We start from the raw sequence: 140,581 nt of genomic DNA, 5'->3' as shown, positions 1-140,581 counted from the left end.
AGGTGATCACAAAGACCCGTGTGTATGCTAGGCTGACGACTATGAATTTTATCTGAAGGTGACAGGAAGCCACAGACCCAACTCAGTGCCACCTTCTGTAAAAGCATCCCCTGGCCACCACACCTGCTGGAGTTTCTCTAATTCATGTGGTTGTATTATTTGGTCTCATCTCCCCTTAGATTCAATACCCTGTCGTACACTCTAAATATATTTGTGGTTTGAAGGAAAGACGGGAAGAGGATCAAAGTTTTGCAACCCTAAAGCTGCCTTTTGGGATATTGATTTTAAGCTGGTGATTAAGAAACAAAAGACTCAGCCCTAGCTGGTTTGACTCAGTGGACAGAGCATCAGCCTGCGGACTGAAGGGTCCCAGGTTTGATTCCTGGTCAGGGCACCTGCTCGGGTTGCGGGCTTGATCCCCGTTGGGGGGCGTGCAGGAAGCAGCCAATCAATGATTCTCTCTCATCATTGATGTTCCTATCTCTTTTTCCTTCTCCCTTCCTCTCTGGAATCAATACAAATATATTTTTTAAAAAGAAAAGGAAACAAAAGGCTCAGAAAGAACCTTTGACATTCCCCCTTTTCCTGCCTAAGAGATTCAGATGGAAAAGCCTGTTTCAGGAAGGGCAACAGCACAATCACCTCAGCTTTAGCCTGGAAGACGCCGAGCAGGAGCCTGTGGGCTAAATTCCCTCTGTGGCCATTGTTTTCTGGGTTGACTCGCAAAACTGTCCCTGCCATGTGTCTTCTGCCCTTCCTCCGTTACCTGCAAATAGCCCGTTTCCACGTCTAAACTCTCAGACCCTGTTCCCCACCTTTTCTCCCTTGCCCAAAATGACATACATACCCATTTTTGCCCGTCTTTGGGATTTTCATGCTTATGTGAATTCCCCATCCCCACGTATTAAAATTGGATGTTCTCCTGTTAATTTGATTATTAGCCCAGCTAGAAGAACTTAGTAGGCGGGAGAAAGGGTGTTGTTATGTTTTTAGCCCCCACAGAAACAAAGGGAAAGGAATCATTTGGGTCCCTCTTATTTCACAATTCAATCCATCAAAGTTGAGTTCACAATGTGGATGCTCTAATGAAGTTGTAGAGGCAAAACAAAAAGTTTAATGTGTTCATAAATGTGATTTGTACAAAATATTTAAATGAAAACTTGACCTTTTTGTTTGCTTTTTCTATTGTACTCAACAGTGCATGGGACTATGGGGGACACATGTGAATGTGCTGTAAGTATAACATTAACCCATGGATGGTTAATACTTTTTGTAAAACTGATGAAAGTGTTAAGATTCATTTCTAGGCCTAAATCCACTGTCCAAATCCCAGTCAGAGCCCTTACACCTGCAAATTTCCATACTTCAACCTGAGGGAGGGGACTTAGATTCTACAGAAACCAAACCAAATTATAGAAAGACCCCCATGGTCCAGGCCAGTGGTTCTCAAAGTGTGGCCCCTGAAGCAGCAATAGCAGCACCTGAGAACTTGTTGGAAATGAAGAGATGCAAATTATTAGGCCCCACCCCTGAAAGCCTATAGTCAGGGATGCTGGGGATGAGGCCCAGCCTTTCGATTTTTAACAAGCCCTCGGGGTGATACTGATGAACCACTGCTTCCGGTTACTTTGGCTTTGGCTGGCGGCCCTTTGCAAGGGAACGGTAGAGATGGGGAGTGCCGGAACCTCCTCCCAACTCTTCAGGGATCCCTATTATATTGGTTTGCTTTGCCATTACCCTAATATGGCTGGAACATAAGGCCCATTAGACAAAACACGATCCAGACCTGTTCCACAGAACTGGGGAGTCAGTTTTCCTTGGCTTTGCCTTGGGTCTTTTTTTTTTTTTTTTTAAATGATTGCTTTCATGAGCCACACTGGTCTCTGAACTTTTCCCTTTTCTAGTAAAAGTACAAATTCCAGCTGGAGTTCTTGACCAACATCTTTCTACAGAAGTTGCTATCTTTGATGCTTTGCTGAGTTCCAGAGATAAGATAAATAATTTACCAAATGTAGGTTTCTGATTACTCACTCTATTAGCATTTAGAGCAGAGAGCTCTGGCCCCCGGGGAGTTTGATTCGTTCAGATGCAGCCCATCTGCTTTTGTGTTTTTATGGGGAGTGTTTTGGGGGGGGGGGGGGTGAGGGTGGGAGTAGGGTTGTCTGGAAAAGCCAGGGAGCTCCCAGCATCCCACACATATTTTAGGGATGAACTGCCTAAGTCTTACGGGTTTTACTGGAAATTCTGGGGAGTGCTATTTTCTTATTATTAAAAAACACACACAGCTGTTAAGACTCTCCCCCCCCCCCATTTTTTATATTGAATAAAAACAAAATTCCACAATTCATTTTCAAATATTATACAAAATAAGACAGCTAAAAGGGTACTTTCAATGTTGTGCAATTTATCCTAAATTCATGCTGCACCCTACAAGAGTAACTTCTGGGAATTTTTTAGAAGTGATTAAGTGCAGTTTCTCCTAAATCAAGTGACATTGGGGGGAAAAGGACAGATATTATATCAAAGCTTCATTCTTCACTCACACAATTTGTGAAGTATAGAAGCAATATCAGTAGTGACAGATACAATAGGAGATTTGTACCTGTCGTTCTGCCACGGGCTCATGGCTTTATGGTAAATAGATGCCATTATGACTTTATGCAGGTCTTAGGAGTAAACAGCGGCACAGGAGAAATCACAGCCAACAGTGGCTGATTGAGTGGATGGCTCATTGCAAATGCAGAAGAGAAGGCTGAGATAAACCCAAGAAGGGATGTGTTGGATATGTAATAAATGCTCTCTTATTTCCTTCAAGATAATTTGATCAGCAGATTACTTCATCCCTTTTAAAGAGAAACGTTGGGCCCTGAGTCTGGGTGGTATACACAGTGGTGCATGGGTCTTATTTGGGCAATCCCTAAGGAATAGAAATGGCATTTAGTCTCCCAGGTGAGATTTTTGTCATTTCATGGACTTTCTTATCGCAAAATCGAGATTACACATCCTACTTTCTGTGGTGAGCACCCCATGAATAAGTAAAATAACAACATGATGACATCTTACTACAAACCTGAGTATTGTCTTCCTGTTAGTGATTTAGTAACAAGTTGATCGTCGAAAAAATAAAATAAATAAAAAGTTGGTTGTCTCCCCAAACCAAGTGGCACTGAAAGTCCCTTGCATGGAAATGTAAGTTGTGGCGAGGTTTTGGGGGTGCACCTCCCTGAGCAATGAGCTCAGATAAGAAGTCAATGTATTAGAGCTGGGATACCCCCAAGAGGTTGAGAGAGGCCAGGAATTCCTTGTGCTTCACAGCTCTGTGCTTGAAGCAATTAAAGAGGGAAAGGTGTGAAAATGCTCCCTGCTCCCTGTTTTGTGTTTCTGAGAGATTAACCTACTTTCTTGGCTCACTTTCTTCTTCCTACATGGGCTGGTATAAAGCTGTGGTCGCTGGCAGCCTCAGACTCCGCGTCTGCATCTGATCAGTTCCGGCCTCGCAGGGACAAAGCAATTTACCTCCATTTCCTTCGCTTTCTCCCCACGGCGGGTCAAGAGCTGCCTGGACTTAGACACTTTCTCCCTCGTCACAAGCATCTGCGGAGCGGATGGCAGTGAGTTACAGATGCCAGAGGTTGGAGCGGCGAGTCTGAGAAAAGGGGCCTATCGGTCCACAAGCACCAGCACCCCCGCTCACGCTCACCAGGAGACCTCGGACCCCGCCACTCGCTCCCTGCAGCCTGCCGTCTGCCGCATTTTAGAGGGTTTCATATTGCTCCTGCAACATTTTTTTTGGTTGGTTGGGTGGCTGAATGAAACCCAACCTTCCCTGCAGACATCAAAGCCCGTCTCCAGCGCCGCACACTCTCCTCCAGCCTCGTCTCCCGGCTCCAGGCCAGTTTCGCCCCGGCTGCCTTGCATGATAAGCAGGCCTAATGACCGCTTTCTCCCCGGATGCTGGTGCTGAGTTTTGGAACCGCTGAGCTCTTTCCCCAGTTTGGTCCTGCCTTCCTCGCCCTCCCTCCTGTTTTTTAGCACACTCATCCAAATTCTCCGATTCTCCTTTCTAATTAGCAAATGGGTGAGAAGGCAGGACTGTGCCTTTGGGACAGCAGCGCCGTGCCCGCTGAGTAAACCTGAATTCCTCTCACCAGTGTGGGAAGACCTTGCCGCGGACAGGATATTCTGAACACCACGGGCGCTTTAAGAGATTACTAGGTTAGACGAACACAAAGGCTCCCAGAGGTACTTCCCTACCTTCTCTCTCCACACACCCACAGACACAAAACCTCTTGTCAAATGTTAAGACCAGAAGGAAAGGAATGTACTAGTCAGCGTGGCCTTCGGGAAACGTTTTCCCAGTTCTTTCACTCGGTAAGGTGCATTTTGATGCCTTCATTTCTTGAACTGAAAAAGGCGTCACAGGCAAAGAATGGAAAACATGAGAGATCAGATCATCTTGTTTACCTCCAGTTTAAACCATGCAAGGAGATGATAATTTATGTTTTACTACTGAAGTTCTTTTTTTTTTTTAAAATCCTCACCGGAGAATATGTTTTTTAAATCCTCACCCGAGAGAGAAAGGGAGAGAGAGAAAGAAAAAAAACACACATGGATGTGAGAAAGTGCCCCGACCGGGGACAGAAACTGAAACCTAGGTATGTGCCCTGACTGGGAATTGAACCCCGAAACCTTTTGGTGTATGGAACGACGCTCTAACCCAGTGGTCGGCAAACTGCGGCTCGCGAGCCACATGCGGCTCTTTGGCCCCTTGAGTGTGGCTCTTCCACAAAATACCACGTGCGGTCACGCACGTACAGTGCGATTGAAACTTCGTGGCCCACGCGCAGAAGTCGGTTTTCGGCTCTCCAAAGAAATTTCAATCATTGTACTGTTGATATTTGGCTCTGTTGACTAATGAGTTTGCCGACCACTGGTCTAACCAACTGAGCCACCTGGCCAGGACCTAAGTAAAGTTCTTTTACATGTACTATCGCATCCAATAGTGCCAGGCACAGTGTTGGTACTGGGGATTCCAAGACAACAGGACACAACTCTTGCCCTCAAGAACAAGCTGAGGCTTAAAGGACGAGACGCTGTTAGATGGAGGGAACCAGGAAGGTTGGAAGGGTCTAGATGTGAAGGTTTTTTAAAAACATAATTTAAGTGAAACAAAATTGGCCTTGATTTGATGAAGCTGGGTATGGAAATATTATTACTATTTTGTTTACTTTTTATAGGTTTGAAATTTTCCATAATAAAAAGTTAAAGGAAAGAAAATGCAATCTGGAGGCCATAATCTGAAGCAGGGTGGGAGGCCGCTGGCTGAAATGCAGATGCCCTGGCCCCACCCCCAGCCTGCCCAGTGCATTTTTTATTGGGTTCCAGAATCTGTATCTTATTTATGTATTTTTTGTTAATCCTCACCCAAGGATATTTTTCCACTGATTTTTAGAGAGAGTGGTAGAGAGAGGGAAAGACAGAGAGAAACAGCCATGTGAGACAAACACATCGATTGGTTGTCTCCTGTACGCACCCTGATCAGGGCCCGTGCCTTTGACTGGAGTCGAACCTGGGACCCTTCCGTCTGCAGGCCAATGCTCTAGCCACTGATCCAAACTGGCTAGGGCCAGAATCTGTATTTTAAACAAAGTCCTCATGCAAATCCAATGGCTATTGAAAGTTGAGTCCCTTGGCAAGGGAGACAGGGTGTGCCCAGACTGGAGGCAGAAGAAAGAAGGAAAAGGATTTATCAGAGAAGAAAAACTTCCCTGGAACCACTTAATGAGATCGGCCCATTTCAGAACTGCAGCGAGGACCTCAGAGACCCGGGTCTGGCCGGAGAGCTCAAGTTGGGATGTGCACGGGGTCACTGGGATCCTGTTCCGACGGAGCAGGCTGGGTGGGGCCTGGAAGTCTGCATTTCCTGCGAGCTCCCAGGTGAAGCCTCCCGCCAGTCTGCGGATCTCACTTGGAACAGCAGCGGTTGGTATTTTACAGGTAAGACATCTGAGGCATCTGAGGCCCAGGAAGAATAATACTTGCTCCAAGTTGCAGGCATCACGCGCAACACTCTGTGGGTGCTGTCTAAGGATGCCGAGCCCTCGGAGGACCTGTTACCAGGTGGATATGGGGGAGCAGGCTGCACGTCCCTGAGGACTGCAAACGTGGCTCAGTCCGGAGCGGAGCTGCAGCACAGCTTTCTCCTCGGCACCATGGGGGTGATCGGAGGCTGGTTTGCCAGTCTGTCACTTCTTGTCTCCATAACTGCGTCCTCCAGCCCAGGCCTCTTACATTCTTCTTGGAATTAATCCCATGAGACTTGTTGACCCAGGGCACTAACATGTGCCCAGACTTTAGCATATTTGGGCCCAATGCTAGTTAAGCAAGTTAGCTAACTATCCTGAGTTGCAAAAACAATATGGGTTAATAATCTATTACATATACTCTCTCCTATCAGGACGGGGGAGCACTCCTTGATACAGGAAAGCCAGTTTCACAGAGTGACTAGAAAACTCAGGGCCTGGTTATCCCAGAGGTGGTACAGATCCCAACAGCCTTCACACCCTCCCCGGGGGATGGATGGGGTTGCTTGGCGGTTCCCTAACCTTTGAGCTTGGGGGTCAGAGAAGCTGTCCCTGCTTTGGATTCCGGGCACTGACAGAATTCGGGACAGGGCGACTGAAGAACTGACCTGGGTACATTTCACAATCACGAATTTCCAGGTAGTGAAAACTGTAAGAGGATATTTCAACTCAAGAATTTTATCAACAGAGTTAATTTGTTACCACAACCTCTCTCCACAGACAGCGCACATACATTTTGAACTGCACCCACATTTTCTGCCCGTACCCTCAACGAAGCATCTTTTCCTCTGGCCTCAACATATTTCTGTTGGAGAAGAATGTCTCTGGGGGGAAGGGCCGGCGATCCGGCCTTTGGAACATCACATGTTACCTTTCTCTCTCTCCCCCCATCCCGCCACACGTTCCCCCCAGGCCTCTCCTCCAGAAACGCCGAGGAGGGCTCAGCGGAACGCAGGGCAGGATCTTCTGCCCGACGCAGTTCCAACCGGAGTGACGTTTGAAAGCATTCCTTGGGGTCAGAGCCCAGGGAAACGTTCATTGTTGGTTCTGGGCATGTGGACGTCGGCTTTTGTGCGGGCGAGGAGCAGGGAGAAGGAATGAGCTCCGAGGCGGGAGCGTGGGGAGTGGGGCCTCCCAGGAGCCCGGGCCCTTGGTAATCTGCTTTGTGAATGGAGCTCAAGGGGGAGGGGGACGCACATACTTGGCATTCCTTGATCTGGGTGGGCTCCTTCCCCGGGATTTTCAGGATGTGGGAAATGGAAGATGAAAGCTGCACTTCCAGCCTATCGGGTTACCGCGGGTGCAGCGGAGAGGGCAGGAGCGGGGGTGGGGAGGGGGGAGGGGGCCAGGGAAGCCCAGTTTGGGAACGGGCTGGGGCGGGAGAGAAAGAGTGCTGGGGCGGGCAGATCACGTTTCCCATCGCGTCAGGGCTGTGGAATTTCCTCTGGGGGGTGGGGGCGGAGGCCGGCGAGGATGGAGTTGGTTTAAGGTTAGCCGGTGATGAATAACAGCCCAGAGGCCGCCGGTGGCGGGCTCCTCCGTGGCTGGTGTTTACCAGCGGAGATGTGGCGGCGGGAAGGGAGGTGGGCGCCCCGGGGAGCCCATGTCTGGGTGTGTGTGTGTCTGCCCTCCGCGGTGTGCGGGCCTGCAGTGCGGCCGCGGAGGGGATGAGGAGTGGGAAGGTGATGGGGGGAGGCGGGAGCAGCGCGCGCTGGGCGGGGGGCCCCGGGACCCCGCGGCGGGGGCCCCGTGCTGCTCTGTGTCCCTTTGTGCCGCGCGCCCCGGGCCCTGGCGGGCGCTCTGCTGTGGGGAGCCACGCGCTCCACGCCGCACATTGTCCCGGCCCTGCTCGCGCAGGACCTCTCCTCCCAGGAGATGCATTTGTTAAAAAAATCCTCCCCGCCCCGAGTGCTGCTTTGTTGGCTGCGAAGAGGAAGAGGACACCCACCTCACCGCCCCCACCGCTTGTGTGAGGAGCGGGGAGCGGACCCAAGGCCAGGGGCACCCTTTTTTAGGGAAGAATAAAAAAGGTGGGGGTAAAAGCTGAACCACGGACAAAATCCTTCTCTCGAACAGAGAGGCCCACAGAGAGGGGATGGGAAGGCATGTTTAGAGAGAAGGAGTATTTTTATTTCGGGAAATTAGAATGCAATAAAATGTACTTGTTACAACCCACACCAAGCTTCATTAATCCTTTTTCTCCCGTTTCAGAAAGCCGTTTTAGGATTCTGCAAAAAATCCTAAATTGGGAGATGCGCTCTTACCTGCCAGGGTCACCGTTTTCAAACACCTGAGTGCCTGTTGTCGCCTGGTGAGGGGCAGCTAATGAAGATTTCTGGGTGGTATGTTGCTGGAGCCAACAGACTTCTGCGTGATATCTTTGGATTACTACTGAGCTGATGTACACCGTGTCCATATATATATTTTTAAATCATTTTACAAACCATACACTCATTCTCCCTCTCATTTCTCTCCTTTCCAAATACCCTCCCCCCAGCAGTTTGGAAAAAAAAAAAGAAAAACTGTAATATTTCCTCCTCTTTGAATTATTTGCTCTCAGCTGCCTTTCCAAGGAAAGCTGTAGCCTTGAACCTTGCCAGGCTCAAGTGACCTTCCCCAGCCTGTGCTGTTCTTTCTGGACGCCCTCGGTCATTCTCTAAGTGTGAGGTTTTGGGGAAAGTTGCATAAACTTGGGAGAGGTGCTGTTATTTGAACTGGTGCTTCTGGAGTCTCCGTGGTGGCCTGAGAGCAGGTGAGGGTAGTGGCTCCAGTGATATTTCCTGTGTGCCCAAGTCCAATAAGCCAGCAGCATGTTCTTCTATTCTTAGTTGAAATGAACATTTTTGAAAGTCCTATAGTTAGCTTAGTGCACCGTAACCTGCTGTTGACCTCCGTGGTGGAGGTCCTGAGGGCTCCAACGTTAAAATTAGAGCCGACCCTGAGTACTGGCCCTATTTGCCAGCTGGGCACCTTATTTTTGTTTAAGTAACACTTACACCGCATTTACTAGGTGCCAAGCACTGTTCTAAGCATTTTACAAATATTTGCGTGGCGACTCCTCATCGTAGTGTTATTACATCATGCTTCCATGAAATAGGGTGGTTATTATCCTCCCTTTACAGGGGAGGACTCTGAGACCTGGAGCTGTGAACTCATTGCCAATCTATGACCATGACTTTGTCTTGCCTCCCTATTGGGGGGGCGGGTAATTTCCACGTCCACCACCTTGCACCCTTGGACCAGCCACTCAGCAGAGCTGGGCCGTGTGGAGGCTGGGAAGCTGCGGGCAGCAGGGGAGACAACATCCACAGACGGGAAAGCAGAGCAAAGCCAGAAGAAAGGAAGCTTTCACAGGCTGCGCCTTCCGCCCCCAGCCCATGTGGAGCTGCAGAGCAGGTCTCCAGTACCTTCTTGTAATTCAATTCACAGCCTCAGTCCTGTACCATTTCCGTTTTCTTGAACTGCATCTAGACATGACTCTGGTCCCCACCAGCGTCTGACCTCATTACTCATTCTGTTTACAGCTCGGCCTCACCCTCAGACTGCCCTGATTTCCCAGATAGGAATTTGGCTGCCCTCATTGACTACAATTCAGATTTTCGCCCCAGCCACATTGCACCAGAGCGTCCTGTGTACACAGCCCTCTGGTCACATGGGTACCCTGGGCCCCCTCCTTCCCTCTTTGAAACTCCTTCGCGGGTAAAGCAGGCTCTGTGGACCTATCCCTTTCTGGAGAGTGAAGGCGGGGTATGGAAGACCTCGAATGGAATATGGGGGGAACCACTGAAGGGTCTGCAGCTGGGGGCAATGCTGTGAGGAAGAGGGCTTGAAGATGAGGCGGTTGTGCAGGATGGGTTGGAGGAAGGAGGTTGGAGGCACAGGATTTTGGGATGAAGGCACAAGTGTCAAGCAAGGGCAGAGGTGGGGACAGAAAGGGAGAAACATGCCGGGGAGAGAAGAAAAATCTCCCTCCGCCCGGTGGTTGCCTGGATGTGAGGGCAGCGGGGTGTGGAGAGGCAGGCACTGTGACTCCCCAAGACCGCCCCTGATGCCTCTAAGAAGCTGTGCCTGCCCGTGCTCTCAGCCCACAGGTCAAAGGAGAAGGGCCCAGCACAGGGCCTGGCAAGTAGGCAAGACTCAAGAAATGGTCACGCGCCCTGGCCGGTTTGCTCAGTGGTTGGTGTCGGCCCATGACCAGGGTTGGATTCTGGTCAAGCGCAAGTACCTTGGTTGCCAGCTCGATTCTGGCCCCGGGTAGGGGTGCGTGGGGGAGGCCACCAATCAATGTGTCTCTCTCACATCGATGTTTCTCAATCTCTCCCCCTCCCTACATTCTGTCTAAAAATCAATGGGAAAATATGCTCGGGTGAGGATTAAAAAAACAAAGAAAGAAACAAATGTTCACAGAATATGATATATTTATGTGGCATCTCTAGATCTTGTCATTGAAATATTAACGCCCCCTGGAAAGATAAAACCAGGACCCTCGTGTACCTCTGTCTGGAGGGCAGGAGGAGAGGCCGAGGAGGGTGGACCCAGGGGATGAGGTGTTTCTGTAGAACTTCCCTGTGCAGAAGTGCAGAGAGGGGGCCAGGGAGGGAGAGGAGGCAGGGCTGAGCAGACTGGTGGGAGGGGTGGCATGCAGTCACCAGCTGCAGGAGTGCGTGTTTGGGGGGCACCGAGGGTGCCCAAGAGGGAGGCCCGCAGGCAGCACGGGGCAGGTAGAGGACGAGCCTGTGGTCCTTTCCAAGTTTGGGGAGGCCCCCTGCTCTCTCGTTCCTCAGGAATTCCAGCTTCCTCCTCCTCCTTGACGTCACTTCACGTTCCATCTACTGTGTGTCTCCTTGCAGTCACCAGTTCGTCCTTTCTCTCTTGCCCATGTAACTTCCTTTCCTCTCTCTCTCCTCCCTAGAAACGTGGGCCAGAATTGAAAACAGTCCCCCAAGAGGGAAAAAACTGATTTTTAAAATGTTCTTTCTGTGTCCGCGTTGACCGCACACATCTTTCCTTATGTCTCCCCTTTGACGCTGGCTGGGAGGTGCAGAGGACGGAGCCCTCTGTCCGCTTGGAGCAGGGCTTTCTAGTGAATGCGTCGGCCTTCCCTCCAGGCCTCGGTTGGTTGAGGAGAGGACTGTCCTGGCAGCCAGCATTTATTTTTCCAGGGCGAGGTGCTGCGTTAATGAATTCCTGTTCCTTCTCACTGAACCCTCACAGCGACCCTGGCAGGTGCAAGTGTACCTCCGTTGCACGGGTGAGGAGCGGAGACCGGAGGATTAAATAATCTGTCCGGTGATAGTTGTGAGGGGTGGTTCCAAACTGACATGTACTGACACCGGGACATGCCGGGCTCTCTGTGCTTCCCACTGAGCCCTCAGGAAAGCACCGTGAGGTAAGGACCCTCGCCATCCTCACCTTCCGGGGCAGGAGGCAGGCTCCGGAGGTCGATACTGCGCAGCACACACGACTAGAAAGCAGGCTCACCCCCGGCAGTGCCCTTCTGGCCTCTGCTCTGTGACCATTGCATTTCGTTATTAAAACACCAAAAGGAAATCTATTCAATTTCGTTTTATCCCTGAAGTGATGCTAGGGAAGGACCCTCAGGAGCCTTATATCCAGGTTTCAGGGAGGCCCTGGCTGTCCACGGAAGAGCCGAGTTGGGAGGGGCCGGGAGGACGGACCGGTTCCTGTGCTGAGAGGGCAGAGGCAGCTCGCGGTGTCGGGAGCCTCGGCGCGGTGCGTGCCCTGGAAGTGCTCTCCGCCTCGGCCCGGCTCCACCCCGGCTCCGGCTCCAGGGCTGGCGCGCAGCCTGCTGGAAGGGAAGCCCCAGCCGAGGGGGCGGCAGGACCCTGGAGCGGTGGCTTCCCCCTCTCTGACCTTTAGCTGGAGCTGATGAATTGGCAGCAACTGTGTGACATCAGAGAGACATTTTCATCGCTGTGAGTTCAGCGCTTCCATTTAAAAATTCCTCAGTCACAAGACCAGGCCGCCCAAGCCCAAGCGCACTTGTGGCGGCAGCAGGTGACGGGCACTTGCTCCAAGTCCTGCAGCGTCTGCGTAATCCGGGATGGCCATGTAAGGTGCGATCGCTGGCCTCACTCATCCCCGCAGCGCTGCCAGCTCCCAGGAGCCCCGCAGCGGTGAGCACAGGGCACACCGGGCAGGCGCCACCGGCCACGGCTTCTGCCTGCCCCGCTCTGCCTGCCCTCATCCCTGGTGAAAGCTTGCACTCGGTTAAAATTAAATGAGCTCAAAAGTTACCCAAAAATCTGAGTGGTAGAAGGAGTCATTCTTTTTAATAGGGCAAAGGTCAGAGTTGAAGGGAACTTAGATCTCTAAATACCGCAAGCCCCTCATTCTACAGGTAGGAAACTGCAGGTTCGGAGAGGGGAGGTGACTTGCCCAAGGCCTCACAGCATTTTAGTGGCAGAGGCAGGACTAGGACGATGGCCTCGGGCTAGTTTCTCAGTGCTGTCTCTGATACAATGACACAGTGGGATTTCCCTCCAGATCTTACATTTAAAGCTGTAATTGAGTGACTGTCCTAGGCAATCTGGGGGGTCCTAAGAGTTTATTTGAACCTACTTGACAACAAATTGACAAGGCAGGACTCAAGGCTGCAAAGCTGGGTCCTCAGATGAATAGATGACTCCCTTGTCTTTGGAAGCCAACACTCATCTTAGAGCAGCCATCCTCCCTTCCCAACCCACAGACACCTGTTCCCAAATTTCTGTTCCTTTACTATTAATCCTGCTTATATATCTGTAGCTTCCCATACGCTTTAAAAAAAATGTTTTTATTGATCTTAGAGAGAGAGGAAGGGAGCGAGAGAAAGCAAAAGAAAGAAACATCAATCGGCTGCCTTCTCCATGCCCCAATCTGGAAAAGGAAATCTATTCAATTTCGTTCTACCCAATATCTTTGTCCCATTCTTAGACCAGCAACCTGGGCATAAGCCCTGACCGGGAATCGAACCAGTGACCTTTTGGTACATGGGGCAATGCTCAACCAACTGAGCCACACCGGCCAGGGCCACTTCCCACTACCTTTATTGAGGAATCACTATGTGCAGGGCACTGCATACTGTCCACATAAGAAATGCCCAAATCTGTAAAGAATTTTTAAAATATATTTTTACTGTTGCTAGTATTACAGATATCTCCCATTTCCCCCCTTTACTCCACTCCTCCCAGCCCCTACCCAGCCCTCCAGGTCTTCACTTCCCTATTGCCTGTGTCCATGGGCTATGCATATAATAAGTATATAAGTTCTTTGGTTTATCTCTTCTCATCCCCCCACCCCCACATCGAGGTTTGTCAGTCTGTTCCGTGCCTCCATGCTTCGGGTCTTATTTTTGTTGGTCAGTTCATTCGATTACACAAATAAGTGAGATCATGTGATGTTTGTCTTTCTCAGATTGGCTTACTTCACTTGGCATAATATTTCCCAGGTCCATCCATGCTATCCCAAAAGGTAAGAGATCCCTCTTTTACAGCTGCATAGTATTCCATAGTGTAAATGCCCCACAGTTTTTTTATCCACTCATCTACTGATGGGCACTTGGGCTGTTTCCAAATCTTAGCTATTATAAATAACACTGCAATGAACATAGGGGTGCATATATTCTTTCTGATTGTTTTTTATGATATATTCCCAGAAGTGGGATCGCTGGGTCAAACGGAAGTTCCATTTTTAATTTTTTGAGGAAACTCCATACTGTTCTCCACAGTGGCTGCACCGGTCTGCATTCCCACCAGCAGTGCACGAGGGTTCCCTTTCCTCCACATCCTCGCCAGCACTTGTTTGTTGACTTATTGATGGTGGCCATTCTGACAGGTGTGAGGTGATTTCTCATTGTGGTTTTAATTTGCACTTCCCTGATGATTAGTGACTTTGAGCATTTTTTCATGTCTCTTGGCCATTTGTATGTCCTCTTTGGAGAAATGCCTATTCAGGTCTTCTGAAGAATTTTTATAAGAGTTTATTTGAGCCAAATTGACAGCATATGCCGGGGAGCACGACCTCACGTGCTGTGGAGAACAGCAGTTTTGCAGTTTCTCTTATGCATTTGGAACTAAGGAGATGTGAAGATTACATAGCGGTGAGGAAAACCAAGGTGGGGGTTGGATCACAGGATAGTTAAGAAGATTACGTACCCTCTTGAGGGCACTACTTCTGGTATTTCAAAGGTGTGTTAACCTGGATGCACAGGGCTGGGTTAAAATCTTTCTCTAAAGAAGGTATAGGCCTGGGGAATGACTACCCACCATGACCTGCCCAGTTAGGAATTCACAGTCACATCACCCTGTAAGGTGACTTTCCGTAGAACCCCCTCTTTTTGGCCCACAATACTTTACAATGTCACTTTTAATCTTCCTGACTTCATGCTCTGACTTAGGGTATCATCCCCGGAGTGTAGATGAAGGAACGAGGCTCCGAGGCTGACAAATTTGTCATCCGTAGCTAATGGATGTGCTGAGTTCCTAGTGACCCAAATCTGACTGGAGACCAGGCTTCATTCCTTCATCACCTCTCTCAAGTTACCCTGCCTTCAGTCTCTGCCTGGAGCTCTGCCGGGGCCCTGGACGTAACGCGTTCCCGGTCCTCGGGCGTCTGCGTAATCCCGGGGATGGCCTTGTAAGGTGCGATCGCCCAGACTGCGGTCATTGGCTCTGTTTCTGTGAGGACCCAATATCTTTGTCCCATTCTTGGACCACAGACGGTACCCTTGAATTTGACTCCTTCTCTTACAACGAACACTCGGGGTTGGGGCTCAGCAGCAGAACCGGGGTTATTTGTGTCTTTCATGGCTACTGGACAAAAAGTCAAAATAATCAGTTATCGTTTTTCCTACCCTGTTAGATTGCGGGAATCCACCGGGAGCGGTGATTCCTCTCAAACACGTGTGGATAGGGGTCTGAGGGCTGGGGGGTCAGGTGGGTGGGACTTGATGTGAGGCCGTACACATACCCTCAGGGGCCAGCCATTCCTTTCGGGTCAGATTTGGGACTGTGTTGGATGCTGGGAATTCCAAAATGAATATTCAAGAAAGTTATTTTAACTCCAGAGACCAACACATAAGCAAGCCATTAACATATGATATGTAAAATGCTATCCCAGAGCTATGGTTCCTTAATGGAATGAGGAATTAATTCTGCTGGGCTGGGGCCTGGGGGGCTGGTTGGGAAGGTGTCCTTTGAGCGGAGTCTTGAGATAAGAGGAGAGAAGAGTAACATTTCAAACCCAGAGAGGAGCTGGCGCAGAGGTACAAAGGCCTGAGTGAGCACCGCTGCTCAGGGAATTGGAATCTTAGCTTGTTCCACAGAGAGCCGGCAAAGAACTTTTGCAGGTATCAGTCTAGATCATCGTCATCATCAAAGCTAACATTTATAGAACTTACTACGTACCAGGCAGTCGGCAAAGTGTTTCCTCACATCTCCTTTTGCTTTTTGTTAGTCCTCACCCAAGGATATTTTTCCATTGGTATTTACTATTTATTCCCCCCCCCCCCCCCCCCCACCCCTGCCGTTGATAGTTAGAGAGTGGAAGGGAGGGGGAGAGACAGAGAGAGAAACATCGATGTGAGAGTGACACATCAATTGGTTGCCTCCCACAGGCACCCCAACCAGGGCCAGGGATCAAACCTGCTACCCAGGGACATGCCCTTGACCAGGATTGAACCCAGGACCCTTCAGTCTGCAGGCTGACGCTCTATCCACTGAGTCACACCGGCTAGGGCTCATCTTTTTTTTTTTTTTTACACATCTTTTTTAACACAGCAACCTGAAGAGGTGGGTATTCTCAACACCATTGTACAGGTGGGGAAACTGAGGCTTAGAAAGACGTTAAGATACTGGCCCAGGTTAGGAAGCACCTACGCTCTCAATCACTGCACGCTACGTCCCCATTGGTTTCCCTTTTCCCTGTAGATTTTTTAAGGGTGTGCGTCTGTGTGTGCACATCCCGGCCCCCTCCCGGCCCCTGGGCGCTCTGGGAGGTCAGCAAGTAATTCTGCATAACCTGAGCCAGCCTGGAGTTCCTTTTTAAAGTTCCTTTTTCTTTTTCATGAGAAAATTAAACCCAAAGAAGAAACGAAACATACTCAGAAGCGTTTATTGTGCCACGGCTCCTGCCAAAGGCATTTGCCTTGAGACCAAGTTAGCCAAATTGGGGTTATTACTGGAAGGTGGTGTTTTAAATATGTGTGTATGGGGGGTGGGTGCAATGGGGATGTTACAGATTGGAAGTTATTTAGGTTCAGAGTTTGGAGAGCCTCAGATACCACGTAGAGAGTCCGAACTTCATTTTATGGTGATATAAAGAAAAAGGGAGGGGCCCTGGCCAGGTGGCTCAGTTGGTTGTAGCCTCACTCCATGCACCAAAAGGTGGTGGGTTCCATTCCTGGTCAAGGCCTGTGTGGGAGGCAACCAATCCAAGTTTCTCACCTCGATGTTTCTCTCTCTCTCTCTCTCTAAAAATCAATTTTACAAAATTTAAAGAAAAAGGGATAGGAAAGGAGTGTCTACTCAGCCTGGTCACTACGCAAGCATGCACCTTTCCCCTTCCGTCTCTGCGAGCTGTGCCAGTTTTGAACAGGGCATGGGTGCGCTCAGTTTAAGGTGAGCCTGTGCTGGCTGTAGGAGGAATTGGAAGGGAGAAGGTTTAGAAGCAGAGATTCCAGTTTGCAAGTTATGATAAAGTCTGGGGGTGAGGGGTGGGGATAACGTCCCTGAATTAGGGTGATGATGATAACGAAAAGGGTACATTTTATAAAGGCACTAACACATGATGAATATATTTTACATGTAAACTCTGTTTTTTTTTTTCCGTTTTCCAAATTCAATGTCCTGTTACTAGGTTTTTGACTGTACATTCTCTTGCAAATCTTTGCCTTGCGTGCAGGATGTCACCTGTTGCCCATACCCGAATGAAACCCGGATTTGTAAAAACTTGAATCTGAGTTTAAACGTAGCCCCCTGCTGACTTGGAGAAAAATCTCAAATTGGCAGAATACCTTCATCTCTCTTCAAACAGCAGTCTGAAAAGTAGCTCTCTCCTCTCCCCCTCCCCCACAACTAATGAACTATATCTAATAGCCTCTCTTTAGAGCCCTTTGAGAAAGGGATGGCGGTTGTGTTTGACCTCATTATCCATTTCGGCCTGTCCTTGAGGAAAATAATCGCGCCTTAGGCAGGTGCATTCCTCACATTCCTTCTTCCCGAGCTGCTAAGGCTTGTTAACCCCAGTGACCATGGGAAAAAGCTGCTGCCTGCCTCGGAGAGGCCGAGGGGAGTGGGCACAAGATAACAAGAGGTGAAGAGGTCAGCGCGGGAGGCCCTTTCATCTTTTCAGGCTGTTTCCATTCCAGACAAAGGGCTCTGTGCAGGGGTGCAAGGCCCACGCGGCTTTATTTTGTGGTCTGGCCCTGGATGGGGGGTTGGGAGGGCCGTGTCATGTCTTGATATTGTTTTGGAGGTGAATGCCGGGCTCCTGGGAAGTCCTGGACTCCTGGGGGAATGCTAAGTGGAAGGAAGGGCCAGCAGCCTCTGCTTTGGCGAAGCGACCACCCAGCCAACTCAAAGGAGAGTGTGAAGGGCTTGAATGGAATGAGCTGTCCTGCAGGATTTATCACTCAGACGGGGAGAGGAAGGGTGCGAGGCTGTTAAGAGGCTTCAGACCAGGGTAGCTCTAGCTTTTGCAGCAGAAGAGGAAAAGCGAAGGGGTGAGTAGCGGGGCGGGGTGGGGGATTGGGGAGGAGGCAGGGTGGTATGGAATGAATGGAGAGGTCAGGGCGGTTTGGAAACCTGCGTGCGTGCGTGCGTGCGTGCGTGCGTCCACATTTCCTTCCAGCTTGCCACTAACCTGCTTTATGACTTTGAACAAGTCATTTCCCCTTTCGTACAATGAAGCCATTGGAAGGATACCAGAAGGCGCCTCAGGGGGCTGCCTCGGAGTAAGGGGAGGGAGCCTCATGCTCTCTGCCTCCTCCCCTGTGTACTTCCTCAGCCTGCTGCATGGATTGTGTTTTGTTAGGAAAGCAACATAGCCACCTTCTCAATCATTGAAAGGCAACAGCTCTGCTTCTCATCAAAACCCCCAACCCACTCGCAGCCCCTTCAGGCGGTAAGACAGTAACTGCCTTCTGGGTGGCTTTCCATCGATCGTTTCCCCCAAATGTGTATGTATTTTAACATCTCTACGGTGTACCTATAATGTTGCATACTGGTGTGTGTGCCCCCCACTCACGCTTCACTTTTACCTAGCCACCCAAGATCATTGTTTCTCCTTTTAACAGAAGAAGAAGAAAAAACTATATAAATGTTTGTGAAGGGAGGGAGTTTGAGCCTTCAAAGCCAGTCCCTTCATAATTTTAAATAAAGAATTGAATAGGATGGGGAAAATAATCACAGTCATGTTAGTAACACTGCTTTCATGTTCGAAACACTCGGCAGTTGGCAAAGCATTCGAATATCCACACTCTGTTTGGTCTGAAGGGACCGAAGGTCTGCCACGCTGAAGCGGCTTTTGGGACGTTGATTTTAAGCTGTTTATTAAGAAACGGAAGACTCAGAACCCTTGACCCTCACCCTTTCCTGCCCAAAAGATTCAGACAGAGAAACCTGCTCCAAAGAGGCGATCTTAGGATGCTCCTTAGCCTAATTTGAATTAAGTGTGGCAGACAGGAGGACGTTAGGCAGGGCCTGTCAGTTAGAGACCCCTGTGCCCCTTGTCTGAGTGGCCTAGCCAGGATTTTCCTGCCGTGTGTGTCCTACTCTTCCTCAATTACCTGTAAATCACCCATCCTCACTTCTGAAGTCCAGTACCCTTTCTTCTTCGTCCAAAATGTCTTCTATACCCAATGCTGCCTCGCTGGCTTGGGAATTTTTATGCCTGTGTGAATTCCCCAGGCACCTGTATTAAACTTGGATTTTTCTCCTGTTAATCTGTTGAAGAACTTAGAGGACGGAAGGAAAAGTATTAATATATATTTTTAGCCCCCACAGATCCCTTCAACAACCCTGGAAGGCAGAGCAGACATTATCATCTTCGTTTTCCAGATTAAACTGAGCCTCAGAGAGGGCAAATGGCATGTCCATGCTCAATCTCCTACTTCGGGGTGGAGCTTGGGTTCGAAGCTTACAGTGCTCAGCATGCGTTCCCATCTGTGACCTAGTGTACTATCTGCCCCCGTTCCTGACATGCACACCACTTTCCCCACCAGATGGTTAAAAATTACCCAAGGACACAGATCTGAGAGCAGACTTGGGACTCAGATTCTCCCTCTTAGCCTGGATTGCACGTCTTCTTGTTTTCTACGTAAAAAGAATCATTGCTGCCTTTCCCTCCAGGTTTTCTATGATTTTTAAAAAATTTTAATTGATTTGAGAGAGAGAAATATTGATCGGCTGCCTCCTGCACACTCCTACTGGGGATTGAACCCGCAACCCGGGCATGTGCCCTGACTGGGAATCGAACTGGTGACCTTTTGATGCATGGAATGACGCTCAACCACAGCCTCAGCGGCCAGGGCAGGTTTTCTATGATTTGACCCTGCTATCCTCACCCAGGCTTTCATCATCACACACTTGAATTATTGCTATAGCGGACACTCTAGGTTATTACTGGATTGTTAAGATTAAAACAAACACTCATGGAGCCCTACTATGTGCCAGGCCTTGTGCTAAGCTCTGATGGGATGACTGTGTCCTGGTCCCTGCCCTCAAGGATCTTCCAGGGGATACAGGGACTTGAGACATGTCACTGCAATGGAACAAGGAAAGAGCAATGATTGGAACATGTGCAGGGACCTGAAGAGGGGATGGGTAATGGAGGCTGTTCCTTCCCGCTGGTCTGATGGTCTTTGGGTTCTCTTTTGTCATGAGCACTGAGTGTTCTGTGTTCCCTGGTCAAGGTCCTCCTGTAACTTGGTCTTTCAGTGCCGACACTTCAGCTTGGCATTCAGTGCCCACCACTATCTGGCCACTGCATTTTACCATTCCTCGGTACAGCCCTCTGGCCATTCATAACTCTCTCCTGATGGGCTCAGGCACTTGTTCTGCATATTCCTGTGATCTGGCGAACGAGTCACAGGAGTCATAGGAATAAACCTAGTACTCCTTACTGCTTGTCTGTGTCGCTCTACTAAGCAATTTGTCACATTATTTCATGCAATCCTTACAACTCCTTATGGTAGATGTCATCATCCTCATGCTGGAGATGAGGAAATCAAGGGTCAGAGGTGTTAAGTAACTTGCCTGTCTCACACAGCCAGAACATGGCTGAGTGGAACTCAGCCCCCCAGATCAAACCCCAAGTCATTCCACTCTTGCCATTCCACTCCACTGCTGAGCAGCAGACAATGGCATACATTAGGGAGTAGTAACTCTCTCCTCACTCTTGATGCTCCTACACCTGAAATACTCACTTTTGCCTTCAAGGATTTCAATGTTGCCCTTCTCTCAATACACCCCAAAGACTTTCCCTCACCTTGAATCCCCTCCATTGTTGCTTGCTCCCTTTTGTATCACATGATCCATGGCCTTCGAATTGTTCTTTAATGATTTTTCATGGAGTATGTTTGAGCTTGGCTACAAACTTACCATTCAGACTGGCTAGACGGCCAAACATCCATAATAATAACTAACAATTAATGTTGCTGAGAATGGAGACCAGTCATCAGAACACCGGTCGAGGCATATCAAGAAGGCCTCGCAGTATAATTAGTGCGGGGATGAAAAAGACAAAAATCCTTGCCCTCATTCTGGTAGAAAGAGACCCTCTTAGCCTGGGTTGAATGTCTGGATCAGGTGGTTGGAGCGTTGTCTCATATACCAAAAGGTGGCAGGTTCGATTCCTGATCAGGGCACATACCCAGATTTTGCATTCAATGCCTGGTTGGGGGTGCATGCAGGAGGCAATGAATTGATCACATTGATCTTTTTCTCTCTCCCTTTCTCTCTCTAAAATAAAATTTTAAATGTGTTTTTTTAAAAAGAGACAGTAGATGAAGTAAATACATAAAGTATTATGGGGTCAGATGGTAATAAGTGCTCAGGAGAAATACAAAGCAGGGAAGGGGGAAAGGAAACCCCAAGGAGTAACATTGTCTGACTTACGTTATAAAAGGCTCAGTAGCTGCTGGTGGAGAAAAGACTAATAGGATGAGGGAGTGAGCAGGAAGACCAATTAGGAGGTAATCAAGATGTGTGCTGGTAGTGGGGCTTGGGCAGGGAGTAGATGTTAGAGGTGATCAGATTTTAGATACATTTTGAAGGTAAAGCCAGCCTAATTTGCTGAGGGGTTTTACATGGAGCAGATTCAAGATTTTTGGCTTGGAAGGAAGGAACATCTGGAAAGATGGAGTTGCTATTAACTAAGATGGGAACAGCAGGTTTTGAGGAGAAAACCAAGTGGAAATAGGGAGTAATCAGGTGGGTGTGTGGGTCTAGAGTTAAAGGGGAAGGTCCAGTCTGGAGAGGTGAGTGTCAGAGCCATCAAGGTAGAGCTGATAGACACTCTAAACTCAAGTCGAGAGCACTGCTTTCTATCCCCGTGGCCCCACTCCTTCCTCCAGCTGATGCAATGCAGCTGATGTTGGCTAGATCCGCAATTGGTACAAGCTGCGAGTGGCTCACTTCTGCCTGCGCCGTGAACTTCTTGCTTCCGGCCCAAGGTGGCTGTAGGTCAAGTGTGGGACCTCACTCAGCACTGCCCAATGTACAGCCCAGAATTATAATTAATTATAGGGGGGTTAATACTCATAGGGTCACCTTTAACGATGGCGAAGGGAAGCTGATGGGTAATATGATCCCTATTCTTCCTTTGATAGACAGCTCTGAATCTCCCTGGAAAGTTCTGTGGAGCATCCATCTCCCATTGTGGTGGTCTGCTCAATAACGCATCCTCGAATTGGTTTCCCTCTCTGTTTTTCTTGCCCTGTCCCTCATTTCTGCTCTCTAGAATTTCTTCCCGTCTAAACGATCTGCATGCACACCTTTTGTTCAAGTTCTGCTTCTAGGGGAACCTGGGCTAAGACAGGTGACATTTAACTCCAGGAGCCTGAATGAGGTCACCAAAGGCTTCGTGAGAGATCGGGAACAGACCTGAGGACTGGCCTGGACCCCTCCTACACGTATAGGCGAAGGAGTTGAGAACCTACCAAAGAAGGCCCTGAAGAGTAACAGAGAACGTAGTGTCGTGGAAGCCAAGAAAAGAGGTGTCTCCAGGGAGAGGGGATGGTCAGCTGATTCTTGCTGGTCAGTCAAGTAAGATGAAGGGAACTGGTGACCTTAACAAAGCGGCTGTGGAGCCACTGAAATGGGTTTGAGAGAGAAGCTGGAGGGGAAACAGGGTCAAGAGAGACCTTTTAAAAAGATGGGTGAAATTACAGCATATGTATATACATTATAAATGTGAATGATTCAGCAAATGTGAATGATGTGAATGATTCAGCAAAAGGGGGCAAACTGATGGTGCGGGAGCGAGGAGGGAGCATCGCTGGGGGAGGGAGGGCGGCGATGCAGTGGCCGTGAAGGTGTTTGCCTTAGATAGGAGCACCGGCAGCTTATCCCCAACTGCAGGAGGGGAGGCGGGAAAGCAGATCCCCATTCTCACAGACCATGACTGACGGGTGCTTGAACTGCATGAGGTCATTGGACTTTGAGTCTGGGCTTCTCACCGGCCCCCCCACTTTTTACAGCTGAGACCCAGGGAGTAGTGAGCCGCCCCAGGACACGCCATGGATCAGGTGCAGAATTGGAATGAGAACCAGGGCTCCCCTGCCTTGCCCAGCGCCTTCGGGCTGTGCCCTGGGGCAGAGTCCTGACCGTACTCTGCCCCTCCCCGCACCTGGGCTCTGGGCAGTGAACAGGTAGCCTAGTGGACTCCAGGAAGGACATTAGAGAGGGAAATGGCGACGTGGGCAAGCTGCAGAAGAGGACCAGCAAGCCACCAGGTGAGTTCATTTGCAGGTCTGCTGATGAGTTCCAGGGAGCTCCCTAGATGTACCGAGGAGTCAGCTAATCACTGTAAGGGAAGCTGCAGACCTGCCAAGTGACCTGCCAACATGCAAAAGGGGGATATTGTAAATGCAAGCGCAAGCAGAAGAGCACAGATCCCTTCGGAGTGTGGATTTCTGGTTTCAGATATTTTGTCAAGCCTTGTTTCCCAGGGTGGGTTTGGAAATGGGCCCGCTCAGGTTAGGTGGAGTTGACTGCAGCGCGAGGAGTGGGCAGGGCGGCTCCAGGAGGGGACGCCTAACAGAGAGGCACAACCTGCTGGCCCCAGGGAAGAGCCGCACACGGCTTCACCTTGTCCTCTAGGAAACTTGCAAAACCACAGCATTCTTTCCCTTAATTCCATTCATTGCACAAGCATTCTCCAGGTTTTTGTGCTCCGTGTCACAGATATGCAGGTAAGGGCGTGGGGTGGGGGCATAAGAACAGATAAAGAGGTCCTGCTCTCCCATTGTTATGGTCTTACAGCAGGAACGGGCTCCTCACACATTTTGAGCTGTTCGCACTGCTGTCCTCAGCTGTTACCGCGGTTCTGGACAGAGGCGGGCACAGAATAAGAAGACGCCAGTCACTGCAAAGACAGCGCCCTGGCTGCGGGTTCGGAGTCATAAATTATAAACTGCCCTTGGGTACAGACGCTCCCAGGTGCACTTGCTTGTGGAGCATGGTCCGCTTATCTCTGTCTGATCGTGGGTTAAGTCCTGTCCAATCGCTGAAAGCCTGTTTGTTTCACAACAAACAGGAGAAGGGCCCGGCTGAGCTCTGGCCGAGGACGGCACCCGAAGCCAATGCTCTGAGGCGTTTCTTTGGGGGACAACTTAAGTGGGTGCAGCCTGTGACGCCTCTCTTTCCCCTTTCCACCAAAACAGTACCTGAGATACGCACAGGCCCTGGCTCTGACTTCCACCCCTCGGGGTGCTGGGGGTAGCACGTTAGCCAGGTCAGCGTCTCTGCCCAAGAAGTAGTCGCGGCCCCTGTGTTTGTGTCGCGCTCGCAGATGTTGTAAGCACTTCACTATCAGCCTCCCCCTCCTCCCCAGGCGGTAGGTAGAGCAGGGTTACTATCACCGTGGTGCAGCTGGAGAGACCGAGGCTCCAAGAGGTGACATGACTCAACCCGGTCACATGGCTCAGCAGCAGTTGAGCTGCAAGCTGAGTCCAGGTCTCCTGACGGTGAGTCGGATGCCCCTCAGCCCGAGGGTGAAGGTGTGGCCGTCCCTCCCAGGACAGCTGGGCTTTGAGTCCCAGCTCGGACCTCACCGGCTGCGTGACCTTCGGCAGGCTGTTTAAGGGTCTCTGTGCCTCTTTCCCCCATTTGTAAAAAGAGCAAACTAGCCCTGGCCGGTGTGGCTCGGTAGGTTGTGGTATCGTCCTGTGCACCAAAAGGTGGCAGGTTCGATGCCCAGTCAGGGCACATACCTGAGTTTCAGGTTCAATCCCTGGTCGGTGTTCGTGCAGGAGGCAGCTGATTGATATTTCTCTCTCTCCCTCCCTTCCTCTATAAAATCAATAAGAAATAAAAATAAAATGAGCAAACTGATAGTCCCCAAGTCCCCATGGCTCTTGGTTACTGGAAATCTTGCATTGTGTGGCAGCAAGATTTGGAAGTGGCAGCCAGGGGACCTGATGGAATCTCTGCAAACTCAGGATTACCCTTGAAGGGGGACCAAGGTTTTGCTCCCCCAAAATATGCCCATTGGGATCATTGATTTAAGCTTGTTATTAAGAAACAAAAGACTCAGAAAGAACCTTTGACCTCCCCCCCACTTCCCTGCCTAAAGGAATTCAGGAAGAACTGATTCTGTGCCTTAGTATACTCACCTCAGCGTATAAGAAGCAAGTCTGGCAGATGGGGGGAGAGGGGGGTCCAGGCAGGTCTATTAGACTCCCTCTGTCTCTCATTGTTGGAGTGTGTGTGAGGGGGATAAGCAAGAATTTGTTTACCACATTTGCTCTTTCTGTGAGTTACCTGCTTTCTGTTGAATTCTCAGAACCCTTTGCCCCACGTGGCATGTCAGCCTCAACTGCCCAGTGTGTCTTTGGGTGTCATATCTGTGGCACCCCCACATGGGCATCCACAATAAATTGTGGACATTTCCTCCTGTTGATCTGTCTCCTGTTAATGTGGTCATTAGCCCAGCCGAACGCAGAGGCGGGAGAACAGGGTCTTTCGTGCGCCCCCACACCTTTCAGAAGGAAAGCAGCGCTGAGCCAAGTGGTCTGCAGCCTGGAGACTGCTCCAGCCCACACAGCCCACACAGCCTGCCTGCACTCAGAACCGGCCCGGCCTGGAAGGCAGCCCCGGGCAAGGGGCGAATTCCAGCTGAGCCCCCACAAGTGGGTGAGGGTGGAAAGGTCGAAAGGGCGCCACTCCTGCCGGAGATGCCAGTGTCAGCGCTGCCGCTGATATCGGAGAACACCTTGGACAAGTCAGGCGCACCTCTGTTTCCTCATCTGTGACAGGAAGGGCGATTAGATAGTGTCTCAGCTGCCTTCCTCATAACCCCAGAGGGACGTGCTGGAGGACAACGGTGACACGTGACGGGCAGTTTCTAAAAACTTTTTTTATTACGAAAAATGCCAAACAAATTCAAACTCAGCAAAACAATATAATGAACCTCCACGTCTCATCTTGTTTCATCCCCACCTCCACCCCTCCCCCTGGATGGTTAGTTGTGGAGTTCATTTTCAGTGAAATTTACAAGCATTCACATGCAGAAATCTTAACTGTGTGATATTGATAAATGGAATTGCCCATGCAGACTATACATCTGTCAGGATAGAGAGTATTTCCACTTTCCTAGAACCTTCTCTCGTGTCCATCGTGGGCAAATGTATAGCTGACCTTATGAAACAATAAAATTAAGCAAACGTGAGTTTAGCACCTGGGGGTTAGCAAACGCTCTCTTCGGGGCTGCCTGGGGCAGAGTCAGGTCTGGAGTCCTAAGCTGTTCTGCTTCCTGCTTCGGCCCACTGCTGCCGTCCTGCGCGTCCCCGGAGGGCGCGACCTTCTGCCTGTGCCCTGTGCCCGTTATCCCCTCGGAGGCCTTTGCTGTGCTGGCTGCCCATTCTCAGAAGCTCTCTTTTCTTCCTCCTGCCCTAATGCTTCTCCAGGTGTTTTCTTTTGTTCTCTTCCGTTGTTTTTTCCTCCTACAACTGCTTTCTCCTAACTGTCTCTCTCCTTTAGAGTGTTCTCACCTTCCTGGTTCGGCCCCTCTCCTCTGAGCGCTGCCCTTTGTCTTTGGGCTGTTCGGATCCTGGACACCAGACACTGAGTCCTAACCCAGGGCCCAGCCCAAGGGCGAGCAGGTCGTCAACAGTGAGCGGGCAAGTGAGTGAGTGAGCGAGCGAGTGCACGCAAACGCCTGCAGTCTAGGAACTGTATTGCTGTCCACTAAGGGACCCACCTGTCAGCCTCGCCATTTCCGGACCACGGCTTCCTCCTGCCTCGAGCAAGGAGCTATTTATCTGTCCCTTTGGCAGCCCCGGCATTTGAAAGGAGGGAGGCTGATTTCCTGGCAAAATGTGACCCAAAGGACCATTCCCCTTTCCACCCCCATCATTAAAAAAAAAAAAAAAAGAAAGAAAAGCAGAGCAAGCTGGGCTATCAGGGATACTTCCTGTTTTCCTCTCTTGAAAGCATCCTGGATAGATGAAACAGGGATCAAAGGGGCTGTGTGCCTCTGGGGCTTGGGGACTGGCAGAATGGCTTTTAACCCTCTGCTGGCTCCTCCGTGGGAGTGCACAGGCCGCGTATGTCTTGTATTTCCTGGGTAGACCTAACTCTGAGGGCAGGGGCCTTGCCATCCATTCATTCATCCAACAGGACTGTACTCTATCAAAGGCTTTGTTTGAGGATCTGGAGATGCAGGAATGAATTATGACACAGTCCCGGGCCTCATTCATCTAACAGCAGTGACCTCAGGACTAAGCTGATGGAGCACTTTCTCTGTCAGGCACTCCCGACACGCCTCTCATGCATGAGATCCTCACAACAGGCGTCTGGGGCACGGTTAGGGCATTTGACACATAAGGAAAGCGGGGCTCGCAGAGGTTAAAGAACCTGTGGTAGGCGCAGGACTAGTCGATGTGGAGGCTGGGGTGAGAGTCCAGCCCGCCTTTTAGCTGCTGCGCTGCCCGGAACAGGGCCGTGACTCACTCAAGCCATTTTTACTAGAGCCCTTTATCTCGGGGCTTGGTCAGGTGGCTTCCGCACCGCACCGGACTAGAGCATAGGTGAGTCTGCTTACCGGCCCCCAGGACGGGAGGCAAGGCCGAGGAACCAAGGCCCCGTGTGGCCCAGAGCAGGGGACAGAGGGCGTGGGCTCTTGCTTCTCCTCTCCCAGACGAGCGGCTCCAGGTTTGGGTTTGTTGGTGGCATGTTCTCTAAAGCCTCAGAAGAGACCCACGGGATGGGATGATGATAGGTAACAGCAACCAAGTGAGCACATACACCATCTCTTCCGTCCCGGCAAAAATGAATAGCATCGTGTTCTCCATTTTTGGAGGGCTCAGACTGGTTCGTTCACTTATCCAAAATCACACAGCTAGACAGAGCCAGGATTTGATCCTAGGTTTGGCTGGCTCTAAACGTGCACTTTAATTATACTGCCTCGCTGATGCTGAAACTTGGCAGAGAGAGGAAGGAACTCCCTTCCTGCTGAGATTCCTGACAAACCGAAAGTGGCAGGTGGAGACACCAAGCAGCACTGAGATCACCGGGTAGGGACGTCTGGCACAAAAGGATCTGAAGGTGCTTCCGACTCTGCAATTCTATCTCTTTAAGACCCAGCGCTCCCATGCCAAGCCTGCTCCGTGATCCTCAGAGATTTCAGGGGTGGGGAAACTGGATTGAATGCGCTGACATACAACAAGCAAAAAAAGACCTCAGCATTTTTGTCTCGCCTCGGTGGCTCCGGCCTCTCCCCGCCCCTTCTCTCTCGCTTATTTATTACTGTGCTGGTCCCTGGCCCTCTGCTGTGTCAATACTGATAAAAGCAAATCGCCCCACAAACAGGTGCAGCCGGAGCTGCCCTTGGACAGCTGCCAGGGAATGTGATCGCTCAGCTGGGTGACCTGCCCCTGCCCAGCCCCCTTCTCGGGTTCCAGCCCCGGGCATGTGTCCTTGGGCAGTTAATGTCATGTTCCGAGCCTGGTATCTCAGTTGGCATCGTGGACTGAAGCTGGCAGGTGTGGTTGGGGTGGGGTGGGTGTGTGCAGGGCAGAGGGGCCTCCAGGAGTTATCCACCTATTTTCTCTTTCGGTTTCTTCTGAAATTCAGGTAATACTATGTCACCAAGTCCCTCCTGCAAGTATTTGAAAATATTTCCTAAGAATATTGCTGCCTGATTTGTCTAGGTTAGAAGTATTTTTCCCAGCCCTACTCGTTTCCAAATTCAAAAAAAATACTTGTGATTCAATGATCCAAAGACATTTTCTGAGTACCTCCTAGGGCTTAGCTGAGGGGTCACCTAAATCAACATTTTGTGAGCCAACCAGAATGCATTTGATGCTGCGGAGGCGTGTGACTTTACTCTGGTTTGGGAAAGATTCTGTTTCATCCTCCCTCCCCCACTTCTGTTTTGTCCCCAAGCATCATTTCCCCACTCCCTAGGGCACCAGCCTTTCCGGAAATGCCCTGGCTCAGAGCAGCCTCTCCTCCTAGGGAGGTGGGACTCGCAGTGGGGGCCGGGGGCCAGGCTGCCCTCCCCAGGCCAGAGCACCGGGCAGCTGGGGGAGGGAGGTGCTATGCAAATGATGGGCAGCCTGCGGCCCCCCTTACCCTGGGGCCCTCTGGTTGCCAAAACAGACCATTCCCCAGAACAGTCGCCTAGAAACGGGGCGCTGTCATAGCAGCCTCTTTGATGCGGGGAGTCAGCCGGGCTGCCAGGAGGAGCTGGGTCAGGGTGTTCAGACCTCTCAGCACCCCCTCCCCATCCAGCCACCACCTCAGGGAAGGGAGTGTCGGGAGGCTGCTAATTGGATTGGAACACTCCAGAAACACATCAGCTGCTCCTCCCTGGGGGAAAGGGGTATGTGTGTGGAGGGTAGGGGGGGGCCCAGGGGGGCAGGGGGAGACGGGGGCTGCAGACTCTTTGTGCTGAGTCTCCGCCTCACCCTCCCAGCAGCCTCGCCCTGACCTGGTCCTCACCAGCCTCCACCCAGCGCCTTCCTAGGGCGCAATAGGGTAGGCTCACGGTGGCGTGGAGCAGGCGGACGTTGATCAGATAATTACCCAAATGAAATTCAGCCATGGTAAGGAGGGGTACATGATTGTGCGATAGGCACTTCAGATACGGGATCTGACCTACTTTAGAAGGGCTAGGGAAGAAGGCAGGTTTGCAGCAGCCCCCAAGCCAGCACCCTACTTCATCCCTCAACACCCCCTCTTCTCAGCAGCAGCCCTCGTCTTGCCCAGCCTACGCTGACTTGCCGTCCCCAAACCCTGGGAGCAGGGGCATTTTTCTACCTCATTTGGCAGCAAGAGAGCTAACTCCTTGTCATTTGAGTGTCCATATCTTGCCTCTTGCCGATTAAACTACTTCTAAAAGGCAGTTCCTAATTTTGTGATGGCACACCTTGACCATGAAGAACAGGACAGATTTAACACCCGCCGGGGTTTAGGGTCAGTGATCCTTATGACCCTGGGAGGCCTCGAGTGTTGCCTTAGCAGCAACTGTTCAGAAACTACTAACGCCCACAGAACTCTGGGGGGAGAGGGGAGGAGATGCAGGGACAGCGAGTGACATCCAGGTGAGCTACTGCGAGAATGAGTGAGTTCTCAGGACCAGCTCCATGTGGCCCGATGCGTCACACCTGGGAAAGGGGTGTGATGTGAGCACGTGTCCCCGATGGGGGTGGGAGGCCAGCTTTGTGCCCTGTGCTGGGCAGGGGAGTCCCCTTCCTTCATAATCCACAGAGTCCTTGGGAGTCTTACAGACTCACATGTAAAGTCTTCATCCAGCCTGGCTTAGTAGGGCAGCATGTGAATGTGTAATCCCTTCCTTCTTCTCTTCCTCCCTTTCCTTCCGTATGAATGGAGGCCTACTGTGTGCCAGGCACTGGACATTCAAAGAATGGTTTAATTGGTATGGAGAAACACCATGCATAGTGTAGGGGACATTTGCCAGCTTTAAGGTCACCTTTGATTTTGTAGGTTTTCCCCACATCCTAAATTCCACTTCTCCAAAGTAAAGGCCAGAAATTTGGTTTCTTTTTCAGACGTCCTTGCAACTGCGGTGTAGGCATATGACCTAGGTTCCACCAGTCAGATGCACCCACTTGAGGTTTTGATTTAGAAGAGAGCAACTAAGGAATTCTGGGAAGGGGGCTGGAGACAGGCATCTGGCCTTTAAGGCAATGAGAGGGATATTTACTGGGCTCCAAATTCCACCATTGTTGAAGGGGGTGGGTGAGGCAAGTTGCGGATTGATAGCTGCCAGGTGGCTTGTTTGGCAAAGTAGCTTGTGGTCTGGGTGTCATCCCTGAATACTAAGCCTCTGTACCCATCTTCCCTTCGGGATTCTGGGAGCCTCTTAATATTTTTATTTTTTCTTTCGTCTTTTTTTTTTCCCCCCTCTTAATATTTTTAAAATAAGTTCCTTTTCTGTTAGAGTGGATTCTGTTGTTTGCAACTAAGAACTCTGATACAGATGGATAGATGGATGGATGGACGGACAGATGGGTTGAAAGGTGAGTGGGTACGTAAAGGATGGATGAGTGGGTGGGGAGAAGGGTGAATGAAGGGTGGGTGGGTGGGCAGGCACTATAATATTGAGTGATATTTTTGGGCAGATGCGATTATGGGTTATTTTTTCCCCTCTTTGCATTTTCTTCTCCCCTCCTCCTCCTTCTAATTCTTCTTTATTATTATTATTATAGTGAAAACAAGTTGCTTGTATATTATAAAGTATGGAAACCCAGACCTAGAAGAGCTCACAGCCCAGTGGGAGATCAGAACAGGGAAGACAGAGGCCAACTCTGAGCACTGAGGGTTCTCAGTATGAGCGCGGGGGGCCCTGGCCCTGGACTCAGAGCCACAGTCTCACCAGCAAGAAGCCTTCCTTCTCTTTCGCTCCCTCCCCCGAGCCCCACACCCACGCTGTGCCCACCACTCAGAAAGCATGTGCGTGGCTCATCCTGCCTTGTGACATTGTTCCTGTCCTTACCCAACAATCCTGTTTACCTTGAGCAAGGATGACACACATGTCTGTGACTCATCCCGTATTGTTCTGCCCCCTCCCAGCCCTGACTTCCAGCGGCACCAACTGTCCCCTTGGCCGGCCAGCGCCGCAGCCTTGCTCTGCAGCTCCGTTCACGTGGCACGTGCCATCGCCTGCAGAGACCGCCCGCTCCCCGGGGGCTGGGAAGGCTACCTTCGTGCATTTTGCAAACCCCGTTCCCCACAGCTTTGTGGGCAGTAGGATTTTATTATAGAAGATGATGATCATATGTCTCTTCTACCTTGCTGACTTTCTCCATAGTAAAAATTTAGGGTTTGAAGGCAGAGCCCCCATTCCTTCCTTCACTCCTTCCTGCACTTATCCACTCGGCACTCAATGCCGGGTGTCGCCGTTTAATAGGGACAAATAGCTATATAGGCAAATAAGTAGGAAAAAACAATGGAAAAGCTCAGGTAGCCAAGTGTGCAGGGGAGAGGAGACAATGCCTGGCTGGGGGAGAAAGGCTTTTTCACGGGAATAATATCAAGTGCTTATTTTACGACGGTTCTGGTCTCAGTTCTTAGCATGCTCATTCACTGAGTCCTCTCACCAGCAGCACGGCAAGGCGTTCAGTTATGACTCCCATTCTACAAGTGAGGGATCGAGGCCCCGAGAGCTTTCCTGTCGCTTAGGGTCGCTGCGGAGCTGGGGTGTGCGCCCAGCCCCGGGCTCTGACCGCATTGGGCCTCACCACTGCCCCATACTGCCTTGGTGGATTCGGGAAGGTGAGTGAGTGGGCACCAGGCATGGAGGCCTTCTCCGCGGGCCAGGCACCGAGCGGCTGCCTGCTCTGTCACCTCGATGTGGGTGCATAGGGGAACGGTACGGTGCGGGGGGCGGGGGGGAAGGCGGGGTACACTCAGTAACCGGTGAGAACCCACCACCCCAGCCTTGGACTTCAGCTGCTCTCTTTGTCTCTCGCAGGGTGATTTCAGCGCCGAAGAGCCATGACCGCAACAAAGTTGTGAGGCTGACGGAACGGGCTGCTCCCCAGGGGCGGGGCTTTGCAGTCATGGGCACCTGGGATTCGGTCCCAGCCCTGCCGCTGGCCGGCTGAGTGACCTTGGACAAGTCACTCAATGAGCCTTAGTCGTCTTAACTATTAATGGAGGGCAATACCCGCCTAGCGCTGACGGAGATTACATGCGGTAATGCGTGGAGATCGGTTTAGAATATGTGCCCGGCACAGAGAGCTGGCCTCTCATGGCTCCTAGGCTAAGTCTCAGCATCTCGTCCACACTCCAAAAGCCTAAACACTCTGAAAACTCAACACTTTTGGCAAGAAAACTTGTCCTGAACGAATGCAAGGTCATTTGCAGTCTTTCCACGGCCGCACCTCTTGTGATGATCAATATACTTCATTGCAGAAATACTAATGTGCGTGGGTCTAGGCTGCTGCCCGCGTCCTGCTGGGGGCATTCCAGAACGGGTGGTGCAGGCGCTGTGCTGCGTTGCTCAAATGTACAAACTCTGAATCGCAAATCAGATCTGACCCCAGCGGCGTCGGAAGGGGTTTAAACTTGTCTCCCCTCTGGACCACTTTCTCCACTCCTGGCTGCTTCTTCCCCCAACTGCGCAAATGGCTCTTGGGCACCTAAAGTCAACCTTTCTCTCCCAAATACGCATACACCCGCATACCCTTGGGCCTCCCCGCGGACCGGTGTCCCTTGGCCAAGACCCTTTGCCCCCAGCATTGGAACGTGGGTGCTCCTTCCCTCTGTGCCCTCGTCGAGGAGATGGCCTTTGGAGGTGTGCTCTCTGAACTGCCCTGGCAGTATGGTCTCAGCACGCTGTGACCTGCCCCTGGGCTGCAGGGTTATTGCAAGAATCGCTTTGGCCCTGGCCGGTGTGGCTCAGTTGGTTGGCGCGTCGTCCCATAACACCAGAAGGTGGCGGTTCAGTTCCCCATCAGGGCACATACACAGGTTTCGGGTTTGATCCCTGGCTGGGCCGCGCATGGGAAGCAGCCGGTAGATGTTTCTCTCTCTCCCTTCCTCTCTCTCAAATCAATTTTTAAAAAATCTCCGTGTCTATTTGTACTCCCAATATCGTCTGCCAACTGTGTAGGTAATGTCTGGGGCAAAACTGTCTCCCTTGCAACTGCGCTGAGGCCTGGTTGCTGTTCCGCTGTGAGTTTCCCCAGTGGACCAAAGCCCAAAATAACTCCTCTAATCTGCAGGATTGCAGCAGTTTCCGCGGGGAAAACGGAGTCCTCATGCTGGAGCAGGTTGGAAGCCACGGAGCCAGGCTGTCAAGCCGCATGTCACTCCCCTTTAGCAGACAGGGCGTCACGAGACCCGAGGTCAGGTTCCAGCCCTCCCCGGCTGGGTGCATGATCTCGAGGCAGCCCCGTGTGACCTAGAGAGCGTTGGTTTCCTCATCCCGGAGCAGAGATCATGACAAGTCTTTGGCAGGACGGTCGGGAAGATTAAATGAGATAATGAAAGGGCTTTGAAAACCGTGGTGTTGCACAAACGTCAGGATTGTTGTTGTCATCTTCTTACACATATTGTCAGCTTCTCAAGGGCAGGGACATGTCTTCTGTTTACTTCTTCAGTTCCCTTGGTGACACCTCCCACCCCTGCCACCTCCTGCACTCAACACAGCGGCTCTATGGAGATGACCTCCTTAAAAGCCCGCAGTGGCTTAGCACATGGATGTTGCTTAAGAAATGGTAGCTTGCCGAGACCGGTTTGGCTCAGTGGATAGAGCGTCGGCCTGCGGACTGAAGGGTCCCGGGTTCGATTCCGGTCAAGGGCATGTACCTTGGTTGCGGGCACATCCCCAGTGGGGGGTGCGCAGGAGGCAGCTGATTGATGTTTCTCTCTCATCGATGTTTCTGACTCTCTATCCCTCTCTCTTCCTCTCTGTAATAAAATCAATAAAATATAAAAAAAAAAAAAAAAAAAGAAATGGTAGCTAATACGTAGACACGTGCTATTGTATGGCCCCTGGTTCACATCTTCTCTGCCACTTGCTAGGGTAGTGAGTGTGACCTTGGGCAAGGTCAGCACTAATGTCCTCTATGTCCCGCCCTGTCACTCAGGGCTGATGAGAACAGTAGCTAATCACTCTTTCCGAAAATCCTTTAATGACTCACTGTCGTTTCAGGATAAAGTCTAAATTGTCAAAGTGGCTGCATCTGGCCTTGCTTCTGTCCTTTGCCTTTTTATTTATTTTTTAATATATATTTTTAAAATTGATTTCAGTGAGGAAGGGAGAGGGGAGAGAGATAGAAACATCAGTGATGAGAGAGAATCATTGATCAGCTACCTCCTGCACACCCCCTACTGGGAATCAAGCCTGCAACCCAGGCATATGCCCTTGACGGGAACTAAACCCGGGACCCTTCAGTCAGCAGGCCAACACTCTATCCACTGAGCAAAACCGGCTAGGGTTCCTTTGTCCTTTTTTTAATTGGGGTGACATTGGTTGGTGGGATTGTATGGGTTTCAGGTGTACAATTAAAAAAAAAAAAGAATAGTAGCTAGTTCATTCGGTGAATGTGAGAACTGAAGGGGGTTGGTCTACAGAACAGAACCAGGCACATCCTGCACTCCATCAGCACCAGCTGTTGCTAATGTCGCACTACTATCCATTGAGGATTCTTCAAGGTGGTGTGAGAGGATCCCCAGGCTGGAGAGTAGGAAATGTAGGTCCTGGTCTTTGTTCAGAGTCAGTAGGGACTTTAAAGATGGTGGTTAGCCCTGGCCGGTGTGGCTCAGTTGATTGAGCATTGTCCCATGCACCAAAAAGTTCAATTCCTGGTCAGGGCACATACCCAGGTTGTAGGTTCAATCCCCATTCAGGGTGTATATGGGAGGCAACCGACTGGTGTTTCTGTCTGTCTCCTTCTCCCTTCCTCTCTCTCCAAAGTCAATAAAAACATTAAAAAAAAAAAAAAAAAAAAAAGACGGTGGTTAGATGCTCGGGTCTACCTCTCAGGGTCAGCAGAAATAATATAGCTGTGACTATTGCTGGGTGTTATTCCCCCCCCCCCCCTCCGCCCCCTGTGTGGACCAGACATCGTTAGGTTAAAGGTGCGCATAGTTAACATTTAGATAAATATTACCGTTGCCCAGCATGCAGCAGTGTCTGTTTGCATTCTCTCCAATCAGCACGAGAGGATGTTTCCCCATTCCTCGACCCACCCACATTTTAAGTTGAAATTTTATTAACTTTTTTGACACAATATTTACAGACTCCAAATTTAAAAAGATACAAAGAGGCCTACACTGAGAAGTCTCCTCACTCCCGTCCCAGCCATCCAAGTCCCCTCCCCAGAAACACACACTTTGATCTCAGCATATCTGGTAAGTGGAAAATGGTATCTGACTAAATCTCACTATTATTTTTATGTGAAAACGAACCAGAGCCCTAGCCGGTTTGGCTCAGTGGATAGAGCATCGGCCTACAGACAAAAGGGTCCCAGGTTTGATTCCAGTCAAGGGCACATGCGGGAGGCAACCGATTGATACGTCTCTCTCTCTCTTTCTCTGTCTCTTCCACTCTCCCTCTCAAAAAATAAAAATAAAAACAAACCAGAATATATTCTGGAGTAAAATGTTGCATTTGAGTGAACTTTAAGATAAAACCAGAAACTCCAAAGGCCTTTGCTGCCGAAGGGTGGGGCAGGGTGGGCAGGTGCTTTGGGCTGTCCCCCACCCGCTCTGGGGGGAGGCTGGTACCGCTCTGGGGGGAGGCTGGTACCGCTCTGGGCCCGCCTACCCAGTGCCAGCGTGAGGATGCCCTGCTCCTCTGAGCCTCCTGGGGCTTTCCTCCCCGCCACACGCACCTGTGCACACTCCTGCCTTACACCTCTTCCTGCTTTTGACTTGGCCACCACTTTGCTGCCTGGTGGTGAGTCAGTCTCCTCTGCTCCGGCTTCCCTCACTTGTGAAAAGAGGCGTTGGGCTAGGCCCCTTCCAGGTGTAGCATTCCAGAACTGATCACCTAATGCACCTGAAGGTGTCGATGACTGACAGCAGCTTAATGTGGTACCGCTCCTGCGGGTGGAGCATTTGGAGGGATTCCTTTTCTCATCCCGTGAGAATGAACGTGTGTGGTGCAATTTCAGGCACCGTCCCCGGTGGGTTGGGGGAGGTGCGGGAGGGGGTGCCTTGCCCGGCATTCTGCCCGTGGTCACTGGGCTGAGGGCTGCTCCAGGCGGGGCTGGGGTCCGCTCTGAGGAGATGTGCCTACTGGTTTCCCTCCAGAGCCCACACCACACGCAATTCTCTTGCCTGTGGCCAGGAGCAGGGTCTGGGAGACCCACGTGTGTGACCTGGAAAACGACCTTGTCCCCTGGGGCAGGGATGCGGTGGGGTGTTCAGTAGCTTGACTTCCAGGTGGGCAGGTCGGTTCTCGTCCTGGTGAGCGAGGAGACCCCGCTCACTGCAGGGCCATCAGCTTCCTGCCAGAGCAGGAGTCCGGCCACACCTGGTCCCAGGCGTCTTCACCCAGGGAGGAGGGCTGTGCCCAGCGCTGTCTGGCTTCATTTTCTGTGGGAGGCTTGGTTTGGCTTCCGAATTTTCAGGGAGGGCTTGCAAGGGAGTGGCCCTCAGCCACCGTTAGCCCCTCAGAGGTAAGAAAGGCACTTCTCTTACCCCGTCGGCATGGCTCAGTGGTTGAACCAGGAGGTCACGGTTCGATTCATGGTCAGGGCACATGCCCCGGTTGCGGACTCGACCCCTAGTAGGGGGCGTGCAGGAGGCGGCCGATCAATGATTCTCTTCATCACTGATGTTTCTATCCCTCCCCCTTTTCCTCTCTGAAATCAATAAAACTGTATTTTACAAAAAGAAAGAAACGTGCTTCTCTGGTGAAGTCTAGGCAGACTGTCGGGACAGTGCTCAGTGCTGTTACCCAGCGCACCTCCTCTCCACGCCCCGGCCACACAGCTAGGCTGCTGGGGATGGCGGAGGGGGGGGGTCACTCTGTGCTCCCCCAAAACAGCGGTACATGGGGATGGAAACCAGGACAGTGGTCAGTGGTCCCCACACTGTTGGTGGTGCTGAGAGGCTCAGACCAGACTGGTCTGAGATGGGCGTGCCTCCTCTCTGTCAGGATCTCCACACCACATGCCCTCTCCTCTGGAGCAGGGCAGCTGCTCAGACCTGCCGATGCTGCACACGGGAGCCTGAGCAGCTCACAGCTCTGTCCTCACAGCTCTGTCCTCAGATGCTGCACCCAGGAGCCTGAGCAGCTCACAGCTCTGTCCTCAGATGCTGCACCCGGGAGCCTGAGCAGCTCACAGCTCTGTCCTCAGATGCTGCACCCAGGAGCCCGAGCAGCTCACAGCTCTGTCCTGAGTGCGCGGGCCAGCAGCACTGGCCTCAGCTGGGAGCTGGTTAGAAACGCAGACTCTTAAGACCCACCCTCGGCTACTGAGTCAGAATCTGGGTTTTTTACAAGAGACCAAGCTGATCACAGTGACACGAATGTTTGGGAAACACTGGTCTCATCTCCATGCTGCGCTGGGTGCCTGGGGTCGGAGGCCGGAAGGAAACAGAAGCTCCCGGGAGGCGGGGGGGCGGGCGGGGATTTCCCTGAAGGGAAGACTCACCCGCAAGCCCGGCTCCCAGGAGGGAGGTGGACGCCGGACAAGGCTGAGGAAGGCACACTCCAGGAAATATGTGGAAATAGGCAGGTGCCTGGAATGTTTTTCGTTTTATTTTCATTTCATTTTTAATAGGCAATTCACTTACATAGTGAACATTCTAAGGGTGCAGAAGGGTGTGTCAGACAGCTTCTTTCCCACACCTGCCTCCAGCCACTTCCCCTCAGAGGCAGCCCAAGTTCCGAGGCGGAGATGGGAGATATTATGCAAATAGAAGTGTTGGTGTGCGTGCGTGTGCTCGCACAGACGTCTTAAAAAACTCAAGTGGTGGCCCACCGTACAGGGTCTAGACCTCGCTTTTTCACTTACTGTGTCTTGGAGATCTTCTATATCAATATGCGAAGCTATTAATCGTACCTCAGCTGAATATTATTCCACCCTAAGAATGAGCCCTCGTTCATATTGCCAGGCCTCTGCTGCTGGCCCTGCAGGGATTGCTTGGTTTTGTAAAATGCAGCTGAATCTTAGAGCCTTAGAAACTGGAAGGTCATCTAGTCCAAAGCCCCATCCATTGCAGGAATTGCCTCACAGCTCCCGCTGCACCCTGAGGCCAGGCCCGCTGCCTCCTCCGGAAAGCGCCCCCTCCCCCGCCCCCATCGCCCTGGCTGTACCTTCACCAGAGCCCTAATCGCATCCTACGCTTTAGGCAAAGGCATGCTGACATCGTATCCTCTCGCCCCTGTCCATCGTGGTGCGTGCGGGTGCTGCACCCACGGGAGGGGAATGGAATGGCCGGTCCCTGAGAGGGGAGTCTGCTGCCCGAGCACTTCCAACGTCAGATCTCAGTTCCTCCCACGCCTGCCCTGCCTTCCAGCGGCCGCGTCGGGAGGTCCTTGGATAAAGCAACGTCTGCTTCCCAGCGGCTTGTCCCTTCGGCTCTAGCACATCTAATTCAGTGCAGACATTCACCCCCTTCCAGATACTTAAAATCCCCATCTTCCCCAAACCATCCCTGTGCGCCCCGGTTCCACATCCTCTCCTTCTAGCGTTTTCTTCCATACACCCTTTGGTTTGTAATATGACGCTTTTAAAGGTGACGTCCGGCCCCCGCACACTTATTAGAATGGCCAGCATTAAAAGGTCTGACCATACCGAATCCCGGCAAGGATGTAAGACGACTGGAACTCTCCAACTGCTGGCGGGAAAGTAAAATGGGACAGGCGCCCTGGGAAGGAGCTGAGCGTTTCTTAAAAGTTAGACGTCCATCTTCCGTATGACCTAGCCACTCAACTCAGACGTTTACCCAAGGTAAACGAAAGCATATGTCCGTGTAAAGACCGTGTCCATAGAAGCTTTATTTGTCGTAAGATCTGAAAACAATCCAATGTCCATCACAGTGAATGGCTAAACAAACCGTGGCGTGTTGACACAATAGAATACCACTCAGCGAAACCAAACAAAAACCCCAACAAAACCTACTGATGTACTAACAACATTGAGGAGTTTCAAAACAATTACACCGAGTGAAAGAAGCCAGCTGAAAGAGAACAAGAGTCTGTGCTGGATGATTTCATTTGCATACAATTCTTAAAAATGCAAACTAACTCATAGGTGGTGGTCGCTTGGGGATACAGAGTAGGAGCAGGAGGAAGATCACGAAGGACGCCAAGAAGCTGTGGGGTGATGGTCATGGTCACCTGTTCCTGGTGACAGTGTCACAGGTTTATATGTATGTCAAAACTTACCAAATTGTATGCTTTAAACACGTGCACACTTTATGTCAGTGATACCTCAAAAAGGTTGTTTTATCAAACCTGTTATCTGGAGCTGGCCGCATCCTCTCGTTGTCACGGGTGTGCACAGTAGGACAGCTAGCTTCTTGGTCACTGTGCTCCTATTGATGGAACCCAAAGTTCCGTGGGCTTTTAAAGGAGCTACATCGCTGTCCTTTAAGTTCAATAAAACTTCTAAGATCTTGTTGTCATGAGCGCTGGCAAACCAGGTCTCCTCCAACTTTAATGTGAATTGTATCAAGGTCATTGCCCCTTCAGTGTTCATGTTCTTGGGGTAACGGAGCAGGAGATGGGACGGTGTGGTGTGACGGTATCAAGTGGATACGTTACTTAGCTTTTCTGAGTCTCCGTTTTCTTATCTGTAAAGTGGGCCAACTGATCTCACAGAGGTGTGACAATTAAATGATACCTAAAGGAAATGAACTTGGCACAGCGCTCGCTCGCTCCATCAAGGTATTCGATGAAAAAAAGCCAATTTTATATCTTCACCACTCCTGACTGGCACAATATTTTGAAATATTTGTCTGTGTATGCCAGACCTCTCTTAACATCTCTATATTTGATTAGCAGACCTATACACCTGTATTGGAATTTCTAATATAAACATTGAAACGGGCCAGGTCAAACTAGCGCCATGACCATTACGTTTCCTCCGGATTGATCTGCACTCCTTGGGTGGAAGCAATGAGGTTACCCCTACATTTTTGTTGTTGTTTTGTTTTCTTAATCCTCACCAAGGATATTTCTTCCATTGATTTTTTTAGAGAGAGTGGAAGGGAGGGGGAGAGACAGAGAGAGAGACACATTGATGTGAGAGAGACACATCAATCAGCCATCTCCTGCAGGCACCCCAACTGGGGCTGGGGATGGAGCCTGCAACCCAGGCATGTGCCCCTGACCAAAATTGAACCCTCAACCCTTCAATCCATGGGCCAACTGAGCAAAACCGGCTAGGGCTGTGGTTGGCAAACTGTGGCTCGCGAGCCACATGCGGCTCTTTGGCCCCTTGAGTGTGGCTCTTCCACAAAATACCACAGCCTGGGTGAGTCTATTTTGAAGAAGTGGCGTTAGAAGAAGTGTAAGTTTAAAAAATTTGGCTCTCAAAAAAAAATTTCAATCGTTGTACTGTTGATATTTGGCTCTGTTGACTAATGAGTTTGCCGACCACTGGGCTAGGGCAACCCTACATTTTTATTTTATTTATTATTATTTTTTAAAATATTTTTATTGACTTCAGAGAGAAAGGGAGAGGGGAAGAGATAGAAACAGCAATGATGAGAGAGAACCATGGATCGGCTGCCTCCTGCATGTCTCCCACGGGGAATTGAGCCCATAACCCGGGCATGTGCCCTTGACCAGAATCAAACCCGGGACCCTTCAGTCCGCAGGCTGACACTCTATCCATTGAGCCAAACCAGCTAGGGCCAGCCCTACATTTTTAAGTGTGATGGCTAATAGGCTGGTTAATGTAGAAGCTGTCAGAGGAGTGTGGGATGCGAGGAAAGAGAGCAGCAGCTGTGAAAAAATAGAATGGTTTTAAAAAAATCAGACATAAACTTATCTAATGGCCCCATAATCCCACTTCTGGGTATATACCCCAAAGAATTGAAAGCAGGGAGTCCAACAGATATTTGTGCACCCATGTTCATAGCAACATTATTCATAACTAGAGGCCCAGTGCATGAAATTCATGCACGGGTGGGGGGTGTCCCTCAGCCCAGCCTGCACCCTCTCCAATCTGGGACCCCTCGAGGGATGTCCGACTGCCCGTTTAAGCCCGATCCCGGTGGGCAGTTGGACATCCCTCTCACAATCCAGGACTGCTGGCTCCCAACTGCTCACCCGCCTGCCTTCCTGATTGCCCCTAACCGCTTCTGCCTGCCAACCTGATCACCCCTAACCACTCCCCTGCCAGCCTGATTGATGCCTAACTGCTCCCCTGCCAGCCTGTTTGCCCCTAACTGCCTTCCCCTGCGGGCCTGGTCACCCCTAACTGCCCTCCCCTGTAGGCCTGGTCCCCCCCAACTGCCCTTCCTTGCAGGCCTGGTCCCTCCCAGCTGCCCTCCCCTGCTGGCCATCTTGTGGTGGCCATCTTGTGTCCACACGGGGGCAGGATCTTTGACTATATGGGGGCAGCCATATTGTGTGTTGGAGTGATGGTCAATCTGCATATTACTCTTTTATTAGATAGGATAGCCAAGAGGTGGGAGCAGCCCAAGCACCTACTGATGGATGAATGGATAAAGAAAATGTGGTATGTCCATGGGACGGAATATTATTCAGCCTTAAAAAGGAATGATGTCCTGACACATGCTACAACATGGATGAACCTTGCACACAGTATGCTCAGTGACATAAGCCAGATGTGGCAAAACAAACCGTCTATGCTTCCATTTGCATTTGGTATGTAGAAAAGTCAAGCGGACGAATGGTGGTGATGGCTGCACGACAATGTGACTGCACTTGATCCCACAGAACTGAAATGATTAAAGTGGTATCTTTTTTAAAAAAAAATTACTTTATTGATTAAGGTATCACATATTTGTCATCACCCCCCCTCCCCCATTCCCATCCCAAACCCCCCCACACGCATGCCCCCATCCCCCTGTTGTCCGTGATCACTGGTTAGGCTCATATGCAAGCACACAAGTCCTTTGGTTGATCTATCTCCCTTGTCCCCACCCTCCTCTACCTTCCCTCTGAGGTCTGACAGTCTGATCAATGCTGTTCTTGTTCTTTAGTCTATAAAGTGGTACCTTTTGTGTTATTTTTTTTTTTTTTGTACCACAATTAACGAATGTGGAGCAGCAGGCTGTTGTTCTGTGGTGGGGAGGCCTGGCCCGGGCCGGGGACAGCTGCGTCAGGGTGAGCCGGAGGGCAGGTGGCCTGGTCGGTCAGGAGAGGAGGGCGGCGTGCCCTGGAGAGCCTGAAGTCAGGCTGGGAGGTGGGATTTGAGACTCTCACTGAGTCACTCCTTGGGGTCAAGCCTTTGTCTCCTGGTTACAATGAACAGTTTCCTGAGGGTGCGATCACCCAGGGACTCCATTGCTATAGCATAGTAAGTCAGTGTGGACGGGTTTGCTTGTCAGCCATTAGTTCTGGGCTTGTGGTTGGAGTGGGTACCGGTGGGCACCATGGCACAGCCCACTGGATGGGTGAGTCCTGAGGAAAAGATGGGAAAGACCCTGCATTGTCCTAGGACTCTCACAACTCCGGGCTGGTATCATGATTTCTCCCTTCACTGTCAGTGTGCCCTTGACTGTGCTGTGCCTCAGTTTTCTCATCTGTAAACTGGGGATGAGGTGACGCTGTGTAACAGGGATAAAAGAAAAAGGTACCTGATAGGTGTTTGCCATCTCTGTCAAGGTCATTGCCCCTTCAATGTTCATGTTCTTGGGGTAACGGAGTAGGAGATGGCACAGTGTGGTATGACTAGAAGCTCAGGTGGATACGTTACTTAGCTTTTGAGTCTCCATGCTGAAGAGGAAGGCTGGCCTGTTGGGGTGCTACTCAGGTGAGGTAGGCAGGCAAAGCCCAGAGTGGGCCCCGTTTCTTTAAATAAGAAAGGCGAAGGGGGAGGAGGAGGCCAGCAGAACCACTCTGAGTGTGTGTGTGGAGTGGGGATGAGGAGATGAGAGAGGCAGAGCCGCTGGGCTGAGCAGTGGGACTTGGGCAGATAAGAAGTCCCTCAGTTATGTCGACATAGTTGCCTCTTATGCGTCCTCAGAAGGTTTTTGGAAAAGACCTGTGTTATTTTCTAAACTGCGCTGGAACCCTGACCTTCTTTTGAATGCTGTCACAGGCCTTGAGGTGACCCAATACAACATATCTGGGTCGCAATTGCAAAACGCCTTACGCACTGTGGGGCCGAACAAATGCTCCTAGCTGTTATTCTGGAAGAAGACAGGCCTGGAAGCTGGAGAGACGCGGGCCGAGTATCTTCAAAGAGCAGACAAGACACTCCCCTGAGATCCCAGGCCACTGGCTAGGCTACAGGGGTTTCAGTCCCCAGCCCTCCCTCCTCTAGATCTGCACTGTCCCAGATGGTGGGCACCAGCCACATACAATATGCAATTTTTTTAAATCCTCACCCGAGGATATTTTCCCATTGACTTTTAGAGAGTGGAAGAGAGAGGGAAAGGCAGAGAGAAATATCGATGTGAGAGAAACACTTCGACTGGTTGCCTCTTGCATGCTCCCCGACCAAGGCTCAGGCCATGCGGGGGCGCGGGGGGAGTGGGGGGCGGGCCTGCAACCGAGATACGGATACGTGCGCTTGACCGGAATCAAACCCGGGACCCTTCAGTCCACAGGCCGATGCCTTATTCACTGAGCCAAACCGGCTAGGACTCAATATGCAAATTTAACTTTTTTCTTTAATTAAAAATTTAGTTCCTGAGTCACATTTAGCCACACATCAGGTATTCAATCACCACGTGTGATAGTAGCTACCACATTGGACAACATTCCATCGGCACAGACACTTGTATTGCTCTAGAAAGAGGAGGGAAAGGCCCGAGTAGGTTGGGTTTGTTTATACCTGGCTTGTTCCTAAAAGGACCTGAGGCGGCCGAGGACAGCGCCTGGTAGCCGGACATGTGAAGGTTGGGGGTGTGGGCTGAACCGGTCACGAGTGGAGTAGCAGAGAGCGAGGCCCAGTGGGTTGAGCTCCAGGGCCCAGATAGGAAGTGGGAGGGGAAGCGGAGGTGGATGCTGTGGGAGTGATTGTCAAAGGCCAGGGCTGTGGACAGGCAGATGTTGAGCAATGAGAGTTACGGGAAAGGCTCTCTGTTCCTCTTAGCAATAAATGGTTATCTGACCTGTTCAATCAAGGAGTCCCCTGTGCCCTTCCGTTCTGAGGTACAAATTCCAAATCCCAGCTAATCAGATGCAATGAAAGGATGTTGTTGGCTGGTGCAAGTTCTGACTTGCATCACCACGGAAGGACGCCAGCCCTGGATCTGTGCTCACGCCCGCTGGTATGCTCTGAGCAGCCGGGCGGGAGGCGGGAGGCGGGAGGCAGCGGGGCCAGGCAGCATCCTTCCTGGTGGGTGACGTGAGCCGAAAGGTTGTCGCCCAAGGGAGCCGGCCAAGCGCTTTCCAAGCAATGATGCGCTTTAGGGATGGTTCTTTTGGAGGGCAAATCAGAGTCTTAAAAATGTTCACTCAATTTGACTTTTATGTTAAACTCCTTTCTTGGGATTAAAGACCAGCCTAACACATATTAAGGTGACTTTAATTTAACCTTTGTTAGGAAGTTCAAGGACATCACAGGATGAGGTGGGGGCTCAAGGGGGGTGGCTTATTGCTTAATCTGTGATCATCTATACATTTTATTTTTACTCTGAGACAGAACAGCCTTACAGGGCAGTGCACTGATCTCCGTGTGCAGCTTGGCGCGTGTTTGCATAGGTAAGTACCTGTGTAACCTCTGCCCAGAGGGGTTCCAGAGCACGTCCCGCGTCCTGCGCCCAGAGGGTTCCCTCACGCTCTGTCCTGGCCAGTTTCCCTCCCTGATTTCTACAGCTGTCAGTTAGTGTCGCCTCTCCTTAAACTTCGTATAAATGGGACCCTACCGTATACATGCTGGGTCTGACGCCTTTCACCCGAAAGCCCGTGAGCTTTTTAAGGAGAAATTGTATAAATACACCCCCTCAATCCTTGCGCTAACACCCTTTCGGCAGACAGGCTTCAGCATTCAGAAGGTTTCTTGTTTCCAAAGGTGCCCTGATGTGTTCACTTTTTGTAAACTGCCCCCCCCCCCCGCCCCCAGGGCCTGGGCAGCACCTGGTAAACATAAACAGTTCTGAGCAGAGTCTATGAATATTCACGTGCTGTGGTTGTTGTAAAGAGAGGCTGCAAATAGCATCGCCTCAGTGGAGGTCAGTGTTGCTGTCAAACGAGTTCACCTCGGGTCAGGCTCTGCAGCCCAATGCCTGGCGAGGAAAACGCGTTCATCCTGCCGTTTCCAGAGGTTTGGGGATTTTGAAGCTGAGCATAAGGAGGAGTGGGCCTGTGAGCTCCCCACCAGCCATGGGCTCTGTGGGAGGCAGACTCCTGGGTGTGGGAGCCTGAGGTCCCAGCGCTGAGGGAAGGGCACAGAGCGCAGCTGCCGGCACCGGAGCCGACCGGCCAGGGCGGTGCTGAGCTGGGCCGCCCGGAGCGGGGCTCTCTTGCCGGGCTATTGGAAGGCCACCGCGGACTCCTGACCCTGAAGGCCCATCTTTGCTGTGTACATGTGTGCTTGGGCATTTTTCTGGGGTCCCTATTTTTGCTTAGATTTTCGGAAGAATCTGCTACACCAATAAGGCTAAGGGCCGGGTTAGGAGGCGCCCTTGAGGATCAAAGCGGTGCTCAGGCAGAGCCCCTCGCTGTGCCCTGGGTGCCTAAGGGACACGCAGACCTCAGTGACTGGGAGGGCTCAGGGGGAGGAGGCAGGAAGGGGCAAGCACACAGGTTTAGGCGGGAGGAGGGGCAGGAGAGTGAGGATCAGGATGAGCATGAGGGGAGCCCAGAAGACAATACACTCAGACCCTCCACATGGGGCTGAGCCCAGGGGCAATTCTCTCGGGGGCGGGGAGGGGTGTCTGTCTTCAGTTTAGGAGCCGGTGTGAAGCAACTCCTTTGTGCCTGGCACTGGGGTACCACAATGAATAAGACCTGCTCCCCACCTGGGGCTCCCCACATTGCTCCACCCCCTGCCACCAGTGAGCTCCCTTTCACCTTCCTCTTCCTCCTCCCACCAAAGAACACTCACACACACACACACACACACACACTCACACACACACACACACACACATACACACACTCACACACACACTCACACACACACACACTCACACACACACTCACACACACACACACACACACACACTCACACACACACACACTCACACACACACACTCACACACACACACACACACACACACACACACACCCCAGGAGTGGCCTCAGTGCAGCCTCAGGCTCCAGACCTTCGGGGCTCTTTCCCCCACCTCCCATCACACCCCTGGGTCCTGTGTCCCACGCCCATAAAGGAAGGAAGGTGGTCAGCTAGCGAAGTGATGAGTTGATCAGAGGCATGGACTGGTGTTGCTGGGGTCCAGTTCCTCTCCACCTCCGTGGGGTGACCTGGACAAGTCTTCTTCCCTGTCTCAGTTTCCCCATCTGTGGAATGGACCTATGAAGCCGATGACTCCCTACCCCCAGGGTGCTGTGCGGACAGAGGAAATAACATGGCGGAAGACGTAAGCGGCAAAGCTTGCCCAGGGCTGGACTGTGCTTGACAGCTTGTATTCCCAAACGGAGCTTCACCCAGCGCCTGGACCAGCGGCACGTTAGCGATTGTACAGACTCAGTCTACCTGTTGGGCGCCCTGGGGTGCTACGGGACTGTATGGTCTCTGGGGTGACCCAGTAAGGTGTTATCTGTACCTCAAATGTGGTTTTACACCCTGCTTGCAACAGTTCTTTGGAAAACAATAGTTGTTCACAGATGTTCATTACAGTGTTATTTACAGGAGTCCAAGGAAAGTTATTGTTCACTGCAACCCCCCAGGCCCCCTGAGTACCAGCGCTCAAGAAATGCACATTAAAGGCTTGCAGACCCCACCCCTCCTGCTCTCTAGCGCTCCCTTTTGTGGTGATGGGGTAAACCCTTCCCCACCCATAAAGAGGTTGGATAAGGAGTGGGGGCAAGAGCCATAGGGCCCCCAGAACAGTCTTTCATTGCCCTGGCTGGTGTAGCTCATTTATTTGGGGGCATCATCCCATGCACTGAAGGGTCCTGGGTTTGATTCCCGGTCAGGTTGCAGGTTCAATCCCTGGTCTGGGTGAGTACGGGAGACAACCGATCAATGTTTCTCTCTCATATCACATGGGTGTCTCTCTCTCTCCCTCTCCCTTCCTTTCTCTCTAAAATCAACAAAACATATTTTAAAATGGTCTTTCACGTGGGTAACGGTCCTACGGCTTGGAATGTTTCTGTACAACAGAGGGGAAGTCTAAGGATGGCCATCACGGGGTTGTTGAAATAGTAATACGTAGAAAGCAGCCACAAAGCCCACCCATCGAGGGACGCTGAAATAAACTGTGGCGTAAACGAGTGGTTTCCATGCAGCCGTGTGAAGAATGTGGTCGAACAGCCTTTCCTACATGGTGTTCCACAGACCTTACCCTCAAGAGGATCCCTCCAGGAATTCCACAGCGAAATCTGTTTAGGACACGCCAGTCCCCTCCTGATGACTCAGACGCCGATTACGAAATTAAAGACTCTGAGACGTCCTCCCGGAGAGAAGCCCATTGAGCTGGCGTAGGCCAGGCATCCCAACAGGTGGGGAAGGACGCCCTGTTAACAGCAAAATGGCCCTGGCACTCGGGGGACTGTGTGGGAAACACAGCCTGGCAGACACACGCGGAAGGAGCTGAGTGAAAACCGCAAGTTCTGAGAGTCTGCTGCACAATTTAATAAATATTTTTAAAAATTTATAGATTGAGAGAGAGAGAAGAGAGAAACATCAACTTGTTGTTCCATTTATTTATGCATTCATTAGTTGATTCTTGTATGTGCCCTGACCTGGGATCGAACCCACAACCTTGACTTATCAGGACGACGCTCTAACCACTGAGCTGCCCGGCCAGGACTCTGCAGCACACTTGAACACACCTTCCCACATGTTTGTGTTTGAAAAGTCCTAGCAGGATGAATCTCTGAACTTCCATTGCGGTTGGGGTGGTGGGAACAGAGGTGATTTTTATTTCATTTCTTTGCTTTCACTCACCTGAGCTTTCCAAACTGCCTTTCGTCGCTGTGCATAACTTTTCTAACGAGTCAAATAAGACTTTGCCGAGAGAGGGACGGAGGGGCGCAGAAGGCGGCCTCGGCGCGGCACCTAGAGGCGCGGGCGGCGGGCGGGCGGGCGCGGAGAGGCAGGCCCTTATTTAGGCAGAGCCGTCCGTCCCCGGCTCATTCCAGTGGGAACCCTTCCCAGCGCATTCCTCCCGCGCCCCGCGGCCAGCTGCACCCCCCCCGCGGCCTCCCTCTCCTTTGGTAGCCGCCGCCGTCGGCCGGCCCGTCGCACATCTGGAGCTCGTTAGGGGCCGCCTGCACCAAAGCCGGCACATCTGGTCGCCGCGAGGCAGGCGGAGCGCGCAGGGCAGCGGAGGGGAAGGGGCACGTCAGGACAGGGCCGGCCGCGCTGCTCCCCGGCGTCTGGAGTCGGGAGGTGGAGGGCGGCTGGCGCAGACGGCGCTGCCGGCAGGCTGGCGGGGAGCCCAGCAGGGTAGCATCCTCGCGGCAGGGGAGCCAGAGGCCCAGAGGCCTCCCAGGATGAGGGGGTCAGGCCTGCGGGGAGGCCGGGGTTCTGGACTCAGGGCGCGGCGCTCTCGCCCTCAGGGAGGCCTGGCGCTGGTCCTGGGGCCCGGTGATGGGGAGCAGAAAGCGTCCCAGGAGCGGGGCGGCGGCAGGGGAGAAATGGGCAGGAAGAGAGTGGTAGGCTGTGGTGGCCTGGCCTTGGCGCAGGGCAGGATGGAGAACACCCCTGTTTGGAATAACAAGAGAGGGGCAACCAGGCGGGTTGGAAACAGAGCGTCCCCAAGGCCTTTTCCTTACACCCATGGGCCCGGGTGCCCTGCTCTCCTCCCTCCAGCTCCCCCCCCCCCGCCCTCCCCACCCCGTGCCATTATTCGTCCCCTTTGGGGCCGGTTCCTAAGGCTTTAGCAGCCCTACCCATTCGTTCCTGAGGCATCAGCAAATGCTCCTGAGATCCTTTCTGAAGACAGACATAAAAGAAAACAGCCAGCCAAGAGAAAGCGCAGCTATCAGCTCGGCCCTGCTCCCCGCTTTGCCGTGGGCCTTAGAACCTGCCAGGCTCTCACTGGGATGGTCCTGGTTATCACAGGAGCCCCCAGGTTGCCTGCCTCTGCTCTCCACCTCCCAGTCCCTGCCACACACCAGCCCCGCCCCACAGCCAGTGGCTCACCTGTGGGTCCACACACCCACACAAGGGCCCTTGGAAGAATTCTCAGAAAGACCTAGTGGGCCAGTTGTAAAAGTAGAAGCCAAGGAGGACGGCAGGAAGCTCTAGGGCTTGGAACCCAACAGATGGTCCAAAATCCCGCTGCATGCCCCTCTGAGCGCCAGTTTCCTCATCTTCCAGAGGAGGGTACTATCCCTTAGAGAACTGTTTTAAGCTCTCTGATAGAAATGCACAACTAGAGGCCTGGCTGGCAATCAGGGCTGATCTGTGGGGCGACCGGCAGGGTGATCAGGGCCCCCCCCCCCCCCCCACTGGCACCCGCCTTGGCTGGCCTGGGGCCTGCAGGCTGGGGGCAGCTCCTGCGTTGAGCGTCTGCCCCCTGGTGGTCAGTGCACGACATAGCGACTGGTCGTTCTGCTATTCGGTCGATTTGCATATTAGGCTTTTATTATATAGGATTATATATTTTCCCAATAGAAACATAATGTGATTATAAATTAATGCAGGGGTTTTTAGATTTTTCATGTTGGAATCATTGTAGATTTATAGAAAAGTTGCAAAATTGTACGGAGAGTTCCAGTAATCACTCCCCCTGGCTTCCTCTCCTGAGGCTATCATCTTGCATAAACAGGTCCATTTGCCAAAACTAAAAGGTTAACATTGGCACAATACTATCAACTATGGACTTTATTTACATTTTGCCAGTTTTTCCAAAACATATCTAATTACAATTTTTCTACTAGCTACATTAAAAAGGGAAAAAAGAAACAAGTTACTAAATTAATTTGAATAATATATTTTATTTAACTCAATATTTCCAAAATATTGTTATGTCAGTATTAAGCAATATAAAACACACAAGAATGAGATTTTTACTTTCTAAAAAAATTTTTGCCCCTCACTCAAGGATATCTTTCCATTGATTTTAGAGAGCGAGTAAGGGGAGGGCAGAAAGAGAGAGAGAGAGAGAGAAACATTGATCAGCTGCCTCCATACTCGGTCGGCAGTGGAAAACCTTTTGGTGTATAAATGGCACTCCAGCCAACTGAGCCACATGGCCAGGGAATTTACTTTTTTATACTAAGTCTTTGAAATCAGTGTGGATTTTACTGACAGCACATCTCAATTTGAACACTAAATTTTCACTGGAAATTATTTTTTTAATAATTGGAAATTTTTCCCCCATTAGAAATTCTTGATCTGAAGTTAGACTTCCACAAAACTTACAGTTGAAACAATAGATTCATATACCCAAGTTGTTTTAAACATATTTAAAAGCTTTCTAATAATGGAATTGAGTTTAAGTTTTAAATTTTTATATTAAATTAAATTAAAAATTCAGGTCCTCAGTGGCACTGGTCACTTTCACATGCTCAATAGCAGCATATGGCTAGGGGCTACACTATTGGACAGTTCGGATTTGAAGGGTTAAAAGAGGCCACGCATGACAAATAGTGCTTGGCACATAGTAGGCGTTCAACAAACGCTGTCTCATGTTGTCGGTAAAGCCTAGAGTCGCCGCTGGTAAAATTAATTTCTAATCACATTATCAAGACTTGCACCCATTTACTGCCGGGGGTAATGGAAGGAAGCAGAGAAAGGTGTTGGTCTGGGGAGAGATTACAAATGGAGGGACCCCATCCTTCTTAGCCCCGCCATGTGCTGGGCCCCCACTACCCCAGCCCCTGCCCCTGCCCTGCTGTCTTGCATTCCTGCTTTTGCCGGGCCTCACAGCAGGTACTACCCCTCTGTTCTCGGGTGAGGAAACCGAGACTCTGAGAGTTGGAGCAAGAGAGAGGCCTGAGCCCTGTGTTCCTACCCAGCCACCTTGTCTCATTCTGAGGTCTGGGTGCTTTTACCCCTCCTCTCTGGGCTCAGTTTCCCCACAGGGGTCAGGAAAATGAGATGGAAGTTGGTGTGAGTGGCTGGCTCCACCTAGGACAATTTAGAATTTTCAAATAGGGGAAGTTGGCTAGCCCTCACTTCTCAAAATTCCCTAATTCTGATTTGTAAACAAGTAAATAGGTAAGAGAGAGAACTTATTTTAGGGATCACAGTGGGGGCAGGGAAGCCCTGCCATGTAGTTGGTAATTTTTGTGTCCGCAGGTTGGGACACCCTCTCCCAGTGTCGAGGTGCCTAGGAAACCCAATTAATTATGGAATTATGGGCGCCGTGTGTGCTAATATAGAACCAGGGCCGAGGGAGTTAGGTGTCTCGGGATGCATATAATGAGCGGTGGCAGCCTGGTGAGTCACTGCTCTGCTCTCCAAAGGACACACCTGCCTCCCAGGAATGGGGGGCTGTTGCTCTCTGGGCAGGGCCCCCTTCCCTTGCAGGGCTGGGGACACACACACTGTGGGGAACCCTCCCCCTGCCCTGGGCTCCTCTGGGACACTAATCAATGCAAACCATTCCCCTCCCCCATTTTAGCGTCATTTCCCAATAACCTCCCACTTCCCAGACTGAGGGCGCACTGTCCAAGATCCTACAGACTTGCCGTTCCCTGGGAACATCTCATTCCAGAGGGACTCCTTCTGGGAAGGTTCACTACGGTCAAGCACAGCTGTGCAGCTGGGCTCTTGAGCAGCCTCCATCCAGGCCGATTCTTCTGGGAGGCAGAGAGGCAAAGGCAGAGAGGCGAGGGGAACAAGGCTTCATGGAGCCCTTTTCTGTGCCAAGTCCTGGCCAGGGCACTTGGCTTCCCGTCACCCACTTTACAGACTGGGAAACTGAGACTCGGGGCAAGTAGGTAGGAAGGAACACACAGCTGGGAAGCACTAGAGCCAGGGTTCCCACCCAGGCTAACGCCAAAGCTCTTGCTTTTAAAAGATCATCTCAAGCTATTGGCCTAGTGGTACAAAACACTCTCATTTAACTCTCAAAATATTGAGGGCAGGTCCAAACAGAGAAAGATGAATAACCTCAGAATTAATAGAAAAATGCAATGGTAAAAACATAATAAAGCAACAATAATCTATAATAATAAAAGTGCAATGTGCTAATTAGACCGGATGTCCTTCCGGATGTCCTTCCTTCCAGACACAGCTGCAGCGGGCGGGGCTGAGGCGGCAGCAGGGACCAAGGCCCTTGCATGAATTTCGTGCATCAGGCCTCTAGTAATAATAATAATAAACCCAGAAGAAGGAGGAAAATAGGAGAGAAAAAGGAACGAAGAACAGAAAGAATTCACCCCAAATATACTCATAATTACATTAAATATAAATGGACTAAATGCTCTTGTTAAAAGATAAACATTGTCAGAATGGATAGAGGACAAATCCCAACTCTCTGGGGTTTATAAGAAATACATCCAAAACATAATGACTCAGAAAGGTTGAGGGCATGCCCTCGCCGGTTTGGCTCAGTGGATAGAGCATCGGCCTGCGGACTGAGGGATCCCAGGTTCGATTCCAGTCAAGGGCACATGCCAGGATTGTGGGCTCAGTCCCCAGTGGGGGGCGTGCAGGAGGCAGCCGATCCATGATTCTCTCTCATTGATGTTTCTATCTCTCTCCCTCTCCCTTCCTCTCTGGAATCAATAAAAATATATTAATAAAAAAGACACCAGCCTTAGATGACTCAACCATGTGACCCTGGACTTTCTTAGGAGACCTCAGTGTCCTCCTCTATAAAATGGAACAATAACTCATACCTTGTAGGCTGCTGTAAGAGCTACAGACATGTCCATGGCCCCCGCTACACGGGAAAACTATCATGTGTATTTTTGTTTACGTTACGATAATTTTCCATGTGCCTGTCATTGATAAGACTGCGGCTGTCACTGACAATCCGATAGAATAATAAAGCCTTTTCCTGTGTGTTTTTGGTGGGGGCGGAGGGTGGTGGGTGGGAGTGGGGCGAGTCCACTCTCCCTTCAGGCGGGGAACTGGAGTGGGGCCAAGAGTAACTCCAGGATTCCCTCTTCCTGTTTGCAAGCCTGACCCCGCGGTCACTCTGTCTTTGATTAGGTCACACTCAGCTCGGGCCGTAACCTTGGCGACTTCCTGCTGTCTGTGTGGCAGGGCCCCTCGGTCTTCCAGGCCTCTGACGGCTCGCTTTCTGCCCTCTCCTGCCCGTGTGGACATGCCCCTGCAGACAAACAGCCGCTCAGCTCCCGGCACCCCTCCCAGCTGGCACTGACCCCACGGGGCGGCCCCTCCTCCTCTGCCATCCGGGTTCACATTCCCTTGTCTGTAATTCTGAACGCCAAACGCTCTGAAAACCAGACTTTTAAAAATAAGCTTGATATAAACTGATTTGGCCACAAATCTCGTCTGCCCTGACGTAAGGTTATTTCAAGTCTTTATTGTGTCTCATGCTGCTCATGTGTTTCGCCGCAGAAACTTTGCTGCGTTTAATGAGGGGGCTGCCCGGCCCTGTCGGGTGTTCCGTCCCGTCAGCACGTGCGGCCGGTGGCTGTTCGGGTGGAACAGAAAGCCCTGAGCCCACGTGCGCCTGAAACCGGGCGTCTGAGCCAGGGCTACGGGCAAGGGCTGGAGGGCTGGGGGCCCGCAGGGGTGACGGCCTGTGGCCCGCCCTGTGCGGGCGCTTCAGGTCCTATCGCTCACCCGGTCACAGCCCCGGAAGGTGGGCATTAGCCCCTCCAGTCACAAATGAGACTGGGAAAGTGCCCAAACCAGGTCCTCTGAGTGCCCAGCCTCCCACCCTTCGTCTCTCCTCTGAACCAAGTTCCTCTCCCTTCCTGGGGAGCTGCCCCCACCCCGTCCTCTGTCCTGACGCCCTGGGACCTGTGTGCACAGTGCTGCCTCATTGCGCCCGTGCGGCAGTACTCATGGAGGGCTTCTCACCCCCTAATGCGCACGCAAACTCTTCCGATGCTGGTTTGGCGTTAACAGCCCTGGGGTGATACTCTGCATTCCTGACAAGCTCCCAGTTGCTGTTGGACCCCACTTTTAGGAATAAGGGGCTAGGGGGCAGCTGGAGACAGAGTTGAATAAGACCCAATCCCTGCTGTCACCACTCTCATGTACAAGAGCGCTCTATGCACCTCATTCGGCGGTGGGTGCGACTATTATCCTCATTTGACACATGAAGATGAAGAAACACGTACAGAGAGGTTAAGTAACTTGCCCAAGGTCGCACAGCTCAGAAGAGACAGAGCCAGGATTTGAAATGGACGAGCCTGGGTCCAGGAGTTCATGCTGTTAACTACTACACAACATCCTCAGGCAAGAGCCGGGGCGGCGGGGGAGGGGAGGGGAGGAGGGGGGCGCTGGGCTCCTTTCAGTGCCTGGGGAGTTTTCAGGGTAGCAGAGCTTTCCTCTTAAACACCCAGACCCGTTTTCTTCAGAAGCTCTTTCTAAAGTGGATTGTACGTCTTCCTGGGGTACATAGTTAGCCTTTTCCTGATAAGCCAGGCTGCTGTTATGATTACTGATGTGTGTAACCATCGCAGGTCCTCGAATAGCACGTCATTTCTCATTCAGTGCCGTTTTGTCATAATGAGATGCCGTAGGAACTTAACTCTTGTGTACACCAGTTGGCCCAGGGTAAAACTGGTTTTGTTATGTTGTTTCATTCACAGCCGCCAAACCGCTTGCCGACGTTGAGGACTCACTGTATCTAAATGTCCATCCTCAGGCCTTCAGCCTGCAGTTCCCACAGCCGTTCCCATGCCTCCTCCTCCCTGCGGCGGAGGCCAGTGGCCAGCCTCGTAGCATTCTGTGTGGAGCAGGGTTTCCAGGTGCAGAGCGAGGCCGTGTCTTTGACAAACAGGCTTCGCTCTTGCACATGGCAGGCCTGAGATTCAGTAGGGTTGCTCATTTGCATGTTTTTGCTCATTTCCTGGTTCATGGCTGGGTTTTTAAGAGTGGAAGCAGCTGAATCGGCACCCTTTATACCTGATTTACAAACTGGAACGTGCCCGGACTCCCAGAGGAAGTTTTCAGAGTTGCCTGGAGCCCTATTCTGTCCTCTTCGGTGGGACGTGGGCCTCTGAGTTTTGAAAAACTGCATTTGGAACCATCAGTATTTACTGAGCACCTACTGTCTGCTCACACCTGCTGGGCACGATGGACAAGAAACCGTGCAAGCCCCGTCCTCGTGCATTACAGCATCAAATGGAGTAGACGGCGTGCAACCCAGGGAGCCTACCTCCCCTTCAGACAGGGCGGCCTAGTGACCCGTGCTGCAGCACAGCGGGAGGGAGCCCCGGGGTGGAGAGAACAGCCTGCGTGTGGGGTCAGCAAACTTGGCTCTGAGTTTCTGCCCATTGACCTGACCTGCCGGTGCACTCAGATTCTCTCTAAACATCAGTGCCCCCTCTGTACAGTGGGAACGAGCCGCTCTCCGCCCCGGGGCTGCATGGGAGAGCGCCTGGGAGAGCACCGTGTCACTGACAGGTACGGTCCACACTAGTGAGGCGCTGCAGGCCTCGGGGAACACCGACCCGCTCGGTCACTTCTGGTGACGATGCTTCACTGTGAGGCTGTGCAGGGGAGGCGGGGAGCCTGGCAGGGTCTCATCAGACAGGGAGCAGCCCCCGCACGCTGGACGCTCCTGCTGGAGGCCTGGACCCTCACACCAACCCGGCTGTGACTCTGCCTCACTCACGTCTTCTGCTGCCTCCTGGCTCCTGCTCGCTGTCGTCTCCTCGCCCGCTGCCCACTAGCGGTCCTCTGCTCCTCACGCACCCCGGGGAGAGAGAGCTGGCGGCACGAGCCACTGTTCAACACCAAGGCCCCCACAGGGCAGAGTTCCAGGGCTGGGCCACCCCTCCTCCACCCCCTTCTGCATATCCAACTGGTAGGTGTCAGGCCAACCCTTGGCCCGGGCAGTTGCGGCCAGGGTGTGGGCTCCCATGCCCAGCAGTGCCAGTTGTGCCTCCAGGGGCTGTGGGTGAGGCTCGCCCTGGGAGAGAGCAGGGCAGTCTATTGCAGAACGTGAGCTATTTTTATCGAGGGAGGACAACACTAGAGCAGTCATCTGGCCAGCAAACAGCACCTGCCTGTCACGTCTCATGTGCCACTCGGTGGGGCCAGCCACAGGCCACGTTGTGCAATCTGGGAAGGTTGTGGTGTCCCCAGTCCCCATGCTCTGCAGGTTTCACTGGTGGAGACACCCTCTTCTCAATGACCCTTGCCTCCAGGCTCTGGCGTCTCTGTGTGTGCTCCCCAACCCCGTGATTCAAAGCTGCATGTGCCCTGGCCCGTGTGCCTGGGTGGGGCGTGGTCCCGGCGCTGAAAGGTTGCACATGCTTGGGTTGCAGGCAGGATCCCTGGTAGGAGGCATGCAGGAGGCAGCCGACCAATGTTCCTCTCTCACATTTATGTTTCTCTCTCCCTCTCCCTTCCTCTCTCTCTAAAACTTAATTTTAAAATCCTTTAAAACCCCCTGAGACTGCATGCAGCATTTCTGCACAAGGTGGTCACTGCAGCAGGGGCCATAGGAGAGAACCAGCTGCGTGTCAGCTGTGGGTAACATGTCAGTTACCTGTATTTGCTCTGTTTCTATGATCGTGTGCACGTATGCATTAAGAGTTATGTGACCAAAGAATATTTAGTGACATGGTATAATAGTAAAGGAAAGTGCCAATTTGGTATTATCTTCTGTGTGTGTGTGAATATGCTGTGTGCATTCATCTACACATATATCATTTACATAGGAAACAGACTAGGAGATGTTCATGTAAGAATGTTAGGAGAGGTTATCTCTGAGTGATACCTTATGAGCAAATTTTGTGTTCTTATTTAAGCTCTTTTTCTACGTTTCCTACAACAAATGTGTTATTTTCATAATCAGGAAAAAACACACCCATAAATATCATTAAAAAACAAACAAACAACCAAATCCTGTCCTCAGAAAAGAAATCTCCAACTCCTTTCTCTTCCACACACTTGAAGGATTCACAGTTCCCAGGAGGGAGAGCTGTGTTTTCCGGGAAAATGAAGTTTTCCGTTAAAGGTCTGACGTTCTACTGGTGGAATGTGGAGTCCAGCCACCTCATCGGGCGGCGTGGCGGGCGGACGGACGGCGGACAGCGGCGGCCCCCGGTCTTCCTCGTGGGGAGGCTGTAAAGATGCCGGAGCTGGGGGAGGTAGAGGAGCCAGAGTGGACAGAGCCAGGACACTTCCCAGGCAGATGACCCTGTCACCAACATATTCACACGGAATTATGGGCATTTATGTTGTCAGTGACAGCAGTGACGAGTTTTTGGTTCCCTTACGGGAAAAATCACTGCACTTTCCCTCCACTGGGAAGAGAAGGAGGGAGAGGAGCCTCAACAAACCCATCAAACTGTCACCACAGACGACTTCTGCGCGTGTGGGGGAGGGGAGACGAGGGCATGTGCCTTTTAACTGTCTTTGATCCAGTTGAAGAGAGCATCGCTGGTGTGTGGGTTTTGGTAGTCTTCAATTTTTTTATTTTTATTGTGAACACAAGATACCTTTGTAATCAGGGGGGAAATGTCATAATGAAAGGACCAAACATGTGGCTGTCCCCTGGGTGGCCATCCTGCTGTCCCCACCTGCGGGTCGCCGACCACCCTCTCTCTGGGGCCCCGATCCTTGAGCTCGGAGCTGCCCGCGCTCGGCAGGGGTGGGAAACAGGCCGAGACCAAGCAGCCCTGGTCCTCCACTCTGCTGCTCTGGCCCCTCTGGGCAAACCTCTGAGCCCTGGGCAGCAGACCTGGGCAGCCGGCTCATTTCAAAGTCAGGGTCTTAGCTGTCTCTCCGAGCTTGACCCCATCTGTGCCTCCCCGCCCTCTGCCAGCTGCCAGGCCTCCCGGCTTACCTGGACTCCAGCCTGACGCCTCTGACCAGCCCTCTCCTGGGGCCGGGACAGCCCGGGCATTTCACTCACTTGGCTGAGTATTCGGGGCCGCAACTGCAATCTCAGGGGAGTGTCTCCAGCCTTCACGCGGCTGTCAGGAGTTTACTAGTACTTGACCTTGGAGACAGACCAAGGCTCGCCCTCTCAGTCAGCAGGTGAGCACCGCGCACGAGGTACACAGAGAGCCCCGAGCCAGAGGGTGCCCGGCCCTTACTTTTTGAGGCCGCCTGCCAAAGCACCACAGACTTCGGGGGCAGGGAGGGGCTGAGACACCTGTCAATCACACCTCCTGGAAGTGTCATCCCAGCCCCTCCTCTGTAGAATGGAGATGATAGTGAGGCCTTTCATCCAGGCCTCCATCAGGAGCAAATAGGTTAATGTATGTGGAAACCCTCTGTGAGCTGCACCTGCTTAAATGGTATTTTCTGTGAAAACCCATCCTGGTGCCTTGAGTTCTCAAGTGCTTTTTGCCCACTCACTAAGCCTGCTCGGTGCTCAGCTCCGTTCCCCTAGCAAGTCAAGAAATAGAAGATGCTTATGGTCGTCACCAAGGAACCTATGCTCAACTGGGGAAATGGAGCACTCGCATTAAACGTTCATTTTCTTTCTGTCAGTGACGGGGCTTCATTCAGGAGACACTCAGCCGGTGGGCGGGGCGGGGCGGGGGTTGCAGGTGGACAAACCTGAGTACCAGTGGGAGCTCTTCCCCTCAGTAGGTTCCCTCACTGAGCCTCCGTTTCCCGGGCTGCGAAAAAGAAACGGGTGCCTGGCACATGATATCCTGGTGAGAATGAAGGAAAGCAACGCAAACAGTGACTGCCTTGGGCAATATTAAAAACACCTCTACAGTGAGGCTATCAACAAGCCCCCCACCCCCTTTTTTGAAAAGTTATTTTTTAATTATGGCAAAATACAAATTTACCCTCTTAACCACTTTTAAGTGTGCACAGCTCAGCAGTGGTAAGTATATTCACATTGCTGTGCAGTCGATCTCCAGAACGTTCTTTATCTTGCAAAACTGAAACTCAATACCCATTAATAACAATTCCCCGTTTCCCCTCCCCCAGGTTCTCAGTCACCGCCATTCTACTTTCTGTTTCTATGACTTGGCCACTTCAGTTTCCTCCCATAAGTGGAATCAGGCCGTGTTCGTCCTTTTGCATCTGGCTTATTTCACTCAGCTAGTGCCCTCCAGGCTCGCCCATGGAGCATGTGTCAGAACCCCATTCCTTTTTAAGGCTGAGTAATGTCCCGTTGCATGGATCGATCACATTTTGTTTATTCATCTTTAATGGGCATTTACATGGCTTCCCTGTCTTGGTGGGATTGGAGGTGATGCTGCAATGAACATGAGTGTGCAAATATCTCTTTGAGACCCTGCTTTAATGCTTTTGGATGTGTACCTAGAAATGGAATGTATGCTGGATCATATGGGAGTTCTATTTTTTTTTTTTAGGACCTTCCATACTGTTCTCCAGTTTGCATCACTTTACAATCCCACCAACGGCGCACAATAGTTCCAATTTCTTTCCATCCTTGTCAATACTTGTTATCTTCCCTTTTTTTAGAGAGTAGCCATCCACCCTAGCTGGTTTGGCTCAGTGGATAGAGCTTCAGCCTGCAGACTGAAAGGTCCCAGGTTCTATTCGGTCAAGGGCACATGCCTGGGTTGCAGGCTCTATCTCCAGTAGGGGGTACGCAAGAGGCAGCCGATCAATGATTCTCTCTCATCATTGATGTTTCTATCTCTCCTTCCCTCTCTGAAATCAATGAAAATATATATTAAAAAAAAAAAAAAAGAGTAGCCATCCTCATGGGGTGAGGTAAACAGGTCTCTTTTTGCAACACCATTGAAATTTCTTCTCACCACGCCAGCAATGCTTCTAATGAGTCTGATTGCGGGATTGACCCAGCATTCGTCAAAGACTGTGTTCTCTGTGATCTTGAGAGCCAAGCAAAGTTGGGCAGGATGCCAGTGCTTTCGACCAGCTGAGAGCTGCCCTCCCTCCCAGGGCCCGTGGCTGGAGAAGGGCACACGGGCGCTGCCGAGGCAGGCCACGTCCGCCACTATATTTGCTTTGGCTGAAAAGCTGCCACCAAGGAAACAAGGCACCCGCCAGGGTGGCGGATCCCCTGTCACCCTTCTCGGTGGCCTCTCACCGCTGTTATCTTACTCCTGACGTCTCTCCCAAGGTTACCTTTGGTGAAGACTTTGTTGAGGAGCTTAAAGCCAGGTTGTTGGGCTCTGTTGAATGGACTTTGGGGCAAGGCCTCGAGACGTGATTGACGGCCAGTAAAGAGGTGGCCTGCACGGGGCGCTGCACAGCCACAGGAGGTCCCTGCACGTGCGAGGCTGGATTGAAAGCTCGGGTGCTGCCCAGGAGAGAGACGGGCAAGAGAAAATTCCAGACAGGAGGCTCCACAGAAAGAGAACACCAGTAGGCTGTTAGGGGTGCAGTTGACCAGCGCTCACAGTGTTCCCCAAAAAGAGGCAGTGGGTGTTGTGGTTACATCACAGCTTGTAAAGTCAGAAGACTCAGGTTAAAACCCGACCAGGCTCCACCACTGTGTGGTCTTGAGCAAGCTATGGAAACTCTCCGAGCCTCAGTTTTCTTATCTGTAAAATGGGAACAAAAACACAACCTCAATGAATTGTCGTGAGTCAGTACTGTTTATCAAACAGCTGTTGTTCACTAAGCACCCCTTGCGGGCACGCAGCATGATACAGTGGTCAAGAGCGAAGGCTCTCGGGTTTGACAGACCTTGTTTAAAAACCCAGCCGAAACCGGTTTGGCTCAGTGGATAGAGCGTCAGCCTGCGGACTCAAGGGTCCCAGGTTCGATTCCGGTCAAGGGCATGTACCTTGGTTGCGGGCACATCTCTAGTAGGGGGTGTGCAAGAGGCAGCTGATCGATGTTTCTCTCTCATGGATGTTTCTAACTGTCTATCCCTCTCTCTTCCTCTCTGTAAAAAATCAATAAAATATATTTTAAAACAAAAACAAAAAAAAAACAACCCAGATCCCAGATCTGCTACTTGTTAACTGTGGGACCACAGAAAAGGCTGTTAACCTCCCTGGGCTTCAGTCCGCTCATATATATACTTAAAATATTTTTATTGATTTCAGAGAGGAAGGAAGGGGGAAGAGAGAGAGAGAGAGAAACATCAATGATGAGAGAGAATCATTGATCGGCTGCCGCCTATATGCCCCACACTGGGGATCAAGCCCACATCTGGGGCATCAAACTGTGACCTCTTGGTTCATAAGTTGATGCTCAACCACTGAGCCATGCCGGCCGGGCAATCTGCTCACATTTAAAATAGGGATAAATGGGAATGATAATGCCTGTCTCCCCAGGCAGGCATTGGTAAGGTCTCGCACAGTGCTTTAATGCAACAAATGTTCGTGACATGCCTACTGTGTGCCAGAACTGTGCCGGGGGCAGGAGATCAAGGGTGAATTAGACCAACCCTGCCTTCAGGAAGTCAACTGTGATGGACAAGGAACTTCAATATTGAGGTGGGGAAGGTTGGGGGGCACAGAGCTAGGAGGCTTGGAGCTGCATTTGCAAGTGCCTTTACATAAAATGAAGGCGTGGCGGAGCTGATGGCGAACGGGCGCTGTTCCCAACCCCCCCTTGATGTCACCCCTATTTTCTGGACTCCTGTGGCTCTTGGGCTTGAGAGGAGCCTGCCTTCTGTCAGTGCCATCTTCCCAGAGCAGATGGGGGGGCGGGGGGAGGCGGCGCCCTGAGGCTTTGAGCCCATCCTGGTGTCCACGCCAGCCCAGCCCAAGGAGAGGCTCCAGGCAGCTCGCGAGTGGCCTGGTCTGGAGTGACGCTGCCAGGAGGCTGAGGCCACAGGGCTGGGCTGTGGCTCTCGAAGAGCGCTGGCCTGATGTCTGGGCCCAGGAGAGAGGGCAGTTGTCCTGCCCAAAAGGCCTCCGAGAGACCCACTGCTGACCCTCAGGCCCTCGGTTTCCCTGGGAGAGTGCCCCGGGCACACTTTTCCCGCCTCCTATCCGGCTGAGAGCTCCCGGGAGCAGGCACGTTGGCGGGGGCTACTTCCCCCCCCCCCCCACCTCCCCACAGTCAGTCCAGCACGTGCCCGCTGCCTGCGTGCGGTCAGATGAACCTGCTCCTGTCCCCAGAGACGTGTGGGAGCCGGACAGGGCAACGCAGTCGGACCAGGAGAGGAGAAGGGCTGGGTGGGCGCCCTGGCTGAGCCCAAAGGACGCAGGATTGGCCCTGGGGGTGCCACTGCCCCCAGCAGCTGCACCTCAGAGCGCCTGCCTGGGCCCGCTCTCCCGCCCTCGTCCAGAGGGAGGCTCCGCGAACCAGCCACCGGCTTCTCCTCCTCCGAGCCTGTCACCATTTCCACACACAGCAGGGTCTGTGGGGGTGGTGGCTTTTCCCAGACGTGTATTTAAGTGAGGAGAGAAAACAAGCCGAGTGGCCCAGGATTTGCCAGATCAGTAGGCAGGAACGCAACCCAGGAAGGAGGCCAAAAATAAGACGCGGCGAGGGTCACCCTCCTCTGCTGAGCAGGGACGCCCACAGGGCGCGGAACTTGCCAGAATGGCACTTTTGTTTGAGGACGGCCCTTGATCCCAGGGCATGGGTCTCCTGGTCAGAAGGCAGCAGAGCCCTGATTGTGGGCAGTGAGTAACGGTGACTCAGGGAAATTTGCAAGGACGCAGGGAACGCCCTGAGTCATGGGGACATGCCCTGGTTCCCCCTGCTGGCCAGGGAGCCAGGAGCCCTGGCCCCCACCGGGAAGGAGGAATTCCTCAAGTTTTCCCCGGGACTTCGGCAAAATTCCATGGCATCTTTCAGAGGAAGCATTCGGCTTTGGGTGTTTTGGGGGGGGAAATTACTAAAATGTTTTCACCTTTATGTCTATTTATGAGTTAGCTCCTTTTCTGTTTTAGCTCCAAAGTATAGTTATCTCTTTATTCTGATGGGGCATTGGTTACCTATGTGCTCCAGAGAGCAAATAATGACAGCATTGCAGTAGCTAACATTTGTTCAGCCCTCGTGACGTGCCAGGTACTGCTTTCTCCGCGTACTTTGAGTCTCATCAAATCTAAGGCTCCCCGGTCTTCAGATTCACTGTGATTTATGTGCCACTAAAGAATGCGTGCCAGGCCGTTGATTTTAAGATTCACCCGGATTGCAGAACTGTTAACATGGGAATCTCTGAATCATAAAATGCAGTAGCTAATTCTCACTTGTCCTCCTTGCCTTACAGGTGGGTAAACTGAGGAACAGAGGCTGGGAAACCGTCCCGATGTCACACAGCAAGTGTGGCGGAGATGGGATTTGAACCCAGAGTCGGGCTCCAAAAGCTTATGCTTGTAAGCACTGCGCGATCTTGTCTGAGTAAGTGACATCTGTCCAGGGTCAGAACAGAAGGAAGGACACAAAATAAAAGAGGGAAAGTTGGACCTCACCCTCCACTCCCGCTTCCTCACCACGCCCAGGCCCAGTGCCGATGTCCTGTTGATGTTTCGCTCTTGCTCCTCCTCTCACTCCCAGCAGCGGGCACCCTGGTTCTGCCCTTCCTCACTTCTCTCTTGCCCCTGCCTGGACTATTGCAGTAGCCTCTTAGCAGTTACCCTCCTCCAACCTTCCCCACCCCCAACATACACTGAGTGACAGTCACCTTCCCCAACTGTGAGTCTGATCTTGTTACTCTGTTCCAAACCCTCTGAGGCGTCCCAGTCCTAGCGAGCATTTGTTCCCTCACTCGCCTGCGTCAGTACCTGCTCCCTGTCAGGTTCTGAGGACGTGAGGCGAGCAAAGCCCAGCGTGGAGAAGGAGCCCCTTGGGGGGCATGCATGATCCAGTGGGGAAACGCTCCAGTGGGGCGTGCGGGGCCCGTGGCAGCAGCACCTGCTCTGCAGACTCAGCGGCCACTTGGCGAGGATGAGTGTGAGGTCACAGGCAGAGACTCCCCGGCAGAGGGGAGAGCATGTGCAAAGGCCCAGAGCTGAGCGAGCTTGGAGCAGAGCGTCGGGTGGGACATGTCCCAGACGAGTCTGGAAAGACAGGCTTGGGGTGGGAGAGAGCTGGGCAAGACTCTCTCTTACTGGGCTCACCTTCGTTTTTCAGCCTCTGCTCCTTCGTTTCCTCTCTCCGTCATCCCGGGAGGTATGTTCCCCAAACAGGCACCTTCCTCTTCATGCATCCTCCACAGGCGGCAGCCCTGCGCTCAGCAAACTCATCCTTCCAGACCCTTGACTTAGCTCTCTGAGCTCCGAGCCGGGCAGAAGAAGTCTGGGGAACTGGTCTCGGGTTCAACAGGGGGATTTGGGAGCATTTTGACAAAATTCAGCTGAGTAAAAGCCAAAGTTCTTTCAAAGGCCTTTAAGAGCCTGCCCAGACTCTAGACCCCCCCCCCCCCCCACCCCCCCCCTTCTGCCCTATCTTCCCATCGCCCACTGCTCTCCCCTTTGCCGCTCTGCTGCTCTGCGGGCCTCCCGCTGGTCCTGAAACACCCGCCCCTGCATTCCTACACCAGGGCCTTTGCACCTGCTGCTCCTGGTACGCCTCTGCCCTCCCTTCTCTGTACAGCTCCCTTCTTCATCTTCATCTTCATCTTCCTCAGACTTTGCTCAAATATCACCTCCGAGAGGGCCACCCAAACACCCTATCAAAAATTGCAACCTTTATCTCACGCTTTCTTGCTCTATTTTCTCTTCAAGAGCTTGTGTGATTCCCTTGTTTGTTTACTGTCTGTCTCTCCCCGTGAGGATGTGCATTCCAGGAGGTCAGGGATTTGGGCTTGCCTGGCTCCCTAGCACCTAGCCCAGTGGCTGGCATGCCGCAAGAGCTCAGTAACTATGAACAAACAAATATGAATGAGTGAACTCTGAGTTCTGACTGTGCGCCAGGCAGGCTCTGCCCTGGGTGCCAGGGAGGATGGAGAGCTGCAGAGCAGAGGCCCCTGCCCCTCCGGGTGCTGGCGGAGCTGGTTCTGGCGGGGAGTGGGACAGGTCCCTGACAGCCAGGTGAGTCCGGGGTGAATCACCGCTAATGAGATGGTGAGGGCCACGCCAAGCCGCTTCCCACACGGGCGGCCGACAGGTCACTGCCTGTCACCAGGAAACTCCTCAATAAGGATTGAACAGGACCCTGGGCTGGGGCGGGAGGAAGTGCGAGCCTCCCCTCAAGACCCCACCCATTCCTGAGGGCTGAGTCGCCTCACCTGGGCTCCCCACCCCAGGTCTTGGCAAGATGCTGGTTTCTCAGCCTTGGCTCTGACAGGAGTTCCTTCCTAAAAGGAGTTTCGCTCACTTCGTCCCACGCCCCTCCCGGCAGGGCCTGTCTGTCAGCCAGCCCTGCTGGGTCACTGAGCCTGCGGGGGAGAGGCAGCCGAGCCTGGCAAACCCAGGGCACCTCTGGGCAGCCCTAGGGAGTCAGCTGGCCAGCCGACCAGAGTTTATGGAGGGAGGGGAGAGGATCAATGGGGTCTTTAAGCCCGACTGGACAGCATGAAGTGGCCTCCATGACCACATTCCACCTCCCCACCGGGCCTCGGGCCCCTCAGAGCGCCCGGGGACAGGGCACCATTTCCTCCAGCCTCCATGTCCTCATCTGCAGAGTGGGGCAAAGCCTCTCCCCGTGGGCAGCTGCCGGCTGGGATGAGGTCATGGGCAGACCCAGCGAGGAATGCAGGTGGGTAGCCAGGCCTCCGCCCTGCAGCCCAGATGTGGCCAAGGTGGCAGATGTTGGGGAGGAGGCTGCCAGGCCCCATCCCCGGGTGAGCAGGTCGGTCCCTCATTCCTCCTTCCCTGCCTCTCAGGTGGCCCCAGCAGGTCCTCTGCCCCAGAACCCAGAGCCCCAGCTGGTTGCCGCACCCCAGCCCTCAGTCAGGCTCTGAGCTTCCCACCCTGATTTATTCGTGTCATGGCAACTGGCTATAGCTGTCAACAAATGTATTTGGTGATCAGTCATCAGAGGTCCAAGGGGCACTGCCCAGCTTCCAGGCGCAGTGCCCGCGGATGGATGCAGAGATGAAGAGGCCTGGCCTCGTACTCAGGGGCGCACAGCCTGGAGGTGCTCGGAGGAGCGAGGCGGGTGGGAGCCTCAGAGCGAAGCTGCAGCTCGAGCAGGGCTGCCTCTGCGCTTGGCTGACCTATATCTGTCATTGAATCCTCACAACAGCCCTGTAACGCAGGCGGCACAGGTATCATCATGCCCATTTTATGGATGACAAAACCAAGGTTCAAAGAGGTGAAGTGACTTGCCCCAGGCCTCGATGACTGAAATGGCCCAGGGCTCATCTTGAACTCCAGTCTCGGGACCAGCGGTCTCTCGTGCCCTGCCTCGACTTCCTCCCACCCACCCACCCACCCCCGTCATGTATTCATACACTAGACAGGTACTGGCTATGTGCTGGGTGCTGTCCACAAGCTGGCGACAGGTACAGCCTAGAGGGGAAACCACACATACCTAGATGGTGACACCTTTCATTCAATTATCCGTTCAGCAGGTTCACTGAGCACCTACTGTGCGCCAGGCAGTATGTCAGGTGCTGGGGATCCAGCAATGAACACAGTAGGCAGAGTATGGCTCTCACGGAGGCTTTCTTCCAGTGGGAAAGCAGACAGTGATCACATATGTGACTCAGGGTACAGGAATGAAGAGTGGCCAGGGTGCTATCTTAGACAGAGTGGTCAGAAGTACCCTTCCAAATTAGGTCCTATGTCATCTCCTCCTGTTCATTCATTCAGTCCACAAGCCTCGTCTGGAGTGTCCGCTCTGTTTCAGGCACTGAGCTTGGACCTGGGGCTACAGACATGAGGCAAAGTCACATGCCACCTGGATTTCGAGGCCGGAGGGCTGAGGGAGGTGGGCAGTTGAGATAGTGACTGAGATACATCATTGCAAAAGTAAAAAAAAAAAAAAAAAGTAAAGGCCCTATTTGCTTGGGGTTGTTTTTGAGATGACATTTGAGTAGACGAGGCTGTGGGTATCTGAGGAAATATGCCGGGCAGAGCGGACAGCAAGGGCAAAGGCACTGAGGCAGGCGTGTGCCTGATGCTCTGAGGAGCACCAGGGAGCCGGTTAGGTAAGGCAGGGAGTGGTGGAAAGTGAGGTCGGGGCGGTGACAGGGGAGGCCCGTACCCTAACAGCCTTGTAGGTCATACACAGTAAGTCTTTGCTTTGACTCTGAGTGAGATGGGAGCCACTGGAGGGCTTTGAGCTGGGGACTACCCTGATTTGATCTATGTTCTAATAAGATTTCTCCGGCTACTGTGGAGGACAGACTCTCATGGGGGAAAGGCTGGGGGGAGACAACGGGGGGCTGCTGAGTCACCCAGGCGGAGATGGTGGTGGAGGAGGGTCACCTCTGAGCTGTGTTTGGAAGGCAGCCTAACAGCATTTGCAGACAGACTGGGCATGAGGTAGGAGGGACAGTGCGGGGTCAAGACGACCCTGGCTCCAAGAATAGGAGGGCAGCCTCGCCGTAGCACATCCGGCCCGAGTTTCACCTCCCTCACGTGGAGCATGGCGGGGGCCTGACTGCCCAGGAGGACCGGCGGTTGGAGGGTGCTGGGCCCCCCGTCGCTCCCTGCAGCTGCCTGAGCCTCCTTGGTCCATCTCACGTGCTGTGATGGGTCCTACAGCTGCCATGACCCTGTCACCCTTGGCGGACCTTCAACTGAACAGCCTTTTTGGAAAGCAGTCTGTCCATATGCACCGAGTCCTTTCATAAAATATATATATATTTCTGTAGTCTTTATTCTGTTCCATTGATCAGTATGTCTGTCCTTACACCAACATCACACTTCCTTCATTACTGAGATGTATAGTAAATTTTGAAATAAGGTAATGTGGATCCTTCAATTTTTCCCCCCAAACTTATATTGACTATTCTAGGTCTTTTCCATTTTTATATACAGTGCATTTTAGGATTAATTTGCTAATTTCTTTCTTTTAAAAAACAAATTAAATTTATTTTCAATTACAGTTGATATACAACATTATGTTAGTCTCAGATACACAACATAGTAATTGGACATTTATATAACTTATGAAGTGATCACCCCGATAAGTCTAGCACCCATCTGACACCATACATATTAACTTGCTAATTTCTACAAAAACAACCCTGCTTGAATTTTGACAAGGATTGCATTTGAATCTATAGATCAATGTGAGTGGAATGGCCATCTTAAGAATATTGAGTTTTCCAAATTAGTACATGGTATGTTTCTTCATTTATTCGGACCTTTTAAAAACATTGTTTGGAGGTTCTCCGTGTATGGATATTACACTTATTTTGTTAATATTTCCCTAAGTGTTTACTTTTCGTGCCCTTTGACCCAGTGAGTCCCTTTCTAGGAAGTCCTCCCGGGAGTCACCTGGAATAGACTGTGCTTCGTGCGGGGAGACGGGCACTCAGATGGCTGCGCTGCCCTTACACCTGTGTCCTGAGCGTTTTAATGTCAAAGGACAGCGCATGCGACAATGTCAAGTGGCTGCAGCAGTGGCAGGAGACGCTTCTGTGAGGGAAGAAACAGCGATTGCCGCCGCGTGACTGACTCTCGGATTGCTGTTTTCATTCTCTTCTCTGTCCTCTGCTGCCTGGTACTGACGCTCTAAGATGAACGTGCATCACCCTTACGATAATCTGATTAAAAGTCAGCATTAAAAAAGGGAAGACAAAGGAAACGTGAGTTCCCAGAACCGAGGAGGCACAGCAGAGGCCAAGCCAGAGAGGAAACGCAGCGACCCATCCCTTCCAGGGAAAGGCGGCGGCCACGTGGAGCGAGAAAGGCCTGGTCCCCCGCCAGCGCCAGCGCTGGGCTCCCCTCCTCCCGCCACCCGGCTGCCCAGGGGGCGGGGCTGGCGTTGTGGCGGGAGAGCGGAGGCCCCTCTTGCTCCCCAGGCCGCAGGGCGGTGTTGCCCCTCCTTGCGCCCCTGCAGCCCTCAGAGCTTGCCCTCCATGTCCTCTCCTCCCATTACACGCCACAGGAAGCCTGCTGCTTTGTGCTGTGTGTCTAACCTTGTGTGTCTCCCTGATGAGGATGAGCATCCTATAACCAGTGGTCCTCAAAACCTGGTCCCCAGACCAGCAGCATCAGCACCACCAGGAACTCAGTAGAAATGCAAATGCACCGAAGAGCTACTGCGTCCGACAGTCTGGAGATGATGCCAACGCCTGTATTTTAATGAACCCTCCAGGGCTACAGTTTGAGAACCACTGTGTGTGCAGCCCCGCTGTGATCCATGTTTCACACGGCTTATTTCTTTTCGCAGGTTGCCATGATTCCCATTTAACAGACATAAAAATGAGCTCAGAGAGGTTAAGAGACTTGCCCCAGGTCACACAGCCAGCCAGAGGCAGAGCTGGAACTCTGAGCACATGCTTTTATTTTAACCTCTGTGCTCTGCAGCTGCCTGGACTTCAGGCTTTCCTGTGGGGTGCAGTTGGGTGCTGGCATACAGAGTGGCATGGGCATGGGTTGAACTGGGGTTTGGGTCCTGTGGGGCCAGAGCCCTGGATGCTCCATGGGAAGACCAGACTGATTCCCCAGGACACCCAGGCAGCCCCAGTTCCCCTGTGTGCCTGCTGAGGCCCCTCGGGTAATGACAGGGTCCATCAGGATGGATGAACACAGAGGAGGGGTGCAGCGCCACCTGCTGTCCAAAACTGTCAGTGGTGCTGGTGGGTAAATGCAGGGACCCAGACACACCTCAGGAACACCAGGAGAGCGTGTCTCCTCCCACCGCACAGGGGATACACACCCACCCGTGGATGTCGGGGCCTGTGGGCGCGTGGGGCTCTCAGCCACACAGCCTGGGAGATAGAACTAAGTTCGCTCACCAAATGTTCATTGAGATACGCCAAGCCCACAGTCGCTGCCCTTTGGGTGCCTACCGGCTGGGTGATGGTCAAGGGACTAGGCAACCACCGGGTGACGGTAGTGAGGATGCACCTGGGGAGGGATGCACCCGGTGAGGTCACGGAGGCAGCTCCTAACCCATCTGGACTGGGACTGGGAGCAGGGAAGACTCCCCCGCAGATCCACGCCCCACGGGGTCTTATCACGGGATCAGGGGGTGGCCGAGTGAAGGAGGCAGAGGCTCATCAGAGCAAAGCCCGCCGGAGCGGGAGAGGAGGCTGGGACCCAGATCCAAGGTCTCACGCGGACCGGAGCCCCTGGAAGCAGTGGGAGCCCTGGAAGGTTTTCAGGGAGGAGTGCCGGGCCAGATCCGAGTGCCACGCCCACTGGCACATTCGTGCGGAGGCCCAGGACCCGGTGTCTCAGGCCTCCCGGGCTGACCTGCTGGGACTGTCCCTGTGCAGCTGCGGCCGCTGCCCGTGTGTCCGGGATGGGAGAGGCCCCCCGCTCCCCAGAGAGAACGAAGCCCGGGTCCAGTCTAGAATGAATGAAGCACATGGCAGTCACCGTTAAGCACCCTCGGCGCCCAGAAAATGCCCTCTCTCAACCCACTAGGCTATCGGAGAAGCTCCCCGTGCCCCGGGTACCCCAGCCGGCCTGCTGGAGGGGCAGCGCCTCCCTGAGGGTGGGAGCCCGTGGTGAGTGGTGGGCAGTGGGTAGAGGAGGGGTCTAGACCCTGACACAGGACGGTCCTGGCTAGGGGGTGCTGGGGGAAGGGAGGGCACCCGGGCAGCGGGGCGGCATGAAGACTGAGGAGGTGGGGGTGCTGAGAGCAGGGCTGGCCGCCCGCAGCTGCGGGGGGGGGGGGGGGGGGCGTGAGCCGAGGCGGGGCCTGTCCATGGGGCTCCAGCGGCCCCGGCTGCGGTTTTCCTCCGTAGAGCAGCGGCCGCGGCTTCCGAGAAGCCCCACCGAGGCTTTCCTGCCAGGGCGCCTCCGAGTTCCTCTTACCGAGGAGGGAAGTGGGCTTTCTCCTCGGCTTTCAGTTTCTTTCCAAGAAGCGGGGTGTCCGGCAGGGCCGGGCCTTCAGGGGCTCCCCCACCCTGGTCCCAGCCAGCTTCCCCCAGAAGAGGCAGGGCCCTTCCCCACACCGGGACACACCAGTCCCCCCACACACCCCCAGGCCCCTCACACGCCTCGGGACGTCCGTCCGGGGTGGGCGAGTGGGGGGGACAAAGCCAAAATCTTCCGAGGCCTGCCGCTCGGACCTGCTGGCCCAATGACAGGTGCACGGGCTCACTGCCCGGTCCTGTCCAGTGGCCGGGCCGCTTTGGGGGGCTTCCTGAGGCCAGGCTCTGGGAGCCCAGAGGACTGAGGACCTGCCTTCTCACTGGGGGGGGAGAAAAGTCCTCACCTGTAACAGCACGGGCATGCGCCCCTCCCTGCCAGGCGTTTCCTCCTGTAACCCCCACAGGGATGCCCGGAGGGGACACACTCGTTATCCCACGTCAAGCACCTGCCCAGCTCACACAGCCCAGGGCCCCTTCTTCCCGGAAGACTTCTTCTCAGAAACGCCTGGAAGGAAGAGTATCTGCCCTGGGGTGGGGGTGGGTGGGGGGGGAAGGTCTGGTCCCGGAGTGGATCTCAGAGCAGCGGCGCCCCCTGGGAGGCAGGAGGCAGCAGGCTGAAGCCACCTCAGGATGCTAGGAACCCCCTCCCTCTTCTATTTTCCTCTCACAGGCATTGTTTTCGGGTTTCTGCTTTGCTATCACATGCGTTATGGGGACAGTGGGGGGATTTCCCTAAACCGTGATGCTGTTCCGTTCGGAAACGTTTGCCTAGAGGTCCCCAACTGTGTGACTCACAGCTGCGGGGGTGGGGGGTTGGGGGGGGGGGGCTGGACCCAAAAGACCCGGAACAGGGGACACTCGGAGGGTGGCCACGCTGGACACACAGTTACATTTGACTCACAGACAAGCACCATGTAGGATATCCTTACACTGAAACAATTGTTGTTTGTGTGAAATTCACATTCAGCTGGGCATCCTGTTTGTGTCTGGCCCTGGACACCCGGCACCGGCAGAGCTCCAGCTTCTCAGGGTCCCGGCGGGCGGCGCAGAGACAGAGAGGGGGCGACCACTGGCCCGGGGACAGTCCACCCGGGGTGCCAATGCTCAGAGAAGGGTAGAAGCCCTCGGCCCCAGGGCGCCTCCTGAGCGATCTCAAAGTCTCCGTCTCAGCCCAGGACAGAGTTCTGCATTCAAATTCCACAGAAATGCAGGAGATTCTCCTTTCCCTGGGCCTCAGTTTTCTCATCTCTATAATGGGGAGGAGGCTTGGATTCCATGATGGGGAAGGCCCTGCTAGCCCTTGGCTTCTCGGGCCTATTGGGAAACCTGCCAGAAGCAGGAGAAGGTGTGAGCTGGCCAGGGGCAAGTTTAGAGGAGGAGGAGGGCAGCTGTGCTGGGGAAAGTGCCACCCGCCTGTCCCTCCTACGGACCGAAAGGGGACTGAGGCACGCAGCCGGCTCTGGGTGCTGGCGGGCTCTCTTGGGTCAAGCACCCAGTGGGCACTGAGCCTCCTTGAGGGCCCTGGGGATGAGCCACAGCGGGGCCATGGCTGCGGGGCCTGGAGTCAGCCAGCACGGGGGGGGGGAGGGGGGGATCACTATTAGCGCCCCAATTTAAAAAGCATTCTATTGTCAAGATGAAGCGATCACAAGTCTACAAAACGTTGACTAGACAATTGCAGCTCAACTCCTATAGTTTATGTAAATGATGTGATGTGGTATGTGGGTTCATTGGAAGGTATTTGAGGGGTGTGGTCTCTGAGAGTAAGAATGTCCCGGCCTTCAGCCCCACAAAAGGCAGTCCGGGCGTGGACACAGTGAATGCCCTCCAGACCAGCAACCATATTCGAGTCCGAAGGCAGAGTGGGGTGACGTTTAGCAGCCAGAACCTGTGGGAATAGAGATGGGGGTGGTCTGGGGGCAGGCAAGGCCACCTCTGAGAAGAGGGCCAGAGCCCCAGATGGTCCCTGGAGAGGGGACTGGAGAGACTGGGCGGGGGCCTCAGGGCCAGGCTGCGGTCTAGGCAGAAAGCTGGACCACATCAGCTGCGGGGTCCTGGATGGGCGATGGGATTCCTTCTCGACCTCTGGGTGGGCCAGGGGATGGTGCTCACAGCCTGCAGCGGTGGCACCTGGGCAAGGGTACCCAAGGAGCCCTAGTCATCGTCCGCTCCATATCTCAGAAGAGAGTAGTCTTTGCTGTATTCCGTTGGTTGTGGCACCTACAGGGTCTGTCCAGGTTGAAGGCGAGGGAACAGATCCCACCTCTCAGTGGCGGAGTGCCAACATCACATTGCAAGAAGAGCATGGGAAGTGGGATTATCGGTGCTTCCATCTTTAGAAAACACAACCTGCCATGGGTCATTTTCAGCCTTTTGCCATTATGGGAAAATGATGTTAACAGCACACTGTTAAGACCTTTGATATGATTACCAAATTCCCTCCAGAAAGCTGTACCAGTTTAGACTCCCACCTGTGGTGATTGAGCAAGTCCATTTCTCCACATCCTTACTGCTACTAAGTTTATCTTTCAAAAACCTTTGCCAATTTGTTATGCAAGAAATGGTATCTCATTGTCTTAAGAAAATCCTTCTAAGAAAGTAGAAGACCTAAATTTGACTATCGGCATCTGTATTTGTTTGCCAGGGCTGCCATAAGGCAAGACCACACATTGGGTGGCTTTAGCAACAGAAATGTGTTTTCTCATAGTCCTGGAGCCTGGAAATCCAGGTGCGAACAGGTGTGGTTTCTCCTGAGGCCTCTCTCCTTGGCTTGCAGACAGCCGCCTTCTTGCTGTGTCCTTACGTGGCCTTTTATCTGTGCATGTCTTCTTAGGTTAAGGCCTACTCTTATGACCTCATTTAACTATTAGCTATTTAAGGGCCCTGTCTCCCAATATAGTAGCACAGGGGGTTAGGGCTTCAACCTATGAATTTTGGGGGACACATTTCACTCCCTAATAGCATCCCTACTGACTTGCTGATCAGTTTTGGGGCAGTCACATATCTTTCTGTGCCTCAGTTTTCTCATCTGTGTAAGGGAGACATGCCACATTCCCTCTTCCTCTTCCTCACTGTATTGTCATGACGATGAACTTAGTATATGTGAAGGGATTCTGAGAATGTAATAAATTAACACATTAGACATTTGTAACTTTGGGTCTCACAATTCTGAGGCTGCCTAACATGAAAGACCCTTCGTAAATGTATAGAGTGGAGGGATGTGTCCGTTACCTGTTGCTGTGTAACAAACCATCCCCAAAGTCAATGACTTAAAGCAATCTATTACTTCTTACAGCTCTGTGAGTTGGCAGGTCCTCTGCTTGTCCTAGTCATGCAGCTGCAGTCCGCCTTTCTCTCCTCTGGGCTTCCATGCTGGGCTTCTTTACTTGATGATGGAAACATTCTAAAAGGGAGCCCAGCCTCAGTGGGTGGGCAACATCCCTCCTACCACATCCTATTGGTGAAAGCAAGTCACAAAGCCAACCCAGACTCCAGGAGAGGTGGCAGAGATGCCACCTTGTGGTAGTAGAAACAGCAGAGTCCATTGCCAAGGGCCAAGGGTGGGGGTAATTCTGTTGGGGGCCCTGGCTGTTACAGTTCCCACAAGGATGGTGTCCGGAGTCCAGGTGCTGGGTCAGCTCGCGCCACTCATGCACCCAGAGACCAATGAACTTTGGCTTTACTCTTGGCCTGGTGCCTCCCAGCTTGTTCCTCCCTCCGTTCTCATCCAGCTCGGCCCAGAAGGCCAGTCACTGGCGGTGTCTGGTTTGGGGCCCTGTGTATGCCCTTTGGCCTTGCTGATGCATCTGAGGACTTTGATTTGGATTACCTTCCCGCCGCCCTGCTCCTGGCCGGCCGCTCCCCTGCTTCCTGGAACTGGCGACCCAGCCCAGCCCTCTTAATTGCCCTCTGGCAGGGCCTGCCCTCCTTTTGGGGAAGTTCCTTCTCTTGACCAATTTCCCAGAAAAACTGCATAATCTGCCTGAAAGTACAAAATATTTCTCTTCCCTTTTACTTACCGCAACCTAATACGCTCCAGTGTTTTAGGCCTTTGAGAAATTCTACAGTGTACGCTCCAAATTTTAGTCACTTTTTTGGGGGTCTCTCACACCTGTCATTTAGAGCTCATGCGTTATTGAGGATATACACCCAGGATGTTGTTACTGGTAAGAGCTATAGAAGGAAGGCCCTGGCCGGGTGGCTCAGTTGATTAGAACATCGTCCCAGTATGCCCAGGTTGTGGGCTCCATCCCGGTCAGGGACCATACACGAAGCAACCAATGACTGCATAAATAAGTGGAACAACACACTGATGTTTGTCTCTCTCTGAAAGTAAATTTAAAAAAGAGCTACAAAGAAAAAGATAATACCAATAAGACAGAACCTCACCGAATGCTTTACTGGGTGGGCTGTCAAACAATTTCATGAATCACATTTTCCTAATTGAATTGGGTTTTTTTGATGTAGTGGTAGAACTTGCTGCTAAGAGGTCTGCAAGGCCGAACACAGAATTATTTGGTAATAAAATTTGGATTTTTTTTTTTTTATAAACCAAGTTTTTTGTAAGGAACAGCTTTTTGGTAAAGGTATCAATTTGCTAATTATTTAAATTATTCTAGTGTTGTAAGGTGTATTATGTGAAAAAAAAATCTAAGGTGCACAACAACTGCATAGTTAAGTATCTTTTGTGTAAAAGGGGGAGAAACATATAGACTATAACATAACGCATGGGGTGTGTGTGTGTGTGTGTGTGTGTGCACTATCTCCTTTCCTTAGAAGTATCTATAAGAAACCAGTAATAATGACTCTTGGGAGAAAAGCAGGGGTGTATGACAGCAGGATGGGGGAGGGTTTGGGGGTACCTTTGTCTTTGGAATCAGTCAGTGCTGTGGGGGCACGAGGGAGCCAGGGTGCCGGAGCGTTCTGGGCCTGGGTCTGAGGTGGTCATGTGGGTGAACACACGTGGAAAGCCATCAAACCATAGACATGCACTTCGTCACACGTTATACTTTCGAGAAAATGGTGCCTTTTTTTGGTATGAAATAAGATTTTATTACTACATTTAATATTTATAATAAATCAAGGAAAACAGCCATCTTTTCACCACTTAACAAGTAACATAAAATGCTTAATTCATTCTAAGTTAACTATATAACATAAAATATGATTCGTTAGCAAATAGATTTTAAAATGACTTACATCATGTTTGAATTAGAGCCGAAATGGTTATGAACCCATAGACCAAATTTTACTATGTGCTCTGGCAGCAAGTGATATCTTTTCATGAAAAAAAAAATATATTAAAAATAATGTTTTCAAAAGAAAAGTAACGTCAGACCAGGATGCACTGCGTGGTGAGCCTCCGCCCTCTGCGTCTGGGCGTAATGACAGTGACCGAGGGGGAGAGGTGGCCGGCCTCCCTGAGAGCCTGGAAAGTAAGAGCCCAGCGGGGGACAGAGGAAAAGTCCCGGAGGCCTCAGACCGGGAGCCTGCTGCCCGCTGCACATCCTGGCACTGAGGCTGACAGAGAACCCTTCTGAGAGGCAAGAGAGGAAATTCAAACTGGAGAACAAAACCACGTACTAATACTCATTTGCTCAGCATTTTACCATTTCCAAAGCCCTTGTCTGTCCATTCTCTCGTTTGACCTGTAAAACCCTGATGAATGGGCTGGGCACGTGGTGGTCAGCCCATTTCATGAATGAGGAAGGAAGCGGAGGCCTGGAGAACGAAGTCACAAGGAGGTGACGGAGCCAGGACTCAAACCCCAGATATACAACTCTAAGCCCATGTGCTTATGGCTGCTTCCCGGAGAGCTCACAGGGCACCGAGTCAGCCCTGACTTCCCCACTGGCCAGCGGTGTGAGTGCGGGCAAGGCGCCGAGTCTCTGTGCCTCCCTAGTCTCCTCTGGACTGTGGAGCTGGGGGGAAGATGAAATGAGCTGATACACGGAAAGCACATAGGAAGTGCTCATTAAAAGTTAGCTTTTGTTTTCATTCCCAGAGATAAAGAGAGACATGAGGAGGATGGCAAAGATGAGAAATGAGAATCATGCAGAGAAGCGGGGGAGGAGAAAAATTCAGAGGCAGAAATGGCCGCAGCATCTCCTGCCCCGCCAGTGACAACAGGAAGGGGGCGACTAGGCAGAGGCCAGGGTCAGGTCAGGAGCACCCCTACCTTGGCCTTCCACCTGCAGAAGCTCACAGTTTGCATGGGCCGAGGGGTGCTGGCCGCTGGTCCAGACAGAGCGTGAGGCCCAGCAGGGGAGAAATGAGAGGGAAAAGGCTCAGGGTCTGGATGTAACTGAAGATGCAGACAGGTGAGCTGAGGGGGCTTGACTTCGTTTCCTCAGCATGCCAGACCCGTGCCCAGTGGTGTGCTGGCAAAAATAACGACCTCTTGATGGGGGGTGAGGGTCAGTGCTGGGGGAGGGGCAAGCAAGAACATCCTATGACCTCATCGATGTAGCCATTGGTTGGTAAGTACAAGGTGACGGATGCATCCCATCGGTCTCAGAACTCTAGTGATGCGAAGGGGGGGCCAGGTGCTGGGGAACAGCGGTGGCGAGCAGACAAAGGCTTTGTCCTCCGGGAACTTACCTGCTTTGGTGGTGGGACAGACACTAATCATATGAACAAACTAGATGAAGCCGGATGATGACAGTGAGACGCTGATAAATGAAGCAGGGGCAGGGAACAGAGTGGCACGGTGCGCTAGGTCCGGCAGGTGGACAGGGAGCCTCTGAAGGAGGGGCGTGAGGCAGGGACATGAGTGAGGTGAGGGGGTGCCATGCGGATTTCTGGGGGAAGAGTTTCCAGGCTGAAGGAACAGCAGGTGCCAAGGTTCTGAGGGGAGTGTCCTGGGAGAGGCGAGATGGGGCAAGGGAAGGGGTGAGTTCCGACCGGCAGCCAGGGGCCAGATCCCAAAAGGCCTGGAGGACCACGGGAGGGAGGATCAGATGGCGTTTTCACTGATGGCCCTGGTGGGTTGGGACCAGGACCCTGGATTAGGGTTTCAGATTGAAAAGAACTCCTTTAGCCCTCGCCAGCTTAGCTCAGTGGATAGAGCGTCGGCCTGCACACTGAAGGGTCCCGGATTCAATTCCGGTCAAGGGCACATGCCCGGGTTTCGGACTCCATCCCCAGTAGGGGGCATGCAGGAGGCAGCTGATCAATGATTTGCTCTCATCATTGAAGTTTCTATCTCTCTCTTCCTCTCCCTTCCTCTCTGAAATAAATAAATTTAAAAAATTTTAAGAACTCCTTTATTTTAAAAAATGTTTGTATTGATATTTTTCAGAGAGAGAGAGAAACAGCGATGAGAGAGAAACATGGATCGACTGTCTCCTGCATGCCTCCTACAGGGGATCCAGCCTGCTACCCGGGCATGTGCCTGACCTGAGCCTGATCTGTGATCTCTCGGTGCGTGGCTGGGCTGAAAAGAACTCCTTGGGGGCTGTTTGCAGAAGGACCACCAGGGGGCGCATGTAGAAGCAGGGAGAGCAGCTCTTGCAATCCAGAAAGAGGGAGAGGGAGGAGCAGGGGGAGGAAGAGGAGGAGGGAGAAGGGGGAGGGGGAGGGGAGGTTGGGGATGAGGAGGAGAAGGATAGGGGGAGGGGAGGGGAGGGAATGTGGTGAGCAGGAGGGGGAAGGGGAAGAGGGAGGGGAGCGAGATGATGGTGGCTTGGACAGAGATGCGGTCTGTGAGAGGTGAGGTGTGAAGAAAGGCTCCATTTGGAACACATCCTGAAGGTAGAAGCAGCCACACTAGCTGCTGGAACACACTAGGCAGGAATGTAGCCACGTAAAGGACTAATGTAGCTAACAACTCCTGGGGGCGGGAGCTCTCCCTGCGTTACCTTGTTGGTTTTCCCACAAGGGGCTTTTCCTCTGTTTACAATAACTGCTTGGAGGCTGAGGGGGGTGCTCGGCGCCCACAGCAAGCCCACGCAGAGCGGGATGTGACCATGGGTGCCCTTCCCGAAGGCCTTTGGGAGGACTGGGATACGGCCTGACACATAGTGGGTGCTCACATGATGGTGAGTTTACAAAAGATTTCCTACTAAGGGCCCTTTTCTTTACATTCATAGACCCCCCCCCCAACTTTATTGAGCTATAATTGAGAAATAAAAATGGTATGGATTAAAGGTGTACAACGTGATGTTTTGATACAGTCATAAATGTTATTGTTAATCCTCACCCAAGGGTATTTTTTCCCATTTTTAGAGCGAGTGGAGGGGAGGGAGGAGGGGAAAGAGAAAGAGGGTGAGAGAGAGAGACAGAAAGAGAGAGAGAGAGAGAGAGAGAGAGAGAGAGAGGTGAGAGAGACACATGGATTGGTTGCCTCCTGCACAAGCCCACTGAGGCCTGGGATCGAACCTGCAGGATACATGCTCTTGTCTGGGAATCGAACCCATGACCCTTCAGGACGTAGGCCAACACTCTAACCACTGAACAACACCTGCCAAGGCCAGTCATAAACGTTTAAAAGGCTGTAAGCACTACACATCCACCAGAATGGCTAAAATTAAAAACAAACAGCCACCAAAACCCCGGCCGTGCCAGAGCTGGCGGGATTGGAGCAATGGGGATGCTCACCACTGCTGCTGCCAATGCGAATGGCACAGCCCCTGGAACAGCTGGGCGGTTCCTGAGGAAGTTACCCACGTGCTCGCCACACACCCCAGTGGTCCGATCCAGGTATTCACCCAGAGAAATACAGACGTATGCTCACACAAAACCGGAACATGAATGCTTACAGTTCACGGCGGCATTATTCATCACCGCCCACCCTGGGAACCCAGATGTCCTCAGCTGGGAAATGGGTGAGCGCCGGTGGCTCGCCCGCTCAGCAACAAAAAACCTTCGTTCCCAACGTGGGGGACTAGGTAAGCGAGTGCTCCAGTCTCTGTGTGCCTTCGTTTCGTTTTGTTTTTACAAGTTCTCCTGTCCTGTCACACGGGCCTGTCTGTCTCCTTGGGGTCAATTCTCAGGGTTAGAATGTGGGAGTGAGTATAGTTAGAATGTCGGGGTGAGTGCAGTTAGAATGTTGGGGTGCATGTAGTTAGAAGGCTGGGGTGAGTGCAGCTGGAATATCAGGGTGCGTGTAGTTAGAATATCAGGGTGTGTGCAGTTAGAATGTCTGGGTGAGTGCAGCTGGAATATCAGGGTGCGTGTAGTTAGAATATCAGGGTGTGTGCCATTAGAATGTCTGGGTGGGGCACACTCCCCCTCCAATGAGCATGTCCGTGCCATCCCCCCACAGGCACATACCCCCCAACCTGTAAGGGACCCCATGAGACTTGCAACCAGGGGAGCAATGGGCTTGCCCCAGGCCAACCCCCTGAACCTGCCTGCAAGGCCCCTTTCTCTGACGCTCCGTGAGCCGAGCAGCCAGCCCGCGGCCGTTGCTTCTTCGGTGCCCTTCCTGGTTTCACTGGCCCAGCAGATGTCTGCTGCCATCTTGGACCCAGCACCTGTTGGCCAGTGCTGTGTAGCCCTTCGCTTTGGATATTCCCATCCCCCGCCCACTTTTCCTTAAATAAATTCCATTTTCTTAAAAAAAAAAAATAGAATGTTGGGGGGGTGCAGTTAGAATGTTGGGGTGAGTGCAGGGTGAGTGTAGTTAGAATGTTGGGGTGAGTTACCTAGAATGTTGGGGTGCATGTAGTCAGAATGTCAGGGTGCGCCGAAACCGGTTTGGCTCAGTGGATAGAGCGTCGGCCTGCGGACTGAAGGGTCCCAGGTTCGATTCCGGTCAAGGGCATGTACCTTGGTTGCGGGCACATCCCCGGTAGGGGGTGTGCAGGAGGCAGCTGGTCGATGTTTCTCTCTCATCGATGTTTCTAGCTCTCTGTCCCTCTCCTTTCTTCTCTATAAAAAGTCAATAAAATATATTTAAAAAAAAAAAAAAAAAAAAAAAAAGAATGTCAGGGTGCATGTAGTTGGAATGTTGTGGAGTGTGTAGTTAGCATGTTGGGTGCGCAGGGCTCAGTCCTTGGGCCTCTTCCTTTAGTCTCACGCACGCTTTAAACCCCATCTCTGGGATGATGGCTCCCACGTCTACATCCCAGCCCAGACCTGGCGCCTGAGCCCAGATACCACTGCTGGCCGCGACCGACCGTGAGGCACCTCGGCTGTGGCTGCCATGGCAGAGCTCCGGATGGAGGTGCCGCTCCCACGCTGCCCCCTCCAGTCTGTCACCTCCCTCAGTGGTCAGTGGCAGCTCCGTCCTCCACGTCTCAGGTCAGAGGGCCCAGGTCGGCGCTGGCTCCTCCTCTCGCCCACCCATCCACTCTGCGGGGAGTCTCTTCCATCCACCTCCACAATCAGTCCAGAAGGCTGTCCCTCCCCACCACCCTGCTCCAACCCTGACGTAAGCCAGCGCCTCTCTCACCGGGATCCTTGCAACAGCCTGCAAACTGCTTCCACGCTCGCCCCCTTGGGTCTATTGCAGCAAGCAGCAGGAGGGTTGTTTGTTCAAACAAACCAGACCCCTCCAATGACTCCCTCTCACCCAGCCCTCTGAAGGCCTCCCCTCTGCCTCCCTGACCCCATCCTTGGCTTAGGGATCATCTAACACCTCCTATGGTCTCCTTCCGGTCTACTCCGCTCAGCCACACTCACCTCCTCACTGTTCTGTGCGAGCACCAGGCAGGCTCCTCCCTCAGGCCCTCTGCCCTGGCTGTTCCCCCGCCCGAATGCTCTTCATTCCCCTTCTTGCTTTTCCTTCTTCCACCAGGGAGGCCAACCTCCTGGTTTGTCTGGCGCTGCGGGGTTTCCTGGGACTTGAGACTTTGGGTTGTAAAACTAGGGAAGTCCAGGATGGTTCGTCACCATACGTAAGCACTTGTCACACGGGATATGCTCCACATTTTACATCCTTATTCTGTTGATTAGCTCCCCGACTAGAATATAAACTCCATGAAGGCAGAACGTTTTGTCTGCCTCGTTGACTGCGGCTTCCCCAGTACAGCAGCTGCATTGGGCTCACAGAAGATGCTCGACAAAGACTGCTGAATGACGGGATGGGCCTGTGGCCAGCCTGGTCCCCAGAGATTGTGCCAAGGAAGTGTGAGTGGGCTTTTAAAAACACCCTCCAGGAGGGAGGCAGCCTCAGGCTGGGAGCAGGCAAAGTGCTGGGCCTGGAAATGGGCAAAGATCTACGACCTGACTGTCCGCCATTCTCAAGGGCAGAAGCTGGCAGTGTCTGGGCTGATGGAAGTGGCTGAGGGTGTCAGGGCCCAGCCTGGGCCGCTGCTGGTGGCCTGCTGACCACTGCCACCCCCTGGTGGTTCCTTGTGAAAAAGCAGCCTCACCCCCCAGCCAGGGGGCCTAAGAGAGGTGCCTGCTCCCCTCCTCCACCCACCTCGCCCCTGCTGTCTTCCCCACTTTGCTCTATCGCTCTGCTGCCTGAGAGAGCTTTGATCTGAGTGCACCAGGCTGGCGCCTGGCCCTGGCATCCACCGGCTGTGTGCCCCTGAGCCAATGAAACCACTCCAAGGCCCAGTGTCCCATCTGGAAAACGGGGTGATTACTCCTGAGGGTGGAATGAGATCACCCACGTCAGGCCCCCAGCAGAGTGCCTGGCCCAGCAGGTGCTGATGATGGTGATGATGATGGTGCTGATGATGGTGATGATGGTGATGATGATGGTGATGATGATGGTGATGATGGTGATGATGATGGTGATGATGGTGCTGATGGTGATGATGGTGATGATGGTGATGATGGTGATGATGATGGTGATGATGGTGATGATGATGGTAATGATGGTGATGATGATGGTGATGATGGTGCTGTGATGGTGATGATGGTGATGATGATGGTGATGATGTTGGTGATGATGGTGATGATGGTGGTGATGATGGTGATGATGGTGATGATGGTGATGATGATGGTGGTGATGATGGTGCTGATGGTGATGATGATGGTGATGATGGTGATGATGGTGATGATGGTGATGATGATGGTGATGCTGGTGATGATGGTGATGATGGTGATGATGATGATGGCCATCACACCTGGCACTCGATGGGTGCTCAGCCAGGGGTCTTGCTCTCTCTCTGCCCCATCGGGGAGCCCAGGCTGCACGGAGACTCCCATGGGTGCTCCTGAGACATACCCGTGCCTCCCATCCCAGACCAAGGAAGTCAGAAGTCTTTGGTGACGGCTACAGGTGGTGGTATTTTAAATTTTCAGTTTATTTTTATATTTTTAGGGGTCTATTGGAAAGACCCCAGGTGATACTAACGTGCAGCCCCAGGTGAGAGCCGCACTGTGACCAGCAGCCCTGGGTGGCCTCGGACATCCGGCTTTACCACTGAAAGGCCCAGGTCCCGGATCCCCTCAGCGCTGGCAAACCGGGAGGCTCGGTCACCAAATCAGGACACACGGCCTGGGCACAGGTAACTAGAGAGCGACTGAGCTCAGCTTGGGGTGGTGAGAGGCCACGGGGCAGCCCGTGGCAGGAGCCAGGCCCTGAGGGGGAGAGCGGCCGCTGGGCTCAGTCAGACAGGTCCCCGTCCTCGGGGTCGCCAGGGCTCCAGCCGCTGGCCGCCCGCTCCATGGCTTTCACCCAGCGGCCCCTCAGCTCCTCGGTGTCGGCCTTGAAGGTGTACAGCTGGCCGGACTGCTGCAGCTGGAAGGCTCGGGGGTCCCCCTGGGGCCCAGTGGTCACCTGGTAGCCCAGCAGGGGGATGGAGGTGTGAGCCCGAATGTCCTGGGAGGGAGGAGAGAGCCGTGGGCCACTGTCCTCCCATTCAGCCCCGCGGCCTCAGGCAGTCACACACCTGCTCCCCCTTCCCACAGCCCCAGGAGGAGGAGGGCTGGAGGGAGGAGCAGGGGACAGGAGAACTGGCTGCCCCTTGAGGACAAAGCCGTCGTGCCCTGGAGTCTGGGCCCAGCTTTGAAAGCCACTAATCCTGTGGCTCCAGAGAACTGTGTCTGCATTGGGCCTCCGTCTCCAAATCGGAGGTATGGGCCAACAATATCCCCTCCCCCACCCCCACATGCTGTGAGAAGGCCAAGGCCTGGGGCCAGGTGGCGGCATTACCTGGGGGGCAGCGTAGACGTAGAGCACGAGGGGGTCGTCCCGGGGGATCACACACCAGCCCCGCGTGCTGCTCTTGCCCCACTTGTCCCCGACGAGCTGCAGGAAGCTGCACATGAGGCTCTGCTCGGCCCCCGCCGAGGACCCTTTCTGAAACCAGAGGACAGAGCTGGACAATCACTATTTCTGGTCCTGCAGCCACCCTGCGAGGCAGTTCTTCGTCCCTGAGGCTCAGAGAGGTGCCATCATGGGCCTGTGGTCACACAGCTGGCCCGTGGCAGAGCTGGCCAAACCCTGGTCAGCCTGAACTGGGGCAGGTGCGGGGGGGCTTTTCACCTGAAAGTTCCCCCAGGGAACACAGTTAGGGCCTGAGAAGGGGCTGACCTTCCCCTCTCTCCAGGGGCGGGCTGTGTTGCCTAATGGTCAGCGAGGGCGTGACGGGGGTGGACCTAGAACAATGGGGAGGACTGGAAGGCAGGCCGATGCCCATGGAAAGGAACTGGAAGCCGGGAGCTGTGTCCAGCTGGAGTAGGCTGGTCTTCTCCCCTCCGGGGCAGTGGGATGCCCACTGGCCTCTAGTGAGGGGCAGAGGGCACATGTGCCGGGCCGGGTCACACTGTCTTTGTGGCACAAAGCTGAATACAGCCGGCGCCCACAGGCGCTGCCCCGCGGCGAGGGAGGCGGGGGAGGGCCTGGGGAGTGAGCGGCTCAGCCGGGCCCAAGGGCAGCCGAGAGGACGGCTGTGGGGAGGCCACGGCGCTGGCTCCTAACTCGCTGGGTGACCGGGGGCAAGTCGCTGCTCTGGCCTGGGTTCCCATGAGACAGGTCCCTGAGTCCCTTTTGGTTAGAATGGAGTCTCCCATCTGCCCCTTTCCAGCAGTGAGACCCTGACCTGGAGCCTCGGTTTCCCCATCTGTAAAATGGAATCGGTAACCCCAGCTCTCTTCATCTGCTGGGACTACTGGGCAGCTGAGGGGCCATGGACAGGGACTGTCGGGAGAGGCTGTGTGGTCACCGGATGGGGACACAGGGAAGGTGGCAGAGCCCGGACCCAAAGCTGCTTTCCTCTGGGGACAGCAGGCTGTTGGGGGAGGGACAGGAGGGGGGTGTCTGTGAGCAGAGGGAGGAGGGAGAATGTGGCCAGGCGGGCTTTTCCTCCGCACCCAGGACAGTGCCCGCACGTGGCTGCACCCGCAGCCCTTGGCTGAACGGAGGATGCACCCTTACCTCCAGGATACCCCGCCTCTTGTCCTCCTTGTCCTCGGGGAGCACGTGTCCGGTGAGGAAGGTGTAGCAGTGGAGGCAGACGCGGTTGGGCCTGTTGCCGTCATATTTGAGCTCAGCCCGGTAGTCGGAGCACCTGGCACACACCACCTGCGGGAGGAGGGCAGGGGGCCGGGCCTTCCTGAGGCGGGAGAACCATGTTGTGCCTTGGCTGGGAGCGGGGCCGCAGGGAGAGTAGCCGGGGAGGGGCAGGAGGAAGCAAGGCAGGCTCAGAGAGGAAGGCAGACAGGGGAGAGCCTGCTGCCTGCGGCCCACGGCAGGAGAGCTCAGGCTGGGCCTCCCCAGCGGGCTGACGCCGGGAGGGAGCCGGGCTTCTCTCCCCTCCAGACCCTGAGTGAAGGCAGCCGGCAGTCCCAGCGCTGCCCACACACCCCTGTACCTGAGCCACTCCTCCCCGTGCCCTCAGTCCCCTCTCCCATCTCACTCCCCCTCCCAGCAGCCCAGCAGCCAGGCGGGGCCTCATGCCTCACGGGGAACTCCGGGCGCCCAGAGGGGCGGCCACTGGCCAGGGCCGCACAGCTCACTGGCTGCAACTGGCCCTCCACCAACAGGACCTGTCCTTCCGCAGTTTAGATTTAAGATCCATGCAAATTCTGCATTCCGCTCAACCCCAGGGCCAAGCCTGCTCCCATACAAAATGACGGCTGCTTGTCTTGCCAGGAAGACCTGCCCTGGTGACTCCGCAGAGTGGGGCCTCCCCCGCCCACCACGGAGGGGCCCCAAGAAGGCCGACGTGGATCAGGCCGGGGGGGACCGGGTGAAAGAGGCATGATGGGGCTCGAAAAAAACACGGGGTGCTACAGGACGTGACTTCCAGGAGGACTGGGGTGTCACCGTGTGTCCAGGATGTGGGCTTGGAAATGAGGGCGAGAGAGAGAGAGAGAGAGAGAGAGAGAGGGAGAGGAGAGGAGAGGGCTATTCCTCAGTGAGCCCCTGGGTGTGCCCAGCTCAGCAGGGGACGGAGGGCCCCGCCCTGGCCAGGATTCCCGTCTGGCAGGCAGGAGACAGAAACTGGGCACCAAACCACCGAAAGGATGACTCACGGATACCAAGGTCTGCACAGGTGGGAGGAACCCCACACCGGGCCAAGGGCACCCCACATCCTCACACTGGGGGCTTCAACTACCTCGGGAGTATTTTATTTTATTTTTATTGAGATTTAATTGTTAAATATTATTAGTGTGTATTTCTTTTCTCCTCCACCAACTTTTCATTTTGAAAAATTTCAAACCTGCAGACAAGTTGAAAGAACAATTCAATGATACTCCACTCCACCAACTCCCCAACTGTTAACATTTTTTGCCTCATTTGCGTTACCTCTCTCTGCATATGTGCATTTTATTTTTTCTGAACCATTTGAATATAAGTTATAGTCATCATGACCCCTCACCCTTAATGATGCCGCGGGGACCTCCCAGGAGCCAGAGCACTCTCCTGCCTGCACTCACTGTCAGGGTCACACGCGGGAAGTTTCACACGACACAGAGTCACTGCGTCTGGACGGCTCAGCATCAGGCCCGCCCCGCCGGGTCCCAGGAACCACCTCCGGAGGTGCTTTTGTTTCCGGATCCAGGATCCAATCCAGGATCTTACATTTCATCCAGTTGTCAGAATAGTGTATTGCTTCCATGTACCTGCCTCGGGCTGTTATGGTATTCTTCGTGCCTTTTCTGCACTTCTTAACTACTTTAAATATATTTTTAGAACTACTTACTACGTCACAAGTGTGAATGGACTCAAGTCTTATTGACAGGCGTGAATCGCCAAGAACAGGAGCTAATACCCAGATCCGGGATGGAACTCTTAAATCTCCACATAGGTGTGTCCCAGGCCTAGACATTCCCTCTGTGTTCTGCTTGCACTTTAACACAGTTCAGGGACACCTCCCTGCCCCAGCCTGCCCAGCGGGCCTCCTGTCCCCAGAGTTCATAAAAGACTAAGGTCCACTTCTCTGTTTGCAGAGTGGCGGGGGTGGGGGGGAGGCTGTGATGTCAGCAGAGAGCAGCTCAAGTGCAGCAGGTGTTACACGCAGGTGAGGTGGCCTGGAGGGACAGGCCCCTTCCCCAGTGGCCTGTGACTCACTCCTCTGAGGGGCCTGAGCTCTGGAGGAGGGAGGAAAGGAGGAGACGGCGAGGGAAGGGGGCACCTTCCTTAGTCCAGTCCTCACTGCCACCCGAGGCAGACATTATCATCCCCATTGCACAGGTGAGGAAACTGAGGCCTGAGCTGGGCGGGCAGAGTTAGCCACAGAACGCAGAGCTGGAGTGCTGAGGGCTTGAGAGGAGAGGAGAGGAGAGGACAGCTAGCGGGGCCAGTCAGGAAGGGAGGACGAGGGTGGCGTTGCAGGCGTGGGGCTGAGGCGGCGGGTGCAAGGCCGGAGAAGGCTGGGGGCTTGCATGCCCCTCGCCCTGATGCTGGAGACCACGCCCCGGTGCTGGGCTGGGGGCCTCGGGAAACGAAGGAAGCAGGTGGCTAATAGGACCACCTTGGGGAGTGTCCTGAGCACTAGTTAGGGGGGAGGATGAGTCCTGCGTCCCCGGTGGGCACTGTGAGGTCCAGACGAGGCGCCTCCCACGCCTGGCACAGAGCTCATGCCGGCCCTTCCGGGCTGCGCTGGCTGGAGGGGCTGGTTGGCAGGGAGGGGTGCCGAGAGGGGTGCCGAGAGGGGTGCCAGCAGGGGTGGCGGGGGGGGGGGGGGGCACTTACGTAGCCGCAAGCCCGGCAGTGGTGGCGGCGGCGCGTCAGGGCGTTGAAGGGCTCCTGGCAGCGCATGCACATGGTCACCATGTTGTCCCGGACCCACTGAGGCGCCCGCAGGCCCAGCTCCTCCGACTGCAGCTGGGGGCAGCAGGGCGGGCACTTCCTCACCCTCTTTGCCCACTCCGGAGCCCGGGCCCTGCCCCCCTGCTCGGCGGGGTCCGTGTGGGCCTCCCAGCGCCTTCCACGCGGCTGCACGGCGAGGCCGCGGGGCGCTCAGTTACGATCGTTCCCTTTCACAGGTGAGCAAACTGGCCCAGAGGCCTAGTGACTCCGCACAGCCCCCCAGCAAGCCAGGTCCGAAATCAGTCATCCTCTCCCTGACCACCCCGCCGGCCTCCACCTTCCCCAGGGCGTACGTTTCTCAGGCGCTTTCAACCCAAACCTGCACCCCAGCCCCGCCAGGCCGCTGAGACCGCAGCCCCTCCTGGGCTGGTGGCCTGGAGGCTGCTGGTGGGCACCCCTGGCACTGAGTCCCTGACAGGGCGATGCTGGGGTGGGTGGGCTTCCCCGGTCCCTTCAAATCACTCCTGGGTGACACTCCGCCCTCGGAGCTGCCTTCCTTACCTCCCGCCCCTGGGCGGCGCCCTCGGGGCCCTGCACCGCAGCCTTGAAGGTTTCATTCCGCTTCTCGATTTGGTCAATAGCTGCTTGGCAGGCCTGGGGAGGGGGCAAGGGAGTCGTTAAAGGGGAGGGGGCCAGGGGGGACTTATTCATCGTTCCATCCGTCCACACACTCGGCAGACACTGCTGAGAGCCGCTGGGCGAGGGATACTAAGTGCACACAGGCTGACTTCAGGAGAGAAACCATTACCCCAGATTACGGATGTGAAAACTGAGGCTCAGGGATGTTTAGTGACTTGTTCCAGGCCACCCAGCTAGACAGTGAGAGGCAGCAGAATTCTAACTCAGGGGTGACTCCAAACTGCCTCAGAGCAGCTCCTGAGGAAGAGCAGGGAGCAGCGGGCACCCGCACAAAACCCGCCCCCCCCCCCCCCACCCCGCCCCGCCCCGCCCCGCCCATGCATGCGCCCTCCCTCCCCCTCCGCCTGGGTGGTGGGTCGGAATCCCAGGGGCCCTGGGTTGGTCTGGTACCTGCATCCAAGAAATCATTTCCTCCTGGGACCTGCTCGGAAAGTGAAGGAAGGTGTTGAGATGGGCCCTCCCCGCTTCCCGCCCCGCCCCCAGCGGCCGCCTACCTGGCCTGCAGCTGCAGGGTGCGCTGCTTCCCGGACACCAGGAAGGAGTGCGGGAACTCGGCGTCAGTCAGCTCCCGCACCTGCTCGGAAACAGGCAGGGCGTTCAGACTTGTCCCACCGCCCGCCAGGCCAGGCACGCTGGGGTGGAGGGAGAGGGATTGTGCCCACGGGCAATGCCAACGCCAGGGACAGGGATGGGAGCTGGCTCAGCACCTCCCTGGTCCCTCGGAGCCAAGCGAAGGCTGCTCATGGCTCCTGGAAGTTCAGCAGCAGCTAAGGTGGCCCAGTGTGAGGCAGGGGTGACATCTCCTGACACATGACTCACCAGAAATGAAAACTGGGTCACAAATTGGGCTTGGGACACAGCTTTTGCAAGAGCAGACGTAGGGCCTAGAATAAGACCCTCTACCCCATGCAGAAAACGAAGGAATTGATTACCCAATTCATGGATCACGCAGAACCCCCTCAAATGGATCCAAGAATTGGGCAATCAACTCCTTCTTGCCTTTCACCACGCTCTTGCCCAGGGTCCCAGGGCCATTGTGAAAGCCACCAGTCAGAGAACGCTTGCCCAGCGAGGCCCTGGAGTTCAGGGCTCTCCATACACGTTCTCACTCAACCCTGAAATGGCTGAACCCACGGATCCCTCCTAACACTTAGCCATTCCGTGCCTCCCAGGGGCGGCATCTCTCTCTCCCCAGCTGCAGGCTCCCTGCACAGCTGAATCCGCTCAGGTCTCTGGGTTATCCACCGGTTTACAAGAAATGTGTGAGCCCGTGGGACATGTTCAATGGCACCACAGAGGTGCAGTCAGCAAAATCCAGGCTATGAGAAACTCTACCAGAGAAATTATCTCATTTTTCAATAGATAAATGAGAAAAAATGTGGGAAAGGGAAGTGTAATGGATTAAACGGGACGTAAGAAGCACATCACAAAGGATTCAAACAGATCAGCTGTGAGAAGACATTTATGAGACAGTCAAGGAAAACCGAAGGGTCCTAATGTTACTAAATAATTGTTATCCATTTGTCAGAGGTGATAATGGGACTGTTGTCATCTTTTAGGCCAAAAGAAAGAGTTGTTATCTCTGACAGAGACACACTGAAGTACTTACAGGTGAAATAATTATGTGACTGGAATTTGCTCTTAAATAGTCCAGTGGACAAGGGGATTAAGAGGGGAAATACTGAGGAAACAAGACTGGCCTTAAGTTGGCAATTGCTGAAGCCAGGTGAGGAGTATACGGGGCTTCTATTTTCTCTTATCCCTGATGTTTCTATCTCTCTCTCCTTCTCTCTTGCTCTCTGAAATCAATAAAAGTATATATTTTTAAAAATGTTCATAATAAAAAGTTAAAGAAAATCTTCACAGCAATCTTGGGAGGCAGATATTATCATCCTCATTTAGGAGATAAGGAAATGGAGACACAGAGAGGGCAAGAGACCTACCCGAGGTCACACAGCATCTAAATGGCAGAATGAGGATTCAAACTTGGGTTTTTGGCCCCCAAGGGTAAAATGGAAGAACATCTGTTTCCAGCCAGCGCCCGAGTCCTGTGGGCACGGACCTCTCCCCGTGGTGTGGCGTCACACAGGGAAGCCAGAAGAGAGAGTGGAGACCAATGGTCCTGGCCTGGGGAGCTTCGTTGTCACTGAACCCATCTGACTGGCCCCCTGCCATGCGTGCCTTTCAGGGCGGCTCACCACATCCCAGAGAGCAACACCCTTCTTCACGCTGGGCCCAGGCTCCCTCCGGGCCCACAGAGCCCGTCGGCCCCCTCGGTAACGGCCTGATGTGATGGACTCAACACTCTTGGCCACCGGGAAGCTCGGAGAGTATCTGAATGGAGTCGCTCAGGTGGGAAGGTGTGTGGGCCGTCACTGCAGTTGTGTGTAAGGGGTGAAGGGCTGCTTTGTGGGGGGAATGGGACAAACCATTAGTCCCAAAGGCCAGCTAGGAAGCGGTGCCCCAATGGAGGCCGGCCTGCACCTGGGGAGCGGGAAGAGTTTCTACTGGGGGACAATGTCAGGAAATCTGGCAAGACTCCATGACTAAGTGGTGAGGGCGAGGGGAGAGGGCAAAGAAGGGAGAAGTCTAAGGTTCGGAGTCCAGAGGTAGGAAGAAATCCGATGCTTTTCACAGAAATGGGCAGCTCCGGACCTGGGGGTCCAGGACCACCTGCCTTTGCCGGGCAGGTGGAGGCTTCTAGCGGACACCTTCCTGATCCCAGTCTCCCCCTCCCCCAGGTCTGGGCTGGTTCAGGCCCCTTTGTGTCAATTAACAAAAGACACCACTCAAAACACCTTACTGACATCTGTTGGCAGACTGGCATAACAGTCAGGTTTTGTTGGAACAAGACACTTGACTGCCCTCTGCTGGCCAAGGAGAGTTGTGCATACACCGTCTGTGCCGGGCTGCGGATGAGGTGTGCCCATCTTAGATGACGTGTGTCCTACAGTGAACACCTTCCCAGCTGTGCATGGAGACCCTGCTGTGTGTCTCACATCCCTCCTGCTTCCCCGGCTGGCCCTGTGCAGGATGGCACAGCGTTAGGACCAGGTCGGACCTCGGGGACAATCAGCTGCTGAGAGCAGTCCGACCTGACATCCAGGAGGAGAAGGCCAGGGGTCGTAGGCCAAGGGGAACATCGTGGTGGCTGAAGGCCGGACCTGCCTCCAAACCTCAGACTCAGAAAATGGTTCCCGTGCAGACGCGGGTGGGGGGAGAGCTCTGCACCTGCCAGGCCTGTGCCATCCAGGAGAGGGGGCTGTGTGGCCGCTGGAGCACAGAACGCCCTGTGAGGAACATGCTCTGGGACTTTCTCGGTCTCACTCGCCAAGGCACCCAGAAATACGAGCCTGCACATGTGCCAGCGTTATCCTAACCCAAAACCAGATAGACACCGCAGCGAAAGAAAATTATAAGCCAACATCCCTGATGGACATAGATGTAAAAATCCTCAACAAAATATTAGCAAATCGGTTCCAGCAACACATTCAAAAGATAACACACCATTGACCATATGGGATTTATTCCAGGGATGCAAGGTTGGTGCAATATCTGCAAATCAATTAATGTGATACATCATATAAACAAAATGAAGGATTAAAATCATATGATCATATCAATAGATATGATCAATAGATATCAATCGATTCAGAAAAAGCATCTGACAAAATTCAGCACCCTTTACGATAAAAACTCAGCAAAGTGGGAATAGAGGGAGCATACCTCAACATAATAAAGGCCATATATGACAAACACACAACTAACATCATATTCAATGGGGGAAAATTAAAAGTGTTTCCCTAAATATCAGAATAAGATAGGGATGTTATTTTTTTAATATCTTTTCTTTTTAAAAAATGTATTTTATTGACTTCATAGAGGAAAGAAGAGGGAGAGAGGGATAGAAACATCAATGATGAGAGAGAATCAATTGGCTGCCTCCTGCACACCCCCTCCTGGGATGGAGCCCACAAGCTGGGCATGTGCCCTCACTGAGAATTGAACCGGGATCTCCTGGTTCATAGGTCGACATTCAATCACTGAGCCACACCGATGGCTGGGCACCACTTTTTTTTCAGAGAGAGAGAGAGTGAAAGGGAAGAGAGACATCAATGTGAGCGAGACACATGAATTGGTGAGAGAGACACATCAATTGGTTGCCTTCTGCACATGCCCTGACCATCAGAGGCACATGCTCTTGACCAGAATCGAACCTGCAACCCTTCTGTCCAAGGGCCAACGCTCTATCCACTGAGCCAAACCATCGAGCATGTCAAACTCGAGGCCAGCGGGCTGCATGCCTCGAGTTTGACATGCTTGATCTAGGGCTTTACCACTCTTATTCAACACAGAACTGGAAGTCCTAGCCACACGATCAGACAGGAAGAAAAAATAAAAGATATCCAAATCGGAAAGAAGTAAAATTGTCATTATTTGCAGATGACAAGATACTGATATATATAGAGAGAACCCTAAAGATTCTACCAAATGGCTACTAGAACGGATAAAGGGATCGAGTCAAGGAGCAGGATGCAAAATAAATATTCAGAAATTGGTTGCATTTTTATACACCAATAATGAACTATCAGAAAGGGCAAGAGGGAAACTAAGAAAACAATCCCATTTACAATTGCATTACAACATACCTAAGAATAAATTTAACCAAGGAGGTAAAAGACCTGTACTTGAAACATTATAAAACACTGAAAAAAGAAATTGAAGAAGATATAAATAAATATATTGTGCTCATGGATAGGAAGAATTAACATCATTAAAATGTCCATACTACCCAAATCTATAGATTCAATGCAATTCTCATGAAAATACTAATGGCATACTTCACAGAACTAGAAAAAATAATCCAAAAATTTATATGGAACTACAAAAGACCCCGAATAGCCACCGCAGTCTTGAGAAAGAAGAACTAAGTTGGAGGAACCACGCTAACTGATATCAAACTATACTACAAAGCCACAGTAACCAAAGCAGCATATTACAAGCACAAAAGCAGACGGCATATAGATCAATGAAGCAGAATACAGAGGCCAGAAATAAACCCAGGCCTCTGTGGTCAATTAACATTTGACAAAGGAGGCAAGAGCATACAATGGGGTAAAGACAGTCTCTTCAATAAATGGTGTTGGGGAAATTGGACAGATACATGCAGAAAAATGAAACTAGACCACCTTCTTACACCATACACAAGAATAAACTCAAAATGGATTAAAGGCAAATGTAACACTTGAAACCATAGAACTCCTAGAAGAAAACAGGCAGTAAAATCCCTGACATCTCTCTTAGCAATAGTTTTCTGATATGTCTCCTCAGGCAAGGGACACAAAAGGAAAATAAACAAATGAAACTACAACAAACTAAAAAGTTTTTGCACAGCAAAGGAAACCATCAACCAAACAAAACAACCTACTGGATGGGAGAACACATTTGCCACTGATATATCTGATAAGGGGTTAATATCCAAAACTTATAAAGAACTCTGACAACTCAACACAAAGAAAACAAACAATCCAATGAAAAATGGGCAGAGGACCTGAACGTTTCTCCAAAGAAGACATACAATTGGCCAATAGACATAGGAAAAATGCTCAACATCACTGATCATCAGAGAGATGCAAATTAAAACCACAGTGTGAGACAGCACCTCACACCTGCCAGCATGGCTGTCATCAATAAATCAGCAAACAACAAGTGCTGGCGAGGATGTGGAGAAAAAGGAACCCTCATGCACTGCTGGTGGGAATGCAGACTGGTGCAGCCACTGTGGAGAACAGTATGGAAGGGCCTCAAAAAATTAAAAATGGAACTGCATTATGACTTAGCAATTCCACTTCTGGGTATGTATATATTAAAAAAAAAACCCTCAAACACTAATCTGAAAGAATATATGCACCCCTATTTCATGGCAGCGCTATTTGCAAGAGGTAAGGTCTAGAAGCAGCCCAACTGCCCATGAGGAGAGGAGTGGATAAAAATGCTGTGGTACGTGTACACAATTAAACATTACTCAGCTGCAAAAAAGAATGAATCTCTCCTTCTGCCACAGCATGGCTAGACCTAAAGTGTATTACACTAAGTGAAATAAGTCAGTCGGAAAAAGACAACTATCGTATGATTTCAGTTATATGTGGAATCTAAAGAACAAAATAAATGAACAAATTTGAAAGTCATAAATACAGAGAACAGACTGATGGCTGCCAGAGGGGAGGGAGTTGAGGGCCTAGGTGAAAAGGTGAAGGGATTAAGACGTACAAATGGGCTCAGCCAGTGTGGCTCAGTGGTTGAGCGTCGACCCATGAACCAAGAGGTCACCAGTTCGATTCCCGGTTAGAGCACATACCCAGGTTGCAGGCTCGATCCCCAGTTGGGGGCATGCAGAAGGCAGCTGATTGATGTTTCTCTCTCATCAATGTTTCTACCTCTCTATCCCTCTCCCTTTCTCTCTCTCTCAAAATCAATAAAAGCCTTTAAAAAAAAAGTGAATGTGCTTTTAAAAAAAGCACAAATTTCCCTGGCCAGTGTGACTCAGTGATTAGAGCATCAGCCTGCGCACGGAAGGATCTCAAGGTGGATTCCTGGTCAAGGGCATGTATCAGGGTTGCAGGTTCAATCCCAGTCGGAGCACATACAGGAGGCAACCGATCAATGTGTCTCTCTCAATCGATGTTTCTCTCTCTCTTTCTCTCCCTCTTTCCCCCGTCCCCTGCCACTCTCTCCAAAAATCAATGGAAAAAAATATGCTTGGGTGAGGATTAATAAAAAAAATTTTTTTAAAGAAATACAAAATTTTTTTGATATATATTTTTTATTGATTTCAGAGAGGGAGAGATAGAAACATCAATGATGAGAGAGAATCATTGATCGGCTGCCTCCTGCACACCCCCTACTGGGGACTGATCCTGCAACCGGGGCATGTGCCCTTGACTGGAATCAAACCCAAGACCCTTCAGTTCGAAGGCCGATGCTCTATCCACTGAACCAAACCAGCTAGGGCAAGAAGTATAAATTGATAGTTACAAAATAGTCATGGGGATATGAAGTATAATAATCCTATATAATAAACTCTTAATATGCTAAGTGTCTGGTTGTCTGGTGGTCTGTTCAATCAATCAAAGCATAATATGCTAATGATATGCTAAGGCCACTCAACCACTCACTATGACATGCACTGACCACCAGGGGGCAGACACTGCAACCGGGGGTCCTGCGGGTCAGGACTGAGTGAGATGGGCCGGACACGCCCTGGAGCCCTCCCGCAGTCCCTCCCTGGCTGGCCAACCTCCCCCATCCCTCCCCGGCCTCCATCGCGCACCAGTGAGGTCCCTCGGCCTGGCCTGCACCCTCTCGCAATCCGGGACCCCTTGAGGATGTCGAAGAGCCAGTTTTGGCCCAATCTCACAGGTGCATGAATTCGTGCACCAGTCCTCTAGTATTGTAATAACTATGGATAGTGTCAGGTGCATACTGAAAATATTGGAAGGAACACTTTGTAGAGTACAAGATTGTCTAACCACTATGCTGTACACTTGAAACGAATACAAATACTAAAATAATATTGAATATGTTGAAAATTTTTGAAAAAACAAACACACCTGCACATGCTTCTTCCACCCCAGCCCTCAGGACACACCTGGACTTAGGAGGGATCAGAGAGGAGTGATCAAGAAGGCTCCCACCACTTCGGCCACGGTGCCTGCAATCTGCCATAGAGTTATCCCTCTGGGTGAAGCCTTAATAGGAACCAGTGTAGCGAGGCGATTAGGAACAGGGGCTCTGGACTCTGTTACACCTGAATCTTCAATCCTGGTCTGACCCCCAGCAAGTCTTAACTTCTCTGGGGCTTGGTTTCCTTATTTTTTTTAAAGACAATTTTTAGAACAGTTTTAAGTTCACAGCAAAATTGAGAGAAAGATACAGAGAATTCCCATATAGCCCTGCCTCCACACATGCACAGCCTCCCCCATTATCAACCCCCACCCCAGAGTGGAGCATTCATTGCCATCAGTGAACCTACATGGACACACCCAAGGTTCGTAGTTTACATCAGGGGTCATGCTTGGTGTGGTACATTCTATGGGTTTGGAAAAATGGGTAATGACATGTATCTACCATTATCATATCATACAAAATACTTCCAGCGCCCTAAAAATCCTCTGTGCTCCGCCTACTCGCCTCTCCCTCCCCCCAACACCTGGCAACTATGGTCCTTCTACTGCAGTGGTTCTCAACCTTCCTAATGCTGTGGTGACCCCCAACCATAACATTATTTTCGTTGCTACTTCATAACTGTAATTTTGCTACTGTTATGAATTGTAATGTAAATATCTGTGTTTTCTGATGGTCTTAGGCGACCCCTGTGAAAGGGTCGTTCGACCCCCAAAGGGGTCGCGACCACAGGTTGAGAACCGCTGTTCTACTGCCTCCATAGTTTTGCCTTGCCTTTCCGTGTCCTATAGTTAGAATCGGGCAGTATTTGCCTTTCAGGCAGCTTTTTTTGCTTAGTTAGGCATTAACGTTTCCCCATGTCTCTTCATGGATTGATAGCGCACTTCTTCTTATCACTGAATACTATTCCATTGTCTGTATGCATCAGAGTTTATTGCCTTATTTTTTAAAACTATTTTTGACTTAAAAATTATTTTAGAGAGAGGAAAGGAAGGGAGAGGGAGAGGGAGAGGGAGAGGGAGGGGGACAGACAGACATCAATGTGGGAGGGAAACATCTAACGGCCACTATCCGTTCAAGCCCCAACCAGGGATGGAACCTGAAACGTGGGTATGTGCCCTGACCGGGAATCGAACACACCACTCTTTGGTGCATGGGACAATGCTCTAACCAATTGGGCCACATAGGCCAGGGCTACTGCCTCATTCTTTTTTCTTTTTTTAAAAAATATACTTTTATTGATTTCAGAGAGCAAGGGAGAGGGAGAGAGCCCTAGAAACACCAATGATGAGAGAGGATCATTGATTGGCTGCCTCCTGCACGCCCCCTGCTGGGGATGGAGCCCGACCAGAATCAAACCAGGGACCCTTCAGTCCACAGGCCGATGCTCTATCTACTGAGCCAAACCAGCTAGGGTGTATTGCCTTATTCTTAAAAACAGAATTAACTACAGCTATACTCACACACAGCCGAATGCACACAGTTATTCAACTCGTTTGCAGAGACTGACGACTGCAAACAACCTAAACGCCCCTCAGCAGAGGCCTGGCCGAGTGACTCGTGGCTCACCACGCCCCGGGACTATGCAGCTGAGCAAAAGCGAGACTCTCACACCATCAGTCTCCAGCACCAGGATTAGTCCAACAAGCAAAGCGCAGAACAGTGTGTGTGGAAGGCAGTGCCACTGTTTATGCGAAACAAAAGGGAGCAATGATAATTATAGTTCTGTTCCTACACAAAGACCACCTCTGGCAGGCCCCCAAGAGGCCAAGGCTGCCGCCAGGAAGGGACCTAGGGGATGCCTGGGGGGGGGGGGGGAATGGACGGACTTTGCATTGCATGTATTCTTCATATTGTTTGATTTTGGAATGTGCATTATCTATATTCTTAAAGTAATAAAATTATTATTTTTAAAAGATTTTTAGACCCGCAAGTGCCGGGGCCAATAAGGGCCCCACATCACAGGCCTGTTGTGAGGACCTGGTGGGGTGATGCAGGGCCGGCCACGGTGACCGCCGTCAGCGGGTGCTGTCACCCACAGCTGAGGCCACCTCTGGATGGGGACCTGACAGTGTGGCCGGTGGACCTGCAGTGTCAGCATCGCCCGGGAGCTGCCCGTCGCCCCCCCCCTCCCCCCCCCCCTGCCCTCACTGAGTCAGAACCCGCATTTTAACAAGACCCAGGGGGACAGGCTGGACCGGGCGCCCCGAAGGCCTGTGGCGGCCCTGGCAGGAGGGCTGGGAGCCCAGAGGGGCAGCTCTAACCCCAAATTTCCCACATCCTCGTTGGCTTGGGCCCTGCCAAGCCTGGGTTCCTGGGCTGAGAACCCGGCGGGCCCCTCCTGCTCACCCCTCTACTCGGGCCCACCCTCGGGGTGAAGCCTGACCGTGGCTGGGGCGCCTCTCACCTTCATGCCGGCCACGTCGATGCGGGTCCTCACCTGGAACTGGGCGCCCACCTGGATGACCCTCGGCACGCAGTAGAGCAGCATGTTGTTGAACTGCAGGAGACACAGCACGGGCGTGTGCAGTGGGGGGCGGGGAGACGGCCGGGCGGGCCCCCTCCACCCCGGGCCCGGGCAGGACCAGCCCCCAGGTCTCCAGGAGACCCTTGGCGCCCCCAGTGCCGCCAGGCAGGTCTTCCCAGTAGCTGACCTAACCCCCTGCTGAGCAGCCTGGAGCACCCATAACACCACACGCTTAGGAGCCAAAGGCACTGGGCTCAGATGCCGACTCTGTGGCTCCCAGGCGAGTCCGGGACACCCCTCAGCTGGGAGCCCCAGGCCCGGAGGCCCCACTGGGCCAGAGGCAGCTGGTGCCGCAGCGGACGGGACGGATCGGCAGGCTCTTCCCTGCTCCTCCCGTGGCGCGGAGGCCTGGGCGGGCCCGGGCGGCGGGACACCCCTCCCCTACCAAGAAGAGGTAGCGCTCCGCGGGGTCTCTGCGGCGGAAGGAGATCTTGAGCACCGGGCCCTCGCGGAGCAGGGCGTTGGAGGGGTCCACGATGTCGTCTTCCAGGCCCAGGCGCTGGTACACCTCCCACAGGTCCTGCAGCCGCTCCTGGGGACGGGGCACCCTCAGTCACAGCGGCAGGGCCCACCTCCTTCTGGGACAGGGGTGAGGGGGTGAGGGGACAAGGGACCAGGGGATGGGCGGAAGCAGAGACCTGGGGAGGCTGAGAGCGGGAGGAAGGGGGTGGCAGGGCCCCGGGGGACCCTTTGCCCTCTCCCCGAGGGCGGGCTGCTCACCATCTCCTTGATGGCTGCGTTGGAGTGTTGCGCGGCTGAGAAGATCAAGTCGAGGGCTTCTGGGGGGCGGGCAGACCAGAGTTGTCCCCTGAAAACCAGGCTGGTGGCTGAGGCAGGGCCCGGAGCTGGTGATGGGGGCCATTGCCCACCAGGCTGGAGAGCTGGACGCCACCGCCAGACAGGGCTCTGGCTGTTGGCGTCTGTCTCTCTCCCTGCTCCCCAGACCCAGGGGTGCACTGGAAAGGCACGGCTTCAAACCCCCGCTCCACTCCTTTCTGGCTGTGTGACATCGAGCAAGTCACTTAACCTCTCTGGACCTTAATGTCCTTGCCTGTAAAATATGGCTAATGGGTCCTGGCCAGTGTGCTAGGTGGTTAGAGCATCAGCACTCACACTGAAGGGCTGTGGGTTTGATTCCCGGTCAAGGGCACGTACCTGGGTTGCAGGTTCAATCCCCCCCACCCCCCCCACCCCCACCCTCCGGGTTGGGGCATGTGCGAGAGGCAACCAATCCATGTGTCTCTCTCACATTGATGTTTCTCTCTCTCTCACTCTCCCTACTTCTCTTCCACTCTCTCTAAAAGTCCATGGAAAAATATCCTCAGGTGAGGGTTAATGAATAGCTAATGGCATAGATAATGTCTACCAGTACCAACGGTCCAGGTTGCTGGCTGATGCTATCATGACATTTTAGCAGGTGCTCAGTGAATATATGGGAGCAGCGCGGCCTCCCCATCCCTGGGCCCCCCCGGGCGTGTCCTCACTCTGGGCATCAGCCCGGTCTGGGGCCTGGGCTGGCAGCTTCTGGACGTATTCCTTGAGCAGCAGCTCATAGCGTGGGATTCTCTGCACGGGCTCCAGCATGTGGTGCTGCAGGGTCAGGCTGCCCGAGGCCTCGCTGCTCTTGGGAGGGATAAGGGGAGGAAGAGTGTGGGGTGAGAGCGGGAGGGGTGAGGGAACTGAGGGAAGGCTGAGCCTGGGAGGTGCCCCAAATCGCTGGGGAATCCAGGCTCTGCCCCGCCCCCACCCAAGCTCACCTGAATTCGAGTGAGAACCTCCTGGAAGCGGGGAGACTTGTCAGTCCAGGTGGCCAGCAGCTCAGCGGCTCGCTCAAAGTTCTTGACATACTCACTGTACATCTTCAGGAAGGGGGCCAGTTTCTGGATCACATCACCGATGCGGGGGGTGGCTGACCTGCAGGAGGGGCGCCCAGGTATGGCCCTCGGCCCGAGGACCTCCTCTCCCTTCCAGGCAGGGCAGGTGAGGCCCGGCCCCCGACCCGCCAAAGCAGCCTCCCCACTGCACTGATGGGTGCAGTTATGGGGCGTGTCATCCCACACGTGTGTGAGGGGGGATGTGTTCTCTCCCATGGACTGGGCTCCCCCAAAGGCCCAGCACCGGCTGGGCCCAGGACAGGTGTTCAGGAACCACCGGATACTTGTTCTTGTGACAGTAACCAAGGCCACATGCCAGGCACTGCACGCCTCCTCTCAGTCAATCTCACAGCCCTGCTTGGAGGAGGAAATGGAGGCTCGGGAAGAACTCATCCAGGGTCGCCTGAAATGAGCCCCTGGAACTATCAGAGCAGAGCAGTAGGGAGCTGGCCCATCTGCGTGTGATTCCCAGCTGCATCTCTTAGTCTAGCAAAGCCTAAGACCCTGACAGCCCAGACTGGCCCATTATTCTAGCTGCCAGTTTCATGGGCAAGTCAACCAGCCTCTCTTTCGTTCAGTTTTCCCATCTGGAAAAGTGAAAATGATGGCAGGTGACCTCGGAGGGTTGACTTTAAAAATACATATAAAGTCAAAAGAATATAACAATGAACTACATATTCATCGCTGGACTTAACAATTACTAACATCCTTCTTTGCTGAAGAATCTTAAAGGACATCCCAGACATCGTGGCATTTCTTTGGCAAAATACGTAAAGCAAGTGATTTTTACCACTCAACACTTTAGTGGTCACTTCTGAAAACAAAGAGGGTTTCTTGCATAACTACGCTGCCCCCTCCACACAGGGGGCTGATCGGAAGATTAAATGAGTGAACAGCTATAAAGCCCCAGCCGGGCATGGAGGAAGCCTTCGATTAGTCGTGCCTCCTAAGTCACCCAGCCTAGTGAGGGCCTGATCCATCCCCTTCCCAGGACACACACACCCACGGCTCATTCATCCAAGCCCCTCGCTGTGCAGACAGTGAGCGCAGAGCAGGAGACTGCCATGGCCACACAGCCAGTGCCCTGGGGCGGCACCCCGACCAGGCCGGGGCTGCGGCCGGGGCTGTGGTTGGGGGACTCGAGGCTCCCGGTGGACCTCACCAGTCATCCAGCCGCCGCTGGAGCTCTGGGAGGAAGAACTGCGCGTGGAACTGGTAGATGGAGGAGATGTTGGAGAAGATGAGCCGGACCACGTCCTCGGGGAAGGCCTTGCTGCTGCGGGCCTCCTCCAGCAGCTCCTGGAAGAACACCTGCAGCCGCCACAGGGTCAGGGCGCGTGCACGGAGCGGGACCCCGCCCCCCCAGCAGCCCAGGGGGACACGCACGGCCCCAAGACAAGCTCCCCGCTTACTGAGTGCTCCCACCTCCCTCGTCCTCCCAACAACCCCAGACGACACTGGCAGGGAAGACTGTATTCTGGCCACTTGACAGATGGGCAAACCCTGGCCTAGAGACTCGCAGGCTTTTGGCCAAAGGCAGGCAGCTGATGAATGTCAGGAATGGGCCAGTCTGGGCTGTCGGGGTCTTAGACTTTGCCGGGCTAAAGGTGCCTCTGCTGGGGCGCAGTGATTGGACCCCCTCGCCTCGGGCTCTTTAAGGAAGTGTGAAGGGGTGATAGGTGAGGATGTTTGCATTGGGGTGAGGATGCTGTGTGGGGCCTGGAATGACTGGCTGGTGTGTACTCGGTACAGGTGGAGGCGCCAGGCACCAAGGTCGGAGTGGGGAGTGGCGCTGACGGGCTGTTCCTGGTTTCTGCCAGCTCCAGCCAGTGGGGCTAGAGGACTCGGGCCTCCTAGAATCAGGTCGAGGGGTCCTAACTCTCAGCACTGGTGAGGTGGGTTGGGAGGGAGAGCAGGGGTGGGGTGAGGGGACCAGGTGCCGGGGCTCAGGTGGGGGTGTCCTAGCCACTGGCCTGGTCCAGCAGGTGCAGGCGGGCCACGTAGGCCTGCTCGGTCTCCAGCAGCTCCTGGACGATCCTCTTCTCAGGCTCCTGCAGGGGGTGTGGGGGGAGAAGGAGAGGGACAGCTTTGGTCTCCTCTGCTGGGCACCTGGGGCATTGTCTTTAAAGATGCCCCGGTGAAACGCACCTCCTGGCATTCACGCCCTCCCAGCACTCGTGCCCTCAGTGCCTCTGGGCTGGCGCTGAGAGATGGGGCAGAAGTGAGGCCGTGCCAGGTCCAGGCCAAAGCCCCAAATAGCCTGCAAATTCTGTCTGTGCTCTCTTGAACCACCACATCTGGAGGTCGGGTGGCCGTGGTGGAGAGACCCCGTGGGGAGGAGAAGCCAGGGGCCCGCCATGCCACGTGCCAGCTGAGCCCAGCCTCTGGCATCGCTGGCCAGGCACCAGGCTGGAGGGTTGAGTTTTGGTGGCATTCCAGCCCCAGCTGCCATCTGACTGCAGCCACATGAGAGTCCCTGTCATGGACTAAGTTGTGTCCCTCTCATATTTATATGTTGAAGCCCTAACCTCTAACGTGACTGTGTTTAGAGCTAGGGCCTTTCAGGGGGTAGTTAAGGTGAGTTGAAGGCATCAGGGTGGGGCCCTCATCCACTGGTGTTTTGTTTTGTTTTGTTTTTGTTTTTGTTTTGTTTTAAATATATTTTATTGATATTTTACAGAGAGGAAGGGAGAGGGAGAGAGAGCTAGAAACATCGGTGAGAGAGAAATATCCATCAGCTGCCTCCTACACACCCCCCACTGGTGATGGGCCTGCAACCAAGGAACATGCCCTTGACCGGAATCGAACCTTGGACCCTTGTGTCCGAAGGCCGACGCTCTATACACTGAGCCAAACCGGCTAGGGCTCATCTACTGGTGTTTAATAGGAAGAGGAAGCAACACCAGGAAAGCAGAGCACAGAGAAGAGGCCCTGTGAGGACACGGCAGGAAGACAGCCACCTGCAAGCCAATGAGGCCTCACCAGAAACCAGCCCTCGGCACCTTGACCTTGGCCTTCCAGCTCCAGCTCCAGAATTGTGGGGAAATACGTTTCTGTCCTTTAAGTCACCCCGGCTGTGGTATTGTGTTATGGGAGCCCGGGTGACTAGGACAAAGCCCAAGAGAGACCAATAGAAAAACCACCCAGTAGTACTCGCGGCAGCCCACAGACTGGTAAGGAAGAATAAACTATTGGGCAAAGGCGTGTTGGGGTGGTTTGTTATGTAGCGATTAATAGCCAGAAGGTACTATTATGATCATCATCTCCATTTGCACGTGAGGAAACTAAGGTGCAAGGAGGTTAAAATGACTTGCCCAGGTCACACCTTTAGCAAGCAGAAGAGGTGGGAGTGAGCCCTGGCCGTCTGGCCCCGGGTCCAAGTATCTTGCAGCCTCCGTGGTGGGCAGTTGGGGTGATGGATGCAAATCACAGGGGTGCAGTGGCCCCTGAGTGCCTGGCCCTTTGAACTGCACAGACGAGGACCCTGAAACCCAGAGAAAGGAGGTGACCTTCCCGGGATCAATCTAAGGATAGGAATTAGCACTGACCTCTGCTTCCAGTTGGGATTGTTGCCTCCTTCAGTGGGTAAACTGAGGCCCCACTGGGAAGGGTACCTGGTTTACAAGATGGAGACTGTTCCAAGCTGTGTGGCCTTAGACATGTGCCTTAAGCTGTCTGAGCTCGGCTCTCCTTGCCTGAAAGACTCCTGCCCAGAGGGGTACGTGCAATACCGGCAGCGGGTACACGCCAGACACTTCATCAAAGCCTTTAACTGGGAGGGGTTAGCTTCCAGCTGGGAAGTGCTGGCGCTGGCTGGGAGAGAGTGTGTGGGGCGGGGGTCAGTGGAGGGGACCCCAGCTCCCCACTTCTACCCCAGCCCTCAAGCACCTGTGTCCCTGGCTCGGAGCAGCTGCTGGGCTGGCAAGATTTCCTCCAGGCCCCACTGGATAGCTTGTTCTTCAGGGAGCTCAGGTACCTCCTGCTGACCGTCCTGGTCCCAGGCCCCAGGGCCTCCCCGACGCTGGGCTTCTCCCCTGGCCCGTCGGGTGGGGGAGACCTGCACCCGGGATGGTGATGCTCGAGCGTGTGGGCCCCGGGCGCTGCTCCTGGCGCCCTGCGAAGAGAGCACACCGGAGGTTTCCTGTCTGTAGAGTGGGGAGAACAGCGCCTCCGTGGTGGGCAGTTGGGGTGATTGATGCAAATCACAGGGGCGCAGTGGCCCCCGAGTGCCTGGCCCTCAGGAGGAGTCGCTAAGTAAAACATCCACTTCCCTCCCGGCTCTTGAAGGGAACCCCAGTCTTCAGAATGAGTCAGCGTGAGCTGCACACTTCCCTGTCCATGCAGCCAGGAGGCCTCTCCCGCTGTGCAGGGCGATGCAGGAGCTGACGCAGCGATCCTGCGCCGCGTGAGCAGACAGTCCTAAGTTAGAAGTTGGGGGGTGTCGGGTTCAAGATGGGGATGTGAGAGGACCCTTCAGACCAAACCTACACACAGACCTAGACAACAAATCCCACACATGAAACAACTTCCTCCGAAAAACCCTGAACGTTAGCCGCTGACACCTGGACTCCTTCGCATTAGGCGAACGAGAGGAGGCCCACACTTAACAGGCAGGGGGGACGGGGCGCGATCTCACCACATACCCCACTCCGGCGCCGCCCAGTCTGGAGGAGTCAAACCAGAGCTGCTCCCTGAGGAGCAAAGATCTGAGCCCACATCCTGCACTCCCAACTTTTAAGATCTGTACCTGGGAACAAGCCCTGGCCCCAGAAATGCAGCCAGGAACCCGCCTGCACACAGAGGTTTGAATGCCCCAGCCCTCCGCGGCCAAGCACCGTCCCTGTGCACCTCACCCCTGTTTTGAGTCTCCGCAGCAGAAAGGGCCTTAGAACCCTAGTGACTGGTTCCTGGAGGGAAGGTGGGGGCCCTAGAACACAGAGGACAGGCAGAGCTGCTACAGCCGGGGCTTTGCAGTGGGAGCTACGCCTGGCGGGGCGGGGGGGTTGGGGGGGGGCAGAGAAAGCCGGTCTGAGAAGTTTCCCTGGGCTCCCAGCGATGGGGTTCGGAGGGCAGCTTGGTCACCCTGCCTACCGGGTCTGCAGGCCATTAAATTCTTTGGGTAACAGAGGCCACCTCCCTGTATGTCCAACGACTTGGGCGGTATCCACTGCCTTTGCTGTGGGAAGGCTTGCGATGACAGCAGGGACAGGCCTCCTCCGGAGGAAGACAGGCTGGGAAGTGGACACCAGCCAGGTACGAAATCTCCAGCATTCCCCGAGAAAGTTTCCCGTGACCCCATTTCCAGCTAAGAGATCGAGGCACAGGGGTAATCTCTCTCAGCGGAGGGGTGGCAGAGATGGGATTGTGATCAGGCAGGCTGGCCCCTGAGCCTTCCTCCCAAACTGCCCCTCCCCACTTGAGCCAATGTGACCGGCCCAAGTCACGCAGCTGGTTCGTGGCAGAGAGGGGATGGGGACCGGCCGCTGATGGCCCCTCACAAGCCCTTCCACCGCTCGGTGCCCCAGGGCCCGGTTCCTCAGGCCACAGGGCTGCAGCTGTGCCTCGGGCTTTCTGTTCTACATGTGGTTTCAGCTTCTGCATTTCTCCCCGAGTGCCCCAGGCCAGCTCGGTTCCTCTTCACCCCTCAGTTTCAGATCAATAATGTGCTGGAGACCACCCAAGAAAGCCCAGGCGGGCATGGGGGCGCCTGCCTCACACAGTAAGGGGAACTTTCACCCCCTACAGGGTCTCCTCTGGCCGAATTCTGGTCTCAGGTCTGCCCCCTCCTGCTAGGGGTGTTGCCGGGCAGAGCACACGAGCTCAAGGTCTCCACTGGGCGTGCCTGGGGCGCTGAGTGGGATGATGCCCTCTGCCCACACCCAAGGGGGTGGTGGGCCCCGGCAGGTGGTTGCAGAGCTGTCCTTGGTGCTGAAATGCTTGGCAAATACCCCGGGAGAGGCAGGGCCAGGTCACCGGCTCGGGAAGTGGAGCTGCCCTATGGGTCCCCGTCTGTGCCCATCTGCCAGGAAGCCCAGGAGGCTCTGTGTGCTCTGCGCCCTCCGCACGGCACCGGGCCCCTCCTGGGATATCTATTGTCCAGGAGCCTAGCATCTGAAGACAAAGGTCTCGGGCAGGGGTCATTCTTTAGCCCCCATGTCTGCTGGCTCCTGGGGGGTGCTGGGCTGTGCCACCCTAGCCTCTCAGGACAGAGGCATCTTCCCTGCAGCTGCTGGCAATTGCCCCGGCCCCCGGAAGAGAGCTGCCTCACCCAAGTTCAAGTCCACACCAGTGATTAGTCCATGTGCGATATAAGGACCCACCTTGCCTCAGCTGGAGCAACCTGAGAGGCACCCCAGTTCCCAGCTCCCTGGGACTAGCCGGGCCTCCGCCCCACGCACGTCCCTCCAGAGATCCCCTGAAGTAAACCTCCACCTCAGAGTCTATCTCCCGAGGACCCAGCGTGACAGTCCCTAGCACAGTCCCTAACATGCCTGCAGCATGGATTAATGTCGTGCACACACACACACACACAGGCACACACATGCACGCACCTACACATGCACACACACACATGCACGCACCTACACATGCACCACCCCTGCCAGGGCCACCAATGACCTCCACACACGTCACCCGGCCTTTCCCCTTCAGACGGAAGCCCCTGCACTGCCCTTTGCCCAAGAACTTATTTTCTCCTCTAGAGATAGAAATAGAACCTCCCTGTTAGGCTGTTAATGAGTAATGAGGTAACAAAACACAGTGCCCCGTAGGCGAGCCGACCCTACACCCCAGTTGTCTGACACAAGCCCAGCTTTTCCTGTGCCCCCATCCCACCCACACAATTCAGTGGCATTCACGCTCAATGTCAGTGTGTCCTGGTTTGAGTGACAGATTATATGGTTATCCCAGTCAGAAGGAGTAAGTACGTGGTCAGTGTTAGCTCTAATTCTTCGGGAGGGGCCATGGGTGGGGTTTGAAGTTCATCTCTCATAATTACACATATCGGGACTCTCCCCAACACATCAGCACACTCTCACCCCTGCCCAGCTCCTTGCTGCCCCAACCACATTCTCCTAGGCCCCGAGGAGCCCATGACCAAGTGGCCCACTGCCCAGTCAGGAGGGGTGTCCAGGACAGGCCCAGAGAGAGGGCTGCTCACTGAGGGCCCCAGGGGGCCCTGGTCCTGCTCCCGGGCCTGGAGGGCCTGTACTGCCCAGGGGCCCAGGGGTGGGCATGGTGACCCTTCCTCAACCCATACCTGCTGTTCTCAAATACAGTCACCAGATCGGACACAGATGCCAGCTTCTCCTCACTCGCCCCCTCCATCCTGCAGGCCTCCAGGGTCCCTGAGGCAGAGAGAGGGGCCTCCAGCTGGCACCCTCAGCCACCCCACCTGGGGTCACAGGTGGGCTAAGGCATCAGGCATCTGCTCCTGTCGTTCCGAGGGCTCAGCAGGCCCGCTCCCGGCTTCCGAGTGAAGAAGGAGGAAGTGGTCCCTGAGCCACAGCCCTGCAGGGGAAAGGCTGGTGCTCCCCGCAGAGGGAGGAGCTCGCGCGGTCCCACCCCTCCTTCACGGGGGCTGAACTTTTGCTCCCGTAGACCCCCAGTTCCAGAAGCCACACAACGGGGGGCAGCGGCCAGAGGTAGTTTCTGGGGCTGTGCCCTTGGCTGGACTCTTGACCAGAGCATCTCTCGTCAACCACACTTTCTCTGTTACAAGGCTCGGCGGATTCTACTTGGTCCTCTCTCAACACCCTCTCTGCATCTGACCCTGTTCACTGCTGTGAAAACAGCTTGCAAAAGTTTAAAAATAGCCTGGCCGGCGTGGTTCAGTGGTTAAGCATCGAGCTATAAACCAGGAGGTCACGGTTCCATCCCCAGTCAGGGCACATGCCCGGGTTGTGGGCTCGATCCCCAGTAGGAGGTGTGCAGGAGGCAGCCAATCAATGATTCTCTCTCATCATTGATGTTTTTATCTCGCTCTGCCTCTCCCTTCCTCTCTGAAATCAATAAAAATATATTAAAAATAAAAGTTAAAAACAAGTTACAAGCCTGTGAGGGGCTGGCAGGAGGAGTTTGTGGTGTCCTCACTCCCTCCCCACCGGGGCTCTCATTTTAATGCTGCAGCCTCCACCCTGTTGCCCCAGGGGAGGGTGCCTTCCTCCCCGAAACTCTGACGGTGATAATAGCGAACACACTCTTTATAGTGTGTTACAGGCATTTTCTCATTTAATTCCATGACAGCTTGTGAAGTGGGTCTTATTACTGCCCTCATTTTACCACTCCGTTTTGTTGTTGTTGTTGTTAATCCTCACCTGAGGCTATTTTTTTATTGATCTGAGTGATAGATTATATGGTGGGTCCTTATATTATCCCAGGAGAGAGTAGAAGGGAGGGGGAGAGACAGAGAGAGAAACATGCTTCCTGCACGTACCCCAACCAGGGCCGGGGATCGAGCCTGCAACTGAAGTACGTGCCTTGGCCAGAATCGAACCCAGGACCCTTCAGCCCGTGGGCTGACGCTCTATCCACGTAGCCAAACCGTCCAGGGCTTACTGTCCTCATTACACAGAAGAAAAAGATGAGGATCAGAGAGGTTAAGTGACTTGCTCCCAGTCACCCAGTAAAGACACAGAAGAAGTCATGATTCCAAAGCCAAGGTGAACGTCCTCCAGGTCTGGCGGGGATTGGGAGCCTGGCTGAGCTCTGACTGCCCCACCCGCGGGCTTCCCAGCTCCCAGTGCGCCCGGGTGGCCCTGCCCGAAGTCTCCTCGGCCGCCTGGGCTCCCAGCCCTTCCAGAGCAGCACTGCCTCTGCTCGCTCGCTCGCTCGTTCAAGCCTCACAGGCCTTCCGGGCCCTCCCACTGGGCTCTGGCCGCTGGTCCTGAGCCAAGCTTTCCGATGAGACTGGTCTTTGTCCTGCAGTGCAGGGACTTGGCACCCGAGAGCCTGGCACCGCTTCAGGCTCCGGCGCCTGTGAACCGGGGCTCACACGCCACAGCCCCTCTCAGAGCTCCGCCTCAGCGGTTTCTGCCAGCAGGTGCCTGGCTCCTCCCCCACCCTAAATTTTACTAAACCTCCTCCCTTTTGCTTTTACTTTTTATGCCTCCCATGAGCCTGTAACCCAGGCCCAGCAGCCACCAGCTCATGGCCAGTCCTGCTCCACGTGCAGCCACATTCACTGCCCCCCCACACACACCCAGACATCAGATGACTTCACCCCTAAACATTTCCTGTGCACCTGAAAGAAGGACATACACACTCACGCACACAGGGTGGTGATGTATTCTATATATGCACGCAGACACATGTCTTATACATGTTACATACAGTCCACCCTTGAACAATGCAGGCTTGACAACCTGATCCACTGACACACAGATATTTTCAACTGGCCCTTGCAGATCAGCCCCGCATCGTGCACGAGGAGGGCCAGCTTAAAGCACACTCGGACTTTTGACGGCGTGGGAGGCTGGCATCGTTTCAGGGTCAACTGCCCGTGTGTGTATAGGAAACAATAGCGCCATTATCATCCCTAGGAGACGTTTAGCAATCCTTCCTCAATGTGATCAAATACTCGTCAGCGTTCACCGAGCCAGTTCTTCATAAATGTCATCTGCTGTGGACTGAACTGTGCCCCCCAAGTTCACATATTTAAGTCCTGACCCCCCATGTGGCTGGGTTTGGAAATAGGACCTTTGGGAGTTAATTTAGGTTAAATGAGGTCAAAAGCGTGGGGCTCAAATCTGATTGGACTGGTGGCCTTGTAAGAAGAGGAAGAGATCTCCCCCCCCACCCCCACCCCTGCCTCCCTGCCCAGGAAAGGCCATGTGAGGACAAGGGGCCGAGGACAAGCAGAAAGAGACCCCTCCCAGGAACGGAGCCCCTCCAGACCTTCATCGGGACGTCACGCCTCCCGCACTGTGAGAAATAAGTGCTGTTGTCTTTAAGCTTCCCCGTCCGCGGTATTTTGTTATGGCAGCCTGAGCAGAGTAATTCATCACCATTTAAAAAAAATCAGGATCCAAATAAGGCCCCCTGGCGCAGTGAGCTGTCCCGCCTGCTAGCCGTCCTGCCATCCACAGGCGCCGACTCCTGCGCAGTGCAGCTCAGAGGACCCTGGGTGCTGGCCCGACAGCCCCTCGGACAGGACGATGACACTGCCGGTCCCTGATTTCCTGTTCGTGATGGTTAGATTGAGGGTCTTGACCAGACTCACATTTAAATGCCACTTCTTCCTGGACGCCTCCCAGGGCTTGGGGCGACCTCCTTCCTGGGTGCTCCTCTCCCCTCGACTGCAGTGCCCCGTTTCCTCTTCCGCCTCCAGCAGAATCGACTGCACCCTGACTCCCTTCAGGCAGGGCCAGAGCACACGGACTGGCGGCGGGTCCCTAGCCCGGCCCAGTGTCCCGCATACACTAGGGCCTCAGAAGGCATGTGGGATGGACAGATGTCCCACCTGGAGCCCAGAGCTTATTGCATACCTTCGCATCCAGTGCTGAGCTTCCAGAGGAGCGTCTGGGCCTAAACAGCAGGACCTGCCCCTCACGCGGAGGCAGGAGAGTGGGTAGAGGTCCCTGCAGGAGCCCAGCTTTGACTACCACATGGGCACCGTCAAAGCCGCATCTGCCCAGGAAGGAGGGCCAAGATGCCCACGTCCCCAAACAACCTTCCAGGGCTCTGCCCCCCATGCCCCCACCTCCCTGCCCTTGGCCCCTCACAATTCGGCAGCCTTTCTGCCTGATTTGCGTCTCATCTGCAGGCATCACCCGAGGCTCAGCCCAGGCCTCTGGTCTCCCTCACACACACCCGGCGCCACCCAATTCAGAATCTAGCCCAGGGATCCTGTCCTGCCCCGGCCTGAGTGCCCCAACACCTTCAGGACATCGCCAGGGACATGTCCCACCTTTACTTCCATCTCAACACGCAGTCTCTAAAACCAGCCCATGGTCCCACGGAAAGATTCCCAAGTTCCCGGTCTGGCTCTGAGGCACCCTCCCAGCCATTTCTTCCTCAGCCCGCCCCCAGGGCTGGGTTGTCACCTTAGTGGTGGCTCTGTGCCGTGTCAGCTGAGCTGACTCCACTTTCCCACAAGTTGGCTGGGCCGCAGCAGGGGCCGCAGCCCCCGTGATGGCTCCTAGGTGGGTGTGGGCTCCAGCGCAGCTGCACCTCACACAGGGGCGGCAGCCTCTGAGCTCTCCACCCACCTGCTCTCTCTCGTGTCTAGCTCCTGGGCCAGGTGTGTGTTTAGCTCCAGGACAAAGGGTGCAACTTCTGCAGGTCACCTGTGTCATTGAAGCTGGTGGCTTGGAGGTGGCTTCCTGTTCATCCTCCAAAGTCCCAGGTCTTCCTCACTGGTTCCCCCACTTCACATCCATCTTCCTACCCACTGCCTGCCCTGATGATTGTAGACTCAGAAACACCAATTCTTTTTTTAAAAAAATCCTTACTTGAGGATTTTTTTTTTTTTCATTGATCTTTAGAGAGAGAGTGGAAGGGAGGTTGGCAGGGGAGAGAAACATTGATATGAGAGAGACACATCACATGCAGGGATCAAACCTGCAACCTAGGTATGTGTCCTTGACCGGGAATCGAACCCGCGACCCTTCAGTCTGGGGGGCTGATGCTCTGACCACTGAGAAAGCCAACCAGGACATCAGCAGCATCAATTCTTTAAGTAGCTTCCCCACTGTAGAGTCAAATCCCACTTTCTGTCTCACTCTGGCTGTTCTGTCTCTCTCATCGAATCTGACCTATATGCCTTGCACCAGTAACTGAACTTCACTTTCCTCGCCTGTGACATGGGGATAATTACAGTGCCAACCTCCTGTGGTGTTGTGGTGATTAAATGAGATAATAACGTATGTGAGGACTTAGAGTAAGGTGCTCAGTGAATGTTGGCTACAAACATTCCTATCCCTGTCAGACCTTTCCTCCCTGCGCCTTGACCAATCAGTTCTTTACACTGTCAGCAGCCTATTCACTTCCTCCAGGAGGCCTTCCTTGATATCTACCACTGGACATTCCTTTCCTTCCTCAGAGATCTGGTGGTCCTTTTCTCTTAGTTTTTTTTTTTTAATTATATATGTTTTTATTGATTTTAGAGAGACAGGAAAAGAGCCCTAGCTGGTTTGACTCAGTGGATAGAGTGCCAGTCTGTGGACCAAAGGGTCCCGGGTTCGATTCCAGTCAAGGACACATACCTTGGTTGCAGGCTCCTCCCCAGCCCAGACCCTGGTTGGGGTTTGTGCAGGAGGCAACAAATCGATGTGTTTCTCTCACATCGATGTTTCTATCTGTCTTTCCCTCTCTCTCCCACTCTCCCTAAAAATCAATGGAAAAATATCCTCCGGAAAAGATTTAAAAGAGAGAGAGAGAGAGAGAGAGAGAGGCAGGAAAGGAGAGGGAGAGAAACATTGATATAGAAACATCAATTGGCTGCCTCTTGCACGCCCCCTACTGGGGATTGAGCCCTCAATCCGCAAGCTGGCCCTGTGCCCTGACCTGGAATCGCTCCAGCGACCTTTGGGTGCATGGGACAATGCTCCACCAACTAAGCCCACCGCCCAGGGCCTCTCTGCTTACTTCCGTCTCTTCCACCCCATTCACTAAGTCGTAAATTCAGTTGACAAGTATTCTTGGACACCTACTATGTGTCAGCACTGTGGTTATGGATTAATCTCAGTCCCCTGCCCCTTAGGTCACAATGTAAAGAGATCTCGGAACCACTAACATACGATGAGGGAAAAGCTTTGCACAGGGAGCTGTCGGCCCCCAAAGAAGGGGCACCGAAGTCTCCTAGCAGAAGCAGCACGCAGGGTGAAGGCTGTTAACTCTTCAGGCGGGAAGGAGAGAAAGGGCATTCAAAACAAGGAACAGCATGTGCAAAGGGCGTGGACTTGAGAGACCAGGACAAGATCAGGAGGAAGAGCAGGGAGCGCAGCACCTCGGGTGCCCAGGGGCTGGGGAATGGCGAGACATGGGCTGAGGGGCCAGGAGCCTGGCCCTGGCAGGCTTTGTCTGCTGAGTTGAGGTGCTTGCGAGCTAAGGGGGTGGTTAGAGTTTTAAGCAGAGGAGCCCCTGATTCAATGGGTGTGAACACATCTCCCTCTGAGTGGGGGCAATGTCTGCATTTCAGGGCTGTTTGGGTCCTTGGCACGAATAGCCTCCTGCTTTCTCTCCTCCTCTCTGCCTTCAAGGCCTAAGGACTGAAGAGCTCCGTTCCCTGTAGCTCAGTTCTCCGGGGTGGAGACAGGGAGCGGGGAGGCCCCAGCACAAACCACAGGGCCGGCGATCACGTGGCTGGCTGGCCTGGGAGAAAGCTCTGCCCCAGGATGCAAAGAGGGCTCTGTGCGCAGACTGGGGCACCCAAAAGGCCTCTGAACAAGAGCTTTGGGGCAGCAGTGGGCATTTGGGGCTGCCAGGGAGGAAATGCGAGTGTGTGGTGTGCGTGTATATATGGTGTGTATATGTGATGTGTGTGTATACTGGTATGTGGTGTGCGCCTGTGTGGTGTGTGTATATGTGGTGTGTGTATGTGTATGTGATGTGTGTGTATATGCGGTATGTGCATGTGTGTGGTGTGTGTATATGTGGTGTGTGCATGCATGTGTGGATTGTGTGTGTGGTGTGTGTACATATGGGTGGTGTGGTATGCGTATAGTATATATGTATGTGGGTATGTGTAGCATGTATGCATGTGTGTGCATGTTGTGTGTTTCATGTGTGTGGTATGTGATATGTTTACTATGTATGTATATGGGGTGTGATATGTGTGGTATATGTGGTCTATGTGTGGTGTGCATATGTGGTGTATACAGGGATGGGCAAAAGTAGGTTTATAGTTATAATACAAATAAATAATATAATAATTAATAAATAATACAAGAATAAACTCTGTTTTGCATACTCACAACTGTAAACCTACTTTTGCCAACACCTGTATGTATGCGTGAGGTATGCGTGTATGTGGTGTGTGTATATATGTATGGTGTGTATGTATGTGTATATGGGATATGTGTGGCATGCATGTGTGGTGATGTGGTATGTGTGTATGTGTGTACTGTGTGTGTATGTGGTGTGTGTGTGATTTGTGTGATGTGTATGGTGTGTATGTGCATATATGTGCTGTGGGTGTGCTCTGTATGTGTATGTGTGGTGTGGGTGTGGCCTGTATGTGTGTGGGGGGGTGATGTGTGTGTGTGCGCACATGCAGTCAATGTCCAGAGGTCCGTGAGGATGTAACTTTGTCAGGGGAGAGTGAGGACTCTGCAGAGGAGCATTTACCCCCCATAAGCCAAGGCCGGAGGGGACAGGCTGGCTGGGCATGTCCCCTAGGCTCCCCGGTGTCCCCAACCGCCCCTGCCTGCCTAGTCCCAGCCTCAGCCAAGCACCTGCTGAGAGCTTAATGGCCTGTGACACACAGGCCTGTGACAGGGGTGACATGGCTCAGGGGAGATGCCGGCAGCCCTGAAACCTGCTCCTGCGGCTGGTGTAGCCTTTGCCCCTCCATACCCTCCTCACCGCCTCCCTGCCCCCCTCAGCTCCTACTCCCCCTGGTCTTCGGGAGGCCCGGGCAGGGGCCGCACCAGAGTGCCAATGGCAGCCGTGGGCCTTGGTCGCCGGCCCCTGACCTGGAGGGAGGAAGCCGATGAAAGCTAGCTTCCCTCACAGAGGAGCCGGGCCTGTCCCCTCCCCAAACAACCAGTATTTCCTCCCCTGGGTCCCTCTGGAGGCTGTCGTCTGCGAGGCGAGGGCTGCCCTTTGGGGGTCTGGGTCCAGCCCGCAGGCTTCCTCCTTCCTGCCCTTCACCTTTTCCAGGACGCCTCCCACATTTCCTCGTCTGTGGGCCCCTCCCCTGGGTGGTCTGGGTGCTCCTAAGCTGAATGTCAGTCTGAGGGCTGCAAGCACTCAGAGCCAGTCTGCTCCCAGAGGGCCTCAGGGCGGCAAAACCCAACCTCCCTCACGCAGGAGCCGAGCCCGGGCTGGCCGCCCAGGCAGCGGTCCCCTCAAAGGTGCAAAGACAGCGGAAAGACCAGGCAGCAAATGTGTCAGTCCTGACGCGGGTGGCCGCAGGACGTCAGTGAAGCCGTAAACAGCTCTGTGTGAGCGATCTCGTTTCGAAGTTGGCATTCTCGGGTACTGGGCAAGGCTCGTGCCAGGCCCTGGCACCCGCCCTGCTATTCAGGAAGGACTCAAGGTCACCGGAGGCCGAGGCCCACAGCAGGTGGGGCTGAGGGAGGTGTCCTGGGAAACAGGACTGAAGAGGGGGGCCTAGCATGGGGCTGGACCAACAAACAGCCAATGAGCAAGAGGCAGGAGCTATGCCCCCAGGGGCTGGGAGGGGGCAAAGGGAAGGATGTGTTTCTGGGGAGGAGAGAGGGCCCCCCTGGAGCCAGAGCCAGGATCTGGACAGGAAGGCGCCAGAGGGAGCCAGCAAAGCAAGGCCAGTACTCAGAGCCAGGAATGGTGCCAGGCCGTGCCTGAGGAGGCGTCCAGAGCTTGCGCAAGCACACGGCCGGTGTTACAGGGCCTGACCTGGGGGTGACAGGCATATTTCCAGGAGAGCCGTTATCTAGCCAGCCGCCCGCTAAAATCCATTCTCCCATCAGAGAGCTGCACACTTCCTTCCTTCCGGCCAGGTCTCTCCCTTCCTCCCTTCTTTCAACAAGTAGCCCTGTGCTCAGAATTTGGGGAAAGGTCGCCAGAATGGTGAGGGATCGTGAATTTATTATTCGATCATCCGCACACCAGGCGGCTGAGCCTGGATGGCTCCAGCACCCAGTGAGGGAGTCAGCGGCTTTTAAAGGACTTTAGGCGGGCTTTTTTCTGGGGGGGGAGACTTCTTTATGCATATCCGGAGGGGAGATAATGGAATGTGGTCACCACAAGTGAAATGTGGTCTCAGCAATGGGAATGTCCATAGTGGAGTAGCCTGGAAAGCCAATTCCTGGGGGAGGGGTATCAGTTCAGTTGCTTGATCAAACCTAACAGTTAGTCCTTATAAAACCTTGGCTTATTTGTATCGGTGTCCCCCACAGCACCTGCCACACAGCAGGCCCTTCACAAATCTTTCCTGAGTAGGGAGCAGGACTTTCTGAGCACGGGGGGAGGGGCTGTGGGAAGATGTGGCATCTTCTTTCCTCCATCTTCTGCCCTCTCTGATTTGGCTTCAGTGTCCCCCAACCTCACTGTCCACCCTAACCAGGTTCCAGCAAGGCCCAGCCCTGTCCCTCCCTCCTCCCCCAGGGCCCTTGGGGCTCAATGTGAGTGAGCCCCCACCCTCCTCCCTCACCATCCCCCACAGGGCAAATCAGAGCAATTCGCTGGCTAAATGGCCACTCAGCTAGCCTCAGTTTTCACCCATTTAAATTTTTTTATTATTATTATTGATTTGAGAGAGAGAGAGAGAGGGAGAGGGAGAGAGAAAGAAACATTGATGTGAGAGGGAAACATCAATTGTTTGCCTCCCATACACACCCCAATTGGGGATCAAACCTGAAGCCTGGGTTTGTGCCCTGACCAGGAATTGAACCAGCACCTTTCCGTGCATGGAACGACGCTCAACCAACTGAGCCACACTGGCCAGGGCTTCCTGACTTTTTGAAGGCCACCTTCCTGCAGTCTAAATCAGGGATATATCTAGTTTATGTCTCATTAGGCGCCATAGCCAATGGCCTCAAGGCCCAACTCCCTGGTCTCATTTTCACCAGTTGCCCTTCACTTACTCTGCTCTGGACAGGTGGCCTCCTCCTGCCCTCCAATCTGCCAGACAAACTTCCACTCAGGGCCTTTGCACATAGTTCTCCGCTCCCTTAATTCAGAGGTCCCCTCGGCAGGAACTGCCAGGGCTGTCATCAGCTAGTGAGCACCCGATTACTTCCTGGGTGGAGGTGGTCCCACACCAGCAAGGAACGGTTGGACTGTACCAATGAAGAGCCACCGACAAAGAAGGGAATGATGGGAGGCTGGGAAAATATTCAAAGCCATCCATGGAGGAAATGCGCAAACTCTGGATATTTTTGCATTAATAACAGCCAGCAGTTATTGAGCAGGTGGTTCTGTCACTCTATCACATTCCTTATCCCCAGTTCTCATTGCACACCCGGGGAAACTGAGGCTCAGAGAGCCTCTAGGGCTGCACAGCTGGGAGCAGCAATCCCAGGACTCAGCAAGACCCCTTTGACTCCAGATAGCACGTTTCCTCCATCAGGTAGGCTGTTTCCAGATCAGTCAGCAACTGTGGATCACCCAAGGCTGGGCATGACCTGGAGAGTGTAATCTCGGGGGGAAAGTGATGAGCTTTCAAGGAGGTGCTGTCTCCACCCAAGGTATGAAGAAATGGAGGAGGGAGATCAGAGTGAGGCTGGCGTCAGGCGGCCCTGTGGCTCACAAGGCAGTCTGGTGCCCACACTGAGTGTGCGTCGGTAGATGCGCCAACAGCTGCTGAAAGCTTGCTTTCTTCATAGACCGTGCATCCAGAAGGCCTTTGTGGCATCAACAACCTCGAAGCGACCGGCCCACCTGGCAGCAGCCCCTGGAGGCCCAGAATCGTCACTCTGGACACTGTCCATTTTCTTTCACCTCCATTTGCGAGTGTGAGGTGTCAGACTCAGGCAGATCTGGATCTGAATCTTATTAGCTCTGCCTCTTATTAGCTGTGCGATCCTGGGCAAGTTACATAACTTCTTTGGGTCTCTGTTTCCTCACCTGTGGAATGAAGATGATCATCATAGCCCACCTCATCTGTATATATAAAAGGCTAAGCGACTGTCCAACCGGTAACTATGACACACAATGACCACCGGGGGGCAGATGCTCCAACCAGTAGCTATGACGTGCACTGACCACCAGGGGGCAGACGCTCAATGCAGGAGCTGTCAAGCTTTGGTGAACCGCCCTCTCGCAATCTGGGACCCCTTGGGGGATGTGGGAGAGCAGGTTTTGGCCTGATTCCCCACAGGCCAGGTGGAGGGACCCCACCTGCCGGAGGGACTCCACTCACTCCACAGATGCCCTTCGAGCTGCAGCGCTGCCCCAGGTGCAGCCAGCTGGGGAGGGACCACTGGAGGGTCCCACCCCGCCGGCCACCTTCTAATTAATTTCCTTTCAATGTGCATGAATCTGTGCACCAGGGCACTAGTATTGAAATAATCAATGGAGTTAATACAGGTAAAGCCAGTAGCAACCTTGTCTGGGAGGACCTGGGCACCTGTGCAGGCAGGCCTCACTTCACTTAGCAGAAGAGTCCCTGAATATAGGACAGCTGGTTGAATTTAGCTCTTAAAACTGCTCAATAGAATCCTACGTGCTTTGGGGAAGGGTGGGGAGCAATGGGGGCAGGGATGCCAGAACCTAAAATTGTCTCCTTTTGCAGCTCGGTCTCTGGGTAGAGTTGATGTCTGGGTATGGGACCCTAGGGTCCAGATAGAAGGAAGTCCAGTGCTCCCTACCCCAACCCAGGCCAACAGGTGCACAGTGCAGCCAGGATGTTCACACCCAGAACTAGTAAACTGGGAACCTACATCCAGGCTTTACACCAGGGTGAAGTCTCCTGACATCTGCTGTGCCTCCCCATCCCCAGGTGAGGCCTGAACTCTCATGCTGACCTTGACATCAGCTCAAGTTCACTCCTGACCTGATTAGTTTGATGTCCATTTAGCTGCAATATCGGGTACTTATTATTTTGTATTCTCTTTTCATTAGTTTCCCACGGGGTTCCAGGGACGGTGGTTTATATCCTTGGCAATAAAGTCTACAAGAGTCGTAGTTCTTGTTCATTTCCTGCTGTTGTGGGATCCTAATTTGGGGCATATAGGTCTCGCTAAAGCTCTCATTAAGTGGCGTTACCACAAATTTTAACTTTGTTAAAATTACTTTTGCTTTTTCACACATTTTCTTGGAAACATTTAGTGGGTTCCTGCCATGTGCCAGGCGCTGTGCCAACCATGAATAGGACAGTCCCTGCGCTCCAACAGGGAAGACTGACAAAGCAGAAGTCACAGCACAGCGTGGCAAGCACTCTGCGGTGGAGGCTGCGGACGAACGGGACCACGGGGCGGGGCGGGGGCACCAACCAGCCCAGAGACAGGCACACACACTGCCAGCTGCCCCGCGGAGTGAGCTCTGAGCAGGCTTTCCTTCCATTCAGCCATTGCAGGGAGCATGCGTCCATTTCCAGACCATCTGTGGGATTCCTTTTCAAATACACCTGTTCTTTTTTCACAGTGTCTTTTCCTTTTTCCCAATACTTTCTATTCTTTATCCTTTTTTTTTTTTCACTTGAAAACTACATTTTCTCCCTTAAAGTTTCTTTCAGATTGCTCTTTATGCGAAGTTCCCAGGAGTATAGTAAGCTTCCTGTTTTGGCCATTCACTGTCGTGATGGGATGTGTTTTTGAGTGGTTTGCAATTTTTTGGTTGTGAACTTTTCTCTCTTGGTGTTCCTATGAGACCTGGGTCGTGGAACTATAGCCATAGTAGAGTTATATATTTGCTTCTGTTGGTTTCCTAGGTGTCTAACTGACCTATTTTTACTTTAATGTCTTTGCTTAGGGAAATTATTCAATCACTTAAAAAGAATTTACTGGACATTAACTGCAAGTATATCCCCGTATTTGGTGCTGTGGAAGATACAAAATTATGCAAGACAATACTATGTGGCTGCCTTACATGGAACTGTCTGAAAGAACCAAATACACACAAAAAGTTAGGTAACCATGTAAGGCAGAGTCAATGACAGGGCTAACAGTGGACCCACAGAAGGAAAAACAGACAGCTGGGGAAAATGGGGAGGAAAAGCCGAGAGAAGGTTTGTGCGAGGAAGTTACGGAAATCTGACTGGTGGGTGGAGAGTTAGTGTGCCGCTGTAACCTTAGCTGAGGCTGTGGATGAACTTCACTTTGGGGCCCCTGTAGGGGAAAAGCCTCAATCAGGCAAAAGGAAGTCATTTAAAATGCTCCTAGGGTGGGAGGTAGGTTTAATGAAAGTTGTGTTTGAAGGCGAAAACAGAGTAACCTGACTGGGAATCGAACCCAAGACCCTTTGGTACAAGGGAGGACGCGCCAACCAACTAAGCCACAATGGCCAGGTGGGCTAGGAAGCTTCGCAGTGACTTAGACCAGAACAAATCTGGGTTAGGGAAGCCAGCACGGGAAGAAAGGGAGGAAGGGAGGTAGGCTAGCAAGATTGGGATGTGGAAGGTGTTACAGACTCCAAAGGTTTCCTTAAACCAGCGGTCGCCAACCTTTCGGGCCTCACGGACCACCGGTTGGCGACCGCTGCTAGAGTATTTGTCAGTAGTGGCTTTTTAGTTAAGGAAGGGAGTTGGGAAGGGCAGACTGCTAGAAACTTGGACTAAATGGTCAGAAGACAGATGTCTATTCTAAAGAACTTGCTCACAATGAACAGAGGATAAGTACAGGCAAAGGGCCAGGTGCCCCACTGCTGTGTTCCTGCAGCCTCTGAGCTACCCGATTCCTTTCCGTTTAAACAGAAAGGTTCCCTGAGCACCTTCACAAGCAGCAGGCGGTTCCAGGTGTCCTTGCAGGGGTGGCACTACAAGCAGGTACAGGGCACTTGTAATAAATACAGTAGGTCCTCAACTTACTCGATAATAAAACCGATTTTACCATAGGCTAATTGATATAAACAGGAGGTCAGTTCCTATGCATCTCATCAACGTTATAACACAGAGAAATGAAATTGAACAAAATGTTGGTAGAGCACCAGCTAAGCCTTCCTCTACCGGTGTTGTGAGGGTTGTACTGGAGTCAACATGGTGCAAAGCACCTTCCCACGTGTCTGCTGGCACAAAGTAAGTGCGATTTTAGGGCCAATTATTATTTCATTCTCATTAACTAGACTATAGCACCTAGCAGGCACAGTGCCTGCGTGTGCTCACACTGAACGACTGATTAAAATTCCCGGATCTAGTTATGGAGATTGGCCAAGAACTTGAGAGCAAAACACATTTTCCAGCCGTGGGCCCCAAGGGAGGTTCGCGAAGGCTCAAGTGCAAAGGAGGCTGAGGGCGACTGGGTCGGGTCTGGTGCGGGAGGCAAAGGGGAGGACGGAGTGAGACGGCAGAGCTGTGGCCCGGCAGCCGGAGGCCTCGCAGGCCGTTCCGCCCAGGACCCGGGCCGCAAAGGGGCGGACGCAGACCTGCAGGGAAAAACTCCCTAAGTCCGGACCGGGTTTAGCAACGCCGCAGACCGTATTGGGGTCGTCTGGCTTCCAGAACCGCCAGCCCCGCCCCCGCCGCTCACGGGAATCTCGGGAGAGCACCCGAGCCTGCGGAGGCCCACCCAGGCCCGAGCCGCGACCCGGGCCGCCGAGCGCGGCGCCAGGTCCCAGCCCGGCCGAGGAGCGCGTCTGGCGCATATTCCCCGCGCGTCGCCCTCCCGTGATCCCCTGCGGCTCCGCCGCGGCAAGGCAGGCCTCTGACGTCACGAGGGGCGGGGCGCCATCATCACGTGACGGGGAGTGACCTCGCCGGCCGGCGCCATGGGGGCCTCGGACCCGGAAGTGGCGCCTAAGGCTCGCGGCGGTGCCGCGGGGATGGCGGGAGCCGGAGCTGGAGCCGGAGCGCGCGGCGGAGCGGCGGCGGGGGTGGAGGCCCGGGCTCGCGACCCGCCGCCCGCGCACCGCGCACACCCGCGCCACCCTCGCCCTGCGGCGCAGCCCTCCGCCCGCAGGATGGACGGCGGCTCCGGGGGCTTGGGCTCTGGGGACAACGCCCCGACCACCGAGGCCCTTTTCGTGGCTCTGGGCGCGGGAGTGACGGCGCTCAGCCACCCGCTGCTCTACGTGAAACTGCTCATCCAGGTGGGGGCCGGGGGCGCCGTAGGGAGGGGGTGCTCACGTGAAGGTGACAGGCCTCGATCTGGTCAGATTGGGGCGGGGGTCGATGGCGACGGGTTTGGGGAGAGGGGCGGGGGCCGAGGGTTTGGTGGGCCGCAGGGACGGGAAAGGAGGAAGGCAGGAGGGTTTGGGGGATGCAGGGGCACAGGTTTGAGGGTGTAGGAGAGGGGGCGAAGGCGTCAGAGCGACAGATTTGGGAGAGGGTGGAAGGAACAAGGAGTTTTGGAGGTGCAAGGAGAGGGCGATGGGATAGAGACGGATTTCCTTCGGGGATGAAGGAATGGAGGCGAGAACTTAGAATAGAAGGGAAGGGGCATATTTGGGGGTGAGTGAAAAAGCAACAGATTTGGGGGAGGGGCAGGAAGTTTTGGCGAATGGGTGGGAAGGAGAATTGGGGGCCAAGGCAAAATATTTAGAAGATGAGCACATATTTAGGGTGAAGGGAGCAAGAGCTCTCTGGCTTTGATAGGGATGGATTTAAAGGGATGGATTTAAGACAAAGGGCGGGGGGCGGGGGGCCTGGGCCAAATATTAAAAGCGGAGAAAGGCATCAGACTCCAGGAAGGAGGGGCGGGGCGATGGACCTACTGGTGATGGAATTTGGTGGGAGAGGGGGAAGGCGTAGGATTTAGCAGGAAATGGGGGGCTCTGGATCTGATAGCGACGACAGATTTGGTGGGAGGAGGGGAACATAGGGCGACGCAGTGGGGGAGGGGACTGTGGCGTTTTGTCTGGAGAGGGAGCGAGGAGGCTTTTGGGGGAAAGGATGACGCATTTAGAGGAGAAAATGGAAGTCACGGTGGGGGTCGGGAGATGGGTCTCAGTCCTTGTAAGGGTGGGGGGAGGCGCTGAAGGGGTTTGGAAGTATTGGAATTCGGCAGAAAGGGTAGTTGGGACATAAGATGACAGGATAGAGAGACTGGCAGGAACTGAGGCCACGGTAGGGATGTCTGGCACAGTGCCATGCAGGTGCACTGGGTATACCGGTGCCGGCCAGCAATGCCTTGCAGAGGCAGCAGGCTCATTGAGAAAGGGAGAGGTTGAATTGGAAGGAGGCAGGGTGGAGGGATGCATATTTGGCCGAAATAGGTGGAGGTAACCGAAATGGGCACTGTTTAGATGGGGATGGTTCAGGCCTAAAGATTTAGCCTAGAATTTTCCAGTTAAGAAGAGTGGGCGGGGGTGGGGGTGGGGGTGGGGGGGAGAGATAAAAATTGAGATGGAGACCCAACCAAGATTTGAGTTGACATGAATGGGTGTCAGGTTTACTGTCTTTATAATTGTACTGACAGTGGGAGATACCATTGGAATAAGAGGGACTTGAATGGATAGAGTAATTGAAATCAGACTTGGAGTAGAGGGCATAAAGGGAATGGGGTAATAGATTTGACCTGACTATGACATGGCACCTGAGATGTGAAGTAAGGGTACTGGGAGCTGAGTTTTGGCTGAGGGCTGGGATTTTAGAGTGGCAGATAGGAGGATCTGTGGAGTGGAGGATGCTGGAGTATAGGCATAGGGGGCTCCATGGAAAGGAAGTGGGAAGTGGCTTCATCATTTGGACCATTGTAGATTTGGTTTGCAGGTTAGAAGAAGTTGAAAAAAGGGTGATTTGAAGAGAGAATTGGGAATGAGGGAGAATGGGGAATGGGGGAGTAAAGAGAGGCTAAACGGTTAGAACAGTGGTCGGCAAACCGCGGCTCGCGAGCCACATGCGGCTCTTTGGCCCCTTGAGTGTGGCTCTTCCACAAAATAGCACGTGCGGGCGTGCACGAACAGTGCAATTGAGACTTCGTAGCCCATGCGCAGAAGTCCGTTTTCGGCCTGGGCGAGTCTATTTTGAAGAAGTGGTTCTAACACCGAGCCACACTCAAGGGGCCAAAGAGCCGCATGTGGCTTGCTAGCCGTGGTTTGCCGACCACTGGGTTAGAAGAACTGGATGGTGGGGAGGTGGCCTATCCAATTTGAACTCAGCTGGTCCTGAGTACAGCATACTTTAGGGTGAAATTTTAATGGGCATAGCTTAGGAATCAGTAACATTTTGTAAAAAGGTAGATACCAGTTTTGGGGGTAACAGGCTTGGAGTGGCAGATCTGGGGTAAATAAGAACGCAGTGCCTAAGATCAGGGCTCGTGGGTGTTAGCTTTCAGGATTTGGAGATTGAAGGGGATGGACTAACTGCTAGAATCTGATACAGAGCCATATCTCTGGACTGGGTTCCCGGAATTGGGGATGAAATTGGGTAAGTATGACTTGGGCTCAAATAATGAAATTTTGAGGGCAAGGAGAATAAGGGTGAAATATGGCCAGTGTGCCTTTGATAACCCAGGTGGAAGTTACAAATATAGACTCAGTAGATTTGGAAGCTATGGAGACATGAGGTGAAGGGACACAGCAGATTTAGGGGTGAAATTGGAATCAATGGGACTCCCAAATTGTTGTGACAAGACTGGATAAGACAGCAAAAGAGCATAGCTCAGACTTGGAGTAGAGAGGATAAAGGGAATGTTGCCTGTGTAAGAGGAAAAATCAAAACAAAACTCAAAACCTTTGAGCTTTTAACCCACAAGGGAATGAATGTGTGGAAGGGGAGGACTAACTGCCTAGGTCAGCTGGCTCATCCCTTTTCTCCAGCTCCCCTGGGACAGACTTTTTTATAAAAAGAAGGTCCTCATCCAGAGAAGCTTTCTTATTTTACAACCAGTAATATGTCATGTAGCTCAGAATCCCATCCATAAGGGACAGCGTGAACTTTCAAAAACCCTAAGGCAAAGCAGAAAGGGAATTGACCCAGGAAAGCACTGGAAGCGTACCTAGTTCAGTTTTTAAGGCAGAGCTCCCAACCCTGCCGTTTCTGCTTTCCACATTTCAAGAGTTGCTCCTCTGCCTGGTGGCATGGCTCAGTGGTTGAGCTTTGACCTATGAACCAGGAGGTCACAGTTTAATTCTCGGTCAGGGCACATGCCCGGGTTGCAGGCTCGATCCCCAGTGGGGCGTGTGCAGGAGGCAGCTGATCCATGATTCACTCTCATCATTGATGTTTCTATCTCTCTCCCTCTCTCTTCCTCTCTGAAATCAATAAAAATATATTTATTTGGGGAAAAAAAAGTTGCTGCTCTGGCTCACTGGTCCACAGACTCAGTTGGCCTGCTTTGAGGGACAGGGCTGCTGTCCCAGCCCCCTGTCATAGAAGGAGACTTCTCACACCCCGCTTAGGTGCTGGTCTCCCGGACACCCTGCCTCCTGCCTGGCAGCAGAGAGTCTCCTCAATTGGCAGCATAGCAAACACCCTCACCCCTCAGAGAGACCCCACTTCCTCACGGGGTGTGGGTGGCTTGGTCCTTCACCCACATGAGGTTAACATATGTAACAGCATCTACACAGCAAAAAGTGACCATAGCCCCACGGAAATGCGGGGACTCTGTCACAAGGATATGGGTGACTGAGATTAGAAAACAGTTGAGGAATTGTTTGAGGAGCAGCTGGGATTTGAGGTGGCAGTCTGCTCTGCCTGAGAATGAGGGGACAGATCTGTTAACATCTTCTGTGGGTGTGGTAAGAAATTCGAGTTGTGGGTGACCTTTGGAATGGGTTACTTGGAGCTGAGTTGTCTGAAGTTTGGGGTGAGATTTGGATGTACTGTGTTTTGGTGTTAACCACGTGTAGAATTGAGACTGGATTGAAGTTTTTAACCTGGAGATGACAATAAACAGATTTATTCTGAGATGAGCATGGGAATCAAAGTATATAAAAATAGGGGATTTTGTCCTGGGGATATCTGGAATTTGAAGGTAATAATGTTGGGGGATGGGGATGACTTGGGTAGTGTAGGGTGGTATCTGGGACTAGACATTTGTGCTCATTGGGAGATTCATGATCCTGATGGTTATAGACACTGATGAAATTTCTTTTGTGTTTTGATGGGGAAAACATCGACAGGAACAGCATTAGAATTTGTGGGGAAAGAGTTAGAGGCCTGGGAAGATGAGAAGCAGTGAGGCTGAGTCAGCAGTGGAACCTGACGTTCCTTTTGTATTTGTTGATCCTGAAGGTGGGCCATGAGCCGATGCCCCCCACCATTGGGACCAATGTGCTGGGGAGGAAGGTCCTCTACCTGCCGAGCTTCTTCACCTACGGTGAGTGCTTCCTCGGCAGGAACGCCCACACCGACCAAAGAGAAGCATCAGGTGGCGAGCCGGCCCAGCTGGCCCTGGGGACCACATGGGCAGCATGGCACCCAGAGTCAGAGCTGGCATGGAGGAGGGGATCCCTGAGTGTGGCCCGAGGCAGCAGGGTGTTGGGGTGAGAGCCGGTGAATAATACAGCTTTGGTCCAGATCCTCTACCTGGCAGCAGGCCAGGCGGGGGGTGGGGGTGGGGGGGCAGACAGGTGCTCAAGGGAGGAGCCAGTCAAGACCCTGGTCTCTGTCATCCCTGCCCCCAGGTTGTGCCTGGAATGGGGGGGGGGGGGGGGCGGGCGGACAGTGAGGTGTCCTTTGCCTTCTGAGCAGTCCGGCCCTGCTACTAGCTTTTTGCTTTCCTGCTACTGTAGCAGGAGGCCTGGTTCTTTTTCTTCTTTCTTCGTCCTCTTTCCTTTGTGTTCCCCGGGCATGGAGCCAGCTCATTCTGGCATCTCCACCCACTGGGTATAGACCAGTGCATGGTGAATCTGGCTTTACCTGTGGTGTGCCCTGACCAGCCGGGTGAGCTGGGGCACGCAGCCTCACTGCCCTGGCCCGCATTCCTCTGCAGCGTGGCACCAGCATCTTCATGCCTGGCCCTTCACACACCCTCCCCGTCCTGTCCCGAGGTCTCTCCGCCAGGAAGCCCACCTGGCTGCCTCTGCTGCTCATCCCCTGGCCCGTGGGCACCAGCTGCCCAGGATCTTTTCAAGCCCCCATGGCTGTCCCTCTCCCAGTCCCCACCCTCACAGGGTGATCATGATGGGGACTTTCTTTAAATGTGCCCTTGTTGTCTAGTTCACAGCCAGCCCGATCCCCTCATGCCTCCTCCATCTCTGCTCTTACCTGTTTGGTCATTCCAGAATGTTCTCTGAAAACCTTTGTTTCCACTGAATAACTTGGGGCTTCGCCCCCTGTCCCCTTTGTTTCACTTCATACACTGCTGGCAGAATCTGAGGTCACGTTTCTCTTTCAGTCTTGCCGCCATGGTGCTGGGCACAGTCTGGGGCCAGTCAGAACGTGTCATTTTGTGGGGAAATGTGTTCTTATTTGTTTTTACTTCAAGATTGTCAGTGTGGGGGAGGGGAGATCAGAATGAGGAAGGCACCCCCTGAAGTGCAGTGAGGCTGGTGACCCAGTCAACACTGGGTCTGTGGGAAGCAGGGGTGTGGGCTGCCAGCCCCTCCCTGGGGAGTCTCTGTATGGCTGGGCACCCTCCAGCCGTGCGAGGGACGAGGGGTAGAGCCCAGACCGGCGTTGTTCATGTCGCAGTCATTCCCGAAAGGACTCAGGAGAGGGGATCTTGACTCACTTTATCTGCTCTTGCGAAGATGAACAGAGTTCTTAGGTGCTCCCCACCCCAGTTTACATGAATGGTGTTTTCATCCGGGTGTTGTAGCAGATGCCCATTGGGTGTTTCCAGATACCACACTGCTCTCCCGTGGGAAGAGGGCTCGGCTATGTGGATGCCTAGAGCCTGTCTAGACAGCATCTCCTCCCCCTGTCATGGTGAAGGTGTAATGGGTGAAGGTGTGACGCAGAGAACTTCCTGGAGAGAGTTCCAGGGACTGCGGAACCCCTGCAACCAGCGGGGAGGAGAGGGGGCGGGGCTTTGGGCCCAGCATGGCCTCTGCGGGCATTTTTGCCTGCCTTTCTCTGCTCTCACTTGTTCATTCTTCATCTCAGAGGTGGGGGAAGTAGGGGTCCCTAACTCCTTTTTCGCTGGTGGGCAGGTGAATAGAAGGAGGCTGAGTGCCTCACTGGAGATCACACTTGTTTACCCTGCCTCCCTCTCCCTCTTACTGACTGGTGCTTCCCTCCCCCAAAACAAACCTTCCTTCTGCCCACTCTGAAGCCAAGCGCCTGTGTCCTCCCTCCTCCTCCACCCCCCCCTTCCCCAGCCCCACCCATCTCAGGAAGCAAGTGTGCAGGTAACAGGTGCTGCAGCCTGGGAAAGCCCCCTGGCAGTGGCCGAGGCAGTGGACTGCTGGGTGGCAGACATGTTACAGAGAGAGGCCGGACAAGCCGGTTCCTGCCACTGTGAGGCGCTGGAGAGCTGAAGTCGTGGGTCTAAGGGGAGCATTGTCTGAGAACATTCTGCCAGCTTCCAAGTATGTAGCTTTGTAAAAGTACAGCGGCTTTTTGAACATAGTTTGAAAGTTGATATTAAAGAAAACAACAAAACATTTAAAAAGCGATCCTTTCAGAGGCCCCAGTGAAGAAGCACGGACTCAGGTGGGCTCTAGCTCCCTGGCTGCTGACGTTTTTTCTGTAAAATAGTTCCTTGGTGCCTCTGCTTTGGTTCCTTCTCCACTTGCATGTCCTCTCCCATCTTGATTAACAAATGCCACCCGGGCCAGGTGGGTCCCCGGGCATGCCCAGCCGACACTCTTGAGCTTCTTCTGGGAGCCCTTCCTTTTTCTTTTTTCCTCCCTTGGGTTGCAAACTTTATTATTGTACATGGGAACTCTGCCTTCTTCCCTTTCTCCTTTCCCTGAGAAAAACATTTTTTTATGAACAACAGAACTGGTTTCTGGGTTGCAGCACTGAAGTTGCTGAGTTGAAAACTAGAGCTGAGTTTGCCAAGTAGATTTGTCAAAGCTAAAAAAGGAAATATGTGGACTTGTTTGTCAGAAATATGTTTTGAAGGCTTTTACACAAAGGAATGGGCTAGAGAAGAATTGGTGGGGCCTGATTGCTTCCAGGCTCCTGGACAGATCTCCCCTCCGTGACTGTGACTTCGGAGTCGGTGTCTGCACTGGCGTGACACTGCCACCCCTGCTTCCTTTTAGCCAAGTACATTGTGCAAGTGGATGGGAAGATCGGGCTGTTCCGAGGCCTAAGCCCCCGACTGATGTCCAACGCCCTCTCCACCGTGACCCGGGGCAGCATGAAGAAGGTGAGGCCCGGTGAAGTCCGCAGCCGTTGCCAAGGTTCCCCTGAACTCCCAGCCACCCCAGGCAGCCATGTGCACTGGTCCAGCTGCCCCCCTCCCCAGGCTGGTCGGGCCTCCACCCCAGCACCATAGCCAGGCTCCAAACCCTGGCGGCCCCACTCGTCGGGAGGGAGGGTTCCTGCCCCACAGTCTTCCCGTTTTCCCACGGCTGTGACACCAGGCTCCAGCCTGGGGGTTCCCTGAGGCTGGCCCAGCCAGTGGCCACTGCAGAGAAAGTGGTAGGAGCTGCTTCCTGCCGTCTCTGCCCCACGAGTTACAGTAAGAGGCACTGTAATTTGCTTGGCCCTCCTTTGTGATTTGTCGCAGGTTTTCCCTCCGGATGAGATTGAGCAGGTGTCCAACAAGGACGACATGAAGACCTCTCTGAGGAAGGTGGTGAAGGAGGTGGGTGTTGGAATTGGAGAGAGGCCCTGGGAGAGGAGTGGGGTTATTTCTCACGGTCAAGTTGGACAGGTCTTTGAAGAGGCTCAGAGTTGGGTCCTCATGCTTGCATGGGAGGGGTGACGTGGAAGGCCAGTGTGGATACTGCAGGGAGCCCCAGAAAGCCTTCAGCCGTTTTGGGGCCTGGCCTGGCCCCAGCAGCACTCCTGGATGGTGGGAATTGGAGGTGGGCAAAAGTGGGGCCACCTGAGGTAGACTGGCCCACTGTGGGGGCTGCGGGATCTCAGGTTGTGCCCCATATGAGCTCTTAGCTCCCAGGAGTGTCAGTTTCAGAGGCAGGCCGGACTGAGTGGTTGCCAGGGTTCCCCTGACCCCCTTCTCCCCTCTTGCAGACCTCCTACGAGATGATGATGCAGTGCGTGTCCCGCATGCTGGCCCACCCCCTGCATGGTGAGCTGCCCCACTGGAGACCGCAGCGCAGAATGGGCTGGCCTCATGGACTGTAGCTGGGCGGCGGTAGACTTACGGGGAAGGGGCAGTGAGGTGGGAGTATTGCGTTGCAACCCCACTGAGGAGAGATTGGCCGGGAGTCCTGTCCAGAGGGAGCTGAGGCTCTTCCCAGGTAGAAGACGGGGTGCCGTGGCCATGGGGTGTGCTGGGAAGCCCAAAAGCCCTTCCCCCGCTCTGTGACCCAGGCCATGATGTGCAGGGGCCACTCCAGCGGGCACCCCACAGCTGGCTGTCCTGGGCTCTGTGTTTGCGTCATGTCACCTCTTTGTGTTTTCTCTTTCCTCAGTCATCTCAATGCGCTGCATGGTTCAGTTTGTGGGACGGGAGGCCAAGTACAGGTGGGTAATTCTTCTTGGGACTGAGAGGCATGGCCTCGTCCCCACTCCGAGTCTGCGAGGACAGGCCATGCTGGGCCAGTCACTGCCCCTTCTCGGCCTCGGCTCTAATGTGCTGGCTTAGGAGGAACTGGTAGTGGCCTCCATAGTCTGTGTCCAGGGGCCTTTTCTCTGTGTCTCTTGTCTGGGATGCCCGGGACGGGCCTGGGTGCCCTGCAGAGAGGTGCGTGGGCATGGAGCTGGTTTGGATTAGGAGTCCTGGCACCAGAGCTGATTCTTTACTTAGGACTGAAACAGGGTTTCCTCCTGCCCCCTAGGTTATGCCCTAAGGCAGTGATGGCGAACCTATGACACGTGTGTCAGCACTGACACGCATAGCCATTTCTGACACGCGGCCGCTGAGGATGAAACATTTGCTGCTCCTGAGGATGGAACATTTGCGACTAGAGTCTTGGAGTTAGTTTTTTCCTCAAAGTGACACACTACCCGAGTTATGCTCAGTTTTTTGGCGAAGTTTGACACACCAAGCTCAAAAGGTTGCCCATCACTGCCCTAAGGATTTCTCCACTGTCCTAGCACCTGCTCACAGCTCGTTTCCTCCTCTGTCCACTGCAGCCGATTGCCAAGTGCCCACTTCACATCTGCGTGCCGCACTGCACAGGGGCTGGGGCAGAGGTGTGCTGACAACAGCCCTTCCCTCCGCATGATCCCTCCCTGCCCCTCAGGCTCAGTCAGGACAGGAGGCGGATCCTGGATGCCTGTGACAGGGACACGCCTCTGTTACCCTCTCTAATTCTCATTTCCTGGGTTCAGTTGCTTTCTGCTGCTGCCCTGTGGGGTCCCTGCCCCAGGAAGCTTGGCTGCTATGGGGCCTCATTTTGGGTTCACTAGTGGGAAATAGGCCCATTCCCCCAGACTGAAATGTGAGCTTGGCAGACGGGACCAGGAGTGGCCGTGCCACTGTTCTGAGGAGAAAGATAGTGGGGCCTGGCAGGGCTCGTGCCCTGGAACCAGCACTAGCCAAGGCTTTGGCTCCCACCTCTCTTTTTCTCCTGGGCCACTGCCGCCTGAGGCTTTGCAGAGCCTCATGTAGGACAGGCCACTTGGCTTTGCGAGCCAAGGTCACAGGGGTTGCTCTTGAGCCTCCTTTCCATTTCTCACCTAGAAGCCCGTCTAGTCTCCTCCAGGCCGTGATGAGCGCCGGTCCCCAGGCTTTTGGCTGGGGAGGGCCAGATGCCTTTCCCAGGCTGCCTCTGGGCGGTCTGCTGCAGGGCCTCCTGCTGCAGGTCCCTGTGTTCCTCCTCTGTCTTCTGGGAAAGTAAATCTACCCCTTGCCACTCCACCTGCTCTCACTCGGGCTTCTCTACCGAAAGGTTGTTCAGCCAGAGATAAGTCTAGGGCCAGGCAGACGTGCCATCATGGTGCCACAGCCCAGGCTGAATGGTTTAGTCCTAAATTCCAGACCCACAGAAAACACTGGTTGCTGACTGCCGAGTTCTGCCCCAGTGCTGGTAGGGTTTCTCCAGTCTCTGAACTGGGTAAGTACCCTTTCACCCCCAAACAAGAGCTCTGTCATCTCCACAGGGTTCTGCCTGGAAACAGAATCTCCCATGCCCATCCCCGCCAGGACTCCATGGCTCTGAGCAGCAGTGGGGAGGGTGGAGGGTAGAGGGATGGGCTTCTCCAGGTGACTGAGTGACCTCTAGCCCCGTTTTGCTTTCTTCACAGCGGCGTGCTGAGCTCCATTGGGAAGATTTTCAAAGAGGAGGGGCTGCTGGGATTCTTTGTGTACGTGAGTTTATACCCCCCAAGCTGGCCACGGGCATGGCTCTGCTAACAGGCTCCCTCAGCCTCTCAGGCCGCAGCTGCTGGCCTCAGTCTAACCCCAGGCCCCACTCCTGCCTGAGTAGCTGCACTTCACAGCGCGTTCGAGCTACAGATCGTCCGGACCAGAGCTGTGCAGGCTTGTCCGGACACGGCCCACACAGAGACGGTACTATTTGGTCAGTGCTGACTGCACTGGCCACCCACGCCCTGTCCATTTGCCAGGGCTGGGGGTGGGCGTGGGGCTGGGCATGAGCCAGGGTGCTCTATCGTCCTTCGTTTCATTGCTGAAAAATGACTGACAATCTGTGCCACGCACTGCGGACCGAACGCTGACAGCTCCCAGTGACAGCATTTCTGAGTTCTTCCCATCTGACTTGTAGGGAATTTCACATAACAATTCCTGCTTCTGGCTTCTTTTAAAAGTCAGAAAACCTGGCCCTGCTCGGCCTGTGTTTGCGCAGAGTACCTGCCAGCAGGGCACACGTGCTCCCAAGGACCACAGACCCTCTGCCTTCCTTGTGTCTCACACCCACCTTACTTCACTGTAAAGAAAACACCCGACAGAATAATCCACAGATGGAGCCCCAAAGCCGGGCCTGACAAGTGTCATCTATTTTGCCTTTTAAGGTCTAGGCAGTGACATGTATGTACTAAGTACGGGCTGTCTATTTACTCATATTGTGGTTTTATAGTTGGCCACATGTTTTCATTTATGATCCAGTGTAACCAAGAAACTCTGTGTGTGCGCGTGCGTGTGGGTGTGTGTCTCATCAGGAGGTGATGTTTGCCCCAGGGACGTTGGTACTGCCTGGAGACATCTTTTGTTGCCCCAGCTGGTATGCAGTAGAGGCCAGGGCTATTGCTAAACATCCTGCAGTGCCGAGGGCAGCCCACAACGAAGGCTTATTCAGCCCTAAATGTCGATAGTGCCAAACCTTGCCTTATCTACACACACACATTTTTATATATACACCCATGCATATATGCTTAAACATGAGCAACTACATGAGTAAATATTTGCCCATGTGACTGGTATATCAGACTTTAAAACACTACGCATCACCACCTCTGGTGTTTTTTTTTTTTTTTTAATATATTTGTATTGCCCTAACTGGTTTGGCTCATTGGATAGAGCGTCGGCCTGCTGACTGAAGGATCCCAGGTTCGATTCCGGTCAAGGGCATGTACCTTGGTTGCAGGTACATACCCAGTAGGGAGTGTGCAAGAGGCAGCTGATCAATGTTTCTCTCTCATCGATGTTTCTAACTCTCTATCCCTCTCCCTTCCTCTGTAAATCAATAAAATATATTAATAATATATATATATATTAATAATATATATATATTTTATTGATTTACAGAGAGGAAGGTGGGGGGGGGGGGGGAGAGAGAGAGAGATCAATGATGAGAGAGAATCATTGATTGGCTGCCTCCTGCACACCCCTACTGGGGATCGAGCCCGCAACCTGGCATGTGCCCTTGACCAGAATCGAGCCTGGGACCTTTCAGTTTGCAGGCTGACATTCTATCCACTGAGCCAAACCAGGTAGGGCACCTCTGGTGTTTTCCACACTCGTATAGTGTTATGCTGGTATGTGACTAGGACTCCTGTTGGGTCACTTAACCTTTGGGTTCTCCTTCTCTTCACGTGGGTGTGGAATAGGTGACACGCAGATGTTACAGTTCTCAGAAAGCGCCAAAGGGTACGTGTGGAGAGGCCACCTGAGCGCAGGTGGAAGCAGCATGATTAGAAATTGCATTCACGAGGTTCATTTTGTTAATATCCCTCATAACATAGATGTGTTGCATCTAATTCTTGTGAACTTTTGAAGTATTTTGAAATACGATTTTTAAAAACTCAAAAATCATAATTCTACTTCCCCTCCCACGAGATAGCCATTTTTCTGGAAATCTTTTCAAGTCACTCCCTATCTAAACAAGTAAATCAGCACATTAAAAACCACCCGCACACGCAGGTGCTGTATCTGGGGGAGCCTCCTCTCTGCTTATCTCAGAGGCCGTCGCTTTAAAGGGTCAGTGCTTGTGAAGCTTGCTTGGTTGTGAACATTCTGGGGGAAGACAACATGCATTGAGCAGTGTTTCGTGAGAGTTGGTTAGGTATCAAGGCCAGGAGAAAACTACCAACATGTAGGCACTCTTTCATAATCTGTATTGAAAATCCCAGATTTAGCAAAATTCACATCTTGAGGCCCAGCTTCTGTGGTTTGAAAACGCTTGTGAAACCAGAAGCCAATCTGGTATCAGACGAAGCACATAACCCCAAGCCCTGGAGAAGGAGCGTGCCCTCCTGTGTGCAAAGCCGCTGGCCCCGCAGCCCTGCAGGCTCCTGCCTGAGGCATTGGATGTGCTGAAGTTCCGAGCTTGGAACATCCCTGCTGCTTCCTGGGTGTGGAGCCCCCAGGAAACGCTCCCCTCCCTACCCGGCTCATCTTTGCTCACCTTGTTTTTTAGTGGCTTAATCCCTCACCTCCTGGGAGATGTGGTTTTCTTGTGGGGCTGTAACCTGCTGGCCCACTTCATCAATGCCTACCTGGTGGATGACAGCGTGAGTGACTCCCCAGGGGGGCTGGGAAACGACCAGAATCCAGGTTCCCAGGTTGGTTGGAACAAGGACTTGTCCATCTTTCTGTGTACCTCTGATGCCCAGGGTCTGGGGCACACTCAAGGACTCTGGGGTTCTGAGCGCCAGGCCCCGAGGGCTAGAGAGGGCCTCTGGGGGAGGGGTCTGAGAAGACCTCTGTGGTCCCCAGGTCAGCTTTGCCTCAGACTGGATACCTGGAGTGTATGGAATGCCCGTCCCTGGGCAGCTTTAGAAATCAGAAACCCCAGCTTATGTAAGGCTGTGTGAGTTATGACCCAACTAGGGGTCAGGAAACAGAAGAGAGACCGACTCCCAGCAACCCTTGAACTCCTGCTTAGTGTTTTATGCTTTCAAAACCCTTTGTGAGCATTATGACAGTGGTTCCTGAGAACACCCCAGTTGTGAAGGGAGCAGGGCAGGTATGTCATCCTGTTTCACAGACAGAGAAGTTGAGCCCCAGAGACGGAAGGGCTCTCCAGAGGCACTTGGCTGGGATCGACAGGGCTGGGACTAAGTCCTTCCCTGTGAAGGTAGGGGTGCCCCCCCCCCTTGAGGTTTCTCAAATCAACTAGGAAGTGTGCTATCCAGGAGCACCCCAGCATTGTGTTCACAGTGGCCCACACACCTGCTGTGCATAGACCTCAGCAGTTGGGTCAGGCATGCGGAGGCCTTGCCTTCTAAAAGGCACCGAGAAGAAAGGAGTCTAAGGACCCGATGGCTTGACTGATTCTGTCTGAATCAAGATGAGAGTTGGGGAACAGTGATGGGTGGGGGTTCCTGGTAGCCAGCCATTGTAACAGCAGGGATTGCCAACCCCAAGAAGGAAGGTGAGGGCTTAGGGACCTGTCTACCAGGATCACTGGGGGGTGGGGGTGGAGGGTGTCAGTCTACATGTGTCTGTGTCTGGGCAGTTCTGTGTGTGTCTGGGCATGTGCCTGGTGAGCAGTGCCCCGCCCTCACTGAGAGCCTCTGCTCAGGGAAATTGTCGGTCTTGGGTAGGTGTCTTATTGGCCTTTCAAAGTGAGCGAATTCAAATGGCCCCTTTCTCAGGGCCTCGTGGGTGGGGGAGCTGCTGCCATCAGAGTGCCAGGCTGGGACAGCTGAGGTGGAGGGGGTATCCCACAACTGATCGGTTCCCTCTAGTCTAGCGGGGCAGGTGTTTGACCAGGGGCTGCTGTGTTTAGCCTCCAACAACAGCAGTCAACAGCTCCATTGAAAGTACTTTTTAAGTACTTTTCTGTGTGGCTTAAAGGCTAAGATGAAGCTGCCACTTGGGCAGAGGGCTGAGCAGACCTGCATCCAGGGTGCAGGGCACCCATCTGGTGGCATGGCCATGCCACAGGATGCTGAAGGTTCGGTAGTCCCCTTTCCTGGGCAAGGTTGAGGTCTGAAGGGGGCAGGAAGCCCAGGCTTCCCCGCATTTTGGGCCTGGATCGTTCAGGTGGCTGGCTGTCTTCTAGCCCGTAAGCACTCACTGAGCACTGTGTGCCAAGCCTCAGACACTGATCAAGGCAGGCACAGGCCAAGCCCTCGCAGCTCACAGCCAGTGGGACTGCACAGGCCAGCAGCCAGGGATCCCCTTGCCTGGCCTTCACTCCTCACCGTCCCCAGCGGGGCCACGGGAATCCTACCTCCCAGATCTTCTCGTGGCTCTGCTCCAAGGCCATGGAAGCTGCTGGCAGGCCCCGAAAGTGTGCACAGGGGTGTGTGAGGCAGGGTGTGGTCGGGGTGCAAGGCCAGGACCAAGCAGCACGACAGGGTTCTGCATGTGTGACGTGTGCATCCTGAGGTGTCCGTGGCAAACCGGTCTTCCTTTCTGTCTCTCCAGTTCAGCCAGGCCCTGGCCATCCGCAGCTACACCAAATTTGTGATGGGGGTAAGTCAAGTCAGCCACCCTTCCCACATGGGCCTGGGAGGGGCTTGGGAGGGCAGCTCGGGGGGTGGCTGGGGGCCGGCCGTGGTGTAGGATGTTGGCACACTGTGCCCCTGCTCCCTGGGCCCCGGTGGGGCTGGCGAGGGGGTCACTGACACGCAGGTCTCCCTGGGTTTCAGATTGCAGTGAGCATGCTGACCTACCCCTTCCTGCTGGTCGGTGACCTCATGGCTGTGAACAACTGTGGGTAGGTGTGCGCCCGTCCACCAGGCACTTTGCCAAGGCTGCAGGGGCACCCAGCTGAGCCTGTCCAGCGCTCTGCCCCCTCCCATCTGGGCCTGACATCCCGCCTGGCACCCTGGCTCCCCTTCGGGATGACTGGTTCGGGATGTGGGTAGTGGCAGTGCCAAGCCATTCCTTCTTGGGGTCTTTCCTTGGTGATCACCTCCAGGGCTCTCTGGGTCTAACATGCTCCCCTTCCCTGGCAGGCTGCAGGCCGGGCTCCCCCCCTACTCCCCAGTGTTCAAGTCCTGGATTCACTGCTGGAAGTACCTGAGCATGCAGGTGAGCAAGCCCCCAGAGGCGGTGTTCCCGTCCCACACACGGAGCCGGCCACATGGTTTTGTGGGTGCTTCATTGCGTGGAAAGATAAGGGTTGCCATGGAATCCAGTGTTGTGAGGAGGATAAAGAGAATGTAAATGTAGACTTGGTTTAAGACATTTAAATTGACTTTTCACTTTATTTTAGGATTTGAGGTAGTTAGATCTGAGTTCACTTAAAAATTTACATCAGAAAAAGTCCCCTTTTCTTCAACTCTTAAAGACTTCTAGATCAAATGTGGGGGAGCCATGGGGAGGTGGCACACACCATCTCACACCTTGAATAAGACGCTGGAAATGGAGCCCTGGGGTTGAGGCCAGCTCCTGCCAGGCAGCTGGTGTACTGGAGGCCGAGCCCTCTTGCGGGACACCCTGGTGCCCAGGAGAGCCTGAGGGTTGACCTGGGCCCCATGTGAGCCTGGTGAGGGGGGCAGTCTTGGGGTTGGGTGTTGCATACCCAGGCACCTTTCTACTGGCTGGAGCGCTTAGGCCCCCAAGTCAAGGCTCCTGGTGGCTAGGGCAGATCCTTGCCTCCTAGCCTTGATTTGCCTTGTGAATGGGGCAGTGCCTGGCGAGCAGCCCGCGCACGGGCTGACCTCGGGTTAGCGAGAGGACAGATGGGAGGGACGCAGCGAGGCAAGAGCCGGGTGCAGGTCTTCCCAGTGACCCAGTGCGTTCCCTGTGCATCTCGTCCTGTGGGCATTGGAGGAGCCCCGGACCACTGGGCTCTGAAGCCAGAAGGACCCTTCTCTTTGGGAGGTGCTTACCGAGTAGCCCATCCACAGTGGACACCCTGTGGCATGAAGTGGCCAATGAACCACTTCAGCTCAGGGCAGGTTGTGACCTTGCCCTTCAGGAATGCAGCCTAGGCCCTCCCTGACCCTGAGCTCTGAGCTGCTGGGCCCTTCTCTGCCTCACACTGGCCTTGCTCGGGGGCAGGAGTGAAAGCCGGCCTCCCCTCTCACTGACCCGACTGTTCCTTCCCATCCAGGGCCAGCTCTTCCGCGGCTCCAGCCTCCTTTTCCGCCGGGTTTCATCAGGATCGTACTTTGCCGTGGAGTAACCTGAATCACTAAAAACCGCGGCTCAGCCTGGCCGCCACGGGAGGGGCCCGATCAGCTTGGGCCCTTGTAAGACAACTCTAATCCAGCGACACCTAAATGTGCTGCAGCCCTGCTGGGCTTCGGCGTCCATGTTTGCCCTGTGTCTGTCCAGAAGCGGGGTTGAGTGGGGTGAGGCTGCATCCAGGGATCGGTCACCTATTGGGCCTGGGGAAGGTGGGGCGGGGCTGGAGAACGGGGCGGCGGGGGAGGAAGAGGGGGGCCCAGGCTTCACAGAAGCAGAATCCCCGGCTTCACAGATGTGCCAGGTCTGCCTGTTGCAGATCAAAACGCTGCGGAGGCCCAGGTTGGATGGGAAAAGGCTCTTGATGTCAGGTCCCACCCCACTCACCCCCAGTCAGCCCCAGCTCCCCCTGCAGCTCAGCTGGGAGCACCGTCTCCTGCTTGTAAATAGGGCGTGATCCCCTGCCACCAGCCACCATCATGCCAGGCCTGTGCTAGAAGCTGTGGCCAGGTTCTGCCTTTTTCTCAACACTACTCTTCTGATGGCAAGGCAGCACCTTCTCAATGGGAAATCACGTGGCCGCTCAGAATGTGTACCTCACTGAATGCACACCTGCTTAATGGGGACGCCTCGTGTGCGGGATCTGGTTCCCTGTGCACTGGTGAACACCCAGAAGTTAGGCAGATCAGTGTCTCTAGTCGTACCCAGTTTAAAGTCCCTGATATGATTTGACCGTTTCTTCCTCAAATAAATGTACTGGTGGTGATTTGGAGTTTTGTGGGGAGTCTCTTACTTTGATCTTTCTCAGTTCTTGGTGTTTGTGTGAGGATGTGCTGTAGAGTGGCAGGGCTGAGGCAGCGCAGCCTGGGTTGAGAAGTGCCAGGCTTGGTGTAGATCAGCCACCTGAGGTGGGGGGGCGAGGGGGCTGGGGCGGTGGAGATGGGGGTGGTTTCTGAATCAGACTGGCCAAGATGCCATTCACAGATCAACAAGCAGTGCGTAGGCCTGTCGCTAGGGAGACAGTCCCTTTAAAGGCTTCCCAGCTTCCAAAGGTGTTCCTTCCAAACCCCTGACTCATCTCTGCACCATCTGCGGGTGGCGTTTGCAGTTTTTACTGAGTCATTTGGTGTGGTCACGTGGTGACA

At 53.5% G+C, this 140,581-nt stretch overlaps 2 protein-coding genes and 2 long non-coding RNA genes across 9 annotated transcripts; 3 read left to right on the top strand and 1 right to left on the bottom strand.

The window, feature by feature from the left end:
* Positions 1-29,027: 29,027 nt before the first annotated feature.
* On the top strand, positions 29,028-32,407 carry LOC114235285 (uncharacterized). 4 transcript variants are annotated; one of them, XR_008557305.1, is made up of 4 exons: positions 29,028-29,126; positions 29,220-29,349; positions 30,708-30,786; positions 32,241-32,407. It is a non-coding gene; the product is annotated as an uncharacterized LOC114235285 (long non-coding RNA). The 4 variants fall into 4 exon arrangements; XR_008557304.1 differs by lacking the exon at positions 32,241-32,407 and adding an exon at positions 31,834-32,033 and having other exon boundaries at positions 29,223-29,349; XR_008557303.1 differs by lacking the exon at positions 32,241-32,407 and adding an exon at positions 31,834-32,033.
* A 12,076-nt stretch (positions 32,408-44,483) lies between these two features.
* LOC129150631 (uncharacterized) lies at positions 44,484-47,123 on the top strand. Of its 2 annotated transcripts, none has more exons than XR_008557351.1 (3): positions 44,484-44,647; positions 45,022-45,080; positions 46,831-47,123. It is a non-coding gene; the product is annotated as an uncharacterized LOC129150631 (long non-coding RNA). The 2 variants fall into 2 exon arrangements; XR_008557350.1 differs by having other exon boundaries at positions 45,018-45,080.
* A 36,425-nt stretch (positions 47,124-83,548) lies between these two features.
* Positions 83,549-108,573, bottom strand: FGD2 (FYVE, RhoGEF and PH domain containing 2). The gene is made up of 16 exons (XM_008151958.2): positions 108,506-108,573; positions 105,136-105,361; positions 103,221-103,298; positions 102,410-102,558; positions 101,131-101,287; positions 100,858-100,996; positions 100,094-100,152; positions 99,759-99,905; positions 99,254-99,346; positions 89,658-89,737; positions 89,554-89,584; positions 89,026-89,118; positions 88,408-88,539; positions 85,645-85,791; positions 84,421-84,567; positions 83,549-84,087 (listed from the first exon to the last, which is right to left on the bottom strand). The coding sequence occupies exons 1-16, from the start codon at positions 108,571-108,573 to the stop codon at positions 83,872-83,874; spliced, it is 1,962 nt and encodes a 653-aa protein (XP_008150180.2). The 3' UTR covers positions 83,549-83,871.
* Positions 108,574-122,713: 14,140 nt separating this feature from the next.
* On the top strand, positions 122,714-140,208 carry MTCH1 (mitochondrial carrier 1). Of its 2 annotated transcripts, none has more exons than XM_008151959.3 (12): positions 122,714-123,072; positions 127,160-127,244; positions 130,081-130,187; positions 130,551-130,628; positions 131,018-131,075; positions 131,422-131,473; positions 133,199-133,258; positions 135,769-135,913; positions 137,727-137,774; positions 137,951-138,018; positions 138,260-138,335; positions 139,363-140,208. In XM_008151959.3, exons 1-12 carry the CDS (start codon positions 122,752-122,754, stop codon positions 139,432-139,434), a joined length of 1,170 nt encoding a protein of 389 aa, XP_008150181.1. In that variant the 5' UTR covers positions 122,714-122,751; the 3' UTR covers positions 139,435-140,208. The 2 variants fall into 2 exon arrangements, with proteins under 2 accessions (XP_008150181.1, XP_008150182.1); XM_008151960.3 differs by having other exon boundaries at positions 122,715-123,072; positions 135,769-135,862.
* The last annotated feature ends 373 nt before the right edge of the window (positions 140,209-140,581 follow it).

This window comes from Eptesicus fuscus, chromosome 10 (assembly GCF_027574615.1).
Source record: "Eptesicus fuscus isolate TK198812 chromosome 10, DD_ASM_mEF_20220401, whole genome shotgun sequence".
Classification (NCBI taxonomy): domain Eukaryota; kingdom Metazoa; phylum Chordata; class Mammalia; order Chiroptera; family Vespertilionidae; genus Eptesicus; species Eptesicus fuscus.
Note: the sequence above shows the minus strand (reverse complement) of the source record. Positions and strands in the feature narration are given on the sequence as shown.

Excerpts from the sequence above, each read along its gene's own strand:
- FGD2 (XM_008151958.2), bottom strand. The coding sequence starts at position 108,573 with ATGGAGGGGGCGAGTGAGGAGAAGCTGGCATCTGTGTCCGATCTGGTG. Across the intron at positions 88,540-89,025 it reads GCGCCGCCCAGGGGCGGGAG|CTGCAGTCGGAGGAGCTGGG; the intron begins GTAAGGAAGGCA and ends TGCTGCCCCCAG. Across the intron at positions 85,792-88,407 it reads ACTGCCGGGCTTGCGGCTAC|GTGGTGTGTGCCAGGTGCTC; the intron begins GTAAGTGCCCCC and ends CTCCTCCCGCAG.
- MTCH1 (XM_008151959.3), top strand. The coding sequence starts at position 122,752 with ATGGGGGCCTCGGACCCGGAAGTGGCGCCTAAGGCTCGCGGCGGTGCC. Across the intron at positions 130,188-130,550 it reads CCCGGGGCAGCATGAAGAAG|GTTTTCCCTCCGGATGAGAT; the intron begins GTGAGGCCCGGT and ends GATTTGTCGCAG. Across the intron at positions 138,336-139,362 it reads GGAAGTACCTGAGCATGCAG|GGCCAGCTCTTCCGCGGCTC; the intron begins GTGAGCAAGCCC and ends CTTCCCATCCAG.